The following is a 114,371-nucleotide window of genomic DNA, read 5'->3' on the forward strand; positions in this document are numbered from 1 at the left end:
TGTGAAAGGTTAAACAAACTAGGGCGCATATACGAAGTTTTATCCACTGCCGACATGCTACGTAGTCGATAAGCTTCACCTCTGCCAAGCGCGGAACAACCTACACCAAGTCCTAAAGTGTTGTGATACTTGCTACGCAACCTACGGAATTGAAGAAAGTCAAGGTTAACAGCCTAGTGGTTACGCGGACTTGTCTGCTTCTGTAAGTAAGGCATCCGGCTGCCAACCCTATGGCTAACAACTTTGCAAAGTTCTACACCAACACCTACGGCTGCATAGGCTACGCGAGTTTGTCTACTTATAAAAAAGTAGCATGCCTGCCACTGGTCTATCAAGTCTAAAGGTTAGGGCATGAACAAAAGAAGTGAAGATGAAGAAAAACGAAGGAAAACATGTTTATAAACAACTAGCAAAGGCCGAAGGAGTTCAAGCAAAACAAAAGCTACAAGGAAAAACAAAGAAAATCCTAAAGGCTACCTAAAATACTACACTATAGCAGCTTGGACATGCCACGACTACTCGGTCGCCACACCTTCAATAGCCGTAACGCTCTTAGCAGCGGCATCATCCGACGCTTCACCCCTGGCTGCCCCAATCTGGGCACTAACTTCCCCAACTACTTCACCAATGGAAGCCTTAAAAGTAAAAGCAAGCAAGTCTTCCGGAGAAATAGAGAAGCTCATCCACTCTCTTCTTAGCATAAGTAGCGAAACGAAGCTCAGAAATTGCAAGCTTAAGATCTTGAATCTGAGGCGAATCAATCCCAGCAGCAAAGGGAGCAAGCTTTGGCGCCACTTTAGCAGCAGAGTCCACCTTACCACTCTTCATAATAGCAAGTCTCTACAAAGGTGAACCGGACATTGGCTCCCAAAGAACGTCCTGGTACAGACTTCGGCACTGGGGGCATGATAAAACCTTTACGCTGAGCAATCTTATCCATAATTGTACTAGCCATTCTCAACATGGAAGACGCCACATGCTCAGATCTAGCAGCCTTATTTTTCTTCCCATTAGAAGAAGTCATGTCAATCACATACCTCTCGGTAGCAAGCGGACCCTTATGAGCAGCAGAAGAAGTCTTCAATTTTTTCTTAATTAGGCATCTCATGAGCAGGCGAGGAAGATCTCTTCTTTCCATCTTCATTCATAGTAAGCTCCACGACAGCGATCAGACGAGCCAATGCATCCGCCTTGATCCTCTTTACCTCATCTTTCTGGAGCATCCCACATTTCTTTCAACAAAGAAGACTAAGCAGCCAACGACATTCATGGTACTCAGCAGGGGAGCTCAACCCAGCATTCCAGCAGGCAGAAGACCTGCATGCCCAACATTCCAGCAGCCCATGAGACACGCAATCTCCTTATGTCTCTCAATCGCCAGCCTGGCCCGAGTCAGGTCTAAAAGCCCAAAGGACATGAGCCATGCGGCTCGCCTAACACTGTGCCCTAGCACCACAATCCTCGACCCCAGCTGCACAAGCTGCCCTTGGCTCAAGCCAAGCCAAGCTGCCCAAGCAGTGGTCCCTGCCTCGACATCTCCTCAGCTCATGCTGAGCCAGCTCCTGGCCCCTGCCAGCCGACGTGCCGCACCACCCCGACGGCTACCCCGCAATAGCACTATCCAAGAATAAGGCAAGAAAAATTAAATTTTTCTTACATTGGTGCGGCACGAAGAAGACGAAGGAAGCAACGAAAGACGGTCATTTGCACGGGCAAGATGTAGAAGATTGCTAGAGGAGGGGGAACAAATATCCTCTAAGCTATCTCTCTCTTGTAGGGTAGAATAAATCGTTCTCCAAAGTTGATTTAATAACCCACTTAAGGTGGACTTAAATAGACTTTGAGAGAAATTTATTTCCCTTTCCTAGAAGGACCTAATTTCCAATTAAAGAGAGAATCAACATCAAAATAAGAAGCAATCCTACGTTTCTTGAAACAAGAAGATCTCTACACCTGCTGCCCTTTCCTACGAGCAGCCCAACAGGTGTGGGGGCATTTGTGGAGCCAAAAATATTCACTAGGCGACACGTGGACTTTTGGACAAAAGAGGACAAAAATACCCTTGAGGCATACCGGGATTCCTACGCACGAGCAGTGGGCAATCATCTTCCTACCACATCAAATCCTTTCTACAAGGTAATTCCCAAACACATTCCTTTTAAATTATGTTAATTGGCTAATTAATGGGTTTATTGCCTAATTAACCCATTAATTGTCAATTAAACCATCCATTATATCCAAATAACCACAAAATACATCCAATTCAACCCTAAAACTAGTCAATGGCCGGCCACACCCTTTGCTCTTCACCTTTTTTTATGTTTTCCACTTTATTACCCCATTTATACAAATAATCAATTTTGTAACTCCTAATTAAACCTAAATTAAACCCAAAAAACCCTAGCCACCTCCTATCCCTATAAATATAATCTCATTCTCACCAAAAAAGCCAATTCCAACACTTTGGCAAAAATCCCAAAATTCTCTAAACACTCTTTCTTTCTAAATTCTAACTTTGGCATCAGAGGTTCTTCGGCCAAAGCCCCCCCCCATTCATCGTGGGCGCGTGAGGCTTTTGGCCTTAAACTAAGGTGCTAGTTGTTTTGTAGGTGCAAAATCGTCCAAGATCGAAGAGGAGAAAATTTGCATCCACAATAACTATCTTGCTGATTTTCTTTTTCTCTATACACCAGGTAGTTCCAACAATACTTTAACCAGTAAATGTGCTTTGAAAAATATTGTGTTACTAACCTTGTTTCTACTAGTGCTCTCAGCATATGAGTATCTTTCGTACCTTTCCAGGATCCTTTCCATGCTGTTCATACGAAAAATTAAGGAAATTATCTACTAGAAAGTAGTCATAGTATATGAGACAGACATTCATTTGATGCATATAAAAACTATGAACTTAATACAAATATTGTGTTCTTATATTAAATAACAAGCATGAAAATGCTGAAAAAATGAATTTAAGGAGGAAACATGTAACATTATATATTATCGATCGTGTGTGGCTTAGAAACTTCTTTAGCTTACATACAGATTGTTGAACTAAAACATTATCACCTAACTAACATTGTTGTTGATTTTTGCTATATATGCTGCTATTTGCAAGTGTTAGTGTTGTGGTTGGAAAAGATATGAGAGTTGACTGGACAAATCCAACGAATTTAAATTTGAATGCAAATATAATTGCTTAACCCGGATTGAACATTGGACAAATACGTATGACGACTGGAAAAGTTTGAACTCTAGCAACCAAAAGTGCTATAAGAATCTTGCATTCGTTATATTTTTGGAAAGTGATTTCTACGCACATTATAAACTCCTATTTATTTATGGCCAATTATAAACTGAATAAATTAGAAAATTTTCAAACTAATCATATAATACTCATTTGTAAACCATAATTGTACTTCGGTTAGCTTTCTCAAAATACCATGATTAAGTGACAATTAATAAAACAAAGGAAATATTTCTATAAACATAGGGTACTAGCTGTCCATGGAAATCACAGACAAATTAAGCCCTCCAAACCCCCTTATCCATGCATGTTCAACCCTTTTTCAATTATTATTTTTTAATTATTATTAAGAGGAGGGGAGGGTACGAAACTATTACAATAATTTAGGGGAGGGGGAGTTTGTATTAACAGTAGGTGAAGGAAGAAGAAAGAGATGAGCGGGACCAGAGAGAGAATGGGGATTTCAATTGTATTGCTTATTACATGATAAGGATCAATGAGTCATACAATATGTTGTACAGCAACCCGACTTTACAACTAACTCGATCAATACAATCATAACAACTGGCATATGATTATTAGTTTCAAACCCGAGATGTATGGTAGTTCAAACACCTTGGGTGCACCAATAACATCTGGCCTTGATTCTATCACATTTCCATGGGAGTCTAGTATTTTTTTTTGATAATGTCATGTTTCTGCAGTACATAAGAACAATTAAATTTTACACAAGTGTCTTGTATATGTCATTTTCAGGGCAGTGTGGAGAGAAGGCCATTTAGTGGCTAATTGTTACAAGCAGTTTTTTCGAATGCTACTTTGAAGTGGCAGCAAAGATTCGAACTCTGGAGGTAACCATTTACTGGATGATTATTGGTACTGTAATTCTTCTGCAGTTCTGGTGTCATAAAAGAGGTCAAACACACATTCATCATTTTCCCATTCCTGAGCATAATTATTATTTGGTGCTCTGGTCTAAAGTAGTCTCAAATATAGAGCAGTAGCTCGTTCGAAATACTATGCAACCATAAGGCACAGAGTTCTTCCTCATGATTGAGAGTTGAGATACATATAAACACTAACTCATCTTTTATACTTCCATTTCCAATTTGTTAATTTATGTATACGTTCATACATGTGTCCAGTTATACATGGTTTTCAAATTAGCAACTGCATACACACGACCCATCTTTTCATTAGAACCACATATATACTTCATATCAACAAAGACATGCAAAATCACAAATCCTACAAATTGACAATATTAAGTAGTGAAAGCAACTAAGACGAAAAAATTCATACATGCTCTTCATCTAGTCGAAAAGTAAACTGTCTGCAAGTAAAACGGGACCAGGTTCTAGTATGTAACCTTCCTATTATAAATTTTTAGTTTTTGGTGGAGAAAGGAAACCATCCAAATTTTCTGTTGTAATCAAGTTTTTCAACTTGATTTGAATCTGTTTATGAAACAAAGAACTTGGACCTTTTGGCTTTTGCAAAGGCATGCCACATCATGTTAAAGACAGAAATTTCTCAAACCTCTCTCTATCTCTCCCTCAAAACCCTCTCTTAAATTATTAGTTCTTTCTTTTCACTTGTTACTGCCTTTTGTAATCAACTTTTTCACTGTAATTATTTACTCTGATTGGTGATGACAGAGGCATGGCTATTGTATCTCATATAAGAGCAATTCCACCCCTAAGGACTTTGCGCCAGCACTCAGCGCATTTATCCACTCAAATGAACAGTAATAGACTGGAGTGAACAGTAATAGCCCAAGGCATCTCCACCCCTAAAAAAATGCGCTGGTACCCAGCGCATTTATTTGGTGTGTTTTTTTTTTTAAGTTTATTTCGGATAAGATTTTTAACCAATTTCAGATAAAATTTCAAATAAACTTAAAAAAAAATACACACTAAAATAAAATTACATACTCATCAAATAAACTAAAAAAAAAAACACACTAAAATGAAATTACATAAACTCATCAAATACACTTTATTCTTCAACCACAAGTTTTTTGGTATTTTTTTTTCACACAAAAAGTATATGAAAGCTTTGGTAGAAAGTGTAGAAAATATTGAAATGTGGTGTAAGGTGGAAGATGAGAGTTAGGTATTTATAGAAAAAATAAATAATTTTTTTTTTTAATTTTATGTATTTTTTAATATTTTTTCTGTATGTTTTAATAAATTTTAATTAGTTAATTAACATGGACCGTTGATCTGTGATCGGACGGTATATTTTAAAAGTAAAATTTAAATTTTTTTTACCGTTGGAAATCCAACGGTCTAGAAAAACTAGCCGTTGGAAATCCAACGGATATAAGAATGCCACGTCGCTGATGGGATCCGGAGCACAAGTGGGCTGACAGCCCTGTCGGCTACTCGCGGCAGCGCCTGCGTGAAGCGCACGCGCCAGGCAAACTGCCCAGCTTCTTGCTCAGTCTGTTTTGGGTTGGGCTCTTGCCCAGCTCGGGCTGGGTACCAGTCAAATTGAGGGGTGGACTTGGTTGACAGGGTGCTGGCCCTGTTTTTCTCCTGGGTCCTGGGCAAATTCCACTCCGGTGGAATTGCTCTAAGAGTTTACCAGAAGCCGTGAAGCGAGGGAAAAATATTTTTCCCCATATATTTTTTTATTTAGTTATTGGATTAAACAAAATAAAGGAGAACTAAGGACTAAATTAAGAGATAGATGTGTAAAGTGAAATAAAGGGTGCATAAATCACTTTATATTAAAATGAAGTCTAAGAGAAATTTAACTACATTTGAGATGTCACAGTGTACATAAATCACTTTATTTTCTTCTCTAAATTAATTTTTATTAATTTTATCTATTTTATTTAGTTTTAGTAATTATTGTGATTTAGTTTATTTGTATGCACATATTTTTGTACATCACCTACAAAATTGTTTTGTGTTGTACAAAGTTAATACTACTTAACTTCGTACACTTTTTTTCAAGAAAAGCTTAGTTTCCCGTTTGAGAATTAGTTGGATTTCGTGTATGGATGCGAAAGCATGACTGCGGTCCAATTAATTCTTGAATTGTCCCATTTTTTGGACAGTTTGGGAATGCATAGTTATGTGTTGTAGTTTGCGGTTCACGGATTAGGTTTCGATAGTGGAAATTTTGGTAACATTTCTTGATGTTCTTCGAGTACACGGTGGATATTATGTATCTACGGCGTGCACTTGAAGAACTGTAAGGAGATGTTGCCGAAATTAGCCCACGTCGAAATTTAATCCATTGGAATCCTAAATTACGGCACATAACTGTGCATTCCTAAATGGGATAGAGCCCTTACCAGAGGAATAAGGTGACAAAATAATAGTTGAAGTTGTTGTAATTCTTGTACTTTTATTGGGATTGCAGACAAAATGGACAGACAGTGGATACATAATCATAATAGATGTGTTGTTGAGTACTTAGATGGAATAGATGAGTTCATTAAATTCGCAACTAGACACAACCTAGGTTCAACTCATATCCGATGTCCGTGTAGGAGGTGTAACAACTCAATGTGGGAGACATTCGAAAATGTTCGATTTCATTTAGTAAGAAATGGGATGATGGAGACCTATACTACTTGGTATCATCATGGAGAACGATTAGATCAAGTTTTCATACGTGACACGAGTGGAGACTGTTGAATCTATTGTGGATCCTAGTGAACAAGTTATGAATATTCTAGATGACGTTTATCCATACGCCTCGAGCAACACCAATCAGGAAGGGGGAGATGACGGTCGTCCAACCATGGACAATGAGACATTCAAAAACTATGAAAAACTATTGAAAAATGCGAAGCAAGAATTATATTCGGGTTGCGATAACTTTTCGATGCTCACAACAATTGTGGAGTTGATGCATGGTAAGATCAAGTTTCGTTTGTCAAACAAGTGCTTTGATTACTTTTTGGGAGTTATCAAGAGGATGCTTCCAAAGGAGAATTGTTTACCTGAAGATCATAAAAGTGCCCAAAAAGTGTTGAAGGGTCTTGGATTGGGGTATGAAAAAATTCATGCATGTGTAAATAATTGTACATTGTTCTATAAAGAGAACAAACAATTGGATAAATGCCCTGTCTGCAGTGAGCCAAGGTTTAAAATGACATCACAGAATAGAAAGACCAAGATTCCACAAAAAGTAATGCATTATCTTCCATTGAAGCCTAGGTTGTAGCGATTGTACATGTCGATGCATACTGTAACCGACATGAGATGGCATAAAGAATGACAGGTAAATGACGATGTTATGAGGCATCCTGCAGATGGAAAGGCATGGAAAGAATTTGATCGAATGTACCCTGATTTTGCAGCTGACCCGCGCAACGTCATATTGGGACTTGCCACCAATGGATTTAATCCATTCGGGGTTTTAAACCAAATCCACAGCACTTGGCCGGTCGTCGTTTTTCCTTATAATATGCCACCTTGGAAGTGCATGAAAAAAGAATACATGATGTTGACTCTATTAATTACCGAAGATTCAAGAAAGTCCATTGATGTTTATTTGCGACCATTGGTTAATGAGCTAAAAGATTTATGGGAAAACGGTGTTTGTACGTACGATAAGTATACTGGGCAGATGTTCACCATGCGAGCGGTAATGATGTGGACAGTAAACAATTTTCCTGCGTATGCAATGGTTTCTGGGTGGATGATTAAGGGTTATTTGGCATGTCCAATATGCAAGGAGAACGTAACATCGTCTTGACATGCGAAAAAAGTTTGTTACCTTGGTCATCGTAGATGGCTCCCTTAGGACAATGAGTGGCATCATAACGATAAAGCCTTCCACGGCACAAAAGAGACTCGGCTAAGACCAAGAGAATGGTCCGGAGATGAGATTTTGGATTAGTTAAATCGATTGGAATTTGGTCATTACGGCAAAAAGGTCAATAAGCCCAGACCAACTACACATCTGAACTGGACACACAAAAGTATGTTATTTGAGCTCTCGTATTGGTTAAAGTTAAAATTGAGACACAACCTCGATGTTATGCATATTGAGAAGAATGTGTTTGATATTTTGGTCGGGATAATTCTAGACATGGAAGGAAAAACGAAGGACATGATCGAAGCTCGCCTCGATTTGGAACAAATGGGCATTAGGTCATCCTTGTGGATGAAAAGAGTCGGTGGTACATTGAAGAAAAGCCATCCATTTTCTTCTATAAAGTTTCCAGATGAGTATGCTTCCAATATCTTACATGCGTAAACGTGAGGGGGTGTAAATTTTCAAACATGAAGAGTCATGACTATCATGTGATACTCCAATGCCTTCTTCTGGTTGGTATTTGACACTTATTGCCTCTTGATGTGATGAAACCAATCGTGTTGTTGTCAAGATTTTTTTCGCAGTTGACTGCAAGATGTTTGTGAAAGTTGGATGTTAAACAATTGCAGGACGACATTGTGAACATCTTATGCAAGTTCGAATAGATATTCCCCCAGCTTTCTTTACAAGTATAATTCATGTGATGATTCACTTGCCAGATGAGGCATTGCTTGCCGAACCAGTGAACTGTCAATGGATGTATCCAATAGAAATGTACTTAATTAAGCGTCTATATATATAATAGATTCATGATCAATGAATGCTTTGAATAATTTGTAGCATACCTTTTATTTGTGCAAATATATTGGTGAGTTGAAAAAGTGTGTTCGAAACAGGGCAAAGCCCGAAGGATCACTGGTGGAGGTATGGGTCGCATATGAGTCACTTACTTTTTGTGCAATGTATCATGAAGATGTTGAGACAACTTTCAATCGTCCTCAACGCAATAATGACGGTGGTGTCAGAAAAGAGAAACTGTCTATTTTGCCCAAATTGCGCTACCATTTGGCAATCCTATAAAAAGGCAAATCGTTTACCAAAAATGACATGGAGGTAGCGCATTGGTTCATACTTAACAATTGTGACGAGGCTTTGCCATACCTTGAAGAGCATGAACATTTGATGAAGCGGTAACATCCTTCACATTTATATGCCAAGAAGCACCGTGACTTGTTTCCTTCGTGGTTTCATGCACATGTAAGTTGTATGTGGTTTGAATTGAGCATATTTTCCAACTTGTTCATGCCTTTCTTTAAATTTGGTTACACTAACAGGTTAACTTTTTGTATATGTCATATTAGATGAACAAATTGAAGGAATTGAATTCACCCTCTTACGATGAAGAATTATATAACTTGGCGAGATGACCGCTTCACGTTGAATTTTTCTCGGGTTATCATGTAAACGAGATCAAGTTCTTGGGGGCAACACGTGATGACAAGTCGTCTACTCAAAATAGTGGTGTTCATGTCCCGGGTGTGGGCGACAATGAAGATATTGGTTTTTATGGCAAACTAACTAATGTAGTACAATTGCTTTACAAAGACAGGTGTCAAGTGATACTGTTTAAGTGCCTTTGGTTTGATACAAACCCACATAACCGAAAGAGTGTTAAGCGAGATCATGGTTTACTATTAGTAAACACTATGAGACATTGGTACGATGAAGACCCATACATTTTGGCAACTATGGCGAAACAAATATTCTATCTAGACGACCCTAAAGTTGGCAATGGTTGGAAAGTTGTTCAGAAGATTGAGCGAAGATGGCTATATGATATTCCGGAACTAGATCATGATGACAACGACGATGTTGCTAACCAACAGTTATCATCTTCGATAGAAATTGGTGAAAAAACACTCCAAGATACTAATATTATCCAAGAACTGTTTGACATACTTGGAGTACCCAAATTCGAAATGTCAATTGACCTTGGTGATTTGCCTCAATACAATGCACCAAAAGAGGCAAACGAAGATGAGGACGAATGGGAATCCGGAAATGATAGTAGTGAGGATAGCGAGAGTTATTATTGTAGTTCGAATGAGGATTAATATAAACTTGTAAAGGCAAAAGCAGGAGGCTAAGGGTTTAACACCGCTTCTCATCTACCCACACTAATATTCCCAACAAATCGTCTGATCGTCTCCATTCTATAAAGATAAAGATATCATGTAAGTTTTATGTTTTTTGTTAGTCTCATGGAAGGTTGTGATGTCTTTTCATTTGAGTTGTTCTTATTATATCTTTGATTACCTAGTACCAAAGGTCCGTTTACCTTTCTGTTGGAATTATTGAAATTTATGGATGACTTTTTTGCAGGTTGTGGCCTAAACCAGCCGATCATGCTTTGAAGGTATGTGTTTTCTGTTATCACTGTTAAGTGTTAACATAATTTGTTTTTTTTTTTTGTCCGACTACCAACATTTGTGCTGAGATCCTATGAGTTTTATATGCATTCATCTTTGACTCAGCCTCAAATGATGGTGGTCTCAGATCTGGATGATGTATTTGTTCTATTGCTAGATGATCTTCTTGTTAATCTATCTGAATCAAGAAGCGTAGTGGAGTCTACGTTTCAAGACAACATGAATGTAGAGTCTGCTTTTGGTTCAGCTCTTAAAGCCTCGCTTATGCTTATAGAGTGTGAGCTTCTTCACAAATAGCAATTTGAATTTTACCTTTGGATAAAATTTATCACCAATTATAAAAGCAGTGTGTTACGTTATGTATTCCTTCAGTAATTGACTATTAAGTACTTCATTATGCAGTTCAAAGAGTTTGGTTGTTCATTTACTTTGCATTAACTTATGTCCACGCGTGTGCTTTTGCAGAGCAACCTTGGGGGAAAATTGTTAATTTTTCAAAATACACTGCCATCTCGTGGTGTTGGTTGCTTAAAGTTGCGTGGAGATGATCTTCGTGTCTATGGCTCTGTCTATGGCTCTGATAAAGAGCATCCATTAAGACTACCAGATGATCCTTTCTACAAGCAGATGGCTACGGAATTTACCAAGTTCTAGATAGGGGTGGATGTGTATGCCTTCAATGACAAGTACACATATATAGCTTCATTAGGTACATGTTTATATTTTAATCATATTCTGTTTCACTTTCATAGAACCAAAGATCAAGATGATGTTGGCAGATAGTAGGATCTTATGATGATACTTCTCTACATTAATATGTTGAGAACTCGTATATTATCCACCAATTTTGTAGTTGTTGCCCTTGTGGGGAAATATGCTTTAACCATGGTTTTCTCCAATTTATTGCATTAACTGTTCTCCTAGAATATTGTAGTGTTTCTTCCCTGTAGTGAACATTTTTGAAGAAAGAATCTGAATTTACATATTTGAAACTTTTACTGTCTTGTTTGTAGTTCTTGTTTATCAGGGGTGTAATGGTTGTTTGAAATGTGTTCAAAAAACTTTTACTGTCTTGTTTGAATTTACATATGTTCATCAAGTGATATATGGTGATGATCGATTGCTTGTTGTGCAATCTGAAGATACTGATGAACTTAAAATGCTACTTCTTAACTCTCCAGTTATGTCTTTACATCACATACTTGATAGGTTATTCTCATCTGATGTTTTGTAAGTTGGATTGAATTTTATTTCTTTAAAGTTGTTTCTTATGAGTGTTTAATTTTCTTTTTCGTCTCTTTTAAATTTTGGTTTAGGTTTCTTATATCTCCCAAAATTGGCCAGGTCAACATGTAGCTGCCAGCAAGGATGGAATGTACTTGGCAGTTGCTAGTCGCCATGGGTTAATCATATATGATATATGATGGAAGAAGTGGTGAGTGTTTGGAGACATTACTCAAGAACAAAAGATTCAGTGCAAAGGTTTGTTATGGATGGGGAAGATTGTTGTTGTCTGCAACTACATTGATTCTTCTAACACGTGAGATTCCTACCCATATTAGTATACCCTCCGATAGTTTTTGTCTTCAGCAATGTCATAGTTTGATTTGGTGGTTAAATGCCTAGGCACCTACACTATTATGCCATTCATACTTTTAGTCCAGTTTATGTCTAGAATTTTAAGTCTGCATTCTATCCTTTCTGTTGGTACAGTTGAATTTTTTAGTTGTTTTATTATGTACTGTTGGATATTTATAATGGTCTGATGTAAAATTGCAATTACGAATTGCTTGTCTATCCAAGATATCATCTTGATCAGAGCTCGCTACTTTGTCAAAAACCATTGTGTGTACCTACGTCGCGCAAGTTTTTTTTTTTTTTTTGTTGGCTTATGAGTACAAAATAAATACTTTATTTTGTTTTTGAAGATTTTGTGTTATATACTTTATGTTGAATATATTCTGGTATATGAAATCTACTTGCAAAGATTTGTTTTAAGTAAGATGTGTTAGGCTCGACTCTTGTAGATGACCAATTGGAACTTTTTCACGTCATCGAAATGTTACTCTTTCAAGTAGCATCATCTCAAATCTCTTAGCCTCTCCTCTATTTCCTCCTTCAAGAGGTTCTTATTCCATGCCTTTGTTTGACCGGCCTTCACAAACCTCCTGACATTCCACTCCAAGCACCAAACAGTATTACTAATAACGAAAACTTGAATCAGATACACTACTAATTAAGGCAATCTCCAACTATGGAGGGCTACATAGGCCTCAAAAATATAATTTTTTACGGAATAATAACAAACTAATTTTTTAAAATTTCAAACACAAAATATATTCAACATAAAGTATATAACACAAAATCTTCAAACACAAAATCTTTAAATTTTCCGTCTTCAATCTTATTGGCTAAATATTACTCTCTCTATATTTTTATTACGTACTTTTTAGTATGCCCAAGTACCTTTTCACCATGTCAATAACTAACAAGCTAAAAAAGAAATGCCTAACTGCTTGGGGGTTGACACTTTTTAGGCCTTCTAGGGGTTGATTCGAGCCTGAATACGCCCATATGTAAATGCTCTTTGGTTGGAGATTATTTTGTTCAATTTCAAGGTTAATATTGACCAAATTCCCTTTGATCGGAGATGGTCTAATTAACATCCCAAACACACAATATCACTACAAGTATAACACATACGTCTTTGGTATCCACTTGTGTAAATGTTTTAAATTGACGATCAAATTAATTCATTGTATTCATATAGGGTTAAAAAGTGTAGCTGTAAAAAAACATCAAAATCGGAGTTACAATAACCGTTAAGTCGTGATTTTTTCGATTATTGCCATTGAAAATGTTTGTCCCGTTACTTGATATTTGAATGTTTTTTTTTTTGCGATTTTTGGCGTACACGATCTCGAAGCATATACAAACAACTTTGACGGTTGGATCGTTGAAACTAGTTTCATACAATGAGTATCACATCAAAACATTAGATTCTCTAACATTTGGAGTTTATTTATACTTTCATTAAGTATAACATAAGATTTTGTGGTATCCACTTGTGTAAATATTTTAAATTGACGATCGAATTAGTTTATTGTATTCATATAGGATCAAGGAGTGTAGCTGTACAAAATCATCAAAATCGGAGTTAAAATAACCATTAAATCGTGATTTTCCGATTATAATCGTCGAAAAGTTTTGTCCCGTTACTTGATCTCTGCATGTTTATTTTTTGCGATTTTTGGCTGATGTGATCTCGAAACATATACAAACAAGTTTGACGGTTGGATCTTTGAAACTAGTTAATACGATGCTTTTCCCATGAAGTTCAACGGTATATATATTTACTAAGTAGATTTTAATTTATTTATTTCGTACTTATAATACTTAAGAAATTGACTGATATATATGAAAAAAAAATTATTGTGGGTTTTTGTTAGAAAAATATATTATTGTGGGGTTTATGTTAAAAATGTTTGAATTTGAAAGTAGGAAAGTCACATTTTCGGTAATTTTTATAATAATATTTTTTTTCCAAATAAATACTTTGCGTGACGCCTTAGTATGATTGTCGTGCAAAACCACTTTGCGCGGCGTCGAATTATACACCTACGTCGCGCAAGGTGTGATAATTTTGGTGGTATAATAGTGAAAAATAGGCCTTGTTTTTTCAATTTTTCCAAATTTTTCCACTTTGCCCTCTTTATACCTTCTATTCGAACCCAAACGACAGCCCTTCTTTATCTCCCTCTCTTAAACACAGAACCCAGCTGAACCCTCCTCCTTTTATTCGAACCTAACCCAGAAATCTTGAACCCAGCTAAACTGTCCCTCTTTATCTCCCTATCTCCTTTTCACAAATCTTGAACCCCAAATCTTTCCTCTTTACAATCTCAAACCCAGACCTATCTTTCCTCTTAACAAATCTTGAACCCAAACGACAGACCTTCACGCAAATCTTGAAGCCGAAGCGAATCAAGTCCCAAAACCAAGGTAAGGGTTTCTAATTTTCGATGGGTTTTTGTTATTTAGGGTTTAGGCTTAAATTGTATGTTGATTTCTGAGTATTTTGTTAATGTATGTGTGTTTTGTGTATGAACATGAATTTGGTTTAGTTTGGTTTTTATTAATTTGATTTTAATTGAGGATGCATATGCCTTGTTAATTGAGGACCTTTTTAACAGTCCGGCAGCGCAAAGCTGGAATTCAACTGTTGCAGACCAAGCTTCGGATTATTTTTGTGCCACATCATGAATTATTTGTAAATTGCAGCATAGTAGGAACTATAGAGGTAATACATCCAACTTGAGCCAGATTCTTATAGCTTTCAAAGTTTCTACACTTAACTACCACAACTTTCGCATGTTGCTTACTTCACTATGGTTTTTTGACTTTGTGGTTGGTTGTCCCAAAAAAATATGATGCTATCGAACTTGAGTACTGTGTATATTTGCTCCTCAACCCCTTCACTTCATTGTTCGAACACCAACAGTTCTCACACGGAATCTACACTGAGGTTGAGAGTCTTCATCATCATCGTCATCATCATCCTCTTTACTAAAGTCATCTTCCACTCTGTCCCACCGTGCATAGTCCAGAGAAGAGTGTCCCTTTGGTTTTGGAATTACTTGCCATCCGTTTTCTTTTTCTTTTTCAGATGATACCTTGACTGCACAAGCGGCAACAACTTCACTGGTATTTTTCCTTGATGGTTTTTACCTTAGTAAGTGTTCTAGGTCTGTGGTATAGAACTCTCACTGTTTTCGATCTGGGTTTTGCTTACTTTCTTGCTTTTTATCTTCATAATTTCAGAAAAAAAGACTAATTATTTGGAAAAATTAAAGGCAATCACCTCATACAGAATTTTGATTCCTTTAATGATTTATTTGGAAAATTTTTAGAACTAAAATGTATAAACTTTTGGTTCAGGGTTGAAAAGTTTCCAACAATGTTCTAAAATCCAACTAAGTCCAGCCATGTGATACCCTGGGTTTTCCTATATAATTGGAGTATCCACCTAGGTGCACATGGTGACCTAATTTATTAAGTTTTGGTCAGTTATATAAAGTCAATAACATTTATAAGGAAATATGGCTAATAACATAGCGATATCATAATAAGCCTCAAGGTCAAAATTTTCTCCAATGTTTTGTAATGATATATATATATATATATATATATATATATATATCTAGTTGTTTGTATTTATGTAGTTGTGACAAGATTGTGGCTTGTTGATGGTGTTATGTGTTCTGTAAGTTGGTTAACCCATGTTGCGTAGAAGTAAAAGCTTGAAACTTATAAAATGTTGAACTATCATGTGTGTTTTCTCTTCATAACCGTTTGTACATTTAAACTGAAATCATTGATGTGCATAGTTGTATATTGTGTTCATCGAAACTAATGGTGCTTTCTACCTTCATTTAGGGAAATAAGGTTAGTTTAGTTGATTAAATGCCATTGAGATTGAAAGTAATGGTGGTTTCTAATTTATATTAATTTGAACATTATTGAGAATAAATTGTTTGAAAATGTTTAGTGGGGAGGGGGGAACACATGTTTTTCCATTCTCTATCTAGTGGGGAGGTGTAAGGAGGGCATGATTAAGTATGAAGAAAGTTGAATAATTTCATTCATAAGTTATGGATTAAACGCCATTTAGGTGACTTGATGGCGCAAGAATATATTCACTTTTATTAGTCCAAGTGGTGATTAGTTTCAAATACAAGAAATGATTAGTTTCTAATGTTATATTTTTAAGGTTCAAAAAGTGTATAGATGTCGTAGTTAATCACTCGTCGTCAAAGTGTGACCAATGCGCCTCTCGCATTATCAGCATCTACTGCTCCACCCGTGAGTGCTCCATTGATTCAAGAGCCTACACCCCTTGCTGAGGCTACTTCTACAGCGTCTCAGGTGTCCGTCTCATTGATGTCATCAGTGTCGGTTCAGCCTCTCAGTGCACGGCGGCCTCATCAGCGCCGCCGTGAGCCGGAGCCTTCTGATCACACTTCCTCATCATCCAAAGTTGAGGGTGAGGCCTCCCAGCCAGGTACCTTTTTTCTAATTCTCACTATGTTGTATTTTTTTTTTTTATTTTAAAACTATTATTTTTATGATGGTGAAATTATGCTGGATTGTGAAAATGTGTTGCAAGTTGTGAATTACTGTTATTTTTTTGTTTTAAGGTTTTGGGAAATGCTATACTATTAGGGGAGTTTGTGTCAAAATTTTTGTACAAATTTAAGCTTAGGGTTTTCACCATTTAAGTATTTTTGGCCAGCTAAAAAAAACACCAGGGGGCCTAGTCGAATGCTGAAGCAGAAATAGAACGTACGTCAGACTGCCTCCAAGATCAAGATTGTGTATGACCCGCGACATCATGGAACGACTACCTCATAGCAGTATAGCTTCATCGCTAGTAGCTGTGGTGTTGTTGTTCGAGACAATTGTTCTTTTCAGTGGGAGTCTTGGGCAGAAATTCCCGAGGACACGAAGGAACTGGTGCGACACGAGTTGTCGGTTTGTATATTAATTTTTAGCCTTTATCATTTCTTTAATTTTGTTTACAAATATTAAAAACCAAAATATATTATCTTTAATATTATTAAATTTCTTACTATTATTTTATTATTTTTCATATTCGTAGTTCATTTATGATCTTGATGACATATCCCCTGAGGTCATGGCCTACTTCCGGTACAAACATTGGAAGAACAATTTTCACAATTATTTTAAGAAATGGGATAATCTAGAGATTGCTCGCTTACATGTTCCAAGCGAGTTGAAGGACCGGCCAGAGGATTGGGAATGGCTCTGCAAGCATTTTACGGACCCAAAATTTATGGTATGTACATAATATTTTAATATTGTTTTAGTTATTTTTAAAGCTTTTTTTATTAATTTATTTCAAATGGTCGCACTAACATGTATATTGTGTGTTTAACAGAAGAAATCTGTTGCTGGCCAGAAAGCTTGGGAGTCAACCATTTTGGTTCGAAGCCTTTTTCATATAGGCTTGAGGAACGACGTCAGCTAAAACTATATTAACTTTGAAATTTTATACAATTTATTTATTATTATTGATTAATAAAATTTTCTTAAAGTTTTTTTTCTTCAGGAGGGTTCTAAGTTCCTAAAGATCGACATGTTCAAAGATGTTCACGTTCGACCTGGTAATGAAACCACTGAGCAGTTTTATGTAAGTATATGTAATTATTATTATTCTTTTATGTATGAATCATTCAAATATTATTTATATTTTGTTATTAAACATTATATGTTTTTTTCTTTATTATTACTGGATACTATGGTGGAAAAGAGCACTGTTGTTCTCCAAGAAGCAGCATCGCAACTTCCCCTGGAGACTTCGATCGAGGACGTAAAGGTACCAAAGGATGTAGGTTTTCAGATCATGACTGAAGTCCTGGATCAGAACCTTGGTTGTCGTCATGGCCAGGTTGTTCGGGGTACAGGGAAATCGTGGGTTTGTGAGACGGGTGCCTTTTCTTCCAGATCGAACACAGTAGAGGTCGATGCATTGATGGATGAAGTGACAACCTTAAGGGGTAAGCTTGCAATCCAGGAAGAGCAGATGAGGAAGCAGATGAGGGCCCATGGCGATCAGATGAAAGCGCAGCTGAGGGCCTAGAGCGAGGAGGTGATGACCTATGCTGAGACGGTGAGAGACCTTATACGAGCCATACAGACGGCCGGCCTACAAGTCTCGCTACCAGCATCTCATCTTGATCCACTTTTGACCTCAGAGCCATCTCACCCTCCCGATACTCAGTAGCTTGATGTTTTAAACCTAGTTCACTTGTAGTTTTTTCTTTTTTGTTTGGACATCTTGTATGTACATTTTTATATATCTTATAATTAAATACTTTTGCTTAGTTGATTAATTATTCTTTACAATTTAATTACAATATTTATCAAAATTAAAAAAAAAATAGTTTTGACTAAAACATAAAAAAAAAAAAAAAAGGGTTTGCGCGACGTAGGTCGCGTCACGCAAGGCAACTTTGCACGACGTAGGCCCTGAGTTGCGCAAAGACCATTTGCTCGACGTAGGTCATGCGTCGCGCAAGGCCACTTTGCACGACGTAGGTCCTGCGTCGCATAAAGACACTTTGCTCGACGTAGGTCCTACGTCGCGCAAGGCCACTTTGCACGACGTAGGTTCTGCGTCGCGCAAAGACTCTTTGCTGGCCGTAGGCCATGTGTCGCGCAAGGACTCTTTGCGAGACGCAGAACCTACGTCGTGCAAAGTGGCCTTGCGCGACGCATGTTATACCTTCGTCGTGCAAACTCTATTGTCACTGCTTTGCCATGACAAATTTTATGCGACGAAGGTTACGTCGCGCAAACCCTTAGGCAACGATTTTTTACTTTGCACGACGAAGGTACCTACGTCGCGCAAAGTGTTTTTTCTACTAGTGGAGGATTTGAGGCATTAGAAAATTCAAACTACTTTGCAACACAGTGTGTGATATGAACCTCAATTTGCTTGTGTCAAGATTTCAAAGGCGGTCTAGTGACCATTGCTATTGGTCCAACACATATATTATCTCTAACTTGATAAAAGGCGGTCTAATGAGTATAATTTTATCATAAAAATACCTTAGTATAATAGTAATGAAACCATTCAATATAAATTGCACATTCTTCAACACTCCCATCATGTTGGACCCATACTTTGAGAGGATTTGGTTGGTCATGGGCCTCAATTGGGTTTACAGCGTTACATGGTATTGGGCCTTCTCATTCCATTGTGCACTCCTAGATGCAAGCATCCAAAGTAAAACCCATTTTATGTCTGCCTATTTTAATGAAAAGTGGGCCCAGAGACTTAAAACTAATAATAACTCCACGTTTTAAGGACATGGCCCATTAGCCGTATAGGCCAAGGCCTACCCTTAAAATTCCACTTGGACCACAAAACATTTAATTTAAATTTCAGCCCACCAAAACACATTCAAACGGATTCAGGGCTGGTTTGGTATTGCTGTGCTTTGAAAAAAAGCTGCTGTGAGAATAAGCGGCTGTGCTGTGAGAATAAGCGGCTGTGAAATAAATAAGCAGAGTGTTTGGTAAACTTTTTTGTAAAAGTATTTTTGGAAAAAAAAAAACAGTCTAATAGTGGGTCTTTTCATTAAAGAAGCACTGTAGCTCTGTGTGCTTTGAAAAAAAGCCAGTTTTCCAAAGCTGCAAATAGCAGCTTCAGCTTTTTCCTTTGATTTCAGCTTAGTCTCACAGCAGCTTCCAAAATAAGCCATTTTTTTTCAGTTTACCAAACACCTAAAACCCTCACAGCTTTTTTTCATGGGTGCTTTTTTTTTAAGCACCTCACTCCCAAACTATGTCTCAATTTCCTGCGCAAATGACCGACCCAAAGTTGGTGCAGACATTAAATATAGAAAAATATACAGAATCCGCTGGATTTGTGCCACGTGGAAATGCACGTAAGTACAAACTCCCAGTAACAGTCTAACACATTGTCCCGCCCGCTCATGCTTAGCTGCCATTCCCATTTTCCAATTTTCTTTTTTTTGCAAATTTGAAAGTTTTATATAAACCGCGCGCTCCGTCGTCTACTACATATTTGAAGAGTGACCGATCGAGTGAGGATGAGCTGGATTGAAAATGGAGGAAGATTGTACGACGCCGAAGTGGCGAGAATGCCGAATTCCAGAGGTGAATATGTGTCCGCCGCCTCTGAAGAAGAAGGCGGCTGGAGAAAAGAAGCGGGAGCCGCTGAAGAATGGGTACTTCCAGCCGCCGGACCTTGATGCTCTGTTTGCTCTGCCTCCGAGAACTCAGTCGTGTCCGTAGCAAGCTCAATTTGTTAATACAAGATGATTTTATTTGTTGGTTTCCACGGTATATAGTTTTTTGCTTTTGGAATAATTTCCCTTCTTTTTGCATATATTGTGAAGCAAGGGTAGTGGCAGAAATGTGGAATGCCCAAAAGATGAAAACAATAAAATAAAATTTTGCAGTCTTTTCAATTACATGAAAATAAATAATTTACGTGTTTTGATAAGAGAATTTGTTCGACAATCGGAATATAACTTGGGGCTACAAACACTATGAACGTTGTTGGGGCTACAAACACTATGAGCGTTGTAGAAATAAAGAGAGATATAGTCAAAGTAACTAGCAGACTTAGGTTTTTAGTATAATATAATTGTTTTTGGGGATAACCTTGCGAGAATAGAACAAACTTTCCGTTTGATAGAGAACATCGGAACGAAGAAATGAAGCTTATTGAATAATGTGATTGTGTCGATTATATGCATTACCACATTTGCGTATTCACAAATATTGTATACCCTTTTTGTTTTTCTTTACTACAAATCTAAGTAATTGAGGAAAAGATACATAGAATGCAATGCTTTCCAAATACATGATGAAAAATATTTTCTTTGCAAGTGAAGATGAAGCAAAATCCAGCTCAAGTTTCATTTGAAAAGCTTGATATGGATGGGTCATAAATATTAGAAAATTAGAAATCAAAGAAATTTATGTTGGTTGTTAGACCACATATAACCGCATGGATCCTTGCCGAATTTTTTTTTCTGGGGATCCCATGATCGTGATTGTTCATCGTACATTGTGTAATCAGAAATATAAATAATACTTAACAAAAATTGACCGCACGATGTACGATGAACTGTCACAATCACAGGATCTCCATAATCCTCAGGAAAAGGATCCTCACCGGATCCTTTTCCCACATATATGTATAAGTTGTATAACTAGACTATCTAATACTTTTATATATTATCATTCAGTACTACAGTTTGGTTGTATTTCTCTTCACTTATAAGTGAGAGATCTTAAATTCGAATATCGTGAATGACAAATTTAATAATAAATTATTTTGCTCATTGTGTGGCCGAACTGTCCCTCTTCTTAATGTAAAATATGTTGTTGTACTAAAAAAAGAAAATTACTTCTACATATTACATAATATTGGTGATTTTCACACGTGGCACAGATCGGATGGGCCATCACTCTCATCCAACGATTAGGATAGGTGGGTAGACCACCCAGAACACGTCCACCGGATGTTTTCGAGAGGATGAGAGAATGTTGTGGATGTGGATGATTTAAAATGGTGATAAATTTATTCCTTAGATTCCAAGACAGAACAGTTGTGGACAGGCCCACGGGAGGCCCAAGTAAAGATTGCAAATAAAGAGACCTTACCTATAGCCCCACTAATAAGCTACAATTATCATTACGCTCCCTCGACCAAAAAAAAATCATTATGTTCAAACCATTGACTACTTTTAGGGCTCCAGGGCAAGTCTTGGGATGTTGACCATTTGCTTGTTGAGGGAGAGGAGATGTGTTGGGAATGAATCTCACTCAAACACGAGGAAAGATTTTGTATGAGTTTATAAATAAATTGGGTTGCTTCTTATATTGTCAATGGGTTTTATTGTGGAATTTCAACTTTCTTTATGGGTATTAGAGGTTGACCTAGATGTGAAGCCCAATGACCACATATGCTCTACGTTATCCTGTTTGCGTTGTTCATATGTTAAGCTTGAAAATTCATCACACATGAAAAGACATGTTGATAATGAATCTCACATTGATAAAAGGAAAGACCTTGCATGAATTTATAAGTAAATTGTGATACTCCTCATATTGCTAATTGGTTTTATAGTATAACTTTAACTTTATTCGATAGATTCCCTTAAATTCTCTTGTTTGAATATTAATATGGATTGAGTCATTTATCTAATGTGACATTATTTTGTTATGCAAACATTATAATTGAAATCATTCATTCTTTTTATCATCATCTAAAAACTGATTCTAGAAAAGTTCATTCAATTTGGAGACCATTTAACCAACTATCCATATGTATCAAACAAACCAATTTGAAAAACAAATAATTCATGCCCATGGCCCCTTAACAGATTTTGTCTAAATGCGTTATTGGTCATCCGACCATATAAGTTGGTTCATAATAGATTTTCGCATTCGAACGTTAATTTGCGGATTTCGTTCAGATGCGTTATCACTCATTCAAAGGCCGTTCAACTCACACCGTTTTCATCAAAATTTCTTCTCCAATTTTTTATCCCATTCTCGACAGGGTTAATTATTCAACTGCATAGATTGGAAACAAAAAAAATTCAGTGTCAGTCGACCAATATCGATACTTCCAAGAAAAAAACTGGTTATTATCGCCCTGTTAAGAGACAAACTATTAAATACATTTTCCAAACAATTAACTATGTATTCTTTTTAGCGTGTGATATAAATTCACAATTTAACAATATAACGTATTATATTATGTTTCACAAGCATCCAATTTCATTGCAACTTCAATTACATTGACACCATGTTAATTGTATTAGTTGAAAGCAACCGCCTTAGAAAGAAGAGCAGCACTGTGTTGTGTAGTTAGGATTCAAAGACGAAATAGGAAAAGAAAGATGCTCGCTTCCTAAATAATGTGACGTCTAAAACACAAATGAATTGAATGTTTAACTTCATAATCAAAGAAAACTTGACAATTTCTTGACCACAACATGAACTTTGGTTTCTGCTTAACGTCCCTCCAATAAGCAAACAGCAAAAGCTAATTATGATTATTCGGAGATTAGTACTGATGGAACTGGTAAAATTTTACTTAATCCACACTCTAAAGTTCAGCTCGACCAACAGCAAAGCGGAGCAAACAAGTAGAAACCATCTCAACAGTGAAGTTGAATGAACAATTACATTTTCGTTCCATCTCTATCCAAACTCTCCTATATTATGGTACCTCGACTCTCTATCTCTTCACAATATTACACTCTCATTGTATCAATCTAGAGAGAGAGAGAGAGAGAGAGAAAGACAAATGGGTTCTTCTCACCTTCATTGTTCTACTTCAATGGCACCTTTGCTGTTCGGTTTTTGTATCGTGGCATCGTTGATGCCGGAGTTTGCCGTTGGCATAACAAGGCACTACACTTTCAACGTACATTTTTTCATCACAACTTGAGAGCCTCAATATTTTAATTTAAACTACATTTTTTACTTTTTTCCCTAAATTTAATTTCACTAGTTTGTAACTGTTTTCTTTTATCGATATATATACAGGTTAAGTACCATAACGTGACCAGATTGTGCAACACAAGGAGCATTGTAAGTGTGAATGGCCAATTCCCAGGGCCTAGATTGGTGGCAAGGGAAGGTGACCAAGTCCTCATCAAAGTGGTCAATCATATTTCAAACAATGTCACCATTCATTGGTATGAAATCTACCTTATTTAGTTGTTTATTAAATATATTAAACTCCGGACATTAGTTGCATGGTTAAATGCTCTATTTACTTGAGCTACAAGTTTCTTGTATAAAATATATTTATTCTTTTTAATAAGGCGATATATTAAACTACTTTAATCTATGAAGGAGATACAAACTCGGCTATAAAAAAACAAATGTTATTCTAACCAACTTAACTCACATCTGCATCATCCAAAATCCATTTATTTGAATTAGCAAATGTGGAGGGTGAAAGGATGAAGCAAAACTACTAATTCAAGTTTGCGTTTGTTTTGTATGTGAGAGCAGGCATGGGGTGAGACAACTTAGAAGTGGATGGGCAGATGGTCCAGCTTACATTACCCAATGCCCTATACAAACAGGCCAGTCATACACATACAACTTTACCATCCAAGGCCAGAGAGGGACTCTCCTATGGCATGCTCACATCTCATGGCTGAGATCCACCCTCTATGGACCTATCATCATTCTCCCAAAGCTCAATGAGTCTTACCCTTTTATGAAACCCTACAAGGAGGTCCCCATTCTTCTTGGTAATTAAGTATAGCAAGCTAGCTAGAATTTGTGGTAATTGTAAAAATTTGGACATTAATGTTTCTGGAAATTGTTTTGATTAGCATGGACTTGGATTTGTTGCAGGAGAGTGGTTTAATGTAGACCCTGAGGCTGTGATTAATCAAGCTCTTCAGACCGGTGGAGGGCCTAACGTTTCGGACGCGTACACCATTAACGGTCTTCCAGGCCCCTTATACAATTGTTCGTCAAAAGGTAGTGTGTTTTTGACATACTATTATGTGAGTCGGATCTCTTCCACCAAGGCCATCAAATCAAGTAATCCGGGCCTTTCAAAATTTATCCAACGGCCAAAAATTATTACAGCTTTTAAGGGATCAAAACAGGTGGGCTGTTGGATGAAATTTGAAAGGCCCCGGATCACTTGATTCAGTGGCCTTGGTGGAAGAGATTCAGAGATGATCTCTTTTCCTATTATGTTGTCAGACTATGAATTAGAATGCAAACTTGTCAATCTGTTTGAAAACATAACAAATTATATTATAATGCATTTTTACGTGGGTGGGTGTTTTTTTGCAGATGTATTCAAGCTGAAGGTGAAACCAGCGAAGACATACCTCCTCCGATTGATCAACGCTGCACTCAACGACGAGTTGTTTTTCAGCATAGCCAACCACACTCTCACGGTGGTTGAAGCCGATGCTGTCTACACCAAACCCTTTGAAACCGACACGCTTCTCATCACCCCAGGCCAAACCACGAACGTCCTCCTCAAAACCAAGCCCAATTCTCCCAATGCCACCTTCCTCATCCTCGCAAGGCCTTACTTCACCGGCGCTGGAACCCTAGACAACACCACCACGGCAGGAATCCTTGAATACGAGCACCCGGTAACCACTCATCACGCTTCCATCAAAACCCTTCCTCTCTTCAAACCAAGTCTTCCACCCATCAACGCCACCAAGTTTGTCAATGTCACCCAATTCGTCCTAAACTTGGCCAATAAATTCCGTAGCTTGGCCTCCAAGAAATTCCCAGCCAACGTTCCCCAAACCGTGGACCGAAATTTTTTCTTCACCGTAGGACTTGGAACATCCCCATGTCCCCAAAACTCAACTTGCCAAGGACCCAATGGCCTAAAATTTGCAGCTTCTATTAACAATTTCTCTTTTGCCCTTCCATCAACAGCAATGCTTCAAGCACATTTTTCTGGACAGTCCAATGGAATTTACACCACAGATTTTCCGGCCAATCCGCTTGTTAAATTTAACTATACCGGAACACCGCCAAACGTAACAAATGTGGCAAATGCCACGAAGGCATTGGTGCTGCCATTCAACACAAGTGTGGAGCTGGTGCTGCAGGACACTAGCATTCTTGGTGCCGAGAGCCACCCTCTCCATCTACATGGGTTTAATTTCTATATAGTTGGACAGGGAATTGGGAACTATGATCCTAACAAGGACCCTGCTAAGTTTAATCTGGTGGACCCTGTCGAAAGGAACACGGCTGGTGTTCCGGCTGGTGGCTGGATTGCGGTTCGTTTCATGGCAGACAATCCAGGTACGCTCAATTCACAATTCACAGTTTAGTAATATAACATGGCGAACTGTCTTAACAAGTAAATTACTACTTTTTTTAATGGTATGTGTTAGGGGTGTGGTTTATGCACTGTCACTTGGATATCCATACAAGTTGGGGGCTGAAGATGGCGTGGATCGTCCAGGATGGACCGCAAGCGAATCAAAAGCTGCCACCTCCGCCGTCCGATCTACCAAAGTGTTGATTTTGACTTGCCATCTGCTCGGATTTCCTTTTTGTTGAGTGATCTTGTGTTGATTTTCCTCCCTTTTGGCATTAACTTAATAGCCATAATAATTTGAGTCTTGAAAATAATAATTACGGATTTTCTCTTTCTCCGAAGAGATGCTTTTTTCATCATGTAATGTTTTTGGAGTGAAAGTATTCCTTCATACTATTGAAGAATGTAAAGTTTCACATCGGAAGCGAAGTTAAACATAATTTATATTGGATGGTTCGACGAAGTGTATAAATCCCACTCACTGGATTGCACGTGTGATCGAGTAGAAGGTCGGTCATCCGATCAGCCTTATAAATATCTTATCGTTTAATGAAAAAAGAGCTGAACCTCCCTGGTGTGCCATAACCAAAACTCTTTTATGATTAAACCTCGTCAACATATTTATAAAAAAATTTAAAAAAAATTTACAGATCTATTGCTGTGAAGCAATGAATTCTACAGCATTAGGGAGGAAAAATACTGCTCGAATTCTTGATCGATGGTTGGCTTCCTGCTGCTGCCTGATTCAGCCTCTGCAAACACGACGACGAAAGTTCTATGCCACTCAGTAAATGGTAAAAAACAAAGATTAATTCCACATGTAAACGCAGATAGAAATTCCTAAAGCAGAAACTTTCAATAAAACACCTGAATTATCTTGGTTCACATTCCATCTTCCCGATGAAAGTACATATGTGTTCGGGTTCAAACCGTTCGGGTGGATGAGATCTTCGTAACCCGCGTCCACACATTGCTCAATGCAGTCATCTCCATATTCTGCGAAAATGTAATCCACCTGGTCTCCAAATTCCTGGATGTGCTCTTCAAGATTCTGAAATTCTTGTATTTCACCATGAGGATCCATAGGTTGATGGTCTCCGTTCGCATATTTTAGTTCATCTGCACTATGGCTGATGCCGTTCGCTGATGAAGTGGAAGGCCTATCATATTGGCATGTCTGTGCATACACGGGTCCAAGTTTTGTATCACCATAAACCGACGTTGCAGAATCAGAATCTCCAACGAAACTGTTGCTACCTCTTCCCGAATCAGGTTCAGACCCGTCATCCAGGGATGCCCCGTCTATCTTTCTCTTCAGTGTCTGTTTTATCATGTTCTTTACTTCAAGGTTTTCATCAAACATGGAGATGGATTTATCAGATGGAAATACTCGTTCCAAGCACCTGTTCTTTGTTATTGGCAAGCCCAATTGCTCACCGTGAAATTTTCTTTTCTTCATCGGACATAGAACATTCATGACAGGGAAACTGTTTAAGACAGTAATAGCAGAACAAGGATGAGAAAAGCTGCAATTACCAATAAAACTTTGCCAAACAAGAACAACCAACTATTTCAGGTTTCCTAGGTTTATAACAAAAAGAGGGATAAGGTCGACACGGGCCTTGTTTGGGAATGCTTCTGGAAAAAGCGCTTTCTGACAACCAAAGCGTTACCCCCTGGCCCCTACATTTGACTGAAAAACTTAACAGTGCTTCAGGATTATAGAAGCACTTAATGGAGAAACACCAGCATGGGTTTTTGACATGATCTACTAAAAGCACTTCTAGCAAAAAACACATATGAGCATATGTGCTTCCTAAAGAAGAAGTACCAAACAGGTCTTCCATTGAGTCTCATCTAAAACAAAGTGGAAGTTAGTCCAATCACCAAAAAATTAAGCATACGAAACTGATCAACATCAAGAACAAATATACATATGGGACAGAAACGCAATTAATATACCACAACAACGAAATAAAGAAAAAGAAAACCCGAATATATTTAAATCCACAGAACTGAAAGGTATAAAAGTACTCAACTTCAGCAAACAAAAACAGTGAAAACATAAATAAACTAAATTCAGAATCAATCAGACTTCTACGGTCATTCAAACACCACTTAGCCCAACTTCCCCAGTGGAAATTAAGAATTGACCACTATAAAAGGCGTCGCGAAGTTGGTTAGAACAATTTGCTCTCCTGGTCACCAAGTTCGAGTCTTTCTCCTCTTAGTTTGGATCAGATTAATTAGAATATCGCTCGAATAAAAAATTAAAAAAATCAATCTTGAACATGAATCATTGAGCAACTGAGGCCAGGGAAGCAACAGTTGGGGATCCAGTTCATCTCTACCTCATAATTGCTTCCTATAATTATCCCAAAAATGATAAGTAATTAATAACACGTTCTAAACTTGGCTACATGCAGATGAACTCAGCAGTAACAATTAATCAGCTCATCAAAATTAGCTACTTGATTAAGCCAAACAATTAACAAACAAATATTGATCTGAAAAATTATTAAAAAGGATGAAGTTAAGCAAAAAATAAATAAAAACCCAGAAATTAAAAACCTGTGGATCTCAGAAGGGTTCTCTTTGAATCCTTCCATCTCCTTGTCGATCCAGAGAAACGAACTCGACGAGTTAACTCAACTCAGCTCAACTCAGTGAGACAAGAAAAATGACAGGCACGGCTTCGAGGATTTCTACCTACAATGCATACGGGAGATATATAGATAAGGCTTTTTAGTCGAGATTTGTGTAACTCTTTCATTTGATTATAAGATTTGAAAATAAGTAATTTTGAGTTTAACTATCATCAATTATTTTGGTTATTTTATAAAAAAAATTTATTAAATAAGGTTAAAATGATAAAAATATTCTTAATATTTATCAATCATTTGGTCAATTATTTATTAAATTGAGTGTATTTTTATTATTTTGATCTTTATTTACTATAATTTTTCATGGAATGATTAAAATTATGAGAGTTTTGATGAAAAGCTCACAGTACTGTTTATTTTAACGAAAAATCATATTTTTACACTAAAAAATCAAACCTAATACTATTTATTTTACCTTTAATTTTGTCGAGATCGTTAAAATTTAAAGTTTTCACGCCTTTACAAACTCAGAAATCACTTTTATTGATTTTAAATTTCAGATATCAAAATAAAGAGTGATACAGATTTGAGATAATTTTTTTGTTATAAAGCATATTCCTCTCTCTCTCTCTCTAGTGTTTTTTGCAGTAGAAACATTCAACGGTTAGAAGGTAGCGCGTGTAATCCAGGCAAGGATATTTACTCTTGAGCGTGGCACGTTTTGCATGGGAGTCGCGTGGTGGATGCTGAGCCGGATAGAGCCAATGCGAGTCCACGTGGTTTGGCGCGAACATCCTTGCTTCAGTTAGAGCCTCATCATTTACGCACTATTTACACAAAATCACCAATTTTTTAATAAAATCGTACCACCACTTACAGCAATGCTGATAACAACCTTCTTATTTTTTTCTTTTCACCTCTCTTGTCACGTAGACTTCAATGGCACTAAAAATTAAAATTTTAATTATATTATAGCAGAAGGTGCGGTAGCGCAATGGCAAAAACAATCATGACTATACTTTATAGTAATTATATTTATCGATTTTTTTTTCTTCCTAACCATTAATACTATGACCTACCAACTTACTTTTCAAAAAAAAATATATCTATTAAAATCTCACCATTTTCTTATTCCTTTATCTAAATTACGTATTAATGAAATATTTTTTCTTAATCAAAAAAATATGAAAAGATATTTTTGTCTTTTATCACAATAAAAAATTTAAGAACAGTAACGTAATTTCATAAAACAAAATTTTGATGCTTTTTGTTTAAGTCTCACCTATATGTGATTTTATCATCTCTAATTAAATAAATAAATAAATAACAAAAAAAAAAAAACCTCTCTAACTCCCTCCCTCCCTACTCCCATGTTCTCTCTCACAATCTCACTCTCTTTAAGTGTGGGCATGTACTAGTTAGTATAATTAAAATTGTAATTTGTCATTAAAAAAGTAATTAAATTTTAGTCTTGTGCCTTCATGGAATACATATGACATGAGTAGAAATAAAAAAGGTAAGTCAGTAAATGAGAAGATTGCTAGCATTTCGTAAAGACCTTTGCATATACCTAACATAAAACCGGGCGTGACGTCAATGTTAATTACACTAATTGCTACATATAGTGTAATGACCTGTCCCCAAATATTATGAATTTTATAATTTTAAAATGTGATATTATGAAAATGCCCTTCGAGGCAAATGCGTTGATTTTTGTTGTTCGCCTTGTTGTGTCATGTAATATTCCTTTTCTTGGCATATTTTTGTAGTACTCAGCGTTACGAACGCATGGGCGTAAGTGGAACGTAATTTGGAGTTATAACGAAAGAGTTATTAATGAATGAAGTTGAGGGCAAAATGGTCATTTGACCATAAATCTGGAAGGCTCTAGATTTTGTTGGAGCATCAATCTGGTGCCACGTGTGTGGCTGTGATGGAAAGAATAGGAGAAAAATGAGGGGGGTTGTTACCCAATCGGGAATGAGGTGTTGGATGCTGACCAATCAGAAGAGAGAGCAAGGAGGGGAAATGAGAAATGAGAGAAGGAGGGGAACCCGGTCCTTTCCTTTTGACCCGGTTCCTCAACTTGATTCGTACGCACACCCTGACGCCTTTCACAACATTTCTCAAGCGAAATTCATCGAACCACCACCCAGAACCAACTCCACAACTATCATTCTTCACATTTCACCCTAAAATCAAAGGAATTGGGCCTTAATTCATGAAGATCGAAGCCGACGGCTTTGAGGACACCACGATGACGATTCGTCTTTTCTGCAATCATCACTGTCGACCACCACCATGGTTCAACTTCCCTGGAGGCCAAGAACAAACCCTAAGCAAGTTTGGGGGCAGCAAAGCATCTGAGGAGAAGAATCAATAACCACCCATTTCTAGGGTTCCAACGGTTCGTGGTGGTTTTCAGGCCAATTCCCGGCCGAATTGGACTTCGGTCCAAGTATGAAAGTTGTTTCTCTCATTGAGATTTTCATTCCTATCAAATTTGAGAATTTTTAGAGTTGTTGAATTTTACTGTCGGCAACTGTGTGCAGCGGCACGTGGCCTTCCGGGCCGCCACCTCGTGGCGGCTTATGCGGCGACACGTAAGGGAAAACCTAAGGTCCTTCCTTAGGTTTTTCAACGTGCCGAATCTGAATTCGCTGTCCGTTTTCCCAAATTCTATCATTTAGGTTTTACTAAATGGTTCCTAATTGTGGTTAGGCGCATCGGTATAAAGTGACTCTATTCTCGCTAGCTCGAGTGGTTCCCAGGCAATGAAACATTTGTGAGTGGACCCCTTCTAAACTTGCATGTTTTTATAAAATATTAGGCTTGCTTACATTGCATATTACATGAATGGAGCATGATTTATAATATGTTTTCTGGATTTTCATACTTATGATTTAATTAAATTGCTTTTACGGGATATTTATGATTTATCGAATTTATGTTTTACAAAAGGATATGAATTATTGGGTTCTCGTATATGAAATTCTATGGCTTTCGAATATTATTTATTTTATGGATTTATGAATGTACGATATCATGGATTTATGAAATAAGGCTTTGAGCTTGTGAGCTTTGGATTTGATATGAAGTTTTGAGGTATCTTTCGGTGCTTATCTAGCGGGTTATCATACAACACATCCACACAACATGAGTATGTAGATTTTTATGGCCATATGACACAGTTGAGGATATCTATGTATATATTTCTTCTCTGGTGTAACCCAGAGTCGTACAGCTTCACCTTCAGGTGATAAGGCCTACCATATTTCTTCACTGGCGTAACCCAGTGTCATACAACTTCACCTTCAGGTGATGGACAGGTACTGCCTTCGGGCAAATGAGGAGTGAGATATTTATGCCATACCCCCAACTTCACTAGCGAAACCAATGTTGGACAGCTTCACTTGCCACGGCTAATATCAGTGTGTGATGTATATATTTTATTCTACGGCATAATCCGGAGTCGTACAGCTTCACCTTTGGGTGATGGGGCCTACCATGTTTCTTCACTGGCGTAACTCAGTGTCGTACAGCTTCACCTTTGGGTGATAGACATGTATTGCCTTTGGGCGACTATGATACCTCTAGAGAGTACAGTATGGATGAGATTTACGGATTTGCCTTCGGGTGGTTTTACTACCATATCCGAGCGTTGTTTTACGCATACATGTTTTACAAATGATTTCATGGCACGTTAAAGTTTTCAGAAAATTTACTATACGTAGTACTATATGGATTTTCAAAACAGGGGGTTAGTATGTTAAAAAAGAAAATGATTTTCTTATTAGTATTATTATTATAAGTTAGGATCCACTCACTTTTTCTGTTTTACGCCCCCTCAAGAGTTAGATTTGAGGCACACAATCCCGATGTCAGGGTACGTCCACATAGGTATATTCGAGTCTTCTCAGTGTATGACCATTCCCTTCGTTCATACCTTTTTATTATAATTCTTTCATATTATTCTTAATTAGTTTTATGCTCTGAACACGTTCCTGTATTAGCATTTTCGTTCTAATTACGTATTTTCTTTATAGGCATGTTTAAAATGGCTTCATCATCCTTGGGTGTCGGCTAATACGTGCTCATCCTGGTATTAGGGAAATATCGGGATCAGGGTGTGTCATATAGACTTTCGATTTTAATTTTTTTCAACAATTAAATTGTTTATTTTTCATCTCAACTTATACATTTTCTATATTATTCAATGATATATGCCATAAGAAAAATTACACAAAAACTTCGTTTATGATTTTTTTATTGAAGCTTTTATTTGCAAGAGCTTTTTCTATAGAGACAAAAACATAGAATACATTCATATAACTCCACTAGTTTCGAATTATTTCAAGGAGAGACAAAAACCCAGACTCCAACAAACCTAGCACAAAACAAGCAAACCCAAAATTTAAAATTCCACTCGTGCTCCCAATAGACTTGTTACTTAACCAAGCCAAAACTACAAATTGACACCATCTATAAAAACTTCAAACTAAGTTTACATCCGTAAAATTAATTTCAAAATACTAGCATTTCTGCAAGATTAATTTCAAAATTTTCCACACTTTTGCATATCAATTTCCAAAATCCAACAGTTATGCAAGATCATTTTCAAAAATTTTAGTACTTCTACAAAATTAGTTTCCAAATTCTAGCATTTCTACAAAATCAGTTTAAAAATTCTAAGAATTTTGCAAGAAGTTTCAAAATTCTAGCATTTTTACAATATCAGTTTCAAAAATTATGTACCTAAATCATCAAAACCTCAAAAACTAAATAATTTCAAAAAAAATCAAATGTTCCAGTTGTTCTCATAAAAGAAATAAAAAACACTTAACAAATCTAGAAAACAGAGAAGAGAGAAAAGTACGAATAAGAAATAGGAGAGAGAGAGGACGAAGAAGCGGAGGAGGAGAGAGAGAGAGAGAGATAGAGAGAGAGAGAGGTAGGAAGAAGGACAAAGGATAAAGAGAGGTAGGAAGGACAGAGAATGTGAGAGGTAGGAAAAACGAGGAGAGATAATTCCCAAAGAAGAAAGAGGAGAGAGAGATATGGAGATAGAGATCCATCTTTTTAAAGTAATGCTAGAAAAATTAAATTAATAGATTAAATTTACAAATTAAATTATGTGTCATCAATAGAAAATAAGCACATATATCAACGTTTAAATAATAATTCACTCATCAACTTCTATGTTATTTAGTTTACAAATTTAATCTCCTTAACATTACTCCTAACATAATAGGTAACTAGCATATGAGCACAGACTCTATGTGTGTAAATAATCGCCCACCTCCTCCTACGTTCTCCTCAAACGCAACTGCTTCAGTTCATTTAAACTATCCAAAAAACATCATGATTTCACTTACGTGTATGAAAAAATGATGATGTGATAATTTCTCTTAATAACTGCATATTTTTTATCTTATGTAAATGGTTTGACATAAAATTACTATTTTGCCCTTTTTATGTAAATATTGTCCATCAAGAGTGAGGAAAAAGAGGAAAAAGTTCAAAAAATACAAAATTACTATTTTACCCTTCTCATGTCAACATTGTGTATTCAAAAGTGAGGGCAAAATTGAAAGAAAAGGGGGTAAAATGTTGACAGGCCCTCTTCTCTTAATAGAACATAATATATATTATAAATGCAACGACAATTAGAAGAACAGCCATGACAAAATATTACAATAAATAAAAAAACGTTGTCTCTCCAGACGAGAAATCTATCTAATCCCTTCAAGTTGATGACAATTTTTTCTTTTCGTACAGCAGATTATCCATCGTCATCCATTCTAGACACCAAACGAGGCTATAAATGCAACTTTGAAAATGAAAAATCCTAGCAGTTTCAGTTACTAACCACAAATTCTCTTATTTCTTTAACGTTACAAAGGATTACAACTCTTCCAAGTTACACAAACACCCCGCTGTCTCCTCTACAAAAGGTGCCCTTGGCTGGTAAAAGCTGGGATGCTGATTCCCCCTCTCTGTACAAAACCCTATCAACTGAGACCATGCTGTATAACTCTAAAACTATGGTTCAAAGTAACTACCCGACAACAAGCAAAAAAAAAAAACGAACCCACACATCCTCAGCCTAGTTTTTCTCAGAGACCGATTAGTTTTGGCTATTGACAAGGACCTATAATCAATTGTTTCCCCTAAAATCGCCTCGTAGAAACAACCATGAATTCCAACCACACAGTTAAGTCTTGTTCTCACCAATGCAAACCAAGATGATGAACCGGGGAAAATTCATTCCAACGCTGATGCTCCGGAAGGGTAATCATAAGCTGTACGAAAGCGAAGTCCCGATCCTATGTGTCCCGATGTGGGGAGTGCCCAACAGCAGATATTTGGACCCATTACCTACAGCAGTCAATTATGACTTGAATGTAATCAATTTGTAAAACAAAGTAAAAAAAATCCGAATTCTACCATAAGACTGAAAAAGTAGATTCAGATTGCACTATTGGTACTTCAATTTGGATTGGTCATACTTCTGGCCTAGTAGATAATCATTCTAGCCTCTAGCTTTTAGGTTCAACAGAGTAGAGAAGCTATATACGGCTATATATGATCCAAGTTGTCACTACAGAAACTAAAATTTTAAACCATGAAAACAACGTTAATGAAGAGTCCGCATAGTTTTAACCACGAAATAAAAGTAAGCAGGAAAATACCGTTGTTAAATTTTCATAGGCACCGAGATCATATGGATGGGAATAGATTTGCCCTCCTTTCTCTGCAAGCCACATAGCTCTCACTCCTTCATAGTACTGCCAGAAAGAAGGAAAAAGAAGTGCTATGAAATAGCGGTTCAGATATCTAAATCAGGTTTTTCACTAAAAAGAGAACAATGATATACAATTTGTTAATTCCTAATAACCTCAATTGTGGTCTTGTTTTGCAAAATGAGGTAGATATGCCAACCTAAAAGAACACTCAGTGCCACACATAAGGGAACTAGCAACAGCCCAGAAATGACCTGAAAATTGAAAATAGAAAAATGATAAGCAAGCTGTGTCTCGTATCCAAGGCTCAACCATAAACCCAGCACGTAACCTTACATATGCAGTTCGAAAAGAGTCACCAGTTTCCTGGTCATCTTTTTCGGGATCATAGGTTAGGCTACCCAAGAGCAAAACCTGAAAGTTTTAACCGTAGATCCAATGTTAAACATGATGAAATAAACAACGTGAGGCTAAACCCACCCCCTCCTCCTTAATGTAGATAATATCATTTATTCAAAAAAAAAATGATGAAATAAATAAAAGAAAGGAAAGAAAATATATCTTAAGCATTCACCATCTTTTCACTACAACAAGATTCACCTTCTATGGCTGCAATACTAATGTATGATTAAAAAGAAAGAGGCATATTTTCTATGCAAGAAAGGAAAGAAAATTCCCAGCAGTCAATGCAAGCAATTACAGCGGTCAGGAAAAAAAATGCCAATGTCCAGTTGGATTTAATAACATAATAACTTACCAGGGAATAGAGGCATGCTATTACAGCATAAACAACGAAGATGAAGAAGACCTTATAGTTTGCATGGCCGACGCAATTATTAATCCATATGCAATGATGATCCTTTACAACCAAGAGGCAGCACGTTAACACATTATCGAGGACATACAAGGCATCAAAGGATAACATAGATAAAGCATACCATTCGCAATACACATCGTTTGCATACACGACAATGATGTGCACGAGCTGGCTTATAGTGAGAACACTTTTGGCAATATCTTAAATCCCCTCCCTGCAAAACCATTCACCAAAAGTCATCTAAGATGCAAAGACTCCACTTTCTATAATCTATCCTGCGGCAAGTAAAAACTACATGTATCTAAGAACTTTTGCAATCTATGTTTACTTTTCTTTTCTAAATAACAACATTAATAACAACTTTCAATAGCCAACTGAGATGGAACCTTTATCAAACAAAATAGAAAGAAGGCAACATATAAAATTCTCAGGATCTTTCCACAAGATACAGAACGTAACTTTAAAATCTAAAGGAGTGAAATGCAAGGACAGTAAATTCTTATTAAAACATAATGCAATAATACTAATTTTTTTAGAAAATTAAGAAAACCACCCTAACAACCATAAGTTCTATAAGAAAACACTTCAAGAGCTCAATTGTAGGGGGAAAAAAAACCCAACTATCACTTGTCATGTTCTAATTGGTTCTTAGTTGTGGTGCCCTTCTTTCATTGCAAAGCAAGAAGGATGTTTTTCTAAAATATTAGGTTTGAGGTGTTGTTCTCTAAACTGTAATCTTATCAAGAGCTTTTATGTGAAATTCCCTTTTACAAAAGAAAGATATTATACCCAGGGGCCTATCTCCACCTCAACCCACCCCATCCCATGTCACCTTCGCTAATGCCTAAGGGCCTCGTTAGGTAAGTAGGATTGGATTGGAATCTATAACTGTCCAATTTCAAGGCAAATTGAAGGTAGAAGTGAATATTTTTCATTTGGAGGGGATTAGAAAAGGATAAGACGTGAAGAAAACTCATCCCTTCTAATCCTACCATTTTGGAAATGGTTGGAATGGATAAGTTGCCTTTATGAGTAATCCATCTATTATCCTCTAATTGGTCATCATTAGCCTCTCCATAAATGGGGGTAAGGCTAGCCGACATTCACCTCTCCCAGACCCTACGTAAAGCGGGAGCCTTGTACACTAGGTACGACCTTATCCACTCAACATGCCCCAAGCTTAGGGAGTTGTCCATTCCAATTCCAATCCAAGCCTACATACCAAACGAGCCCAAAGATTATTCATCATAAGAGTACAATCAGGCACAAGTACATGTGGCAGCACAACAATGCTCTAGCTTGAAAACGGCATACTATCCAAAACAAAAAACATTGAAGTTTGGATGTTTCGTTCAGCCAATCGAGAAATCACACCAAACCTCTTGACGTCCACTAATGCTATTGCGGCCTAAGGAAATTGGAATTTTATGCAATAAACTGTGAGAGGTTAAAATTAAAAAATGAATATTGGAGGATAAAATCGGTTAGGGTTTCCAAATATTGATTTTCCATTTGATGCATGCACATCCATAGAAAGATCACACCCCCCTTGAGTATCAGTGCTCGAGCATACTGGCATACATGTGAGCAAAGGAAAGTTGGCATTTTATGCAAAAACTAACTCATTAGGTGATGCAGCTAAGTCTGAATAACAAAATCAGGGAGGTCTAAATTTAGAGAGAAGGTTAGTTAAATATAGATATGCCATTGATTTCGGTGCAGTACACAAAGATCATAGCCTCGAGTATCAACATTGGGGCATGCCGACAAACACGAGTTTGAAGATTGATATAGGAGACTAAAGATCACGACATGCAATCGTAATCTTGTTTCTGAACTTTCCTTTTTGGAAATAAAAACTGACGTAAGACTATGCCATTCAAAGACAGTAGAAACAACAAGTATCAGAAGTTGGAACCACATGTCCATGTCGGCTTCGCAATTAAAGCACTGCATTCACTGATTCATGGAAGGCAATATAATTAATGGCACTTCTTTATATTCGCAATGAACATTAGAAACCATGACATAGATGCACTGCAATCTACAGTATACCAATTTCCAAACTTTCAAAATCCAAAACTCATGCAGTCCATCCTCGAGAACAAAGGGTGACACAAAGCGTGGAGCATACGCGCCAAGCTATCTACTTGCTCATATTCTACAAGTTCCTTGGCATATCGTGCAGCTTCATTACAAGTTTAAAAGTGCAAACTTTTTTACTGTTTCAGGAACAACAGTTCATCCCCTGTATATGAAAAATATATCTTTCCTTTTAAATCCATCTTAATTGTTTTGATTCTATTGCGAAACCAAAAATACGTAACCAATGGTTACAAATTTTACTAAATCAGGATACAAAGTGACTCGATGACGTTACACAAATTGCCTACTACAGTCTACAAATATGTTATTTTGCTGATTCCCCGACGACTCGAAATCAGCTCACATAAATTAAGCACCAATGCAGATCCTAAATTCTTATATTATTATCTCCTCCATAGTTTCTACAATGTCTAACAAGTTAATCCAAACTAAAGCACCCTGCTTTCGATTTCTGGCCAAAGAAAAAAAACCCCTGATTTCCCAAACCATATTATTAACATAATTAATCAAATTCAATTAACAAATTCGAAATATATGCAGAAAATTGGCGTCACCAAAATCACAAAATTCCAATTTTACAGAAATGAACAAGAGAAATTGGTTCCGCACAAACACGACGCAGTTTTGAGATAGGAAAAGGCACGAATTCGATACCTTGCGCTTGATCTCGTGGATAGGGTTACCCGAATCTTCGACGTCGGGCATGTACGTGGAGGGAACCCTACCCGGATCCCTGAAGACGGAGACGAAGTAATTGAATACGCACATGACGGCCACGCCGGTGAAAACGACGGCGTTCATCAAACCTGGCGACGACATGAGACTGAACCAGCGGTCTATGAAAATGAAGACTGTGGAGAAGTAAATGTATGCGATTGCCAAAACGACGACGGTCACGGGTAGAGAGAAGCCGAGGCTTCGCGTCATTGTGTCTTGAACGTTCTCCGGGGGTGGCGGAGGCACCGGCGTCAAAACGACGGCGTCTCCCGGCGAGGGGGGTGTGTCGTTTTCAGCTGGCAGGATGCGAGGATTTGGATGTTGGTGGCTCGGTGACCTGGTTTTGCAAATCTAAAGATAGTGCCGGTCCTTTATCATTTTACGGTATTACCCTTCATATTTTACCCTTCTTACAATTGAGACCTTGTTTAATATGGAATTGGATCATAGGATTAATTGTTTTTCATTTTTAGGTAAATAAATATTTTGTTAAAGAAACAAACAAACAACAAGGGACCACACCGACAAACCATTACCAAACCCAAAGGTGGATAGTTGAGCAACAAACTGAAAATTACACCACCAACAATGTTACTTATACAGAAATTTACTAATTCATTCTTATTAAAACATATGTATTTATTTAAGAGTACAATACTATGTCCATAAAAATGTCAATTATATCTTCACCTATAATAAAATACGTGAATTAGTAATAACAAGCAGCAATACGACCATTCGACCAAAAAATCTTACAATAATTGGTCAGTCTCGCGTCATACGCATGTATTTGCACCAAAATATTAGTACCCAATAAACAAAATCGAAACATTGCATGAATAAAACAAATGTAGATGAGTGCTTCCACTAGTCACCCGTGTGCACGTGAATAATTTTAGACCGTAAATACATGTGAATCTCATACTATAAAGCTCACATGCATCAACAATCAGAAGTCAATTGATGTGAGTTCCTACTATTATTCAATAGAAGTCGAACCAATATTTCAATATTTAACTAACATGTGTTGGAGATGCATGAATGAAGTAGAAACTTGAGCTGAAACCAGTGCATAATTGAGACAGACATTGCTTAAAATAGAAATATTGATATTCTATTTCATTTGAATATTACAACTTTTGAATGGCATTACAAATCAAAACCCAACCCAAATCTTTCACAGGAGAAGGAAAAACGAAACTACTACGTACTAAAGCATAACCTAAAAGCCTGAAAACCCATTTCCACTACGATCCCTTTTCTGGGGAGCAACTGGACGAAAAGAATGAAATGAAAACACAAGAAATCTATGAGCAAAAACGTGAAATTAACACTTGGGAAGATCGGACGGTGGAGGAGGTAGCTTTTGGTTGCGTCTCTTACCATCCAAGACCACCCAAGCCATCTTCAACCCCCAGCTGGTGTGCACTTCTAGGTGGCAATGCATGAACCAAACACCTATTTGCATCACCATATACAAAAGAAGAGACAAATCAGATTGCATAACCCTAATTCCATGCCAAATTTCTTCCCAAGTTTAAAGATATTTGATATTTGTAGGAACAAATTATCAATCATAGGATTAATCAGATTGCATAACCTTAATGTGACGGCTAATCATTTTGCTACGTTAGCACATTATTTAAACCTTTATGAACTCAAGTGACCAACTAACCTTGTCAACAAAAAAAAATCATAAGATAAGTAGGTTATGATGATATTGTGTCAATTTTGTAGTGATGATAATATATTCTATCTGCTACGGATTTATAGTCTAACAGCATAACATGTCAGTTAATTGATAAAAAAGATTACCTGGATTATCGGCGAGAAACCGAATGGCAACCCAGCCACCAGAGGGGACACCGATGGTGTTCCTCTCTGCAGGATCAACCAGGTTATACTTTTTAGGGTCATTTTTTTTATCAAAGTTTCCAGAGCCCAATCCCAGCACAAAGAAATTAAACCCATGTAGGTGAAGCGGGTGGCTCTCAGCCCCAATAATGCTAGTGTCCTGCAAAACCAACTCCACACTAGTGTTGAAAGGCAGCACCACCACCTTCGTCCCACTGCTCACGGCAATGTTGTTGGGTGGACTCCCTGTGTAGTTGAATTTGACTGCTGGGTTTGCTGGGAAATCTGTGGTGTACACACCCTTTGATTGGTTGAAGAAATGAGCTTGCAGAAGAGCTGTATTGGGTTGGACAAATGTCACATTGTTAATGGCCGCTGCTAACCTAGTATTATTTGGGCCTTGGCATGTTTGTTTTTTTAAGCATGGGAGTATTCCCAACCCAACAGTGAAGAAGAAGCGCTTTTCCACAGTTTTTGGGACATTTGCCGCCGGGAATTTGGGACTAGCCAAGCTGAGAATTTTCTTGTTGTATTTCATGGAAAATAATGTATCATTGAACTTTGGAAGCACTGGTGTGAAAAGCTGCTTTTTATTGTTCTTGCTGTTGCTTGAGGAAGAAGAAATTTCATATTCTAGTAATCCTGTGGTTGTAGAGTTGTCGAAAGCAGCTGGGCCGGACACATATGGGCGAGCTGCCATGACAAATTTTGCATTCGGGGACTTAGGTTTTGTCATTAGAAGCACATTTGTGGTCTGTCCTGGTGTGATCAGAACAGTTTGGGTTTTGAATGGCTTCACATAAACTGCATCTGCTTCGACTACAGTTAGGGTATGGTTGGCAATGCTGAAGAAAAGCTCGTTGTTGAGCGCAGCGTTGATCAACCGCAGCAGATACGTCCTCCCCGGCTTCACCTTGAGCTTGTATATATCTGCTTCAAATATATGGTACATTGTATATTTTATAATCCACATGATTAATGCTCTAATTATGCAATAGGAGTTGTTGATTACTTACCTTTGGTTGAGCAGTTGTACAAAGGCCCTGGAAGACCATTGATGGTATAGGCATCAGAGACATTTGGTCCCAACCCTGTTTGTAAGGCTTGGTTGATTACTTTTTCTGTGTCTGCTTTCCACCATTCACCTGCATTTCAATATAAATTTCTTGGTTCAGAAGTTTTTTGAGTAGGACATTGAAGAGTAGTGTGCATTGATACCGTCGAAAATGTATTGATAATATGTCGATACTTTTGGTTGGCGACAATGTTATCGATACATTTTTGCTGGCATAATGACAATTTTTAATTAATTGATAAATTATATAATGTTCATTAATTACCAAAAATGATGGGAACTTCTTGGAAGGGTTGGGGGAAAGGGTAAGGCACATGTCTTTTAGGGAGGATGACTATAGGTCCATAGACAGTTGCCCTAAGCCAGGAGATGTGGGCATGCCAAAACAATGTGCCTCTTTGGCCTGTAATAGTGAAGTTGTAGACATAACTTTGCCCGGTCTGAATTGGGCACTGTGTGATATATGCAGGTCCATCTGCCCATCCAGTCCTCAATTGCCTGATCCCATGCCTGCAAATTTCTCCAAATTTCAAGCATTAATACTTAAAGTTTTGAAAAATATTAATGCAAAACTACCAAAGGTAAGTTCACCAGACAAGATCTTCGTACCAATGGAGTGTGACATTGTGCTGGACATTATTCACCACCTTGATCACAAGCCTGTCCCCTTCCCTTGCGATGATCCGAGGCCCGGGAAACTGCCCGTTGACAGTCACAGTGCTCTTGGTTTGACAAAGCCTTGTGACACTTTGTGATTTTATCTGTGCAATGTAATAAACAGAGAAATGATTAAGTAATGGGTATCATTAATATACATACATACATACATACATACATACATACATATATATATATATATATATAGAACCGGTCTCAAACTTTTAACAAACAATAAAACTAGGACACTAAACTGGAAATAATGTATATAACCCACGGTTTAGTGGCACTTTATTATTTGATCATAAGTATCCGTACGGTTCGGTTGGAAAATGAAATGCAAATACATACATTAAAGTTGTAATGCCTGGTAACCCTAGCATGCTTTGCAAGTGCAGGCTCAGAAAACACACATATAAATGCACAAACTGCAAAGAAGATTGCTAATGAACTTGAACCCATCTCTCTAATGTCACTGATCACTCGATCTGCTGAATTCTTTTTCAAATGCTGATGACTTTGAGTTGTAAGGATGCAAGAAAGATTAAGATAATCAGGCATTTTATAAGGATTTTTTTTAATTAATTAGGTAATAAAAAAATTCGGTTAGATTTCATTGCAGGTACCTTCAGCAACAAATTACATGTTTAAAATCAGACCAGACTACGAGTAGAGCTGCTGGTCAAGTTTTACTTTAGAGTGCTGGTCAAGCCAGATAATTATGTTTATTAATTAATTAATTGTCTCCCTAACGGTCTCACTTGGTGTTACTGAAATGCCCCTTGCAGTTTACATTATAGTATTAGTTTATCAACACTTTACATGGGTATTTAAGTCAAGTTAAAGTGAAAGCAAATAGCAATGACTGTCGTTTTTGGTAGAAGATAAAATAATGGATTGATTTGAGAAAATGGAGCGTAAATGGCATATTTGCTTGGTAGACTTCAACCTCCTACCGTTGATGCTTACCGATCAAGGCAAGAGTAGAGAAGGAAGGTGTTAACAATACCATCTTGTTGGCTGTCGTTTGTTATATACTTATCACTACTTACAATCCTAACAGCTTTGATGTTACTGGACTTGGTTATGCTCTTTACCCTTTCAAGTTTCAATGGCTCATTTTAGAAAATCCACATCTGATTTGCCACCAAGCCGACATTTCAAATTAATAGTCAGAAGGAGATTGAAGATAAGTTTGTTATGAGTATTTACCCGTTGTACCCAAAGTCTTGAGTTGAGTTTATCCCTTCCCAATTATCGCTTGTATAAGAAAAATAATGAAAGTTTACAACTCATTCATATGGTTATTATGATTGAACGAGTGTGGTTAGCAACTTGGTATAAATGTGTGATGGGATGAGTTTGACCAACACCTGATGGGATGACTGTGATTTGTGTGCGATGTTTGTAAGAAATTTTAAAAAAGACGAGGGTAATTTTTCTCTTTCTATTAGGGTTAGAATTCAAGCCGGTTGGATGATCAACTCAATCCTAACTCATAATTTACCATTCAAGTTTGAATTTGGGGTTTGATGTCATTAATTTGGAAGCCCAACCCAAGGTGCAAGAGTAGAGCCAAGAATTTTTACATTGGTGGACTATAATTTTTGTTTTTTTTTATTATTTCATCTATCATGCGAGTCTAGGTGATTAACTTGTTTTGACGGATGGAGTGGGGCTGATTTTCAGTTGAGTGAGTTGAGATAATTTTCACCAAATGGATCAAGTTCATAACAAAAATCAATTACTTAAGTTTTGTATGGGGCACTAGAGCCAACTATAACCTAAGGACTTACATGTAATGGATTTAACCGCCATGTGACATTTTCATTCAACCACTATAATGCCTCGAGGCAGCCAGTACAAGAGAAGTAAAAAAAATAAAGCCTGCCTAACAAGAGCAAGACAAGAATGAAATCAAACATAAGCAGAACCAATAGATTGCCCATAGTTGACAGGACCATCAACAACGAAGTTTGCCACTCCAAATGTGGCTAAACCGGGTGCAAAAAAAAGGTAAATTGTGGTTCAACCCCTTGAACTATCACCCCAGTTGAAATTGACCTCCTAAACTATTTTTTTGGTAAATTAACCCCCTAAACTATTTAAAATCTCAATTAACCCCTTGATGTTAGATTGCGGAATCGATTCAGTCAAATTCAAGGGTAAATTAGTTATTTCATCATTAATTATTATTTATCAGCTATAATCACCAATAAATTTTGACATATGGGCACAAAATAATTCAAAAATATATAGCATAATGAGAAACCATAAAAAACCAAACGTTTACATAACAAACCATCTCACATTGTCATTACACATTATTTTATTTTCACATGTCATAATTACATTGTTGGTTATAGTTGACAAGTAAGAATTGATGAAGGAAAGACTAATTGTCCTTTTAATTTGACGAAATAGTGGATGGAATCTATTGACAAATGGTCAATTGGCTTATTTCAAATAGTTCAGAGGGTTAATTTACCAAAAAAATAGTTCAGGGGGTCAATTTCAACTGGAGCAATAGTTCAAGGAGTCAAATGGTAGTTTACCTGCTAAAAAATTAGGAAGCTAAGAGGTGAATGCCTCAAAGAATAGTCTTGAGGAAGCCAAGAGATGATGAAGAAAATTGGGGTTCCACCATAAAACCAATTGGTAATATATAGAGTAGCCCAACTACTTATAAGTACATGCATAGGGCATTCTTTTCCCGATGTGAGATTCTCAACACGCACTCTTACTTGTGAACAATTTCTAAGCATAACAAGTAGGCAACACTTGTAAGTGAGATGTCTAAGGTTCGATTCTCCGCAAAGACGAATTTGAACCATATTATTGCTAGCCCATTGTGAGGCTAAGTTTACCTCCTCTCCCTTAGTGTAGATAATATTGTTTGCTAAAAATAAAAAAAAATAAAAACAAGTGGGCAACACAAATCAGGTGACGTGGACCATGTGTGGCCGTTAACATACAGGACAACCTACTCTGATACCATGAAGAAAGTTGAGGTTCCACCATAAATTGGCCAATTAGCAATATGAGAAGTATCACAATTACTTATAAGCACATGTAAGGTCTCTTCTTCCATCAAGATGAGATTCATTCTCAATAGTTGATGTTTGAATTCAAATGATATTACACATCTTAGTGGCTTCTAAATCATGGGCGAAACTACATGGGGACAAGGAGGGATTGACACACCCCAATCCTGATATCTCTCAATTACTCAGATGGGCACATGTAACATCCCACATCGCCCAGGGGAGTGATCCTTAAATGTATATTTCCATCCCTACCTAGCACGAGGCCTTTTGGGAGCTCACTGGCTTCGGGTTCCGTCGGAACTCCGAAGTTAAGCGAGAAGGTGGCCAGGTCACTCCTATGATGGGTGATCCACTGAGAAATTGCTCGTAAGTTCCCAGAAACAAAACCGTGAGGGCGTGGTCGGGGCCTAAAGCAGACAATATCGTGCTACAGTGGTGGAGCGGGCCCGGGAAGTGGTTCGCCCTGGGCCGGAATGTGACAAATGGTATCAGAGCCAATCCCTGGCCGAAAGTGTGCCGACGAGGACGTCGAGCCCCTAAGGAGGGTGGATTGTAACATCCCACATCGCCCAGGGGAGTGATCCTTAAATGTATATTCCCATCCCTACCTAGCACGAGGCCTTTTGAGAGCTCACTGGCTTCGGGTTTCGTCGGAACTCCGAAGTTAAGCGAGAAGGTGGCCAGAGCACTCTCATGATGGGTGACCCACTGGGAAGTTGCTCGTGAGTTCCCAGAAACAAAATCGTGAGGGCGTGGTCGGGGCCCAAAACGGACAATATCGTGCTACGGTGGTGGAACGGGCCTGGGAAGTGGTCCGCCCCGGGCCGGGATGTGACAGCACATGCTGCCTGACACCTTCTTCACCATCGGGTGTCCGTCAGCAAGTGCCTATCCGGGTAATTGAAGGATATCGGGATTGGGGAATGTCAGGGGCGGCCGCCCCCTCGATCGTCGAAAATCGCCATTGAGAGTGAGGATTTCGCCCCTATGGTCCTTTGAATTGCTGCTAAAATCAGATGTCCTACTTTGTTGTTTATGTGTTTTATGTTGTAGTACTTCTTCCGTGTTTTATTTTTTCTAAAGTCGAAACAGGGTCGTTTTAGGTCTAGGATTAAAAAAACATAGAACGACATCGTCAAGGAGGGCTACGGTAAGGCTGTCATTATTCAATAGTATGTTAAGTTGTTTGATAATATGGAGGAATTCGGTTTGAAGAGAAGTTTCAAATCCCATGAGACTCTATTTAAGGCCATTATGCGCCACAATCGGTATATAATGGCCAAGAGGTATTTTAATGCAATGTTAAGTGAGGGAATAGAGCCCAGTAGGCATACCCATAAATTATATGAGTCACTAGGTCATGCCTACAATGAGCTATTGTAGAGAGAATCGATGGGAAGATACCTTGTATCTCTTCCATAAATTGTGTTTGAGTCAAGAGGCAATGATGAAAAGCCTGATAATTTCACCATTCTCATTGCTCTGAAGGCATGTGCTAGGTTAAGGCACTCATATATGAGAAAATAATACATGGGTTTGTGAAGAAACATGACAATGTTGCTTTGAATATGTTTGTGGGTTATGCATTGATTGAATTGTATTCCAAATGTGGAGAAATGGGCAAGGTTGTGAAAGTTTTTGACGAGTTTTTGCAAATGAATGTGTTTTTATAGAGTGCGATAAAAATAAGGTAGAAGCTTCTACCCTTTTATATTTCGCCCTCCCCTCTGACAATTCATGGCTTCACCATGTTCGAAATGATGATACAAATTAAGCAACCATCTTAAACAAAGGAAACTAGTATGCTTGCCAGAGAAAAAAATTACTTATCACATTTTGTATTTCTCTTTGTGACCAGCAACACATAACGAATCGTACTGATTGCTTGCAGGAGAAGAAAATTTTGCCTATCACAGTTATATACTCACTTTGTGACAAGCGAGACAAAACTAAACATGTAAAACGCGTTTTATGAGATATTTTCTCCGATTGCAGCCTTGCAAGCTTCACCATTATCTTAAAGTAACATTGAGTTAAATAGGTAACTAAATTATAAAAGAGATAAATAAAATTTAGGCGCTCGTGTGTTGAAACTAAATTGCGAAATCCAATGGACAACCAGTGTAAATTGTGAATAATACAAACATAACGTTCAGGGCGGTTGCAAATGTAGTGCTGAATTGTTCGAGGGCAGGAACAGGACTCATGTTGTTTCTTGCATGATTAGTCTCCATTTCTCCAAATTAATTGCTCCTGCGTCCTGTATGGCTCGTGAATCAGAAAATTGAAATCAGGAATAGGAATCCCATTATTGAGCAGGTAAGGGACCAAGTTATTTTCATGCGTAGAATAAAGCTATTTGCACGGGAAGATTGGAAAAAAAAAATATCTACAATTGGAATGTCAGTATTTACGCTTTGTTTGAGATACCGTCATAGCTAAGGGCGTCTAGGTTATAACAAAATTTCTCTCTTATTTTAAGTATTTATAATAAGTCTTAAGGAAGTACAACAGTTTGTATTACATTGTCGAACAAACCAATAATGGAATGACACGTAATCTTTTTCTCAACTAGCTATCCTGTAGTGAAGCCCTTTCAGTATTAGACTTTTAACTTAGGAAGAAATATCTCTTTAAATTGCTCCTTCTATTTCACTCCACAATTTGCTCAGCTATTCTTGAAATTGCAGAATAAGTTCCAATAATAGAGCACACCACCCCCACACTGATAATCATAATGCAAGTTGCAATCTGAAAATTAGAACAAGAAAACATTGTGAAAACCCTTTTATAACAGAGACTTCCAGTAATTAAATTGCATTTAGTACTAATTACAATGATGGCTTGCTTCTTAATTACCTGCAACTTAGTTAATCGACCACTGTGTAGCTTGAGATAACACACGCATGGGAAGACAACAGCCTGCAAAGGAACAAAAGAAAAAGTAAATTAATTTAACTCGTCGATAAACTGCATGCAATACTCTAGGGTTATGACTTATGCGCACATATAAGAAAGAAGTTACTCACCACTAGCATTGCTACAAAGGATCCAATCAATGCCATCACAGAGCCTGCATTCCAATTCACAAAATGAATTTATAATAAGGGTAGTGCTTTTCACACACCTTTTTACATACCCTTGTTAATTTTTGTTCATTGATCTTCTTCGATCATCCCATCCGAAAGCTAGAAATTGAGAGAGGTGTGTGAAAGGTAAAAATAGATATATGGATAGAACCATCCTATTTTTAAAAAGGAAATGCTATCATACAGTCTGATATGCTATGTCACTCGATTGTCAATTAAAACTCAACAAGATTAACTTTGTTAGTAGTTGATATTCACAGTCCAACAACTTACCAAAGTATGGAAAATTCATTGCCACAGCCAAAGTTGATAGAACTAGAAGTGTTCGAACGATGATCGAAACTAAGTGAGATCCCATCCAAGCATCGGGAAAGAGTTCCTCCAAACTCAAGGCCACTGGTGTCATCGTCAAGGCATACTTTGTCATTGGGATCACAACCTGTATAATCGAGAAAAAAATGACATGGTGAAAATGTATTTCGAAACTAGGGCATAATTCGATAATTGGGATTCAAATATGAAAAGGAACCAAGTTTCTTGAACCATACTGTTGTCCACACTGAAATTTTAGAAGCAACAAATTGTTTGGGCATGTTCAGAGTGAACTGAGAGTGGATTGAGTCTCCAAACATCATAAAGCCACATACTGCTACGCCAGTGTATATGAAGAAGCAAAAGGTAACACTGCAGCACGGGATAAATATAAATTACTATGTCACACATTTTTGAAACCCTGAAAAATAAAATGTCAAGTCTTAAAAATAACGCCAATGGAGGTCACCTGGTTATTAGAACTGCTGAAAATTGTGATGGTTCCCTCATCGATGTGTAGATATTAGGGAAAACCGAATGGCCAGCGAAGCCAAAACCATATATTCCAATTGTGACAGAGATATCTGCGAGGTTTAGGGCTGATCCTTTGTGATGAAATCCAACTTGGTTCACCACACCCACCCACAGCAAGCAAAGGGCAACCAAGATTGAAGCAACTACTCCTCCAACTGAAAACATTGGATCAATTGTACATTTTTTCTAGGGTTTAATTAGATGTCCAAAAACATAAAGAAAATTACAAATAAGTTGACAAGAAATTATCAGATAAGCGATGAGAATATGAAACCTGAGAGGTAGGAGAGCAAACTAAGGTTTTGAAGCCATACTGTTGGAAGAATTACAAGGGTTGATATGATGGCAAAGATTTGGTGGCAATCCAGATCGATACCAGCAAATGTCATATGTGTGTTTGGAAATGCTGATGCCAAGTTATCACCCATCATAGTCAAAAACTCTACACAAGCAGCCTACTAGAACACAAATAATCACCCTTTAATGCATAATATTGTAAGAAGGAATAATATATCATATCTTTTAATAAAATAGACAACAACTCGAAAGCCATAGGAGGTGCACTTACATATAGTTCTAGATACAATATTATCTGCATGACCAGAACCCTAGTGTTAGTTTTGCTTCAATGTTCAAACTTCAAACATAGAAAAGAGGGCTTGGTTGTAATTCAGTCTGGCAAAATAAACATTCTTTGCAAAGTTAGACTTACAGATAGGAAAAAACGGCCAGCTGACCCGAACGCTGCCTGGCCAATATCCGGGTAGGTTCGGAGTCCCGGACAGCTTTCTAAGCACCTCTTCAATAAAATTCCAGTATAGCAACAGATGACACCGAAAAATGCAAGCAGTATAAGGCTCAACCACCCTCCTTCCCTAATAGCATATGGGGTTGTAAGGAGCCCTATCCCACAAAGCACATTGACTCCTGCATAAATGACAAATAAGAAAAGTTCATTTTTCTTTTTAATATAAGCGGTAATGTAGAGTGGGGTTGAACACAGGATATTGGTATAAATATTCCTAACCAACTGGGCTAGAATGCAGTTGCGAAATATGGAATTTCTCATCTAAATTAGCATGAAGTTTGATAGTTATTACCATTGATTACAGCCTGAGAAAAAGAACAGCATCGCTCTTGCGGTGGTGGCAACTCATTCAGGGAGACGTAGGAAGAGTAAAGTTTGGCAGCTTGGGAAGGTGAGGGAGGAATTTCTTTGTCTAACCAATTTTGAGAGATTAGTAATCTAGTAGAACTGGAATCAGAATCAGATGATATTGAGTGCCTCTTGTCAAGGATAGAGAAATTTGATGTAATACTAGAAGCTCGTAAAAATACGAAGGAAGGTGGTGTCACACTAGTGTACATATCGATCGATTGCCTGCGCATATGCAATAACGAATTGTTATCAAGAGTTTACATGTGAAAAGCCCTAAGAAAAATTGTTGGTACCTCCATTTGTTTGTAGTTTTTCTTTTGTAACTTTTATTTGACGAAACAACAAATTTTCATTAACGAGTGAGATCAATCCATGCTATGACGTTTTCCATTAAACTATCTATTATTAGGCTCTATTTTCTTTGTTAAATTGAAGGGAATTGAACGTAAATTCAGTCATAATCCTAACTCATTGTCTCGTCTTTTCTCACTACTAGAGCAAATTCCGAAGACTTTTTATTTGTCATCATCTTACGCTCATGACTCTGAATCCAAAATTCCTATTTATTTTGCAAGTGCCTTGTAACTCAAGTCGTTAAAATGTTTGAAATCCCCCTCTCTAATATCCCTGGTAAAAAAAAAAAATCCTAATAGTTTTGTTCCCGTCACAAACTAACAAATTAACCATATATAGTAAAATACTGGTCATGAATCAATTAATAATTCTTTTCTTATTTAATCAAGAAGAAGCGATCCATACCTAGATCTTATCTGATATTAAAAAATACACTAAACAAAAAGCTTGTTGATAAATTAATTCACATCGTGATATAATTTTACAATTTCACAGCATAAGAATCTTCTTAAATGTTGTTAATCATGTTATAATCTGTGAAGGAATTACCTGTAGCTTTGAGGCCATGCATTAGTATTAATATCAATGGAGTTCTGTGATAAGTTTGGTGTGGGAACTCTGATGATATCGGATTCGGAGTCGGTTTCATACTGCTCACACCCCCTGTGTGCCTGGTTTTCTTCATCCTCGGTGTGAAAGTGATCGTCCCCGCGATCGGGACCGAGATCCTCGTCCATCTTCGTCCCACTCATCATGATATATGAAGCACTCTTTCGTCCGTGATTACCCTTAATCAAGCACAATTAAAATTTTAATTAACACACAATGTTTACGAGCTTCTTGGTCTTATCGTCACGGACTAAGAAAATTAGAAAACCTAATGAGGATTAGAGCAAAAGAAAAGAAAGGAAGAAGAAGAAGATTAGCACTAAACTGGTTGTGTCAGATGGGGAATTTGGTTTCACCATCTACGTATGAGTCCTACGTTTTAGGAGATGACAGAGTGCATGTTGCTGTATGTGTGCGTGTGGCTATTAGACTCTTCCGTGAATCAAGACGTACGCGAGTCGGTCGATTATTTCGCCTCTCGTTCCGAACTTCAGGCTGTGTTTTAGTAATACTAATCAAATTTGGTTTGTCATAGACTCCGTACTAATCAAATTTGGTTTGTCATAGACTCCATATTCGTGTAACGAATTTATTGCTAATACTTTTGCATGAAATTACATTACTGTCCATGATTTTATTTTTTAATATTTATTATTGAAATGTAAATAAAGGATCAAATCATCTTTTCACTTCCATTATTTTATTTTTTAATATTTTATTGAATTGTAAACAAATGATCAGGTCGTTTTTTCACTCTCTTTTGATTCACAAAGCGTTTTGTTTTGTCCCCTTCTCCTATCAGATATGCATTTAAGATTCATATCCATATTTATTCTTAATAGAATTAAGGGTTGAAAAGTCAGGAGAAAATAAGAGACTGAATTTGGGGTGGGTCGGGTGGACGGAAGAGAGAAGATGGAGGGGGATGACAGAGTTAGAAAGGGGTGAGGGATTAGGAGACAAAATGGGGATGTTTGATTCATTTCTCATTTTAAGTATTTTTTTTTTCTTTGACTTCAAAGAATATGTAAGAGGATTAATTTGTAACAGAGCTTTTGAAGTCTTTTTACATATGGTTAAATTTGATATTAAACTTTGTTAAATAAAAAATGTGTGAATAAAAGTTTCATTAAAAAGTCGATTGAGAAACAAGACTATGGGGTGAGTATATCAACACTTTGCCTGACCTGCCCCGACCCCGATATTCCAATATACCAGAGTAGGCATGTGCTGGCCAAAGGGTGACGAAGCCAATTTAAACATGCATACAAATAAAAATATGTGATTATAAGGAAATATACTAATGTAGAACTGTGTTCAGAGCATACAACTATTCATTACAATGGTAGCTTCAAGAATAATAACTCACCAATGGTGAAGATTCACTAGATAGGATTTGATTGGGTGATTGAAGGACTGATGATCTCAACTAAAAACTTCAACGCCTGAGTGGTCCTCCTGGACAGTCTGTCTACTTCAAAAATGATACGAAGAGTAATAAGGTAACCCAAGATTGACTAAGATATCTTTTAGTACCAGGAGGTGAAACTGAGATTGCGAACAGAGCCGATGTGGATCAAAATGTCAAAAGGTCTGAAAGATTCAAGAATGAGGAATTCGGCCAACTAGTTCAAGGTATAGTCTTCACGGATTCATGGATAGTACATTGAATGAGATGGTCGACAAACATCAAATCATCATGGTGGTCTCCACGGAGAGGTGTCATCAGGTTTTCAAGTAAGTGTGGTAGCTGTTGACTGGAGGTAGTAGATAGGGCTGTTCACTTCATGTTGTTCCAATGTCGAAAGGCATAAACGTTACTTGATCATGCTGCATCATCACACGGCAAATCATTCAGTAAACATCACCGTCGGATTTGAAATTTATTGGTGTCATCGAAGAGTGTAAGAACAATAGTAGGGTGAGGCAACACCTTGAACAAAACTAACTTGTTTCCTAGCCGAAGATGAGGGTTTAGATTATGGTCAAAGAATCGTTGGCAACTGTTGATAGAAATCGACAAGACCAATGATATTTTGTAATTCACGACACTCGAGAAGGTTTTCGATTTCCAACCGTCACAACTCTAGATTTGGTAAGAATATCTTCTACTACACTCACGTCTTCCAAGTAAGGTACGAAATCTAATCAAGGTCAACATTTGAGGATTTTGGTATAAAGTTGGTTGTTGACGTTTATTAAATTGAACTCGTGGCTGGAGTAGACAAGGATATTATCGGTAAAACAATCACGGAGAAAATTTCTGAGGGTCCACATTATTTCCTTCAGGGGAAACGATAAACCCGAGGAAACTAATTCAGTCTACCCTACATATACCTTCTAACTTTGCCTACAACTGGTGATTTCTTAATTTTCTCTGACACAGACTTCAGAGTTTTTAAGCAATTTCCTAACAGATACGCCTATGCCCGCCATTCCATATGAATGCATGCTGTAGAGTACCATCATCGCCTTTGATCCTCAACTGGTCCCAATCAAACTTCCCCCACACTAAGATTTCCTCGAATTCATGTCATTTTTATGTAGAACCGACTCTGCCTGCCATTCTTAGGGAACGAATGGCACATAGTATTGGTCTGACATTGAAAGTCATCCATCAAACAATTTCGTCAAACTTGAGGCACAATCTCAACACGAAATTATTATTCTTCAATAAGATGTGAGTATTCAGGCAGAATGAGGATTGCACACCGTGTCGAAAGTCATCACTAAACAGAAGTCATGACATCCAAATGCTATCAAAGCCGACATATTACTAAAGTATGAGGGGATCCTAAGTATGCTCTGATACCAAACTAACATGTCCCAACCCGATATCCCTATATACTAGGGTAGACACGTGCTGGCCGACATCCGAGGGTGACGAAACCAATTTAAACATGCATACAAATAAAAATATGTGATTAGAAGGAAATATACTAATGCAGAACTGTTCAAAGCATACAACTAATCAAGAATAATGTGAAAAAATTATTATTATATAAAGATACGAACCGAGGAATGGGACTTACACAAAAGAGGCTCGAAGATGCCTAAGCAGAAGTGCCATGACGCTAGGATTGTGTGCTTCGAATCTAAATCATGAAGAGGGCCCAAAACCAAAAGAGTGAGTGGACCAAAGTTTATAATAATAGTACTACTAATAAGAAAACCATTGTCTTTCTAAACATACTAACCCCTGATTTGAAAACACATATATAGTACTACATAGTAAGTTTTCTGAAAACTCTAACATGCAATGAAAAACGTTCGTAAAACAAGTACGTATAAACCAGTGCTCAGTAAAGGCAATATCGCCACTCGAAGGCAAATCCGTAAATCTCATCAATCATGTACTCACTAGGGGTATCATAGTGGCCCGAAGCCATAACCATCAACAAAGGTGAAGTTGTACGATACTGGGTTACGCTAGTGAAGAAACCATGGTCTATCACCCGAAGGTGAATCTATACGACTCTGGGTTACGCCAGATAATAGGATATAACATATATATATATATATATGTATGTATATATACAGTGGGTCTATCACCCGAAGGTGAAGTTGTATGACTCCGGGTCATGCCAGAGAAGAAAGGGGGTCCATCACCAGAAGGTGAAGCTGTACAATTATGGGTTATGCCAGAGAAGAAACATATACATATAACATATCACACCGACACTAACCCCAGGCTAGTGAAGCTAAGGGTATGTAATAAATATCATTAACTGTGTCCTATGGCCATAGACGTCTACATACCCAGTTATGTGTATGTACTGTATGATAGCCTATTAGATAAGCATCGAAAACATACCTCAAAACTCATATCTAATCACTGAGCTCAAAGGCTCAAAGCCTCAACACATAAATCCATGATAATTCACATCCGTTAATCCAGAGAATTTCAAATACGTGAATCCAAATATTCATAACCTTTAGTAAAACGTCAATTCGATAAATCATTAATATTTCCTTAAAAGCAATTTAAATAATTCATAAATTCTCCTCAAATCATAATTATAGAAATCCATAAAAATATAATATAAAACATACTTAAATCATGAAATATGAAATGCATGCAAACCTAATATTTTATAAAAACATGCAATTAAGAAATGATCCACTCACAAGTATTCTGCTACCAGAGAGCCGCTCGAACTAGCGAGGATGGAGTCACTTCCCAATGATGCACCTAAACACGTACAGAGGCCATTTAGTAAAACTCTACCAAAACGACAGAATTTGGGAAAATGGCCAGCGGATTCAGATTCGGCACTTCCAAAAACTTAATAAGGGACCTCGGGTTCCCCACGCGCCACCACGGGGCGGCAACCTGGAAGGCCACACGCAGAGTTGAGTCACCAGCGCCGCCGTGGACGGTGACGAAGGCACATGTGCTCTACGCGTTGGTCATGACGCACACCCATACGTGGCCCACACGCCAACCGTGAAATTAGGCTTGAGTCTGAGTTATTGGATTGGATCTGGGTCGGATCAAGTCATTAGGTTAGGCCGAGTTATGGAATTGAGCTGGTTATTGGGCCTAGGTTACTGGTTAAATGTAATGGGTTATGGGTTTAGGTTGAATAATTGGATCAGGTTTGGGCCTAGTTAGGGTTACTGGCCAGGTTTAACCTGTTTGGCCTCGCGGATCGCCGAACCAAAGAAGAAGAAGGCCGAAATAGCATGGAAATGGCCGGAAAACTTCACATGGCCATAACAGGTTCATTTCTTAACCAAATTCAATGATTTAAAAATGAAAATAAAGCTCAAGAAGTAAGGAACCAAATTATCTAAGTGGGACATGAGTCGTGGCCGGAGCTGGCCGGAAGAAGGTTTGCAACATTGCGGACTAGTCGAAATCTGGGGAGAAGTCCCCACGTCGTCTTTGTGAAATTCCACGGTTTATAACACATCTTCACGATCAATAATAACTACGAGGATAAAAAGGTAAAGGTTAAGAGAGTCCTGAGGCTTACCAAGGTCGAAGTTGTCGAGAACCTCACTGGAGTAACTCGAATTCGATCGTCAGCCTTTGTTGGTTTTGAACAGTGATCACACTCGAGAGAGAGAAATATGGAAAGAGGATGGTGGTGGTCTAGAGCGTTCGCTAGAGTGGCGAGGTGGTGTGCTGGTGTGCATCTATGCTTAGAGAGAGGGAGAGAGTGATGAATGGGAGGGAGAGTTTGAGAGGGAAGGGATGAGAGCTGAGGGAGTTTGCAGAGAAGGGGGAAAGACAAAGAAAGAGAGTTCTAGAGAGAGAGGTCATGGGATGATGGAAAAAAGGCACCAGGAAGATGCCACATGTCAGCTCGGGGGTGGTCAAAAGTGGAAAATATCTCTACTTGTAAAATTACCAAAATGCCCTTATTGTACATAATTTCATAAAATCTCCGTTCTAGCTCCAAATTCAATTCCACTTGCGCCTACATACTCGTAACGATGAGTACTACAATGATACGCCAAGAATCTTGCATGACATGACAAGGTGGTCAATAAAAATCAACGTTTTTGCTTCGAAGGACATTTTCGTAAATTAATTCACACTTTAAAATTATAAAAACCGAAATTTTTTGGGACGGGTCGTTACATTGCTTATAGGCAATATAGATTATAGATTATTGATAACATGTCAATATGTTTTGTTAGTTACAATGATATCAACACAATATTAAGAACATAACATTTTGTTCTCTAATAAAAAGGTGAAGGATGCAATCCCCTTTCTCTCTACCGATATTGTCATTAAGTGATAACATGTTGATACATTTTGTTGGCTACAATTATATATCAACACAATATCAAGAACACATCAACAATCCATTTTATAAGCGGACTATATATCTAACAGCCAATGTATATGGCATGGTGATAATAAACCAAAAGTTTTATGCTAAATGTTGAACAGAAATCTTGTTTATAAGCTTTGACAGGAGGTGAGATTCAAGTTACAAAACAGAGAAGGTTGTGACGGAAGGGGCATAGAGAGATCTATCTTTTGTCGACTTGGTTGAGCTTGCCAAGTCCATTGCAACGAGCACAGACGATCTGAGCCTCGTCCTTCCTCGCTGCATTTGCTCTCAAAGCTGCCCCTCCCTTCCGAACGAAACCTGCCCCGTCGCATTCTGGACACCTAAAGAATCAACACAGCAAGCACAATTCAAGCTTCCATAATTAGGGTTTTAAATATCCATAAAAATGGAATCATGCTTAGCAAACAAGGAAACCAATGAAATAATTACAGGTCCTTCCGCGAGAAGAGGATTGGAAATGCAGTTCCAAGCAAAGCAACAGCAGCAGCACCGGCAATCAGGTAGGGCGTTCCATCAGCTGATACATCTCCAATGGCAGCAACCACCGTCAACGATTTCTTCTTTTCAGAGTGCATTCTGAAGAGGGAGGGGCTCCGACCGACCGCTGCTGCCGACTGTTTCAGCGGCTGTGCAGAAATCATCGTCAGAGGTGAAGACATTGATCCCATCTCGGAGATAATTTGGTAATTTGAGTTTCTTAGGGTGGAAGAGCAAAGGTTCTGGTTTGGGTTCAGGGTCTATGGATATTTTGCTTAAATTTAAATGGATAGGGCCACGTCAGCACAACTCAAAGATATCTGTGGCTTTAGAGATAAGGCTGGGTCCACGCCATTGACGCCAACTTCACTGATTCAATAGAAAGCAGACAAGTTGAGTGCATTTATCCGCATAAGATGTTTTGGGTTCGAATCTCACCCCCAAATACCGTTTTGTAGAAAAAGGAAAATAACGGAGGTCCACGGGCGCCTTACTCTTATCCTTTTCCTCAATCTTGTGGAGGCCTAGTCCGAGCCGACTTCGACTAACTCGTGGTTGGAAGTAAACGAATTGTTGGGAGATTCTGTGCCTTTTGAAAGCAATGAAGTAAAACCTTGCCGACAGGCTGTGGCAGCGATTGAGAGGCAGCACTTTGTGGGCAGTGGCACGTTAAGAGCCAGGGGGTGCATTGCTGTGGATGAGCAGGAACCTCAGCAATGAGGGCGATGGCACGAGACTAGCATTGCTATTGCTCAGCATCTAGGGTGCGTTTGGTACGTGGGACGGGACGGGACGGAACGGGACGAGGCGTTCCGTCCCGCGTTTGGTGCGCCAAAAATGGGTGGAACGGGCTGTTCCACAAGACAGATTTTGGGTGTTTTTGCGTCCCACCTCCCCCCATGGAACGGGTTTGTTCCACGTCTGTGGAACACAATGTTTTACCATTTTAAGACAAATATACCCCATGTCTTTTTCAAAAATTACACCTTCGTTCCGTCCCTTCCCGTCCCGTTCCGTCCCGTCTGCGTACCAACCCGTTCCGTCCCGTCTGCGTACCAAACGCACCCCTAATGTCCACATGGTCAACTATAAATTCCATGGAAGGGCAAAGATTTTTGAGTGGAACCCGTTGTGTACAATCATGTGTCTTATCTCGTTGATACGGAAAATGTTCTCCACCTCATGAGATAGATACATGGCTCTTACACATAAAAGGTTTGGTATTACATATTGCATACCAAGAAACTTGCTCAAAAAAGAATGGCCCAGGAGAAATACTTCTTTTACAAGCAAACAGATTAGACCACATAAATGTCTCCTCTCTATAGCCTATAGCAGTAACTCAATTCATGTTTGTAGGTTGGGAATGAAAATCTTTGGTAGCATCAAGGATCTTTAGCTAGGATGATATTAATACTACCTTTGTTAGTTGTTTAGGACTCAGACTGGAATGGATAAACCGCTATGTTCTTAGGAGAAATGATAACATTGTGTCCGACCTGAAGGCAGAAGAATTACTCAATAAGGAAACTTATCGATTCCAATCCCCGCAGAACAGCACGATTAGAGGGAATAAGTTTCCTTCATGCTGTAATCCCCTCGTAATGAAAAAACATTCACCTCTACCTTCAATACATTACGCCTAGGCACCAAACGAGCCCTTAAACACATATCAAATCCATGCTACATAAGACGAGCAAACTCACACCCCTAAATACTTCCTGGTTTTCAATGAACTGGTACCTAGTCATCTAGAATCATGGTGGCAATGGTTGAAATTGAGTTTGTTATATGGATTTGCGATTTGTGAGTGATATTACGATCGCCTCATTTCCAACTGGAATAAGAATTTGAACATACAAAATCTCAGAAGTTAGGAAATTAGTCACAAGCTACGAGGGATGAATATAAACGACACAGAGCATCTCAAATCAAATCTTGCCAGAACGTAAAAATACAACTCAACAGCATACAAGAAGTGAACTAGTAATCAATTTCAACTAAAACCAGAACAATACTATAACAATGCTAACGTACAACAATTAAAAAAAAGAGGCCATCGGCTTCTAGTTAATTCACTGCAAATCTGCAACAAGCAAGGGCCAAAAATCCTAACGGTAATACAAACAATAGCACAAAGCCTAGTACCTCGGTTAACTTACTTTCGAATGCAATGCCAACCGGCCACTCTAACCCCTTGGCTTTACTTACCCTCCTCCTCCTCCTCTTCCTCCTCTTCCCCCAAATGGGTGGAAACTAATTCCCTCTGTACCAATTCAAAAATTACATCTCTTCGACGGAGCCCCAATTGAGAGACTCTTCAATTTCCTGTCCTGTATTGCTATTTACACCAAACAAATAACAAATGTACAAACTTTGCCTTCCTTAACAAAGACATTAGCACAACGTAATAAAAAATACAAGAACCCGAATGACAGAACACTAAACCTCAATCAGTTGTCTTCCAAAGCCCAACGCTGGCTCCTCCTCCGTGATGGTCTACTGAACACATTGCCAGACCGACTTCTCGAGCTTCTCAGCCTGCCGAAAAAAGAGAAGAAATTGCGAAAGGCCTGAGCGAACCCCCCACTCTCTCTAGCCCTTCTTCTAGAAGCCCATGAAATTCTACTAGGAGCACCGGCCGTATTGAACCCACCATCCATCTCGGTGTAAACAACTGGAAGCTCGCGCTCCGCAGCTCTTCTGCCTCCGGTGAACCTCCCCACAGCGAATCCGCCACCAGGCAATCTCCAGATAGTCAACCCCACTGTCTCTTCTTCTCCAACCACGCCATTGTTCTCTGGCGAAGCCATGCCACTGCCACGCGGGCCTCTCACATCGGTGGGGAGCTGGTGCCGGCAAACCGGGCACGAATTTCGGATCGAAAGCCATGGGAAGATACAATCTGAGTGGTAGATGTGCTTACACGGCATCTCCCGAGCTTCAGAGTCGAGCTCAAAAGCCTCTTTGCAAACGGCGCAGTGCGACTCCGTCGAGACGTGGCTGTCGGCGATTTTGATGACGGGCATCGACTCGATCGCGGCTTTGGACGCCGGAGGGTGGTCGAGCCGCGCGACACCGTTTTCCAATTGGGTCAACTGGTGGAGCAACCGGTCGAAACCCGAACCCATTAAGATATCCGACATCGACGACGGCAGCGGGCGGAGACCCATCCCGGCTCCATCGTCATAGAACAGCTCGAAACTTCCCGGGTCGGATTCTGTGTCAGGTGGGCCCCGGAGAACGATGACCGGGTTAAACGAGGACCGATCGCGGCCGCTTCTCTGATTCCGGCGAAGTATAGGCGGGCTCGGACTCTGCGAAGCCGGGGCGCTGTCGAGGAACATCGCGGCGGTGGGAAACGGGTGGTGGACCGGAGACGATCGGGTCGGGGTCGGGGTCGGGATCTCTTCGATAAACCCAGCTCCGCAATCGGGGCAGAGGATCGAATCTTGGGTCCGAACCCGAACATGAATCGACCGGCTACACGCGTAGCACCAGTAGGACGATGCGGCCATGGAAGCCATATGAAGGTATCGAAAACCCTAGAAATGGCAGAGAAAGAGGGAAAGATGCTTTCTTTCTTACGTTTTCGAAATTGGGAAAAGATTGAATCTTTGTTGAAGTGGAATCGAAGCTCGGCGACCCAGATGAATGCAATTGAAATCTCGGAAGCTCAGATCGTCGAGATTGGAGGCCCAGTGAAGCAAGAGTAAAGAGGAGAGAGAGAGAGAGAGAGGCGTAGAGAGAAAGGAGGGTGAAAATGAGAATAAAAAGGTTTTGAAGGGGGTAAAGCGAAGGGTAGCGCGTTGTACATTATAGCGTGGTACTTACGCTGTACATTCGCCAAAGCGATGAAATGAAATGAAATAATTTAAGAAAAATAAAAAATACCCCTGACTTTTAGTGCTTGTTCTATTTTGGTCTTAAAAAATTTAAAATGCTTTCAAAAGTGGAACTCTTTATGAACTTTTCACCATCTTATGTTTTTGGCATAGTTTCCGCTCTAACATTATAAAATATTGTGTTAAAAACATGAGATGTCGTAAAATTCATGAAGAGTCATACTTTAAGAGAATCTCTTTAGCATTTCTCAAATTTTAATTGTTCCACCGATGCCATACTACAAGCGATGGTGACTAGTGAGGGTGAGGAGTATATTTTTTCGATTTTAAGGACAACTCTAAATTAGACCAATTAAATTGATTTGGTTGGTTTTGTTCGTTTTAAAATAAATGCTTACCCAATGATAAGGTCATGTGTTGTATGAAGCGAATTTTGATTATAACAGATAGGTTACTGTAATGTTTATAAAACATCATTCTATTAACTTTTAAACAAACTCATTTTATGGGCTTTTTTTTATACTAGCGATGTTCTATTTTGAACTTATATGAAATTCATGCAAAGGAATCATACTTATCGACAAAAAATTATATTTGCTCCTATCATGCCTCAAAAATCAAGCCATGTGCCTCAAATCCGAAAACACAACGCTCACTTTTTATATGCTCGACACATGTGATGTTGACATGTTGTCACATGCCAGATTTTCAAGGCGTGACAACTCCAACTAATCTGACTATGCTCGTGTCTGAGCTTCATGTCCTCATCAAAGTACTTTCAAATTTTGAAGGACCAACTTAAAAGATCAAATTGAAAAATCCCAAAAACTTTAGGGGACAAATCCAAATAACTAAAAGTGATAAATAAGGAAAGTAATGGGTACGTGCTACGCAGCTGCATACGCAACGGAGTGTCACGACTGCCTTGGCAAATGGGCCACACAAAGACGACACGTCGTGTAGAAATTGTTTTTTATTTATTGAATAAGCGAAATGAAATGAGTGGGTTTAGCCTTACGATATAGCAATAATACAGTTCAAATTCGTTTTTGATGATAATCGAATTTAAGATCTCACATTTAAAATAAAGAAAAACATCACTAAATCGTAACACTAAATAAAAATTATTTTAGTAGATTACAGCTCTTGAAGAGAGTAGCAGGAGTGGCAGCTCTCCTATTGAGGAGGTATCGTTTGCTATGCAAATGGGACAGAACGAAACGGAATGAGATGGAACAGGGCGGAACGGAACGGAAAGGAAAGACAAAGGTTGATTATCGTCTGACACTGAATATTACACATTTCCACCACCATTAAATAATACATGGTATAATTAAAACACTATAATAATTAAAATAAAATATCCAAAAAAAAAAATTATAGACATTAAAGTATTTTCCACTTTGCTTTTTTCTTCTTCCTCACCAAAGCATGTCTCTAACTTAGAAAAATAAAAATAACCCACATTTTCTCTCTCAGATTTTTCTCCAACTTTATATATATATATATATTTTTTTTTTTGAGTAATTCCCATTTTACTTCTCTCAAGTTTTATCAAAATCACACTTTACTATTTTTACTTTTTTCGTCTTACTTTCATGCCTAAAGTGTGATTTTTTTTGCCACTTTAAAACTTTCTTTAACCCAGTCGTTAACTAATAATGTGACAGGATCTTGACCCACTAATTCTTACTTTACTACTTTCAAGCATCATGAAATTCGCACTTTTCTACCACACCTAAAGTCACGTTTTGCTCCCAGATTCATACTTTAGTTAGCTTGAGCGTTTAGGAGCTCCGTTAAAGTGTGACCTAGCGCTTGACTGAACGATAATTGTGCAGAAACGTGGCAATCTGGGCCCCGTGACATATGAAACAATTAAAAAAAAATTAAATGTTTCTTTGGCAAAAAAAATATATATATATAAGAGTAAATGTTTTTGCCATAATTGGGCTTTTGTCCACGTGTCAGCATATGTTGTTCTTTATATTTTTGAAAATTTTTAATTTGCCAAAAACTTATTTCAAAATTTTCGCTTGAACCATCTTGTACACCTTGCGGCGACTACAACATTAAGCTTCTGCATAGATCGTCCATTCAAAGCATGACATGGCGCTTGACCCACTATGTCACGAGTCTGCACAGTTAAGCATCATGCCATGCTTTAGCAAAGCCCTTGTTGCCCAGACTAACAGAAGTATGAATCTGGTGTTGGCAGCGTCCTTCTGCCATCCTCTTGTAACAAAAACGGTAAATTCATTCTCACCATTTCTTTATTAGTTTTGATTTTTTGAAGAAATGAAAGGAAAGACGAAGAACCTGTTGGAAGGAGGGAATGTCAGCGAAAAAACAATATGATTTGATTTTGGGTTTTTTTTTTTTTTTTGAATAGGTGTAAAGATAAATTTACATATTGAATTGAGTTTCTAAGAAGTGTTCAGCTTAAAGAGATATTAATAATTTAATTGAAATAATACGGATGTAAAGAGTAAGTTATGTATAGAGTGAGGTTATATGAGCTTAAATAAAATTTTCTCTTTTTCTTACTACTTTGCAGCTGTTGCGGTCTAATTGCATCAATTGCTTTGTGTTTTATCTTTCTTTTACAAAAAGAAGACACCCAAAGAAAAATATACTTGCTTCTATATTACAAAAATATTTTAATTGAATTACAATGAGAGAGGGGAAAAGGTGGAGGTACAATTACAAAGAGGGGGACTCTAAAGGCTAGGAAGGTGATGGCAGCATGGAATGTGGTGGAATGTGGTGGTGATTTGGGGAAAAAGATTTTATTTGTTTTTGTAAAGAGTTTGTATCCAGATAAAGGGACAAAAAAAGTCTTTTAAAATCCATACAAATCTTTAAAGAGAAATTCTCATAAATCATCTAGAATTTATAGGAGTTTAAGAAAATCTATTAAAATTCAGTAAAATGTGGACTTTTAAAAAGTCTTTTGAAATCCTTCAGAATTCTAATTGACTACACCCTCTAAGTTTTAGATACACTCTCATCAATAATTCTACATATTAAAGAAAGTTGAGGTTTCAGTATAAAACCAATTAACAATATAGAGATTAACCCATAACTTATAACCACATGCAAGGTATTTTCTTTTCCCGATGTAGGATGTCAAGCCTCAACACATACCCATTTTATGGATTATATGTTTGTTCTTTCCGTCACCTGGTTTTTATATGTGATGAGACGATAGACACATAGTTGTTGGAACTTATTTGGATTTTACTAATTATAATTAAGGTTAATTATCCATATCAGACACTAGAGTTCAGTTAGGAGTTAATGACTTGGTTAATTGAATTTCCTATAATGTATGACCATAAGGATTACGTGATGAAGTAAAGAAACACCCCATGATCGAAAGACAAGCGTAATGCTTGCAGTTATCAAACTGATGTCCTTAATGGGAGGAGGTAGTTATGATGAGATGTCTGTAGATGTCTATATATACTTGGTCTCTGCTCAAGGAAAGTTGGTTCCATTTTTTGAGATAAAATCTAGATCCATTACTAGAAGAAAACATAAGGTTTCCATTGAGTAGAAGATCAAAGTAAGAGGCTTCAATCTGTGTAATGGCTTCTTCAGGTAAAATCCTGAACCATTGCTAATACCAGTTCGTCAAAAATAAAACGTGTGCATGTCGCCAAAACCTTGTAGTATTAACCCTAGGTTTTATTAAAGTTTACATTTGGTATGGTTATGTGTTTTTAATTCCAGAAAAGTCAAAAGTTTTAGAGTGTTTTAAAATCTTTAAAACGGAGGTTGAAAACCAATTGGACATGAAAATTAAAATCTTGAGATCCGATAGGGGAGGGGAGTACTATGGTAGGTACATGGAAGAAGGTCAACAAAATGGTCCTTTGGCTTTATTTTTGGAAGAATGTGGCATACAAGATCAGTACACCACTCCTGGTACACCTCACCAGAATGGTGTTGTTGAGAGAATAAATCGGAGTTTAAAAGAAATGGTTCGATGCATGATGAGTAGAACAAGTATGCCAATGTTTCTTTGGGGTGAAGCGTTAAAAATGGAAAATTATATCCTTAATAGAGTCCCAAGTAAAGCAGTAGAAAAGACTCCATTTGAGATGTGGACTACATGGAAACCTAGTTTAAATCATCTACATGTTTGGGGTTGCAAGGCAGAAGCAAGAATGTATAACCCTGCAGAGAAAAAGTTGGACTCAAGGACTGTGAGTTGCAACTTCGTTGGGTTTCCAGAGAAATCGAAGGGGTATAGGTTTTACTCTCCCACTTTATTCACAAGATTATTTGAGACAAATATTGCAAAATTCCTTGAAGATGATAATAATCAAAGTTGTTTGCATGAAAGAGATGTGGTTTTTGAGGAGGAAATATCTGTGATGCCACAAACGCAATTATCAGACCAAGGTTCTTTAGAAATTATATTGGATGTGCAACCAATGCCACTGCAGCAAATTATAGAGAGTGAGGTAACTACTATCATGAATGCTCCGCAACCTCAAACACCTGCAGTTGAACAACCAAGTGATGTGGGGAGCAGTCAAGTCATTGAAGTTCCAAGAAGATTGTCTCAAAGAGCAAGAAAGTCAGCTATTCCAAATGATTATTGGTTATACTTACATGAAGTGGAACATGAAGAAGGTTGTGATGATGATCCATTGATAATTGATCAAGCCATTAATAGCAACTAAACTGAGTTTTGGCAGGAAGTAATGAGATAAGAAATGGATTCAATGAGTAAAAACTCAGTTTGGAAGTTGGTAGAATCGAATGCAAATATAAAGCCGATTGGATGTAAATGGGTGTTCAAGACTAAAAGGGACTCAAGTGGCAACATAGAGAGACATAAGGCGAGACTTGTGGCCAAGGGGTTCATTCAAGTTGAAGGGGTAGACAATACTAATACATTTTCTCTTGTGTCATCAAAAGATTCACTAAGAATAGTCCTATCTCTAGTGGCGCACTATGATCTAGAACTTCATCAAATGGACATGAAGACTACTTTCTTGAATGGTGAATTACAAGAGGACATATACATGCACCAACCACTTGGTTTTATTGAAGAAGAGAATGAGGGAATGGTCTGCAAGTTAGAAAAATCCATTTATGGATTGAAACAAGCATTGAGACAATGGTTTTTAAAGTTCGATGAGAAGGTAACAACTTTTGGTTTTATAGAGAATAAAGCTGATGATTGCATATATATAAAGGTATGTGGTTCAAGATTCATATTTCTTATACTATATGTCGATGACATTCTTCTTGCTAGCAATGATATGAATCTGTTGAAGGAGACCAAAGAATTGCTTACCAAGACTTTTGATATGAAAGACTTAGGTGAAGCATCTTTTGTCCTTGGCATAGAAATAACCAGGGACAGGAAAATGAAGCTTTTGGGATTGTCGCAGAGATCTTTCATAGATAAAGTATTGAAGAGATTCAACATGCAGGGTTGCTTGAAAAGAGAAGTACCAAAAGGGAGATAGACTCAACAAAGATCAATATCCCAAAAACAATCTGGAAAGGGAAAATATGCAAAATAAACTGTATACATCACTTTTGGGGAGCTTAATGTACATTCAGGTGTGCACAAGACCTGATATAGCATTCTCAATCAGTGTTTTAGGGAGATTTCAATCCAATCCTAGGGAACAACATTGGGTAGCAGCTAAAAAGGTGATGAGGTATCTGCAAAGAACCAAGACTTACAAGCTTGTGTATAAGAGAGTTGAAAATTTAGAGTTGTTTGGGTATACAAATTCTGATTTTGCAGGATGTCAAGATGATCGAAAATCCACCAGTGGATACATATTTTTCTTGGCAGGAGGGGCAGTATCATGAAGGAGTGCCAAACAAAAGACACTTGCAACGTCCACAATGCAAGCAGAATACATAGCTTGTTTCAAAGCCATGGAACAAGGAATGTTGCTGAAAAATATGATTTCATTCTTGAAGGTTGTTGATACAATACCAAGACCTTTATTGATCTACTATGATAATAATTCAACTGTGCTATATTCCTAGAACAACATGAGGTCTTCAGCTACTCGATTGATGGATGTGAAATATATGTCAATCAAAGATAATGTTCGAGCAGGTGTTGTAACTATTGAACATATTGATACAACCTTGATGGTAGCTGATCCTCTTACAAAACCTTTATCAGTAGGAGTTTTCAAAGGGCATGTGGCGAATATAGGAATTTTGGAATCCTTTGAATCAGCAGAAACGTGGGAGTGAAAGTTAATATGTTTTTTCAGACTTTCCAGTTCATAATTTTATGTTTTTAAGTTGTTTTCTCATGTATGAACTGATGTGAACATATGTTTTCTGCATTGATTAAGTTTGCTGATTATGGTTTATGGGATTTTGCTTATAATTTATATGCAAAAATATACTATAAATATCAAGGAAGCAATTGGATGCCAAGACTGAGAATGAATAAGGGTGATTAAGTGGGAGCATGAGGACGAGCTCTTATTCTTCATAGTGTAAATATTTCATCATGTGTGATAAGTAAAGAAAATTGTGATTTCAAAGTGCTTGCATTAACTCATGTGATCACTAAGGAATTGAACTCTATTGAAAGGATGTGATAATTATATATGTAATTAGTATAATCCAAAGTGGGAGAATGTTGGAACTTATTTGGATTTTACTAATTATAATTAAGGTTAATTATCCATATCAGACACAAGAGTTTAGTTAGGAGTTAATGACTTGGTTAATTGAATCTCCTATAATGTAGGACCATAAGGATTATGTGATGAAGTAGAGAAACACCCATGATCGAAAGTCAAGCGTAATGTTTGCAGTTATCAAACTGCTGTCCTTAATGAGAGGAGGTAGTTATGATGAGATGTCTGTAGATGTCTATATATACTTGGTCCCTGCTCAAGGAAAGTTGGTTCCATTTTCTGAGATAAAATATAGATCCATTACTAGAAGAGAACATAAGGTTTCCATTGAGTAGAAGATCAAAGTAAGAGGCTTCAATCTATGTAATGGCTTCTTCAGGTAAAATCTTGAACCATTGCTAATACTAGTTCGTAAAAAATAACACGTGTGCATGTCGCCAAAACCTTGTAGTATTAACCCTAGGTTTTATTAAAGTTTACAATAGTTGTATTGCACATGCATATTGTAAGTTTGATATGCATTAGCGGTCTATTATAATATAAAGTTTTAACTTTTGAAGTTGGTGGCTGTTTATAAAGAAAGTTAGGGTTCCAACATGAAACTAATTGGCAATATGAAGAGTAGCCAAACTTATTTATAAACTCATGCAAGGTTCCTCATCCCATGAATATGAGATTCATTCTCAACACCTCCTCACATGTGGAGAATTTTCAAGCTTAACACATGCACCCCCTCACATGTGGAGAATTTTCAAGCCTAGCAAATGCACAACAGAAACGGGGTGTGGAGCAATTGTGACCATTGAGCTTCACACATGGGACAACCTGCTCTAATACCATGAAGGAAGTTAGAGTTCCACCATGAAACCAATTGGGAATATAGGGAGTAGCCTAACTTACTTATAAGCCCATGCAAGGTCTCTCCCCCCGTAAATGCGAGATTCATTCTAAACATGCATGCTATATGGTATCAAGCTAAATACGAAAAGACCTTTCAAATGAGGTTATGGGTTAAGCACTGTGGATAAGAGGGTTCATCTTCTAAATCACCATAATCTCCAAACGTTGACTACATTTTTGTTTGGGCATATAGGATAAATAACTCACTTTATTTAAAGTATATAGAAGGAAGAAATGAAAAAATTGTGCCCAACTTGAAGATACAATATGCATTACTCATTCAAATTGGACAATTGTTCAATAATATGCATTACATAAAAAAAAACTTATTTGCCTCTATTTTCAACATACCTTAAATTAATGAGCTATCCAATTTCATTCAATCATAGAGACTAAAAGAGGATCTATATATAACCAAGAATGAAAGAAAATAGATTAGTTATGGCACAACCAATGTAGTGATTGATTCCATGTATGATTATTAGAGCTTTCTTTGTAAGTGATCATGAAATCAAAAAACAATTCTCACTTTTTTGATAGTTTTCAATATATTTGTGGCTAAAATAATTTGGTCTTGTTTGGTACAAAGGATTGAATTAGAGTGGATAATACTTCAAATTTAGCATATTTGAAGGTAAGATGAGAATGATTTTTCATTTTTAGAGGATTAGACATAAAGAAAATGATGTGATTAGAAGTGAGAAGTTTTCTTCTTGAGTAATTCATCTCCTGTCTCTAAGTTGGTCACAATTTTTTCATTTTTCCCTTCACCATACCTTGAAAATAGTATGTTATCTACTTCAATCCAATCTCCATACCAAATAAGACCCTTAAAGATTTTGAAACTAGTAATTGTTAAGCACATTGTGGTAATATATTGTTTTTGTTGTGAATAATATGTGGATATCCCTCATGAATAGTTTGTTATTATTTATGCACAATATTTTCACTTTTCATTTGTGGAAAATTTGTAAAGTGAAAATAATCTCATTAGACTTGGAAACCTAGATCACGTCGTTTTTTACAGATCTCGAGAACTCCCATGAATGCTCGGTTGTCTGAGATGGTGATGGCAAGACTGACTCCACTTAAGCCTCCCTCTTTTGTGCCTCCGTCAACCCCACTGTCATCTATGTCTCTGTAAGGAGGTTTTTACTTTGTGATGTCATGTTCTCTGGGCCATGCAAGAACAACGCCAGTCTCTGATAGCTTTTTTGGATTGAATTAGTTTTGTGTGACCTCCACAACAACCCAGCTGGCTCTAGATTTTGAGACTGGTAAAGACAGACAAAGAAGAAAAAGGAAGGAGGGATTATGGAATGGTGTTTCAGGCACCGTGTTAAAAACGATTGGAAAGGTGGAATTTTGGTGTATGATGTTGAGACAAAAGAAAAAAAGGACAAAGGTTTCTGATAATGCATTGCACCATCTAAATAATAAAATAAAAATAAAAAAGGGGAAATGGGGTCATTTTGGAATGGTGTGTAGCATCATGTGAAAAAAGAATAAAAGCAAAGTTCTTGAATGGTGTGAAAAAATGAATAAGAAAATAATAAAATAAAATAAAGGTAAAGGTTTTTGGATGGTGTTAGACCATCTGAAAAGAAAGAAGAAAAAAATATATATATTTATTTATGTGAATGGTGTTGGCTTAAAACACTTTCACAAGTTCTATTTATTTAAAGCAATTTATTTACAGTGGGTAGAATTATTACACTTTGCTTGAAAGCTTTAATATTTATGTGCATGGTGTTGGTTTAAAGCCCATGTCACAAGTTCTATTTACTTTAAAGCAATTTATTTATCATTGACGGTTTTACCGCCTACTGCTTTAAGTTTTGATTTATGTGAATGGTGCTGAATTAAAGCCCTTATCACAAGTTTTATTTACTTAAATGCAATTTATTTACTATGGCTGGAATTACCGCCTATTGCTTTAATTTATTTATTGTACTTACCTTTTGTTATGATAAGTATATACAGGGCCCAAAGTTCCTTGATAGATCAGAACCTGAAGTTTCTTGATCCTCATCATATAAAATGATTGGAAGTTCCATCACGTAAAAAGATCAGGTATGAAGTCCCTTGATCCTGAAAATCAGGACATGAAATTCCTTGATGAGTATCGTAAGTTTGAAGTGCCGCAGTGCCTCAACTTAATTGTAATAAAAGCCATAAAAGTCTCAGTCTACAGACTATTTAATAAGGACCAGAAGTTCCTTATGTCCATACTCAAAATGGTTTAGCAGAAGCATTTATTAAGATGATGAAATTGATTACCCGTGCTCTACTCATGAAAATGAAATTGCCAGTTTTGACATAGGGACATGTCATTTTACATAATTCACTATTAAGTTTGGTTGAGACCAGCTACCAACCATTGATATTTCTTAGTACAACTCGTGTTTAGGCACCAGCCAAACATTACACATTTACGAGTTTTTGGTTGTGTTATCTATGTGCTTATTGCACTGCCACAACGTACTGAAATGAGGTATCATCGTTGATTGGGCATTGATGTTGATCACCATCTATCATTCAATATTTGGAACCCTTAACTAGGGATATGTTTACCGCATGGTTTACGGACTGTCATTTTGATAAGACAATTTTCTCGCCATTAAGGGGAGAAAATATCGTTCCAAAAGAACGATAAGAAAATATCATTCCAGAAGAATGATAAGAAAAGACCGTTCCAGAATAACAAAGAGAATTTGTCTTATGATTCACGAAGCAATCAATGAGAAAATGAAGTAAGAATAATTGAATGATGCAACGAAAGTGATGAAATCATATACACTTGCTGCAAATGTGCCTACAAGAATTGATGTCCCTATTGGACAAAATTATGATGCAGTAAATGATTTATCTGTTGCACGCCTAAAGCATGGCAGACCCTTAAACTCAAAAGGTTCATTCATTCGAAAAAAGAAGAAGAATATGGCATTACTGAACTATTGCGTTCCCGAAGCATAACTATTGCATGCCAGAAGTATGACAGTCGCCGCATAGATACACGTCCCAGAAAGTACAATCCACAGATATGGGAATGTTGATGTCTCATGCATGGAGCATGATAGACATATAGGTTCCAATGACTCAACTCCCAGAAGTGGAGATTAAAATCCAAGCTCTATAACGCTCAAGAGAAGGTTATGATCCGCATTCTCTAAATTATGACTATCCTGAAAGAGATAGTGTAATGCTCTTGAAGAGGCAATGGATATCCAAAGAAATGAAAAGCTTTTATGCATGTGCATGCACATGAGAATATGGGATCATGGATTGATGATAACCAATGGTAATTTTGGTTTTTACAAGTAGCTACTAAATTCATCAATGAGCTGTGTTGATATTGAGTCCCGTTCTTTTTCGTCAACAAAATTATTAGCCAAAATGGAGAAAGGCAATTCCATTACAATTTTGTAAGAACGTGGAAAAATGGACCTATATATTTGAATATAATACAAATAGCCAAAAAATGTTGAACCAAGGAGGTTACATTGGGCATTTGTAATACAGTGAAATACACTCACATGATATGACACAAGGTATTGAAACCTAAAATTATACTCTTGTAAACAAGTTCGTATGAATGGAGAATTATATACGAAGGGTTGTGAGTCGCCCACATCATATCTCCATAAGTAAATCCCTTAAGTATACATGGAAGCAAATTGCTCTGTATAAATTCCAAAGAAAAATGTGTCATAAAGTGTAGAAAATCCCTGAATGATTCAAATTGCTTGAAGTAAGCCTTCGAAGCGTAAAACATAAATTATGTACTCAATACCAATGAATGGTATAAATTGCCTTAGTGAGTACTATCATTATAATATTGTTGCAACATACAAAAATCTGTTGCAAGAGTCAATGACATTAAATTAGAACTCTTGAAGAATTGATGATATTAAATTGGGACTCCTGAAGAGTCATGAAAGATTATAAAGTGTTGAGAGAAATATTGTCCCGAGTTACAGATCGAACAATCTACCAACACGAATCTTATCCATGATGTCTATGATATTAAAAGAACCATATGGATTGAAGATTATGAGTTGAATACTCAAATGATGTAGACACTAAGAAAGATCATTTATCTTCGTGAGGGTAAAGATAAATTAATGTTTGGTCCAGAAGTACCACATCTTAGTGAAGTATATGCTTTATTGTATTTGGCACAATACATTGAATGAAATAAAACTTATCTATTAATATCTCCGAGAAATTACAGATGTGTGCATACACATGAGTTAAAGCAAACAAACAGGATAGAGCATTCACAAAGGTTGCTCATGTGGAGCCTCAGTACTCGGAAGTACCCTATAATAATGAGGCACTGGAGATTGATCATGTGGCACCCTAGTACTCAGCAAAACACCAGAAGGGGAAGGCATCAGCTGCTTTCGAAATCTAGCAACGAACCTTTGGTGATCACTTTGAGTCCGACTTTCAGATTCCTGCAGTTGGTCGAGCTTTCTTTTCATGCTCGTAGAGTAATTATTTGCAAGCACGTGTAATACTCTATTCTCATGCTTGAGCCCTCTGATCTTTTGTTTAAGACTTTCCACCTCAGCCATCAATGATTCAACATGGCAAGTTTGAGCAAGTTGGCGTTGACCCATATTGGAAACAGAGTCAGCACATTGAACACTGAGAGCCAAGGAGTCTTGAACGGCCTACTCATCAGACCGTTTTGAAAGGATTCTGTTATCCTTTAAAGTGAGAAGATTCCTAGTTACCACAGTAGCGGTTATGTTATTTTTCATCACAGAGTCCCCAACTGTAAGATGACTATTAGAAGATAAGAAGGACGGACGTCATATGTTATCCTGACGATACTCGTCTATATCACTCATAAGACTCAAATCTAAGCAAATGTTAGATGGGCAAGCCATTTTTAGAAATGATGAAGGAAAAAAGGAGGTCAAATAAAATCTCAGAAGTGCAAGAAGGGGAAAATTTCTACAGACAGTAACTTTCTGAGCATACTTTTGAACACAATGGATATCTTTATAAAAGAAGAGGCAACAGAGCTACTTGTTCAGAGATCGAAGAGGCACCGCTCTCCGAATTTCAAAAGCCATATTTTCCTGAATAAAGTTTTTTCAAATGCAATCTCAGCTTTTTCTGATATCGCGTGCAACTTTGTCAAAGATCTCTGACAAAGTTGAAAACGCGTAAATCTTACTGTTCTAATTACACCACAGTTGCTGACAAAAGTACAGGCACAACACCACCACTTGCTATTGAAAAATCTCTATATATGTCGACCTCCGTTCTCCATAACAAGGTAGACCTGCAAAACTCCTAACTCTCTCTCATTGCTGAAAATGCATTTGCAACCAAACCTTTTAACATACTCAGTTTCCTTTCTCTCCGAGAATACCTCTTCAAAACAAGTCATGTCAGAGCAAGAGTACCTCATATCATCAGAGACGAGAGTAAGAGTATCTTATATCATGCAATCTCCCTGTCATTTCCTTTGTCCTTGTTCTTACCTGCAAAGACAATGATAAAGAAAGCTATATGTCGGAACTTTCACTCCAACTCCCGATAAGGAACCGACTGCTTGGAACCTTTCTTGATTGCTTACCTAGTATTGCTCTCGAGTAGTCATCTTCAACTATTGTTGGAGATGGGTCTCCAGTCACCAAGAAGTGATGAATCATCCAAATGCAAGGGTTGCATTCCACTCCTGCATCAGAAAGTAAATATTGCAGGAGAATATGCCACACATGCTTGGGGGAAAACCAGGGAAAATACTACTTAAGCAAGGGAAACAAGTAAGGCAAGTGAAAATGATACATTGAAGTATGTGGAGACAAGCGCAACAAACACTTGCTGATTCATCCCCGACAAAGTCGAAGATCACTTGCCACGTAAAGCTTCTCATGGTACAACTTCATTCAATATCAAGTTTCGAAGGTCCTTGAAGAAATCACAAGTCCGATTCAAGATCAAGTGTCCACCACCCTTGAATCAAATCTACTCCAGATAAAAGGAGTAAATTCATATCTTTGATGCAAGTCCAGTAGAAAGTCTTACAACCTAGTTTAAGAAAAAACCTGTGGAAAGTTAACAACAAGTAAATCACCTCTTTCGACAACTCTCCCCGCTAAGAGACTGAAGCATAATGATCAATGATCAGCCTAAATAATTTGACATCAGGGGGAGCATTCAAAACAGATCAAGATTTTAAAGATTCAATCAAAGACTTGTGGCCATCCAAGAGGGAGTGTTGTGAATAATATGTGGATAACCCACATTAATAGTTTGTTACTATTTATGCACAGTATTTTTACTATTCATTTGTGGAAAATTTGTAAAGTGAATAGTGTTCTCTTTTGTTTATAAAATGAATGAGAGATGAAGAAGGTTGTGAGACACACGGGGGAGATAGGAAGGAAGAAAGGATGAGAGAAAGAGAGAGGAAGAGAGAAAAGAGAGGAAGAGTAGAGGAGATAATAGAGAGAATTATCTTTGTACTCCTATTATTCCAAATTATAATGAAAGTACAACTGCTGCTCCAAGGACGTACTCCAGTCACACTGACTGTAGAGGAACCTCGTAAATTTTGTGTCTTGCTTCATTTATTCCACTGCACCCACCGTTGATTTTACAACAGTTTTGGTTTATACATTTATATCACACACAGCTTGATCAACATGTACAATGATGTAAATTAACAATAATAACTCATTTGATTAATGAACCGAAGAAAGCTACCATTTTATTACGATGATAATATTTAAACTGTTAAACAGTGTCTTGTAAACGTCAAATTTAATAATTATGTAAATTGTTAATTGTATTGCGTTGTGTTTGAAATTGCCATTGTAAACACACACAACTGATGGAAGAAGAAGAATTAAGGAAAAAAAAAAACATCTAGTATTTAACACAACTAGATTGTCGTAAGGAATTTATAGCTTAAGTGAATATGAATACTTCATGCACTTGACTTGAAGTCTTTAATTTGATTTAGAGCTTGTTTGAATGTGTTTTTAAAATGACTGGAAACGTTTTTGGTGAAAATGTTTTTAGAAACCAATCGTTAGTAAAAATGTAAGTAAATCCTAGAAAAACACTTAAAGTGCTTCTTGGAAGAAGCATATAATTGGTGCTTTTTGCAGAAATCACTTAAAGTGTTTTTGGAATCTAAAAATATTTTCTCTAAAAGTGTTTTCAGTTATTTTAAAAGCACATCCAAACGAGCCCTTATTCTCTATAATCCCACAACTGTAAAAATAAGAAGAAAAAAATTAGGTTGAACTCCATGTTCGAAAAATAATTATGTCTATACGCTATGTTGTGGGTTCGATTCTCACTGACTTCTGACGCTTTACACTATTTAATCATCTAGCAGCCCTCAAGGCGGCAAGGCCCAGCAACTCGTCTCTTCTTTTCAGTCGTAGAGCAACTCAAAAAGTCCAGAACGTTCTGGAGGTTTCAGGAACTTCCAGTCCGAGCGGTGCTGTATCTCCTCGACGCTTTCTCCTATAAAAATCTCCCGCTCCTTGAAACCGTTTCCTTCATAGTTTCTCGTTCGTTCATTTATTAGCAGAGAAGAGAAAACCAGATATTTTTTTAGGGTTTAGGGTTTAGGGTTTTTGTTTCCGACGAAGCAACAATGGCGGACGGCGGACCCAACTGGGAAGGACTGCTCAAATGGAGCCTCTCTCACTCCGACGGCACTCGCCCCAATCGCAATCTGAGGTAATTATCTCTCCCTTGCCCCTAAGTTCCATAAATTAAGCAATCATTTCGAGTTAGTTGAGATTACATTGACTGATTTGTGCTTTGTGTTTGATAGCGAGGAGGAACGGAAGTGGTTTATGGAAGCGATGCAGTCCCAGAGTATCGATGTTGTAAAGAGGATGAAGGAGATATCGCTTGTAATGCAAACTCCTGAGGACGTTTTGGAAGCTCAGGGAGTTACTCCTGCTGACATAGAAGGTATTTTCCTCCCCATTTTGTTGAATTTGATTAGTAAAGTTTTCATTTTTCGTTCTTTTTCTGATGAGTTTTCGACAAATTTATTAACTTTTTGGTGGTAACTCTTTTGGGTTTGTGGCAGATTTGTTGGATGAGTTGCAGGAGCATGTTGAGTCCATTGACGTGGCCAATGGTAACATTTCTTAACCCCTTTCTTGTACTAGATTTTTTTTTTCGTTTTAATTCGAGCGATATTCTAATCTAATCTAAACAACGTGAGAATTTGAAATTGGGGCAGAGGTGGCACACTGAACTAGACTTTGTTATCGTATATTTTCAGTGTCTGTTTGTGTATTCATATTAAGGTCTTGGACTAGCATAATGCTAGCTGAAATTTGTAATCTGGCATGTCTCATTGGATGTATGTATGTGTTCTAGATCTTCACTCCGTTGGAGGTTTGGTCCCTCTTCTTGGTTACCTTAAGAATTCCCATGCTAATATCCGTGCAAAGGCTGCAGAAGTTGTGACCACTATTGTCCAGAACAACCCCAAGAGCCAGCAATTGGTTATGGAAGCGAATGGCTTAGAATATCTGTTTACTAATCTAGCATCTGACCCTGATGTCACGGTTCGAACCAAAGCCCTTGGAGCAATTTCCTGTAAGTACTGCATTTGGTGTTATGATGAACTGTGCTGTTTAGTCACGCAAGTTCTTGTGTTTTAGTTTTGCGCGTCTTCTGAAAGGATATTGATGTATAGCTTTTGCTTGGCAAATTAATTACTATGCAGCTTTAATCCGGCACAACAAACCCGGTATCACTGCATTTCGTCTGGCAAATGGTTATGCAGCCTTGAGAGATGCTTTGGCTTCTGACAACGTGAGATTCCAGAGGTAATGGTGTGTTACAAGGATTTAGTTGCATCTTCATTTCGTTTCACTCGTACTAAATTGTATATTTGGAAATCTTCTGTTGTTTATGACTTCATTTTTGCCTCATTCAGTATCTCCAATATTGAAATTTCTTGTGAAAATCAATCATTTTTCAGGAAAGCTCTGAACTTGATTCAGTTGCTACTGCATGAGAATAGCTCTGATTGCACCGTAGTAACGGAGCTAGGATTTCCACGCATAATGTTGCACCTTGCCTCTAGCGAAGATCTAGAAGTACGAGAAGCTGCACTTCGGGGCCTTCTTGTGCTCGCTCAAGACAAAACTGATGGGGCCAATAGTAGGTTAGCTGATGAAGATGAGAAGTTGAAGCAACTTCTTCAAGAACGAATTAAAGGTATAAGTTCGATGTCTCCTGAAGATCTAGGGGCAGCTAAAGAAGAGAGACAGCTGGTGGACTCACTCTGGAATGCCTGCTACAACGAGCCATCTTCTCTTTGTGAGAAGGGGCTTCTTGTTCTCCCTGGGGAAGATGGACCGCCACCTGATATTGCAAGCAAGCTTTTTGAACCTCGTCTTAGAGCTTTCTCTCCAAATCCTGCTGATACAAAACCTGCTACGGAGACGAAAGAAGCTCCTCCTTTGCTGCTAGGATTAGGTCCTCCATCCGAGGCTGCAAATGCTCAAGGTAGTTCTGGTGACAGAGATGATACGAATGGTAGCTCACATTCGAATTAATGGCGTAGCCATTGCTGTTTATGTTGCCTGTATTTAGCTCAGTGAACTTGTTTTAGTGTATCATACTGTTTTGTTGTAATCTCTGTTATTCCCCCTCACCCCAAAACTTGTATTTCTATTTGGTTTCACAGGAATTTTTGCTTGCATAATTTATACAATTTGGTCGTAAATTTGTTTGGCTTACAAATTGCAGTTTCACATGTATGCACAAGAATTTGCTTTTTCTCTGTGATTTTTCCTACATTTCCTCCATGTGTTGGATTTTTAGTTAGCAGGCAAGATGGCCAGTGTCCTAAAGAATTGGCTATGGGTTTTGACAATGTCAAAATATTTCGAACTTTCAATCTTTGCTATTTCTGTGTGTCCCTTCCCCTAGTAATCCCCAATCAAGGAAGTGATTAGATAATCACGATATTTGTTATTTACAAACGATAACATCAGTGAGATAATTGTTAGTTGTTAACAGAAGAGAGATCGGTGGGTTTTGAACTGCGCATCAGGGTACAGAAATCATTGCTATGTACCACAGATAATCACCATATGTGACTTTCTTGTACGTGCACACTATTTGATCTAAAGGTTCAACTTCCCCATCAAAATGCGAAAAAATAAACGATGCATAAGAGATCCTCGCCCTGTTTCGTTTGCGACCGCTCTATACATGTTCAACACTCTTGTACTTCCCATTAATCCATGGAAAAGGCCTTACTCCATATCCGCCATAACAGTAACAAAAAATGAAATCCTTATTCTACCTCAGTAACATGAGTTAACATCTCCCACATTCACAACGAAAGCATTCGGAATTTGCCCGTCACGCTCATTAACGTGCTTAGTCATCTATTTTCTTGTCACGCTACATTTTTTTTGTGTATAATTAATTTATTGTGCGCATATGCTTATAGTTGACAGATTCGTGATACCACTTTTTTTACACAACTTTTGACATACATTTTGTAAGATCTACTTCGTAATGTATTTCAATGATCCGAACCGTTTATGTTTTAGAACATCATTCATAGATCATCCTTGCAAAAAAAAAAATAGACAAATTCTGTTACAACCACCCCCATATTTCCATTTTATTTCTGTTTTTCCCCTAGAACATTTTTTAAATCTATCAATTTAATCCCTTATTCTCTTTTAATTCTAGCCGTTGATCCAGGTTATCCTAAACTGCCATGTGGCAGCTCTCTGACTCTCTTCTTTTCCCTCTCTTCCCGAAACACTTTCCATCTCAAACCTATCTCTCTCTCTCACGGGAAACCTCAAGTTCCAAGAGCTCCGAGAGCTCTTGTTTCTTTCCTCTTCGAAAAACAAAATCAAACCTAATAGATTTACCACATATCTAGGATCCTAGGAGCTCGAGGAACACAACTATAACCCTGCATGCGTTGGTAGAACACCTCTGTGTGTTTTGCCATTGAAGCCACGAGCTTCAAACCTCTGAAACTCGAACTCAGAACCCGCCGAGAAAACCCGACGAGTTCCGAGATCCACCTCACCATTCTCGACCACAGTTGAGACTCTAAGTGGTATAATTCCGTTCCCATCAGTTCATTTTTCCTCTTCAATTTGGTACTTGTTTTGACTGTTGTTTGAACGGTTGCCGTCGACCGAAGCTACACCAGCTCCGGTGTCCTTCCCCAAGCACACCCAAAGCCACTAGGCCATCCGGCCTTCTCAAACACCTCGGGCCTTAGCCCAATCTTGAACCAGCCCAGTCCCTTTTTGATTAATTGGCCTGCGGGCCGTGCTTGTGCTTGGAGTGTGTGTGTATGATTGGGCTGTGCCCTACATGGGCCATGTGTGTGTGTGTTTTGGGCTATTGTGCATGTGTGTGTTGTGTGAGTGTGTATCCGTGTGTGCGTGTGTAGGTGTTGTACCCGTGTGTGCGTGTGCATGTGTTGTGTACGTGTGTGTGTGTGTGTGTGTGTGTGTGTGTGTGTGTGTGTGTGTGTGTAAGCATGTGCACGTGTGTGTATGTATATGTGGGCTGGCGTGTGTGTGTGAGTGTGGGTTTGGGTTTAAGCCCAAACCGCCCTTCTTCACCCTAAACCCTTTTTAACCCAAAAACCTTAGGATCCTAAAACCCATTAGACCTTAACCCATTCAACCCAAATCCTTTATTTAATTTAGTTCAAGTCCAAATCCTTTAGAAAATCCTTTTATTTATTCATTACATTTTTGTGCTTAGGTGAAGTTGCTAGTGAGGGAATTCGTAATCCTTATCCGCACAACTCTATTGCTAAGGAGTATCTATGAGTGGACCATTTCTAAAATTTACATAATTTCATAGTTTAATTGCATAAATGAAATGCATGCCTTACGAGTTATTAACTAATTTTATGTTAAGCAGATTTATGAAATATGTTATTTATCGTCTTGTTTTTGGTGAGGAATTAGTTGTTGGCCTATATTGAGCTATATTTTAAAATATCGTATTTTCTATAAAAAAAAAAAACCATGAACTGGTAGACTATCTGATGGATGATGATAGGATGCTAGAACATGTTTTAGAAACCCCTCTTTATAGTATAGACGATGGATGACTTTATACTATGAAGTGATTATTTATGAGAGGCGTAACTATTTGTGTGTACCTAGTGGACACTATGACTCCTGGGGCGAGGATCTGGTGTTGGCAGATAGACCGGGAGAAATAATCCCTAGCTACGGGCTGAGGGACACGGAGCAGGCATTGGGCTGGGAGTTAGTAATATGTGGCTACAGGCGCAGAGACCATAGTGCTGGCATAGGGCCGGGAGATATATATATATATTTATTCAGTGATCTTACTAGTAGTACATTATGCTAAGAGACGTTTGATATTTTGTGTTCCACGATATGTATCTTGAGATGTTTTTTGGCATGCTAAGATTTTCATTAAACTCATCACTTATTATGCTAGTAGTTTTCTTTATATAAACTGTGGGGGTTAGTATCTTGATAACTATTTTATTATTATTATTATTATTATTATTAGTATTATTATTATTATATATGAACTTGGTCCACTCATCTTTGTTTTGCACCCCCATTCAGGTCTTAGAAACGAGGACTACAACACAACGTATGAGGCATTCCCCTACCAGTAGCAGTCTATCACTCACTTGAGTGATATCTTGTAATGACCTTTCCTTTTGTGATCTTGTTTTAGAACGTGTGCTGAGCACTCTAGACATTTCATTAAACTTTGTTTATTACTTCTAGATCCTAATGTTTATTCATGAATATTTATTCCTAATCATTACTCTTGTATTCAATAAATGACTTTCATCACCCTTCGGTGTCGGCCAGCATGTGCCTATCCGGGTATTCGGATAATATCGGGGTTGGAACGTGTCAAATTCATAATCATTAATACATTCTTTTGCAGTAAAGTAAATGGACGGACACAACGCATTGTTTCTTTTCCATTAACACATTCATGTGTGCCGTGGGTCTAGTACAAAACCGAAACCCAAAAGTAAATGCGGGCAGACTTGCAGTTTATGGGGTCTAGGAATGTGGTACTAATTAGGGGTGGGCACGGGCCGGGCTGGGCCCATTTTTGGAGGGACCGAACCGAACCTAGATGCAAAGGAAACGGGCCGGGCTGGGCCGGGGATAGCAAATTCTTATATAGGAACCAGACCTTACCCGACCCGATTGAAACGAGCCGGTTCAGGCCGGGTCCACGAGTTCTTTGTTTGTTTTTTTTTCCCGAAACCTCCACCTTCCTCAACAGAGATAGCAAATTCTAATAAATCTTCTTCAAACACTGGCGGGGAAACCTTGTAGCAGGTTCTGCTTCTTAAACTCTGTATATAGAGAATCTGTAAAATACTTGCTGGTGTCTCCTCCAGAACACATAACAACTACTTCATAGGGATCGGAACCTAAAGCTGGAAACTCGGAGACTGAAAATGATTCCATTGGAGATTAATTTCACAAGCAATCTGCAGGAGACAGTACAACTTGTTAAAGTAAGCAATTTGGTAATACAACCAGTTAAAAAAAAAAAAACATCTAGTCTGCAAAATTCATACCATATATGAGACAAAAATATTCCCAATATATCGTGTACATCTAGAAAGTAAAATCTCTTTTTGCTTTACCAAATTTTAAACCGGAAAATTAAGGATTCGTAACAATTTCGTTTTCAATTTTTACATAAAGAAAAAAAAAACCTTAATTTATGAAATTGTTATCAAACAAGATATCTGGTATGGAAAGATTGTAAGTCTAGGGCCAAACCTGGGAGCATGTAGAAAATGAGGACTGTGAGGTGAGAGAAATAGGGGCCACCACACCTTGGAGCTGGGAAATTAAAACCCAGATAGTGAGGCTGGTGTGAGCACTGTGAGGTGAGGGCAAGACGATTGAGAGTTGGAGTGGAGTGAGTCAAGGGAGAGGCGATGGAGTGGAGAGAGTCCAGGGAGAGGCGAGGTTGTCTAGGGAGTCGAGGGAGAGGCGAGGGCGTGATTCTGGAACCTGGAGGAATTGGCTAGGGTTGATCTTGAAACTAACGGTTGAGATTGGATGATAACTTATCATCCAATTTGGGCCGTTCATTATAATTAGAAACGGGTCGGTCTGGGTACCTATTTTTCTACACTTATGGAACCGGCCTGAACCTAAAGTTTCAAAGGCCCGGCCCGGCCCGCCCCGTTTCTCTTTTTTAAAATTAGGAACCGGTCCATACCCACATTACCCGCCCCGACCCGCGGTTCCTATACCCGTTTGCCCATTCCTAGTACTAATATATCCACGAAAAAAGCTAATGAAAAGATTTACAGAGTATATTAAAAAAATTTAAATATTTGATTGGAAAAAATTTAGAATGAATTGTAATTCAATTAGTAGGGTTATTTTCTTTCACCTTAATATAAAGGTATTTTTATAAATTAAATTTATTAACTACGGTTATTTGACAAATACTTTTAAACACTGAAAACACTTTTAAATAAAATATTTTTGAAATGTTGTGCTTTAAGAAAGATGCATGGTAACATTTACCACCCTAGTAAGGATGGTGAGCAAATTCACACTCAATATTACATGTTTTATTGTTGAGTTGATTAGTGGAATTAGGTATCAGTCAACAGGGGTAACGTTTGTTAATTAGAAAAACTAATGAAAATACGTCAAAACTTTGAATTTTAATCAAAATCTATCTGATAACTTTATTTAATGATAAGGACAAAAGAAAAAAAATGGAAAAATAAACCCAACCAAAAGCGCGTGCAAGGCACACACTAACCTGTGTTCAGTTTAAGAAATAGTCAGCGTTCGGTTTAAGAAATAATGATAGTACTAGTGTTCAGTTTAAGAAATAGTGATAATATTTGTGTTCAGTTTTTAGAAATAATCAGTGTTCATTTTAAGAACTAGTGTAGTACCCGTGTTCAGTTTAATAAATAGTAAAGGAGAAAAGAGAGCATGTGATGGATGCGCGGGGTCTAGCGTGTCAGTTTTTTATTTGTTTTTTTATTATATTAAACATTTGTCATTTTATTAAAATTTAATTCAGTTTAATTAAAGTTTAAACCATTTTCATTAAATAAAGTTATTAGATAATTTTTTTTCTACTAAAAATTTTGGAGGCCATTTTTATTAAAGTTCCTTCTAGAATTTTATATAAATTAAAAGAATTAATTATTTTTTATATTATTCACATAACACCATATTATAGATTCACTAACATAATTATAAACAAAATCCTAGGGAAAATACGACATTGATATGCGATGGTCGAAGACTCAAAGTCATGAATGTAACATCACACATCGCACAAGGGAGTGATCCTTAAATGTATATTCTCATCCCTACGTAGCACGAGGCCTTCTGGGAGCTCACTGGCTTCGGATTCCGTAGGAATTCCGAAGTTAAGCGAGAAGGGGGCCAGAGCACTCCCAGGATGGGTGACCCATTTGGAAGTTGCTCGTGAGTTCCCAAAAACAAAACCGTGAGGGAATGGTAAACCCAAAGCGGACAATATCGTGCTACGGTGGTGGAACGGACCCGGGATGTGGTGGACCCGGGCTGGGATGTGAAAATGGACCACATTCATCAATTTTCATTGTTAGAGATCATTTGGAATACAAACGTTTAACCAATTTTCTTGTAATTTATTTGTTTTTTTATTTTTTATGAAGTAGTAATTTAATGCATAAACTAATCATAATTAGTTGTTTGAACACGTGACATATAACATAAACATACTCTTCTCACTCATATACCAAAATAAAATCACAAAACCAACACCAAACTAGAAGTTATTAATAACAAGCAGCTTACTGAAAGTCATCACAGAAGACAAGATTTAAAATTTTCTTCTAGTTTTTTAAAATTTTAATCATGCCTCAACTTCCAATCTTTGCCATTTCAGTGTGTGCCTTCCCATCGAGTTTCCCCTTTATTGCCTTCGCCATATAATCTCCAAATTTTAATTTCTTGTATATTCTTGATGACTCCACCATATGATCAAACGGTCCAACTTCCGCGTCAGTATGTGGAAAAAGAAATGATGCATAAGATATCCTCAGCCTGCTTTCGTTGGGGACAGCTCTATGCTCAATGCTCTTGTACTTCCCATTGCTCCATATCTGTCATAAAAATAATAAAAATTATGTTTAAATATTAACATTGTTCTAACTTCTACGTACATACTCAATAATAACCATGTTTACCTCAAGAGCATCTCCGACATTCACAACGAGAGCGTTCGGAATCGGCTTCACCGGCACCCATTTGCCTTCTTTTCGAATCTGTAATCCGGTGACATTATCTTCTTGCATGAGTATGGTTATGGTGGTTGTATCCGAGTGCGGACTTAGAGCTAGTACTTTATCAGGCATGGAGCATGGAGGAGTGTAGTTCACCCGCAAGGCTTGAAGCACCTCTTTATGCAGTCCAAGAAGAGCATCCTTCTCTAGCTCCATGATAGTAGATAGAGACCTTATGAGTTCCTCCCCAATTCTTTTAACTTCACTTGAATATGCCTCGATAGTTTCCCTATCATCATCAACACACTTATCACTAAATTGGAAGTGAGTTTACTTTAGTTCACTTCCACGTGTGGTTAATTGAATTGATTTGAATTTTTTTTATTATTATTTTGTTTTTTGGGTATTAACTCCGCCTATGTAAGTTTATCTTACATTGCCGGTCCCAAGCCCGGGTAAAGGAGGAGGGGGAGGGCGTCAGGTAATCGACAGCCGGCACTCCACAGTTACGTCGAATCCTTATGAAAATGAATTTAGAACGAAATCGCGCTAAAGCTAGGGCGTCACCCGTAAGTGGCGCGCTGTGTGGCCCGAGCACAGTGATAAGTGAGCAAGGGTCGCTGTATCTCCATAGGCACCCGGATGCAGTGTTAAATGAGCAAGGGGGCCATAGAAACTTCTTTTCGAACGACTCCACTCAAAGTTGTTTGGGAGCATATGCACCTATCAACTTTACACGGGACACACAAAAGAAGTACTTTGATTCCATTGGACGGGGGAGGGTGAAGAAGCTAGGACAGAAGGGTAGAGTTCAGGAGAGTAGAATGCGTTTAGGAACGTGGAATATAGGAACTTTAACGGGAAAATCTATGGAAATAGTGGAAGTTATGGTGAGGAGAAGGATAAATATTATGTGCCTACAAGAAACTAAGTGGGTTGGTCTTAAGGCAAAGGATCTAGAAAACTCAGGGTTTAAACTTTGGTACTCGGGCACAAATAGAAAGAGAAACGGTGTTGGCATCATCGTGGACAAGACCTTGACACAAGATGTTGTAGATGTCAAGAGGGTAGGAGATAGAATCATGGCAATCAAGATTGTAATAGGACAAGAACTTATCAATGTGATTAGTGCGTACGCACCTCAAGTAGGGTTGGATATGAGTTCGAAGGAGAAATTTTGGGAAGACCTTGGAGACTTGGTGCAAGGAATTGCTCAGACGGAGAAGTTATTTATAGGAGGAGATATAAATGGACACGTGGGCAGGGAGACAGGCAACTATTGAGGTTTTCATGGTGGCCATGGTTTTGGGGAAGCTATCTTGGATTTTGCAATGGCATATGATCTCTTCTTAGCCAACACCTTCTTTAAGAAGAGAGAAGAACATGTGATCACCTACAAGAGTGGGTCGTCAAAAACACAAATAGATTTTCTTCTAATGAGGAAAGGGGATCGTATAACTTGTAAGGATTGCAAAGTTATACCAGGAGAGAGCGTGGCTAATCAACATCGCTTGTTGGTGATGGATGTACATATCAAAAGAGTGAGAAAAAAGAACAAGACTTGGAAGTACCAAAGGACTAGATGGTGGAATCTAAAAGAAGAAAAACAAGTCATTTTCAAAGAGAAAGTAATCACCCAGTGTGTGTGGGATAGAGAGGGGGAAGCTAGCCAAATGTGGGATTCCATGGCTAGTTGTATCCGAAAAGTAGCAAAAGAGGTATTAAGAGAGTCCAAGGGCTTTGCCCCACACCAAAAGGAATCTTGGTGGTGGAATGAGGAGGTACAAACAAAGGTGAAGGCTAAGAAGGAATGTTGTAAAACCTTATACAAGGATAGGACCGATGAAAATGGTGAAAGGTATAGAAAAGCGAAGCAAAAGGCGAAGAAAGCTGTGAGAGAAGCTAAGTTAGCGGCTTATGACGATATGTATAAGCGACTAGATACCAAAGAAGGAGAGTTGGATATCTATAAACTAGCTAGAGCAAGGGAAAAGAAGACAAGGGACCTAAACCAAGTGAGGTGCATCAAGGATGAGGATGGAAATGTTCTTGCTACAGAGAACGCGGTTAAAGACAGATGGAGAGGTTATTTTCATAATCTTTTCAATGAAAGACATGAAATGAGTGCTTCTTTAGGGGAGTTGAGTAACTCAGAAGAGTGTATAAACTACTCTTTTTATTGTCGAATCCGGAAGGAAGAAGTGGTTGTAGCTTTGAAGAAGATGAAGCATAGAAAAGCAGTAGGCCCAGACGATATACCAATCGAAGTGTGGAAAGTTTTGGGAGAGACAGGTATAACATGGCTCACTGACCTTTTCAATAGGATTTTGAAAACGAAGAAGATGCCAAATGAGTGGCGAACGAGCACTTTGGTGCCTATCTACAAGAATAAGGGCGACGTACAAAATTGCATGAACTATAGGGGTATTAAGCTAATGAGTCATACAATGAAGCTGTGGGAGAGAGTCATTGAGCATAGATTGAGGCAAGAGACACGGGTTTCGGACAACCAATTCGGGTTCATGCCAGGGCGCTCAACCATGGAGGCTAGGGGTGGGCACTTAAAACCGAAAACCAAAACCAAAACACGAACCAAATCGAACCGCACCGAACGGTTTGGTTTTGTGGTTTTGGAACGGTTTTGGTTTTGAAACCGAACCGCAACATAGAAAACGGTTTGATTTCGGTTTTGGCTTTTGAAAACCGCACCGAAACCGAACCGCACCGCAAATATTAATAAACATTTAATTAAATGTCCATATTAAATTTCATGTTTTAATTGGTTGTTTGTTAGAATCCATGCACTTAGTATGGACACAACCACACTAGAATATCATCATTCATCACTTTCTTTCGTTCATTAACTTGAAGGACCTTTGTTATTTTATACCATCACACACACACACACACACACACACACACACACACACACATATGTACAAGGGTGGACTAATCTTGTTATCAAGAGTCGAACAATGATTTAATGAAGTGCACTCATTTGAAACATGATATCACATATTCTAGTATGAAAGTTTCACTCATGTTTAATGAATTCAAAGTTATTCAACTTGTTTTATGTTATACCTTGTACGGGACACCTTTTAGTTGCACAAACATATTTTAACATAACAATTGCATGCAACATGCTAATTGTTTATATAACAAATGTATTTTTCTTATTGCTACTGGGAAATGCTTATTAATATGTTAAATTGCAAATTGTACATTTTTTCTTAAAAACCAAACCTAAACCGTTTGAAACCGCACCGAACCGAACCAAACGGTTTGGTTTCATTTCGGTTTTGGCTTCAAAACCGCACCGAATCAAACCGCAAAAAAATTTAGTTTCGGTTTTGGTTTCACTCAAAACCGCACCAAATCAAACCGTGCCCACCCCTAATGGAGGCAATCTATCTCTTACGAAGATTGATGGAAAGATATAGAGATGGGAAAAAGGATTTACACATGGTCTTTATAGATTTGGAAAAAGCGTATGATAGGGTCCCAAGAGACATTCTTTGGAGGATTTTAGAGAAAAAAGAAGTACGAGTAGCATATATCCAAGCTATAAAGGATATGTATGAAGGAGCAAAGACTGCCGTAAGAACTCATGAAGGACAAACCGAAAGCTTTCCCATAACTGTAGGATTACATCAAGGCTCATCCTTAAGTCCTTACCTTTTTGCGTTGGTAATGGATGAGTTAACAGGACATATTCAAGATGATATTCCTTGGTGTATGCTTTTCGCAGACGATATAGTGTTGATAGATGAAACTCAGGAAGGGGTAAATGCAAAGCTTAACCTTTGGAGAGAAGTGTTGGAATCTAAAGGTCTTCGCCTAAGCCGATCAAAGACAGAATATATGGAGTGCAAGTTTAGTGCAAATGGAGGCCAAAACGAGTTAGGGATGAGGATCGGAGATCAAGAAATACCAAAGAGCGATCGTTTTCGTTACCTAGGATCTATCTTGCAAAAGAACGGAGAATTAGATTGAGATCTCAACCATAGAATACAAGCTGGATGGATGAAGTGGAAGAGTGCATCCGGCGTGTTGTGTGACCGTCGTATGCCACTGAAGCTCAAGGGAAAATTTTATAGGACGGCAATAAGGCCGGCGACGCTGTATGGCACAGAATGTTGGGCGGTGAAGCATCAACACGTACACAAAATGGGTGTAGCGGAGATGAGGATGCTTAGTTGGATGTGTGGGCACACAAGAAAGGATAAGATTAGGAATGAGGATATCCGGGGTAAAGTAGGAGTAGCTGAAATTGAAGGAAAGATGAGAGAAAATCGGTTACGGTGGTTTGGACATGTGCAAAGAAGGCCTACTGACGCTCCGATTAGAAGATGCGACTATGGGACAGAGGTTCAGGGCCGAAGGGGTAGAGGAAGACCTAGGAAAACTTTGGAAGAGACTCTAAGAAAAGACTTAGAGTACTTGGATCTAACGGAGGACATGACATAGGACCGAGCACAATGGCGTTCAAAGATTCATATAGCTGATCCCACTCAGTGACTTGGATTTTCCAAGTCTCCAACCGAGAAGTTTTCCTCACTCAGGAAATTAAGGGAATACTACCTCAACCTACATGCTCCACTCACAAAGCTTCAACATACAAGCTTCAACAAAAGAAAATTCAGAGAACTTAGCGAAGAAGGCTTTGGTGTATTTAACACAATACGTTGAAATGAAGGAAAGCTATTTATTGATATCCCCGATAAGTCACAAATATGTACATATACATGAGTCAAAATAAACAAACAAGAGGGAGCCTTCACAAAGGTTGCTTAGGAGAAGTCTCAGCAGTCGGTAGAGCCCCAGAAAGAGCAGGCACTGGAGGGGGATCATTTGGAGCCTCAGTACTGGACAGAACCCTAGAAGGAGGAGGCAGCAGAGGTTGATCATTTGGAGCTTCATTACGCGGTACAGCCCCAGAAGACGAAGGCAATAAATGCCTTTGGAACAAACCCACAAATCTCTGATGATCAAGTAAAACCTGAACATCAGATTCCTTCATCTGGTCAAGCTTCCTCTTCATGTTTGTAGCATAGTCATGTGCGAGCCGGTGCAACTGTTTATTCTCATGCTTGAGCCCTCTAATCTCCTGTTTGAGACTCATCACTTCAGCCGCCAATGATTCAGCTTGGCGGGTTCGAGCAAATAGGCGTTGGGCCATGTTAGACACAGAACCTGCACACTGAACACTGAGAGCCAGAGAATCCTTAACAGCCAACTCATCAGACCGTTTGGAAAGTAGTCTGTTATCTTTGGGAGTGAGAAGGTTCATGGCCACTACCGCAGCGGTCATATCATTCTTCATCACGGAATCCCCAACGGTAAGAGGACCAGTAGGGGAGACGAAGGATGGGCGCCATATGTTGTCTGGAGAATGCGTGGCTGCCTCTTCAACAAGGTTCAAGTCAAAACGACGGTCGGAGGGGCCAGACATTTTCAAAGGTGTTGAAGAGAGAAGAGGTCGAACAAATCAAGATCTTAGAAGTGCAAGAATGGAGCTTCTACTGGTGGAGATTCAAGTGTGCTTTGGAACTTAATGCTAGCCTCTATAAAAATCTGCACTCGACGGAGCTTCAGAAATCGAAGAGGCGTTTGCTTTCTCAAAAGCTGGGCTGCTCAGAGACCACGAGACGTTTGCTTTCTCAAAAGTTGGGCTGCTCAAAGACCACGAAGGCCGATCTCAGAAATCGAAGAGGCGCTTGCTTTCTCAAAAGCTGGGCTGCTCAAAGACCACGAGGGCCAATCTCAGAAATCGAAGAGGCACCTACTTTTCCAGCCTTGTCAGCACCTGTCAGCTTTGCGGAAATTATGGGCATTATGTCGAAGATTTCTGGTAAAGTAGAAAGCACATGAATCTTACTGTTCAATCACCCACTTCCCATACGTAACATTAGCTCATGGGTACCACAGATAACTTTGCCAAAGTTCTCTGACAAAGTTGAGACACGTGAAGCTTGCAGCTCCCACTACACCGCTCTGACCAAGAAGGGTAAAAGAATAGCAAAGAAACAGCACTAACAAAGTTTAGACACATAAATTTTGAAGGTCTAGCTACCATATTATTACCCACAAGGGTAAAGGAACAGTACCACTGCTGGATAATTGGAAAGTCCCTGTGTGTCAACCTCTGTGCTTCGTGGCAAGATAGACTAGCAAACATGCCCAACCTTTTCTCACATTCGAGAAAACACTCCCAACAAGATTGCTTGCTCCAAAATCGAAGAGGCACCGCCCTCCGAATCTCGAGAGCCAGACTCCCAACATGATTACTTTCTCAAAAATCGAAGAGACACCGCTCTCCAAATCTCGAGAGCCAGACCCCTAGTAGGACTGCTTTCTCAAAAATCGAAAAGGCATCGTTCTCCGAATCTCGAGAGCCAGATCTCCGACAGGATTGCTTGTTCGAAAACCGAAGAGGCACCACTTTCCCAACTTCAAGAGCCGGATCTCCTTGGATAAAGCTTGTCTGTAATCTTTACACGCAACATCAGCTTTCCAGATACCACAGACCACTTTTTCAAAGTGCTCTGACATAAACATGTGAAGCTGGCAGCTCCCACTTGACCAAGCAGGGTAAAAGAATAGCATTACTACTTGTTGTTAGGGAGACTCCTATATATGTTGACCTCCATCCCCAACAGACAGGCAGACCTGCAAAAATGCTCAACCCTTCCTCATATCTGAGAGGGCACTCCCAAAGAAGCCTTTCGAAATATTCAGCTTTCTTTCCCCCCGATAATACCTCTGCAAACAAGCTATACTAGAGCAAGAATATCTCATATCATCAGGGTTAAAAGCAAGAGTATCCCATATCATGTTTTTTCCCTGTCTTTTCCTTTGGCCTTGTTCTTACCTGCAAGACAAGGAGGAAGAGAGCAATCATTCAGCACTTGGAATCAAGCTTCCAGTCAGGAACTGACTGCCTGGAACCCCTTACTTGATTACTTACCTGGCATTGCTCTCGAGTACTTATCTTCAACATCTTATGCTTCCAGAGAAGATACCGCATCTGCCTGAGGAACAGATAGGGCAAGTGAGAAGGATACAAGGAAGCATGTGGAGACAAGCGTAACAGCACACGTGCCGATACATCCACTACTCTGTCAAAAGCAAAAGTATCTCATATCAGCAGGGTCGAACGTACTATAGATTTGATGGACTTGTTTTGACCCTCAAATTCTTCAGTCGGCCTTATACTCTGGAGGAAACCAGAAAACCCTCCAGCCCAGTTCAAGAATAAGCCTGTGGAAAGTTACTCCTTCAAAAGCAAAAGTATCACATATCATCTCTTCTCATTTTTCTTCTTTTTATCCTTCATGCTGCCTGCAAGATAGGGAGAATGTGAACAATCAGCCGGAACTCGAAATCAAAGTTCTGATCTGGGACTGATTGCTTGGAGCTCTGATTGCTTACCTTGTCTGTCACCTCTTTCAGCAGATCCCCTAGCTCGGCGACTTGGAGGACTCCTACTACATGGTTTGTATCGCGCTTGACCAAGCCTGAAACTACAAGTAAGCTTCAAGTGAAATTGATACATTACCTTGTGCATCTCCACCAGTTAAAGATACCACCCCTGGATGGAAGAAGAGTACTTCCAGAGAAGATGCCACATCTACCTACGAGACAGATAAGGCAAGTCAAGACGATACCACACTCCGGTACTTAGAAGTTTCGTGATTACGAGATCATTCTCCCACAATATTTCCTAATGTCATTTGTACTAAATCGTTCACTTGTACTCACTAAAAGAGAGCTTGAACCTATGTACTTGTGTAAACCCTTCACAATTAATGAGAACTCCTCTATTTCGTGGACGTAGCCAATATGGGTGAACCACGTACATCTGGTGTTTGCTTTCCTATCTCTATCCATTTATATACTTATCCACACTAATGACCGGAGCAATCTAGCGAAGATCACAAAAAGCGACCGTTTTCGCTACCTAGGATCTATCTTGCAAGAGAACGGAGAATTAGATGGAGCTCTCAACCATAGAATACAAGCTGGATGGATGAAGTGTAAGAGTGCATCCGGCGTGTTGTGTGACCGTCGTAGGTCACTGAAGCTCAAGGGAAAATTTTATAGGACGGCAATAAGGCCAGCGATGTTGTATGGCACAGAATGTTGGACGGTGAAGCATCAACACGTACACAAAATGGGTGTAGCGGAGATAAGGATGCTTCGTGGGATGTGTGGGCACACGATAATGGATAAGATTGTGAATGAGGATATCCGAGGTAAAGTAGGAGTAGCCGAAGTTGAAGGAAAGATGAGAGAAAATCGGTTACAGTGGTTTGGACATGTGCAAAGAAGGCCTACTGACGCTCCGGTTCGAAGATGTGACTACGGAACAGAGGTTCGGGGCCGAAGGGGTAGAGGAAGACCTAGGAAAACTTTGGAAGAGACCCTAAGAAAAGACTTAGAGTACTTGGATCTAACGGAGGACATGACACAAAACCGAGCGCAATGGCGTTCTAGGATTCATATAGCCGACCCCACTTAGTGGGAAAAGGCTTTGTTGTTGTTGTTGTTGTTGTTGTTGTTTTTTGGGTATTACTCTACCGACGTGTGGGCTTTCGCTCAAGTACTATGGTTCATATCTATTAACAGTGTCAGTGATAAGAGTTTCTCTGGAATAAGGATGTCTACATTGACGATCATGTTTCTGTCTAACATATGTAATTATTAAAACTGTATCAGAGATTGTTTAGCCATTTGATTGTCCGCATTTTCATTTCAGCTTTATCTATCGAACTTTATATTTTCGTTGTTTTACAATAGTTTTAAATATGGATGTTTTTTTGGAGACATACTCCTAATATATAGACGGCTCCAATCATAAGATACTTTAGAAGTAATCCTAAAGGTTGTTTGGGCGAGAGATTTTCAAGTTTCAAGGGATTGATCTCAAATTTATTAAGAAATATATAGATCACAAAATGTTAAATAGGAGGGATTAGAAAAACTTTTCCCTTTATGAGCATTGCAATATGTGAGAGGGATTTGTAAAGGAATCCTCCCACTGGTTTGTAATTCTCTCTTGGGAATTTCTAGTTCCTTCTATATATTAAACATTTTTTAATCTATTTTTTAATAACTTGACCTTAATTCCTTGTGACTTGAAGGGAGAGGATCCTCTCCGGCCCAATACATTGGAATCCTCTGGATCCTTCTTCTTTAATGGCTGAGTCTGTGTTGTGGCTTCCTCGGAGTCGGAGTCGTGCTTCCCCGGAGTCAGCATTGTGACTTCTACGGAGTTAGTTATCGGCAACATTGTAATAGTTGTCGACGACATAAAAAAAAAAGTGAAGAAGAAGACGCAGAATTGAAGAAGAGGGATTATTGCAGAAGAAAAATTGAAGAAGACGGCGAAGCACAAGCAAAACTGCAGAGAAGAAAGAAGAAGAAGAAGGATCCGGATGTATTGGGTCCAGAGAGGATCCTCTCCCTGACGTGAAAATCCCTTATTCAAACAAAGCCGGAAAGACTTTTTGGGGTCTTAAAATACTTTATCGTTGCGTTTGCAACTGAATCATGCAACTGAATCATGTTCCTCGTGCTTGCTTGCCGGTAGCTAGCACAAGGACATCCAAAAAGAATGTTTCAAGTCCCCGGAAATAAATCGACCCAAAATAAGAAAGTCACAGGAAATAATTTCCCTGAATAATTTAGTTTAGAAACATACCTGAATCCATTTGGTGCAGTTGGCCAAAACTGAAGGTCTCTTGACTGAGCTGGATAAAGGCTTAGAATTAGTGTGTCGGACCAGTCCATTGTCTGCCCTTCGGAAATCGCATAGGCTTGCCCATAGCCCTCGCGGCCACCTGACATACGTATTTTATTCTTCTCTTCTAGAGGAAGTTCAAAGAACTTGGCCGTTGCATCCTTCATCTCCTGCAGCAATTCCGTTGCCACTCCATGATTAACCACCTGCAATCATGTTTAACTATATATATTATATATTAACTTCAAAGTATCTACCAATTTAGATATCATACTGGTACAATGGAAAATGTTCTTTTTTTTTCAAACTGTTTGACAACATAAAAACATGGTAAGTTTGGATGGTAGATCGCGTTGATTTTTTTTCCAGAATTTGTGTACCTCTACGTTCATTGTTTGTCAACATAAACATTTTGTGTAGCTGTTCAGTATAAATATATTTAGGATACCTGAAAGAATCCCCATTCTTTGCAAGCTTGGTCCAGTTTGTTGAGCTCCTCCTTGTGCTCTCTCGAGAGCATAGAAAGATCGAGGATAGGGATCTTCGATGAAAGATCAAGCACGTCTGCCGTACTCTTTGGCTCGTCTTCTTCCTTCCTGCTTACGAGGAATGTTTCAGGGACCTGCAATGGGTTACTTCTTACCATTTCTTGAACATTTGGTGCAAATGCCATCTCTAGGGTTGAAGGGTTTTTCACTCTTGTTTCTTTCTTGTTCAGAAATATTAATGCTTCAGCTTCATTGGTTTCACATCGATTATTAATGGTGGAGAGAAAGAGAGGGTTCAGCAAAGTTACTTAATTTAGTGATTTGTTTTAGGGGTGTTGGTGATAGATGATGAACTATATTTTGTTCTATATTGATGTTTTATTGAAATTAGGTAGAAATAATTTCTTCTGATCACTTAACAATCCTTGCTTGATTCGTACCTTTAATGATAATATTATTTAACTCCATATGGTAGAGTGAGTCCAAATTTCTTTTGGTGATCGCATTTTTTAAGTTGCATTTGGGTAGTATTGTTGTCTGTATATATTATCAATCTCTTTTTCCCACACACTAGCGTTTAAATGAAAGATATATATAAACCCAACAGCCCCATTTGAGGTCACATGCTTCATAAAAAATAATGGAACAAAAACATTTCTTAAAATAATGCAGGGTTTTTCTTTGTCATATAAATAGTGTTTTTTTATATTAATTTTTTATGCAGTTTTTTTTATTATTTTTTATTTATTTTTTTATTTTTAACAAACGATATTACTTACATTAAGAGGAAAGAGGGTAAGCTTAGCCTCACAATAAACTAGTAATAATGTAATTCAAAAAATGTGTAGTCGCATGTAGCACGCCGTGATTAAAAAAACATTTATTTAAATCATATGACGTGAATGTTAGAATTAATTTAATTAACTCATCCAAATTGAATAGTTAATTAGTAAGCTAAGGTGGATCTTCTGCCTGCCTGGTTTTAAGAATCTTTAGGTCATCTCCAATGGAGAGGGTTAAAGATCAAAAAGTTAAAAACGACACCAAACGCTCCTTGTATGCACGAGTTGAAACTGCAAACGACACCAAACGCTCCTTGCCTGCACGAGTTAAAACTGCAAACGGCACCAAAAGAAAATAACAAAAAAAATAAAAAATAAAAAATAAATAATAATAATAAAAAAAAAAAAAAAATATATATATATATATATATATATATATAAAATGATGGTGGACGACACCATGTGAAAAAGAAAAAGAAATTTTTTTTTTAATTAGTCCTAGGGTGCGGATTGCACCATATATAAAAATAATAATAAATAAATAATATATATATATATATATAATAATAATAATAATAAAAAACAAGAGAGGGCATCATGCTTTGAATGATGATGTCGTGTGGAAAGCAAAGAAAAAAAAATAAAAATAAAAAAAGAATGATGGTGGACAACACCATGTGAAGAAAAAAAAAATATTTTAATTAGTCCTATGGTGCGGATTGCACCACACACACACACATATATATATATATATATATAAAATAAAATAAATAAATAAAAAATAATAAAAAAACAAATGCATTGAGAGAAATAAAGTCCATTTCATTGATTTCTTTGAAAAAATTACAGAGGGAACTTTACAAAAAAAAAAAAAGTGTAAACAAACAAAAGCCTTCATTGATCAGGTGGCGCCTCAGTACTTGGCGGAGTCCCAGATCGGAGAGGCACCAAAGGGTGATTATTCAGAGCTTCAGTACTAGGCAGAACCCTAGAAGGAGGAGGCACCGAAGGTTGATCATTTGGGGCTTCATTACGCGGTATAGCCCCAGAAGACGAAGGCAAATGTTGTTGGAACAAACCCACGAACTTCTGATGATCAAGTAAAATTTGACCATCAGATTCCTGCATCTGGTTAATCTTCCTCTTCATGTTTGTAGCATAGCTATGTGCAAGCCTGTGTAACTGTTTATTCTCATGCTTAAACCCCCTAATCTCCTGTTTGAGACTCATCACTTCAGCCGCCAAGGATTCAACTTGACGGGTTCGAGCAAATAGGCGCTGGGCCATATTAGACACAGAACCTGCACACTGCACACTAAGAGCCAGAGAATCTTTAACAGCCAACTCATCAGATCGCTTGGAAAGTAGTCTGTTATCTTTGGGAGTGACAAGGTTCCGGGCCACCACCGCAGCAGTCATATCATTCTTCATCATCGAATCCCCAACGGTAAGAGGACCAGTAGGGGATATGAAGGATGGGCGCCATATGTTGTCTGGAGAAGGCGGGACTACCTCTTCACCAAGGTTCAAATCAAAACGACGGTCGGAGAGTCCAGACATTTTCAAAGGTGTTGAAGAAAGAAGAGGTCGAACAAATCAAGATCTTAGAAATGCAAGAATGGAGTTTCTACAAGCAAAAATTCAAGTGTGCTTTGAAACGAACTGCGTGCCTCTATAAAAATCAACACTCGACGGGATTTCAGAGATCGAAGAGGCGAGCTCAGAATTCGAAGAGGCCGATTCAAAAATCAAAGAGGCAAGCTTAGAAATCGGAGAAGCATCTTGCTTTTCCAGACGCGTCAGCACCCATCACAGATATCGAAGAGGCGCCAGTCTTTTTCAACCTCGTCAACACCTGTTACATGCACACTTAGCTTGGCGGAAATTACGGACAATTTGTCGAAGATTTCTGAAAAAGAAGAAAGCACGTGAAGCCATACCGATCAATCACACATTGGTTGCCGACACGAGTGAAAGAATAGTACCTCTACAGGTATTAAAAGACTTCCTATAACTGTCCACCTTCACCTTCCATAGCAAGGCAGACATACAGAACCTTTCTTCATCTCCAAAAATGCTTTCCCAACGAAGCGTCTCGAGTCACTCAGTGTTCCTTATTCCTTGGGGTACCTCTGCAAGCAAATGACACCAAAGCAAAAGTATCTCATATCACCAGGGTAGAAAGCAAGAGTATCTCATATCATGCTTTCTCCCTGTCCTTTCCTTTGTCCTTGTTCTTACCTACAAAAACAAGGATAAAGAAAACAATATGCCGGAACCTCCACTCAAACTCGGATGCCACATTTGCCTGGAGAACAGATAAGGCAAGTGAAAATGATACCTTGCAGCATGTGGAGACAACGTGCAGAAGAAACAAGCAGAGAAGAATGCAGCATACACAGTCAACTCAGCAGAAGAAGTCTAAGTTGAGGAATTCAAAAAGCTGCCACATCTGCTTGGAGAACAAATAAGGAAATGCGGCATGCACAATCAACTCAGCAGAATGAGTCCGAGTTGAAGAATTAGAGAGAAGAAGGGGTCTGAGTTGAATCCAAGAGCTCGAGAAGCTCCAACAACATATTGACGGCACCATCGCCGAAGAGCAAAGCCTCGCTGTGCAACGCTGTCAAATCGTCACCACTTCTTCGAAAGCAAGAGTATTTCATATCATGCTTTCTCCATGTCCTTTTCTTTGTCCTTGTTCTTACCTGCGGGACAATGAGAAAGAATGCAATCAGCCAGCACTTGGTATCAATCTTCCGATCTGGAAACGACTGCTTGGAACCCTTCCCTGATTGCTTACCGAGCATTACTCTCGAGGTACCCATTATCTCAACATCTTATGCTTCCAGAGAAGATACCACATCTGCCAAAAGAACAGATAAGGCAAGGGAAAATGATACATTGAAGCATGTGGAGACAAGCACAACAAAGCATATGCCGATTCATCCGCTACTTCTTCAAAATCAAAAGTATCTCATATCATCAAGGTTGCAATCACTATGGGTGGAGGACTCGTTTTGACCCTCAAATTCTTGGGTCGACTTGCTAGGCGTTGTGGGCTACACGTGCCGATTCACCACCCTTGAATCAAATCCTTAAAGATCAAGTCACCAACTGGAAGAAGAGCCCATCAATCTTGAAGATCATACCGTTGACCAAACTGCTCAGGTGTGAATTAGAAAGATTGAACAAAGCAACAAGTTGTCACCTTCACCTCGTGCCTGCTTGCCATGTGTTCGAGTCAACCTTCAAGAATCAAGCCTTAACGGCCCTTGAAGAAGCTTCCAGCCAAATTCAAGATCAAGCATCGACGGCCCTTGAGGAAATCACAAGTCCGATTCAAGATCAAGCGTCCACCATATTTGAATCAAATCTAGTTCAAGAATAAGCTGTGGAAAATCAACAATTGAAGGAATCCAAAAAATCCTCCAACCCAGTTCAAGATCAAAGCTGTGAAAAGTAAACAAAGCGCAAAAACAAATACGTGCCGATTCGTCCACTACCAAAGCCAAAGATCATCTACCACATGAAGCTCCTTGTGGTCCAATTTTAACCTTCAAGATCAAGCCTCGACGGCCCTTGAAGAAATTTCAAACAAAGTCCAAGAACAAGCCTCAACAGCTCTTGAAGAAATCTCCAGCCCAATTCAAGATCAAGCCTCGATGGCCCTTGGATCGACATCTACAGTAATGGACTTCAAAACGCATCTCCTACACGTGACAAGCACATGTATACGACGCGCCTTGAAGTGGGGGCATTTGTAGACATCGAAATTTCGGTAAATAAATATTGACCGATGAATCAAAGTTTCAACGCTCATGTATTACATAAATTTTACACGTAGCGTGTGTATAAACAAAAAATCGAAATAAGTTGGAAAAGTCATCAAACAGGACACGTGTCAACACCTGGCAGAAACGACTTATTTCATCTGGAATATTATATTCAAAATTAGGCCTTGGAAATTTCTATAATTAGAAGGCTAATTCATTCATTTGAGAGGACCAAAATCATTAGGCAAAATTCTTGAAGCTCTGAAGCTCTGAAACTCCGAAGCTCTCAAGCATCCAGGTTCCCGAAGAATCAAGAAAGCTCTCTTCGCTCTTCGTTCTTCGTTCATCGTTCATCCTAAGATCAAGCCCCAACGGCCCTTTGGATCAACAATCATCCACCAATTCAAGATCAAGCCCCGACGGCCCTTGAAGAGAGTGTTCTTCGTTCTTCGTTCATCGTTCTTCCAAGATCAAGCCCCGACGGCCCTTGGATCAAATCCACCTTCAAGATCAAGCCCAAAAGCCCTTGAAGATCCGTTCATCACTGTTCTTCAAGATCAAGCCCAAAAGCCCTTGAAGATCCACTCATCACCGTTATTCAAGATCAAGCCTCAACGGCCCTTGAAGAAACACTCATCCTCAAGATCAAGCCCCAACGGCTCCTTGAAGATTCGCTCAAATCCACCTTCAAAGATCAAGCCCACGGCCCTTGAAGAAACTTCCAACGGTTCATCCAAAATCAAGCCTCGACGGCCCTTGGATCAAACAAACATCCACAAATCAACACCTTACGGAGATCGAATCAGATGATCAAAATAGAGAGAGATTGTAACCCAAAATCATCAAATACAAATATTCTTTGTGCACGTTGTTCTTGTCTCTTTCGTTTCAGGAAAATTTCGTGTTCACACTTCCCATTACTCCATATCTGTCGTGTATAGAAATTAATTAGTCTAAACATATATATATATATATAGAAAATATATAAGAATTTCAATAAAGACTCTAGCACTAGTTAAACATCTTTGATGCTACATACTTACACAGTACACTGCTCAATAACGTCTCCAAGATTTACTACGAGAGCATTGAGAATTGGAATCGACGGCACCCGTTCTTCTCCTAGACAAATATGTAATCCGGTAACAGTGTATTCTTGCACAAGTATGTGTTGGGTTGGTGGCTGATATTAGAGCCACATCTTGAAAGCAACAGTATGGTGATGGTGTTTTTGTCTGAGTCATACCTTGTACTTTATAAGGCATGGAACATGGAGGATAGTAGTTTGCCCGAAAATATTGGACCAACTCTTGATGCAGTCCGAGAAGAGCATCCTTCTCCGCCCCAACATGTAAAGATAGAGACCTAGGGAGCTTACCTCCAACTTTCCTTACTTCACTTGAATATCCCTCGATAAAACCTCCCTTCTCCAGAGCTTGAATAAAAACCAGTGTTCTAATTAGTCTCGGACTAATTTTGGTTTGTAGACCGAGCAGCATCCTCATCTTCCCTGATTACGAAGATTCCCTATAATTAGTAGACTAATAGGATCATTGGTGTCCTTTCTGCCTACCTCATTTAATTAATCAAAGAAGGGAAAATTTCATATTTCTCATGTTTAGTTCAGGACATTTTTTCGGACAATGTTAGTTGAGACGCTGTCAGTTTTTATATTTTGGATTGAAGTTTTTGTATGTTGGCAAAGTCGTAAACTTGGCTCGTTGCATATATAAAGAGTCATACTCTTCCTCGTTAAGAAATCATTGCTCAATATGTCTGCAGAAACTTTTCCTTTGTATGATTTTATTGAGTTCCATTTGCTTATGTGTCGGATTGTGAGTTACAAATATAAAAGAATGACTCCGTATATGTAAGGAGCCAAGCAGTTTTAGCTTGAATTAGAAGGTTCACTGTTTTGTTCTTGCTTGTACAGAAGTGTATAGGATTGCTGACTTATCCAATTTAAAATGGAAAGGATTTCTTACAGAGACAGAAACCAAAAGAAATGCCTGCTGATTATTGAGGACTACTTGATTTTAAGTCCTTTTCTTTTCTTTTGTTTACTCTGGCTTTTGTAAATAGAAAACACAATTTTAAGTTTCAATCTTTGCCACTTGAGTGTGTGCCTTCCCATTCATTTTCATCTTCAAGGATTCCCTCAGATCATCTCCACATCTGACTTTCTTGTACTTCCAAACAGATCGTGGACAGTCCATCATGTGATCGAATGGTTCAATTTCGACATCATCATGTGGTATAAGAAATGTTGCATAAGATAACCTTGCCTGGCCTTCAGTTGTGGCAGCTCTGTGTTCAATACTTTTGTACTTCCCATTACTCCATATCTGTCATGACAGAAACAAATGTGAAGCTCACTTTTCTCAGGTAAATCTAGGAAGACTTTTATAGTGTTAGAGAAGCATCTCCACGGTGCTACTTATATATAGTACCTCAATAACATCTCCGACATTTACAACTAGAGGGTTTGGAATTGGCTTGACCGGCGCCCATTCTCCTTCCTTCCGGATCTGTAATCCAGTCACGTTGTCTTATTGCATGAGTATGGTTATGATGCTCGTTGGTGCTCGTATCAGAGTGCGGACTTTTGCCTAGAACTTTATCAGGCATGCAGCACGGCGGATAGTAGTTCACAAGCCAAACTTGGACCAACTCTTTTATGCAGGCCGAGAAGAGAATCCTTCTCCATCCCCATAATTAAAGATAGAGCTCTTATGAGCTCCTCTCCAACTTTTTTAACTTCACCAGAATATGTCTCAATTGCATCCCTTCACAAAAACTATAATTAAAAATATTAGATACAGGTAAGGCTAGCCGACATTCACCTCTCCCAGACCCTGCGTAAAGCGAGAGACTTATGCACTGGGTACGACCTATACTTGGATCGCAAGAAATAATACTCTATTTTTTTCCTGAAATTTTACAAACATATATACTCGAATTCCTTCGGTGTGGTTGGCCAACATTTGAGCTTTCTATATAGAGATGGGTAAACAAGAAGAGCCAGTAAGTCAGACTAGTTCAGTATCTGATCTTCCGAAATCGTATATGCATGCCCAGAGGCGGAGCCACAGTGGGATCAATGGGGTCGCACGACCCCTTGGAAGCCATGGAAATAACCTTAGAGGTCCCTTGGAGCTGCTGGTGCGACCCCTTAAAACTGCGGGCGCGACCTCTTGGAGCTGCTGCATTTTTCTGGGTTTCTTCTGGTTTTCGTTCGGTTTGGCGGAAGAGGAAGACGAAGACGAAGACTCTCTCTCTTCCTTTCACACCACGTGACCACACACTCCTTATTTAATTTTTTTTCTTAGTTTCTCTCCAATCAGATTTGTACAGCTAGCATCAAATTGCTTGCTTTGTGTAAAAAGTCATAGGCTGTCAGTTCACCATTAAGTCTTGGTGCAGATTGCAAAGTTCCATGCATCCACATCCACATATTTGACATAAATTAATGGTAATGATGTGTGTGCCCCCTTTCCACATCCACATATTTAACAACTTTATTTCTCTTTATATTCAACATAAATTAATATGATCTCTAAAAAATATTATTATGAACCACCATATTGACATCAGAATTTTATGTTTTTTTTTTTTTTTTTTGAACAACCAGAATTTTATGTTTATTATGAACCATACAACCCAATTTTATGTTTATTTTTGGTTGTCAGGGAAAGTAAAGGCACCTTTCAGTATGATAACTATCGGCGAGAGGCTGATCACGCTATCCTACCAAGACCTGATGAAATGACGATATGCATGCCGTTTTTGTTAAAAAAAAAAATTTGCGCTGCGCGCGCTATCCTTGTTGACCCCCCAAACATTATTTCCTGGATCCGCCACTGTGCATGCCCGTAGCCTTGAATGGCGTCCGATGTCATAGCAACCTTATCCTACTCTTCTAATGGAAGTTGAAAGAACTTCGCAGTAGCATCCTTCATGCCCTCATTACTTCTGTTGCCACTCCATGATTTCCCATCTGCAATGAATTAAACTGAAAAGTTAATATCAAATAGCGCTAGAGTTACGAAATTTGATCACCAAATGTTAGTGTCTTACTCGTTCGAAGTAAAAGAGATTTAAAGTGGACTCATACTTAATTGAAATGAAAGTTTCGACATAACAAAATTTGGTAAAAATGTTGAAATACTCGTTATAATTAAATTATAGCTGTACTCGATATCAATTACCTGGAAGAAGCCCCATTCTTTGCAAGCCAAGCGTAGTTTGGTAAGCTCCTCCGTGTTCCCACTTGAAAGCAGAGAGAAATCAGTGGTAGGAATCTCCGAAGAAAGCTGACACATATGATCCGCGCTCTTCGGCATTGATTCTTAAGAAGGTATCTTTCAGGGACGTGCAAAGGGTTGATCTTTGCTATTTCCAAAACATTTGGTGTCTGCAGAGACGAGCCAAAAGTCGGGGGCACTACAACCTCCTCCTGAACAAGTGCTACATCTGTGTATGAACCCATGTTCCGTTGTCAAAGTTTTTCAGCTTAAAATTGCATCAATAACTCTAAGCATTCGGAGTTTATAGACCAGACCTCTAAATGGTGCCTGGTTTAAAGATTCTTTATTTGCAGAACAGTTGGAGCTTTCCTTCGGTTTTGTTGTATAGGACGCTATGCAACTCTGCTTCGAACACTTATCGTCGAGCTAATCCTATCATGTGCATGTTAGATACAAAGAATTTTGGTTAAAATACTGACAACTACGAAACCAACAGGAAACTGCCGTCTAAAGTTGTTTAATTTCTTTGGAGTATTAGCTGAAGGTTCACTTCTTTTGGTTACGTATTCGCCGATGATAATTTATGTAAAGCGTAAGCATTAACAGTGATGTAATCTGGTTTTAGCATTACTCATTTCTTTAAAAAGTAAATCCAATCTTCTCAAAAAGAAAAAAACAGAATAACAACAGTTTCGTCCAAGTATAGCCATTGGCTACATCCTTTTCAGCCATGCCTCAATGTGGAGGGCAGAAAGTGATGACATACCGCGAAGCCCGGCATTTGTTAAGGCTGGAGGAGTCATCAAAGGCATAACTATAAGCCTTGGGGCATATGGCCTTAAACAGATGTGCGAAAAGGGTTGGTTTGCAAGTGTTTGGGTTTGCGTAGCTTCCTGTGCAGCAATACTTCGCAGACTGCATAGCCAAGCAGGCACTCTTACACCCGACCACCCTGCCTCCTCTCCTCACTTCCAACGCAGATGGGCAGCACACGTTCAAATCAACCTCGCATGAGGCAACACCGCACCCTATTCCCCCACCAACCGGCTTCATTGACACGGGCAAGTTAAAGCCATCAACCAAACTCACATCATAGAAATGCAGGGGTGAAGTTGATGTTCCGAGCGTCATTTCAACCACGGTCGCTGGAGGCACGCCTCCTTTTCCTTGGCAATGCAATTGGCCAAAACAATCGCCGGTCTCACAGTTGCCTTTTCCATTACTGTCAAAGAAGCAACCCTGCCTGCCCCATATTCTTCCTGACCACTTCTCAGGTACATCAAGAACTGATTCCTCGCCGCTGCCAAGATGTAAACCGCCGCTTTGAGGAGTGTCTACGCCTGCACTGCCGAGTATACCGGGCCATATGCTTTCATGGCAGTTGTTCACTAGAATCAGTTGAGCCCCATCTGAAACAAGAAACGGAAACAAGAAAACACAATTAGAAACCCAAAAAACGAGGACACAGCGCAGTAAAGGTGGCAATTGCAGACATCACGCGTTACACAACTTGAAATTCTCACGAATTAAAGACACTTAACTAACACAATTAAACTCATATTATATTAATAAATTGATAAATTTTCCCGTTTTTATATCGTTTTACGTGTTGATCAACTAATGAGTTTGACAGAAAAACGAAATAATATAAATAGATAAATCCGAACACGACCAATCGACATCCCTAAGTACAAGAAATACATAGAAGAGATGAAGACTTGCTTGTAATTGAGATAGAGATTAGTAGATAGAGTACGGGGAAGAGAAAAGAGGAAGTTGGCATTGATTGAAATTAGGCCTGCGAATATTTGATGTAGTTGAAATGAAAATACTTCTTCAGAACCACGAGCATATTTATAAGTGGAGACAACATCAAGCTTTTTAAGTGTAACATCCTCTCTTTTGATTTCTTTCTCTTACTTTCATGATGATAAAAGGGCATATATTCATTGCTTCCCATTGAGATCTTTCTTTTTCTCCCCATATCCCTGAGTATAAAAAATCAAAAGGAAGAATATAATCCATTTTATAAATAAAGAAAGGATTGACAATAATAAAAAAATGAAACATAGTCCAAGGATGCAGAGAGTTGTCCCACGTTGGAAAGTTTAAAAACCTTGAATAAGGTTATAAGAATTTGAGTTGATTGGTTTATAGAAGTTGGGTTACTCCACATTGTTAATTGGTATTGGGTTGAAATCTTAATTTTCTTAATGATATCAGAGTAGGTTAACCTAAACAAAGGTGGTGCTATCCACACACATCTCATTACTTTTCACACACCCTCTCAATTTTCGGTGCGTCCAATCGAATGAATTGGGAGGATCAAATGATATAAATTAAAAGGGTGTGTAGAAGATAAAACAGAGTATGTAAATAGCATCACCACCTAAGTAAATATCAACGCCCATATGTGTTCCACGTCACTCAAAAGTTAAGAAAACGTCTTTGTTAGCAGTGGGGTGTGGCTCCGTGGTATTGAATGCATTGACTTGTAGCCGTATGATCTATCGTTTTATAACTGCTGAATCTCAACGTTCACATTTAATTATTTATTTTTTAGATATTCAAATGCTCTGTTGCATTGTAGAAAAACTAGATTGCGGTGCGTTCTGAAACTGTAGGGAATGCGAGATGATAAAAAAACATGAAATGCGAAGTTGAATGAAGCAACTGTTATTCGGATTACGTGATCGTCAATTTATCCTGTGAATCAAAAGCCGAAAAGGGCATATATGATCACTATTTTTAAATTACACGTAGCAGCAGTACTTAAATGAAAGGTAATATTTCTGTTGGACGTGAAGCTAAAAACATAGCTATGCACCTCTTTATGTTAAATCATCAAATCTTTCTTTTGTGTAGAACAAGCAGCTTTTAACTGAATTTGGTATGAATCTTAGGGAAGGATCCTTTTCCTAGGATCCTAGGGATCCCGTTATCACGACAGTTCATTGTGCATAATACGGTCAGTTTTCGTTAGGTACTATTTATATTTATTTTTAAATTTTAAATTTTAAAATGATTTCTAACCGCACGATATACGATAGACGATTCCAATCACAAGATCTCTAAGATCCATAGGAAAATGATTTGGCGGGGATCCTTTTCCGAATCTTAGTGAGTGAAAAAATTTTAGTTTGTGTATACAAATTAGAAGTTGTTGTAAAATCGACGGTGTATGCAGTGGAATAAACAAGCAAGACACAAAATTTACGAGGTTCCTCTATAGTCAGTGTGACTGGAGTACATCTTCGGGGTAGCAGCAGTACTTTTATTTATAATCTGAAGTAATAAGATTACAAAGATAACTCTCCTCTCTGCCGTGAGTCTTGTGGTTTCTCACTTCTTCCTCTCTTCCTCCTTTTATCACCACATTTTTTAACACTTGTAATGCTCTATTTATAGAGCAAACAATTTGAAAAGCAAACAAAACACTATTAAACTTGTGAAATGTTTACTATATGCATGTGGGCATACATACCCACTATTTACAACACTCCCTCTTGGATGTCCACATAAGTCTTCAATTAACTTGTTAAAATCTTGATCTGTTTTTTAATGCTCCCTCTGATGAGTATCTCCCCCTGATTTCAAATCATTTAGGCTGATCGTTGATCATTCTGCTTCAGTCTTTTAGTAAGAAGAGTTGTCGAAAGAGGTGTTTTACTTGTTGTTAACTTTCCACATGCTTGTTCTTGAACTGGGCTGGAGGGCCTTCTGTTAGACTTCTTCCAAATGTCTGAATTTACTTCTTTTATCTAGAGCTAAATTTAATTCAAGGGTGGTGGACACTTGATCTTGAATCAAACTTGTGATTTCTTCAAGGACCTTCGAGGCTTGATCTTGAATGAAGTTGTATCGTGAGGAGCTTCACATGGCAAGTGATCTTCGGCTTTGTCGGAGATAAATCAGCACGTGTTTGCTGTGCTTGTCTCCACATACTTCAATGTATCATTTTCACTTGCCTTACACGTTCCCCTTGCTTAAGTATGATGCGAATGAAAGTTAAGCACTCAAATTAAACCCTCTTTTGACAATTGTAGTATATGTATAAGTAGGGATCGTTCTGGACCGGGGATTAGGAGGGATTGCTAATCTAAACTAAACTGACTTACAAAAAGAAATTTAAAAACACTTAACTAGACTCTATAGACTCAAAACACTTAAAAACACAAACTAAAACATATTTTAACTAATTAGACACACTAAAGTAAAGGGGGATTGGGTTTTGGACAAAAATAAAGTAAAACAAAACAGAAACTAGAACTAAACAGATTTGCACGAAATTGGTTGTTTTGGATGGATGATGGACTAGCTAGAAGGTCTTTCTCCAAACATGACACACTTGCAAACAAATCAATCTCCAATTGCTTTTTAATAAACTATGATGCTCAACACCCCAGATTAACCGTGATGCACAAATTAACCCTCAGATTTTCCTTTACTCATTGAATTGGATGAATGCATGCGACAACCCAAATCATTCTCTAAAAGTCCCCTATATGAATGCATAATAGAGGTATAATCAGAGATCATTACGTTCAATGAAAATCATAAGTGTTGACGAGGCAATTATAACTATGAATGCATGATACAATTGCCAAGAATTCAATTAACGCGATTGTGATAAACAACCTTCACTACTCATGAATATAAACTTGTAACGATTAGGTGAAACTTATTTATATTCTAGCATCTAATTCATGCATGAAAACTAAGTATGCATCCTTCATAAACATACAAGAATCGGTTATGAATAAAATAGATAATTGAATTGCAATCACAATTTATCAAATCACAATTGGAAGAAATCAATTCAAATCTCAAGCATGTTCATGGCTTCAAACTTCCCCCTAACTAAATAGGGGTTTAGCCACTCATAATTGCAACAAAATTAGAAAATAACAAAGTAGACATTGAAAGCAAGAACGAAGTACACCTAAAATGCTCCAAAGTTCCAAGCTTGAAACGCCAAGGACCTTTGTTTTCACCACCTTGTTGTAGCACAAGTGTTTAGGATGTGTATGGATATATGGATGGAATGGATTTGCACGGCTAGGAAATTGTGTTTGTGAATGAAGTTGTGAGATGTGAAATGTAGTGTCTTTGGATGATGGCCCCCCAAATTATGGTGAAGGGTGGATGTATTTATAGGCTAGGGAGATGAGTGTATGGAGTTGTAATGAGTGGATGTAATGGGTGTAGTGGGTGAGGGTTGTGGTAATGAGTGGATGTAATGGGTGTAGTGGATGAGTGTTTGGTAATGAGTGGATGTAATGGGTGTAGTGGATGGATGTTTGGAGTTGTAGGTCAACACACTTGCACACACACATGTTGATTTCTAGCATTCAAATCTTCAAAAACGTCCATCCTCATGTCTCCATGCTTGCACTATCCAATCTTGGCTAAAAAATACTCTAAAATGCTCCAAAATGCATTTTCTTGCCAACTTTGTTATTATGACCTACAAACACACGAAAATAGCTTAAAATACATAATTAACTAAGAAATAACAACACAAATACACAAGAACAAGCTAACTAAGTCGCATAAATATGTTTCTATCAAATTCCCCCACACTTAGCTTTTGCTAGTCCTCGAGCAAAACAAAACGAAACAAAACAAACAAAACACAACCTAACCTTCCAACATTTGCGTCAGGGATTTTCAATGAAACATGACATGCCAAAGATCACCACTTACATAGATTTAAGCATTCCTTACCCTCGAGCATACTTAATCATAGTCACCATTCACTAGCTCACATTTAATCAATTAAAACAACATTTTGAATATAGTAACATACCTTAGAGAATTTCCTCAATTCCTTACTAGATACACTCTTATTTTCACACAAGAATTTCTGATTACACTCCCTATACTAGGTATATGTGAGAAGATTGATGTAAACATGGAAACTAGTACTCACATATGTTTTTCAACAAAGAAGCAATTTCTGGAATTATTAATTCATGTATATATATGATCTCATGAATGGAATGCTACTACTTAGATGCAAGAACCAGTGACACCATATGCTCATATCAATTTCAAACTCCACAAATTGAAACACACAACACTCAAGATTGAAGTCAAGGGTTGTAACAAGGCTTGGGGGTAATGGCTAACAAAGAAAGGATAGGAATAACAAACGTTCTTAAAGCGATAGCAAGCAAAGTAATGGAATCGACACTTGGAATTTACTTTAGAATGCAAAAATCAACTTTTAAACACAATGGGAATATTCATGCAACATTTAGGGTCGAATTCAATGCTTTGGACCCTTTCTTCAACAAACAACACTTTAGAGCTCTTTCTCATAAAATTTTCAACTCTTTTCACAACTTTTCATTCTATTTTCCACGAATTTTTCTTTTTCTTTTCCTTTTCTACCTGTGCCTTATGAAGGACTTTGGCACACACACACACACAAAAGAATCCCTTCCCCCACACTTGTTTTTCTGCAAGAGTTCAACAAAAGGAATTCCTTCTAAATTATGCTTTACTATGCTTCAAGAACAAGGGTATGGATGGTCCTAATCTAGGCTAGGTGAGGTTAGTGTGGGTAACAAAGAACATAGGTTGTAAGGCTCAACGGGGTTAAACTTAAACATATAATGAACGGGATATGCTTTTTGGCTCTTGGCTCTCTAAACAACTTCATCTTGAATATGTGTTATGCAAATCAATAACATGATTTGAATGAAATAGGCACGAGTTCTAGCATTTAGAACTAAATGATGAAACGCCTTCTAAGTAGCAACCAAGCAAAGAATGATGAGATCATGCAACGACTTTAGAAAACAAAAAAAATTGCACAGATTAATAACTCTCCAAATAAACGTTTAGGCTCAAGTCTCACAAGGTTGTAGCGTACATTTGAGTTCCTTCTTTCAAGCATGTTACAAAAACTGATTTTTTTTTTCTTTATGATTGCATGTGAATTCATAAATTATAACCACAACCAAGCATACACCAAAGAGTAAATTAAATTTTCATCCATGTTTATAACTCTCTTTAACAGTCATGTAATTAAAAACCAAATCCTCATCAATGTGTTGGAAGGTACCCTAAGACACAAATAAACATACAAAAACAACTCTTTTTGGGTTTTTCAAAACAATTTTTCAAATTTTTATGAGATTTTCGAATTTTTATGTCAAAACACACTGAAACACTCTAAAATAGCTTAAAAACACTTAAAACAGCAAGGAACAACACTAGAAGTAATGGGTGATAAACTCCTACGAATTTCATGCAAAACAATTGTTACCCCCCCCCCACACACTTAAATCAAACATTGTCCTCAATGTTTCAAGCATAAACTCACACAAAAAACAAGCAAACAAAAAAAACAACGAATAAACATGACAAGTATGGCAAAGTAAAAATCAGACAGAGTAGAGTTTAAGAACGCAAATTTGGTTTTGGAGATAGATGATCTTGTTGTCTTTCCACAGCTTTGATCTCGAACTGGTTTGGAATTCTGAGCGAGGAATATGAGAGTTCCTTGGTTTCAAATCAGACTCATTTTGCTGGGTTGATTTGATTGTGCAGTCTGCATTCTTCTTTGCTTGTTTCTTCTGCACGGCATGCAGACACGAGGTAAAGGTGTTGGTCTGTTTCTTTCTTCAATCTTTCCAAGTGCCCACCTCTTGCTTTCTTTCTCCTTGTCCCTAGCTAAGGATGAATTGGCAAATTGTCTCCACATGCTTCAAGGTATCATTTTCACTTCCCTTATCTGTTCCCCAGGCAGATGTGGTAGACGAAAATGAAGCATAAAATGATGAAGATGAGTACTCGAGAGCAAGACTAGGTAAGCAATCAGGAAGGGGTTCCAGGCAGTCGGTTCCAGATCGGAAGATTGATACCAAGTGCTGGCTGATTGCTCTCTTTCTCCTTGTCCCAAAACAACAACAAGGAGAAGGACAGGGAGAAAGCATGATATGAGATACTCTTGCTTTCAACCTTCATGATATGAAATACTTTTGCTTTGGATGAGTTGTTTGCAGAGGTACCCCAAGGAATAAGGAACACTGAGTGACTCGAGAGGGTTTGTTGGAAAGGCATTCTTGAAAAAGAAGAAGGGTTATGTATGTCTGCCTTGCAATGGAGGGTGAAAGGTGACATTTATAGGAATTAATAACCGATACTATTCTTTCACTTTTGTCAGCAACCGTTGGATGATTTAATAGTAAACTTCATGTGCTTTCTACTTCACAAGAGATCTTCGACAGATTGCCCGTAATTTCCGTAAGGCTGAGTGTGCATGTGACAGACGCTGACACGTCTGGAAAAGCAAGTGCTTCTTCGATATCTGGAATCGGCGTTTCGACAAACTACCCGTGATTTTCGCAAAGCTGACTCTGCATGTGAGAGATGCTAACACGTCTGGAAAAGCAGATGCCTCTCCAATATCTGGAATCGGCACTTCGACAAACTGCCCGTGATTTCCGCAAAGCTGACACTGCATGTGACAGATGCTGACATGTCTGGAAAAGCAGATGCCTTTCCGATATCTGGAATTAGCGCTTCGACAAACTGCCCGTGATTTTCGCAAAGTTGACTCTGCATGTGACAGATACTGATACGTCTGGAAAAGCAGATGCCTCTCCGATATCTGAGCTTGCCTCTTCGATCTCTGAAACCGTCGAGTGCAGAGGTTGCATGTGACAAGTGCGGACAAATCTGGAAAAGAAGATTGGTCGTGGTTTCTGAGCAAGCCCAGCTTTTGAGAAAGCTAGCGCCTATTTGATTTTTGAGTTGGCCTCTTCGATTTCTGAGCTCACCTCTTCGATCTCTGAAATCCCGTCGAGTGCTGATTTTTATAGAGGTGCGCAGGACGTTCAAAGCACACTTGAATTTCTGCCTGTAGAATCTCCCTTCTTGCACTTCTATGATCTTGACTTGTCCGACCTCTTCTTTCTTTAACACCTCTGAAAATGTTTGGCCCCTCCGACCGTCGTTTTGACTTGAACCTTGGTGAAGAGGCAGCCCCACCTTCTCTAGACAACATATGGCGCCCATCCTTCATATCCCCTACTGGTCCTCTTACCGTTGGGGATTCGGTAATGAAGAATGATATGACAGCTGCGGTGGTGGCCAGGAACCTTGTCACTCCCAAAGATAACAGACTACTTGCCAAACGGTCTGATGAGTTGGCTGTTAAGGATTTTCTGGCTCTCAGTGTGCAGATTCTGTGTCTAATATGGCCTAACGCCTATTTGCTCGAACCCGTCAAGTTGAATCATTGGCGGCTGAAGTGATGAGTCTCAAACAGGAAATTAGAGGGCTCAAGCATGAGAATAAACAGTTGCACAGGCTTGCACATAATTATGCTACAAACATGAAGATGAAGATTGACCAGATGCAGGAATCTGATGGTCAGATTTTACTTGATCATCAGAGGTTTGTGGGTTTGTTCCAACAGCATTTGCCTTCGTCTTCTGGGGCTGTATCGCATAATGAAGCTCCAAATGATCAACCTCCGATGCTTCCTCCTTCTGGGGCTCCGCCGACTGCTGAGGCTCCGTTGACTACTGAGACTTCTCCTAAGCAGCCTTTGTGAAGGCTCCCTCTTGTAGCTTTTTTTTTGCTTAATGTTCCTTTTTTTATGAATGTAAAAATACCTTGCATAACTGTTAGTGTTTCAAAAATAAACCCACACCAAAAATAATTAAACAAGTAACAAATAAAAATGACAATCATGGCAAAATAAAACTACAGAAAAGGGAAGGTTTTTAGAAACGCAAAACTGATTGTGGAGCAATTCAAAAATCTTCCTTATTTGAATACATGGGTTGCCTCCCAAGAAGCGCTTGCTTTAACGTCTTCCAGCTGGACGATA

The 114,371-nt window shown here is 38.3% G+C and overlaps 10 protein-coding genes across 13 annotated transcripts; 2 read left to right on the forward strand and 8 right to left on the reverse strand.

Annotated features, from left to right (window-relative positions):
* The first annotated feature begins 23,279 nt into the window (after positions 1 to 23,279).
* Positions 23,280 to 26,318, forward strand: LOC103423427 (laccase-17-like). The gene is made up of 6 exons (XM_008361508.4): positions 23,280 to 23,452; positions 23,575 to 23,726; positions 24,049 to 24,293; positions 24,400 to 24,528; positions 24,853 to 25,836; positions 25,929 to 26,318. Exons 1-6 carry the CDS (start codon positions 23,333 to 23,335, stop codon positions 26,057 to 26,059), a joined length of 1,761 nt encoding a protein of 586 aa, XP_008359730.2. The 5' UTR covers positions 23,280 to 23,332; the 3' UTR covers positions 26,060 to 26,318.
* Positions 26,319 to 26,432: 114 nt separating this feature from the next.
* On the reverse strand, positions 26,433 to 28,626 carry LOC103423426 (protein FAR-RED ELONGATED HYPOCOTYL 1-like). Of its 2 annotated transcripts, none has more exons than XM_008361505.4 (3): positions 28,427 to 28,626; positions 26,723 to 27,342; positions 26,433 to 26,607 (listed from the first exon to the last, which is right to left on the reverse strand). In XM_008361505.4, exons 1-3 carry the CDS (start codon positions 28,462 to 28,464, stop codon positions 26,531 to 26,533), a joined length of 735 nt encoding a protein of 244 aa, XP_008359727.2. In that variant the 5' UTR covers positions 28,465 to 28,626; the 3' UTR covers positions 26,433 to 26,530. The 2 variants fall into 2 exon arrangements, with proteins under 2 accessions (XP_008359727.2, XP_070665451.1); XM_070809350.1 differs by having other exon boundaries at positions 26,723 to 28,220; positions 28,427 to 28,566.
* Positions 28,627 to 34,313: 5,687 nt separating this feature from the next.
* On the reverse strand, positions 34,314 to 39,234 carry LOC103450246 (probable protein S-acyltransferase 16). The gene is made up of 7 exons (XM_008389566.4): positions 38,779 to 39,234; positions 36,140 to 36,232; positions 35,959 to 36,060; positions 35,538 to 35,615; positions 35,357 to 35,455; positions 35,151 to 35,246; positions 34,314 to 34,836 (listed from the first exon to the last, which is right to left on the reverse strand). Exons 1-7 carry the CDS (start codon positions 39,049 to 39,051, stop codon positions 34,723 to 34,725), a joined length of 855 nt encoding a protein of 284 aa, XP_008387788.2. The 5' UTR covers positions 39,052 to 39,234; the 3' UTR covers positions 34,314 to 34,722.
* A 695-nt stretch (positions 39,235 to 39,929) lies between these two features.
* LOC103450245 (laccase-17-like) lies at positions 39,930 to 42,996 on the reverse strand. Its single transcript, XM_008389565.4, has 6 exons — positions 42,779 to 42,996; positions 42,380 to 42,531; positions 42,036 to 42,280; positions 41,712 to 41,840; positions 40,657 to 41,625; positions 39,930 to 40,299 (listed from the first exon to the last, which is right to left on the reverse strand). Exons 1-6 carry the CDS (start codon positions 42,986 to 42,988, stop codon positions 40,169 to 40,171), a joined length of 1,836 nt encoding a protein of 611 aa, XP_008387787.3. The 5' UTR covers positions 42,989 to 42,996; the 3' UTR covers positions 39,930 to 40,168.
* A 4,931-nt stretch (positions 42,997 to 47,927) lies between these two features.
* LOC103450244 (amino acid transporter AVT1D-like) lies at positions 47,928 to 51,939 on the reverse strand. 3 transcript variants are annotated; one of them, XM_008389563.4, is made up of 12 exons: positions 51,857 to 51,939; positions 51,472 to 51,710; positions 50,510 to 50,790; positions 50,122 to 50,336; positions 49,978 to 50,001; positions 49,684 to 49,864; positions 49,345 to 49,564; positions 49,112 to 49,247; positions 48,837 to 49,002; positions 48,504 to 48,547; positions 48,334 to 48,396; positions 47,928 to 48,225 (listed from the first exon to the last, which is right to left on the reverse strand). In XM_008389563.4, the coding sequence occupies exons 2-12, from the start codon at positions 51,675 to 51,677 to the stop codon at positions 48,127 to 48,129; spliced, it is 1,635 nt and encodes a 544-aa protein (XP_008387785.2). In that variant the 5' UTR covers positions 51,678 to 51,710; positions 51,857 to 51,939; the 3' UTR covers positions 47,928 to 48,126. The 3 variants fall into 3 exon arrangements, with proteins under 3 accessions (XP_008387785.2, XP_028945428.1, XP_070665026.1); XM_029089595.2 differs by lacking the exon at positions 51,857 to 51,939 and having other exon boundaries at positions 51,472 to 51,850; XM_070808925.1 differs by lacking the exons at positions 47,928 to 48,225; positions 48,334 to 48,396; positions 51,857 to 51,939 and having other exon boundaries at positions 48,535 to 48,662; positions 51,472 to 51,850.
* A 5,315-nt stretch (positions 51,940 to 57,254) lies between these two features.
* On the reverse strand, positions 57,255 to 58,551 carry LOC103450243 (uncharacterized). Its single transcript, XM_008389562.4, has 2 exons — positions 57,774 to 58,551; positions 57,255 to 57,664 (listed from the first exon to the last, which is right to left on the reverse strand). The coding sequence occupies exons 1-2, from the start codon at positions 58,010 to 58,012 to the stop codon at positions 57,523 to 57,525; spliced, it is 381 nt and encodes a 126-aa protein (XP_008387784.2). The 5' UTR covers positions 58,013 to 58,551; the 3' UTR covers positions 57,255 to 57,522.
* A 1,194-nt stretch (positions 58,552 to 59,745) lies between these two features.
* Positions 59,746 to 61,602, reverse strand: LOC114819926 (probable E3 ubiquitin-protein ligase RHC2A). The gene has a single exon (XM_029089596.2). The coding sequence runs from the start codon at positions 61,346 to 61,348 to the stop codon at positions 60,275 to 60,277; it is 1,074 nt and encodes a 357-aa protein (XP_028945429.1). The 5' UTR covers positions 61,349 to 61,602; the 3' UTR covers positions 59,746 to 60,274.
* A 14,897-nt stretch (positions 61,603 to 76,499) lies between these two features.
* LOC103450253 (hsp70 nucleotide exchange factor FES1-like) lies at positions 76,500 to 78,960 on the forward strand. The gene is made up of 6 exons (XM_008389573.4): positions 76,500 to 76,926; positions 77,024 to 77,166; positions 77,288 to 77,338; positions 77,584 to 77,805; positions 77,936 to 78,038; positions 78,194 to 78,960. The coding sequence occupies exons 1-6, from the start codon at positions 76,841 to 76,843 to the stop codon at positions 78,771 to 78,773; spliced, it is 1,185 nt and encodes a 394-aa protein (XP_008387795.2). The 5' UTR covers positions 76,500 to 76,840; the 3' UTR covers positions 78,774 to 78,960.
* Positions 78,961 to 84,966: 6,006 nt separating this feature from the next.
* Positions 84,967 to 96,037, reverse strand: LOC103450251 (protein LATERAL BRANCHING OXIDOREDUCTASE 1-like). The gene is made up of 4 exons (XM_008389572.4): positions 95,677 to 96,037; positions 95,190 to 95,434; positions 85,448 to 85,772; positions 84,967 to 85,363 (listed from the first exon to the last, which is right to left on the reverse strand). The coding sequence occupies exons 1-4, from the start codon at positions 95,899 to 95,901 to the stop codon at positions 85,121 to 85,123; spliced, it is 1,038 nt and encodes a 345-aa protein (XP_008387794.2). The 5' UTR covers positions 95,902 to 96,037; the 3' UTR covers positions 84,967 to 85,120.
* A 9,090-nt stretch (positions 96,038 to 105,127) lies between these two features.
* On the reverse strand, positions 105,128 to 106,436 carry LOC103423431 (thaumatin-like protein). Its single transcript, XM_008361518.3, has 2 exons — positions 106,244 to 106,436; positions 105,128 to 105,930 (listed from the first exon to the last, which is right to left on the reverse strand). The coding sequence occupies exons 1-2, from the start codon at positions 106,302 to 106,304 to the stop codon at positions 105,257 to 105,259; spliced, it is 735 nt and encodes a 244-aa protein (XP_008359740.2). The 5' UTR covers positions 106,305 to 106,436; the 3' UTR covers positions 105,128 to 105,256.
* Positions 106,437 to 114,371: the final 7,935 nt, after the last annotated feature.

Source organism: Malus domestica, chromosome 12 (assembly GCF_042453785.1).
Source record: "Malus domestica chromosome 12, GDT2T_hap1".
NCBI lineage: Eukaryota > Viridiplantae > Streptophyta > Magnoliopsida > Rosales > Rosaceae > Malus > Malus domestica.

What these genes read in the sequence shown, in the direction of transcription:
- LOC103423427 (XM_008361508.4), top strand. Translation starts at nt 23,333, where the DNA reads ATGGGTTCTTCTCACCTTCATTGTTCTACTTCAATGGCACCTTTGCTG. An exon ending in GGAGGTCCCCATTCTTCTTG is followed by an intron (nt 24,294 to 24,399) that starts GTAATTAAGTAT and finishes GATTTGTTGCAG; the next exon opens with GAGAGTGGTTTAATGTAGAC. An exon ending in TTTCATGGCAGACAATCCAG is followed by an intron (nt 25,837 to 25,928) that starts GTACGCTCAATT and finishes GGTATGTGTTAG; the next exon opens with GGGTGTGGTTTATGCACTGT.
- LOC103423426 (XM_008361505.4), bottom strand. Translation starts at nt 28,464, where the DNA reads ATGGAAGGATTCAAAGAGAACCCTTCTGAGATCCACAG. An exon ending in AACCCTTCTGAGATCCACAG is followed by an intron (nt 27,343 to 28,426) that starts GTTTTTAATTTC and finishes TGTCTTAAACAG; the next exon opens with TTTCCCTGTCATGAATGTTC. An exon ending in TGTGAACCAAGATAATTCAG is followed by an intron (nt 26,608 to 26,722) that starts GTGTTTTATTGA and finishes TCGTGTTTGCAG; the next exon opens with AGGCTGAATCAGGCAGCAGC.
- LOC103450246 (XM_008389566.4), bottom strand. Translation starts at nt 39,051, where the DNA reads ATGACGCGAAGCCTCGGCTTCTCTCTACCCGTGACCGTCGTCGTTTTG. An exon ending in TCCACGAGATCAAGCGCAAG is followed by an intron (nt 36,233 to 38,778) that starts GTATCGAATTCG and finishes ATGGTTTTGCAG; the next exon opens with GGAGGGGATTTAAGATATTG. An exon ending in AACGATGTGTATTGCGAATG is followed by an intron (nt 36,061 to 36,139) that starts GTATGCTTTATC and finishes TTGGTTGTAAAG; the next exon opens with GATCATCATTGCATATGGAT.
- LOC103450245 (XM_008389565.4), bottom strand. Translation starts at nt 42,988, where the DNA reads ATGCCTGATTATCTTAATCTTTCTTGCATCCTTACAACTCAAAGTCAT. An exon ending in CCAGGCATTACAACTTTAAT is followed by an intron (nt 42,532 to 42,778) that starts GTATGTATTTGC and finishes TACATTGCACAG; the next exon opens with ATAAAATCACAAAGTGTCAC. An exon ending in GTTTCTCGCCGATAATCCAG is followed by an intron (nt 40,300 to 40,656) that starts GTAATCTTTTTT and finishes TGATGCAAATAG; the next exon opens with GTGTTTGGTTCATGCATTGC.
- LOC103450244 (XM_008389563.4), bottom strand. Translation starts at nt 51,677, where the DNA reads ATGATGAGTGGGACGAAGATGGACGAGGATCTCGGTCCCGATCGCGGG. An exon ending in GCATGGCCTCAAAGCTACAG is followed by an intron (nt 50,791 to 51,471) that starts GTAATTCCTTCA and finishes GCATATGCGCAG; the next exon opens with GCAATCGATCGATATGTACA. An exon ending in AATGAATTTTCCATACTTTG is followed by an intron (nt 48,548 to 48,836) that starts GTAAGTTGTTGG and finishes ATTGGAATGCAG; the next exon opens with GCTCTGTGATGGCATTGATT.
- LOC103450243 (XM_008389562.4), bottom strand. Translation starts at nt 58,012, where the DNA reads ATGGGATCAATGTCTTCACCTCTGACGATGATTTCTGCACAGCCGCTG. An exon ending in CTCTTCTCGCGGAAGGACCT is followed by an intron (nt 57,665 to 57,773) that starts GTAATTATTTCA and finishes TTGATTCTTTAG; the next exon opens with GTGTCCAGAATGCGACGGGG.
- LOC114819926 (XM_029089596.2), bottom strand. Translation starts at nt 61,348, where the DNA reads ATGGCTTCCATGGCCGCATCGTCCTACTGGTGCTACGCGTGTAGCCGG.
- LOC103450253 (XM_008389573.4), top strand. Translation starts at nt 76,841, where the DNA reads ATGGCGGACGGCGGACCCAACTGGGAAGGACTGCTCAAATGGAGCCTC. An exon ending in GTCCATTGACGTGGCCAATG is followed by an intron (nt 77,339 to 77,583) that starts GTAACATTTCTT and finishes TATGTGTTCTAG; the next exon opens with ATCTTCACTCCGTTGGAGGT. An exon ending in GACAACGTGAGATTCCAGAG is followed by an intron (nt 78,039 to 78,193) that starts GTAATGGTGTGT and finishes ATCATTTTTCAG; the next exon opens with GAAAGCTCTGAACTTGATTC.
- LOC103450251 (XM_008389572.4), bottom strand. Translation starts at nt 95,901, where the DNA reads ATGGCATTTGCACCAAATGTTCAAGAAATGGTAAGAAGTAACCCATTG. An exon ending in AAGAATGGGGATTCTTTCAG is followed by an intron (nt 95,435 to 95,676) that starts GTATCCTAAATA and finishes ACATGATTGCAG; the next exon opens with GTGGTTAATCATGGAGTGGC. An exon ending in ACTGCACCAAATGGATTCAG is followed by an intron (nt 85,773 to 95,189) that starts GTATGTTTCTAA and finishes TGATGATGATAG; the next exon opens with GGAAACTATCGAGGCATATT.
- LOC103423431 (XM_008361518.3), bottom strand. Translation starts at nt 106,304, where the DNA reads ATGCCAACTTCCTCTTTTCTCTTCCCCGTACTCTATCTACTAATCTCT. An exon ending in AATCTCTATCTCAATTACAA is followed by an intron (nt 105,931 to 106,243) that starts GCAAGTCTTCAT and finishes TTCTTGTTTCAG; the next exon opens with ATGGGGCTCAACTGATTCTA.